Source organism: Sciurus vulgaris (genome assembly GCF_902686455.1).
Source record: "Sciurus vulgaris genome assembly, chromosome: 1".
In the NCBI taxonomy this organism is placed as follows: domain Eukaryota; kingdom Metazoa; phylum Chordata; class Mammalia; order Rodentia; family Sciuridae; genus Sciurus; species Sciurus vulgaris.
In genome coordinates this window covers 79,030,641-79,174,819 of record NC_136461.1, presented here as the reverse complement: position 1 = coordinate 79,174,819, position 144,179 = coordinate 79,030,641, and the positions used below count along the sequence as shown (strand labels likewise).

Here is a 144,179-nt window from a genome sequence, read left to right as displayed (position 1 = left end):
CCTACACTACCAGAAGCTGGATAGTCCACAATGGCCATCTGCAGCTGGAGAGCTGGAAGAACAAGCAGCTGCGCAGTCCAAGACATGGAAGCTCCATAACAAGAAAGTTCAACAGTTTTACCCTAGTCTAAGACCAAAGGCTTCTGGAAACTACCTGGAGAATCACTGGCAGAGTCCGCTTTGGAAGAGTGAAGAAGTGAGAGTACGATATACTCATACAATTGAAGCAGTGATCAAGAACCTGTTCAAGAAAACCCAAGCTTATATCTGCATCTGCTTTCTTGTTCTTCCAACTTTTATTACATCATATTGAGTGGTGCTGCCCATGCTTAGGAAGGAGCTCCTCTTCAGTTCAGTATCCTACATTCCAATCATTCCTGGACATGCCCTCATTGATCATCGGCATCAATTGATCATCAGCCTCTTAATCATCGGCATCTCTTAATCCAATCAAGTTGACAATTCAAATTAACCATTACAGATACTCTCTAAAATTTTTTGTATTTATTGTGAATGTTCATTAGATTTTAGGCTCTCATCATGTTTAGGGAAAAGGGTAAAGGACTTGGTTGTTGTCCATGTCTTAGCCAGAGCCAAATTTATAAGGGGTATGAAATCTGGGTCTGATGATGGCACTAAGGAAATTCAAGTGGTTGGAGCTACCCAGAAAGACAGACCCCTGTCCCCCTCTGCTCAAATCTTGACAAGATAAGGAAAATGTTTTCATGAGAAAGGTCATTATTTTCAAGGTTCCTCAAGTTTCCTCCTCACCTTCACCTCTTTTATTTCCTCCTCTCTTTCTTCCTCCTTTTTCTTCTTACATTAATGATTATCACTAGAGATGTGAATTATCCTGCTATGATTGTTTTTAAACAGAAGCTCAACTGCTTTTGATTGAATTGACTTGGACATGGTTGGTTTAATCAAGGCAAGTGCATTACCACTGAGCTATAGGTCCACCCAGGGGTTGGTTTAGTTCAAATATGAACAGGGTCCGTATGGAATATTCATAAAAGACTTTCCGTACAAGCTTTTGTTGGTGGTGGTAGGTGGAACTTTACCCAGACAGGGGTTCATACTGTAGCTATTCAATGAGAACAAGATACAATTTTTATAGAACTATAGCACTATCTCAAAGATAAGAGCTACATCTTCAAGTTAAAATACAGCAGGGTCAGAGGTCAGAATTCTTCAATTGTGATTGATTATTCAGAACAGAATTTTCACCTGAATATTGTCTATATGACTATCTCATCTATGTTTGATGATGTTAGGGAAAAGACATGTATAACCAGAAGGAACTTTTGAAATCTTCCATATTTAATATTACTTTTAAAATATCCATATATACATACATCAGTATACAGATTGTGAAACAGAATATGTTCAACAGAAGTGAATCTTACCTTCTAAGAACTGAATGTTAAAATTGGCATTATTAACTCAAACTAACAAGTTTCCTGCACATAATAGTAATAAATAGCAAAAGAGTTATAATCTGTCTAACTTTAGTGACCAACATTGAGTTTTTGTGGCCTGGAAATAATAGACACAACTTTTTGACACTATCCATGCATGGTGGTGTGCACCTATAATCCCAGCTCCTTGGGAAGCTGAGGCAAGAAGATTGCAAATTCAAGGCCAGCCTGGACAACTAACCAAACCATATCTCAAAATAAAATTTTAATTTTCACTTTTTTTGGGGGTACCAAAGACTGAACCTAGGGGCACTTAACCACTAAGCCATATCCCCAGCCCTTTTAAAATTTTGAGACAGGGTCTCACTAAGATGCTAAGAGCCTCACCAGTTGCTGAGGCTGATTTTGAACTTGTGATTCTCCTGCCTCGGCCTCCTGAGATGCTGGAATTACCATGTGCAGATGTGGACTCACAATAAGGTGGGGGGTATGAAGTTTCACTGGAGATTTGAATGGGAAAGACAGTAGAATGAATCAGACATAACTTTCTTATGTTCATATGTGAATACATACCAGTATTCTTGTACGACCACAAGAATGGGAAGTTATACTCTATGTATGTAAAATATGTCAAAATACATCCTGTCATGTATACTAAAAAGAACAAAGAAAAAATTAAAAATAAAAACATTTTAAAAATTAAAAAAATTCTCCATCTAGTTGACTAAATAATCTACATAACCATAGTCTAATTTTGTTGAATATAATATTCTAAAACAAAAGGAATTGAAACACATACACACACACACACACACACACATTTAGTGACATTCACATCAACTTCCAATTAACCAAAGTTCAGATCTTTAGTTCTTTGTCTTTCATGAGTTTAGGCCTGTCAGTTTAATATCCTCTATCTCTGCATAGTGTGGTGGGCGAGACCCAGGGCCCAGGGTTACGCCACATGCATCCAAAGATGGCGACTGACAGAGAGCCAAACGGCGTGCTGAATGCACCTTGAGAAAAACAGGAAGCGTTTACCATTGGCTGTATGATAATTAGTTCAGCTTTTAGCGGGTGGACAGATATATCTTACATGTGTGCTTGAGCTCATGATCGCTTGACCTTTAATAGGATTGGATGGACCTATCTGGTTACAATTGCATATGCACGAGACTGCTTATATATTGAGGGTGTTACCTGAATAAAGGGAAGCTGCTTCGTGAACTTCTGAAGAGTACATGTTGTTTGTCCAGCTGGTCATGGCAAGCAGCACATAGCAGGGTATGTCTGGGAGTTCAGGGACCTGGGAGAAGTAGGGCCAGAGAAATGGAGGCTATGGTTCTGAACCAAAAGACTAATTTGAATTTAAAAATAAAGAGGAAAACTTGACAAACAGTATGGCTTTACTTTAAATGTCTCTTAATAGAAAGCTATACATGACATGAGTTATATTTCACATTTACCAGTGATTATTTTGGTAATGACTTTCTTATACATAATTGTAAGTAATATTGTTTTTTCAGTGTCTATGGATTATAGGAAAGAAGTGATCAATTAAACATTTATTACTCTTCTCTGTGTCAGGGTCTGTACTATGAATATGACACATGCCTTCAAGGAACAGATATTTAAACAAATGGTAACAGTATAACAATGTTGGGGGCCGCTGCCCTGTAGGGCCGGCAGTGGTGGCTGGCCTCGCCCTAAGATGGCGCCGAGAAGCCCAACTGCAAAGAAAAACAACTTTAAGGAAGTGCTTTCTATTGGCTGACTGATCTCCTCCGCGTCCGTGCTTAGCTCGTGATCAGTACATGTCCTCATTACCCACCATTAAGTCTCCACGAGCCAAACGCCTGACCCGTTAAGGTGATTGGCTGTTATACCCCATAAAGCTGCGTACTTTGCGCGGTGGCAGGAGCAAGCAAGGCGGAGCAAGCAAGGCAAGGAGGGCAGGCAGCAGCTGCAGGACGAGAGAAGAGGAGAGGCGGCCGTGGCGCGACGAGAGAGGAAGAAGAGAGAAGTAGGCAGCTGCACGAGAGAAAAGAAGGAGAGAGAAAGCTGTGCGACAAGAGAAGAAGGAGAAGAAGACGGCGGCGGTGGAGGAGGAGGAAGAACCAGGCACTCGGCTCAGAAGCTCTCCCATAAAAATAAAGACCTTAAAACTTCATTTGAGAGCCGAGTCTTCATTGTACTCGCTGGACGAGACACAACAATATGCTCCAAGCTAGTACAGAATTCTGTAGGCTGCTGTGGGGACACGGGAGGGGAAACCTCTTAGTGTGGGAGTGGAGGCAGGAATACAGAAGCACTGTGGAGAAAGACTTCTAGGGAAAATTAGGAATATTGAAAAGAACAGAGTATTGAAAACAAATTATTTACCAGTCAGGGAGAAAAGGGTATTTAACCAGAGGGTTTCATAAATATTAAAGTTTGGACCTTTCTTTCATGGGGAGTATGTTAGTAACAAGTGTTTGTGTGGTTGGGTGATAGACAATCTATACTGAGAGGCTGGTGATTCATTCCACTTTGTCCCTAATCTCCCTCATCTACATTTATCAAGTCTTTTTGTTTCTATCTCAAGAATATCTCCAGAATATGGCCACTTTATTGAAGTCCAACTCCACTGCACTCACTCAATCTAAGCCACTATCATCTCTATCCTAACCATTGCAATACCCTCCTGAGTGTTTTTGCTGCCACTTTTACTGCCATTAAAAATAGCCTTTAAATCAAGTGAAATTACTCCTTACCATGGCTCTGTATAAATTTTCTTCAATCTGTCCACTGTCATGTCCGTAGCATATGTGTAAATTGTATTAACTAATTAAAGAAAGGAATTAAAGCACACATACGAGTTTAGTAACATTCGTATAAACTTAATTAGTTAACTTTTTTGTTTTCAGTTTTACTGACTACATTGAACTTCATCAAGGAAAAGCCATGCTTCTTTGTATTTCTAGTGTTGAGCACAAAGCAGAAACAAACAAGGAAAGTAGGAAATATAAAAGAAAGAAAAAGAGATAAAAAGAAAGTGATATGATGACTAAATATAATGTAGAATCCTGATTGAGATCCTGGGACAGGAAATAGGTAAAAACTATGAAAATATGAATAAAATATGGACTTATTTATAATAATATATCAATATTGGTTTCTTAACTCAATGTATCATACTAATGTAAAATGTCTATAAAGGAAAACTAGATTCAATATACATGGGAACACTGAACCAATTGCAATTTCTCTGTAAATCTAAAATTATTTAAAATTACAAGTTTATTTGAAACAAAGAAAGGAAGGAAAAGTAGCCAACAAATAGTTAGGGAAATAGGCAAGAATCAATTAACAAGTTCTTTGTATATCATTCTAATGAATTTGGCTTTTTCCCTAAATAAGTGAATGAAATGAAGATTTATATTTTAGCAAATTAATACTCTAATGATAGAATCAAAAAAACTTTGCCCTAAAAAACCAGGTAACCAATATTTCAGAATTTGTATGCTATATTAGATGCCTAAGCCTCTGATTAAAAAATGACCATATCCCTTGTGGCTTAAAACAGCTGAAATTTATTCTCTCTCAGATCTGAAGACCAGAGGTACAAAGTCAAGGTGTTGGCAAGCTTGAGTGCTCTCTAAAGGTCTAGAGAAGATGCTATTCCTTGTGTCTTCCAGGTATTCCTTGGCTTCCTTGACTTGTGGCTACATTATTCCAATCTTTGCCTTTATCTTTACATTGCCTTTGGTTCCTTATGTTCTTCTCTTGTGTGTTTCTTTATTGAATTTAGTGCCCACCTGGACTATTCAGGATAATCTCATCTTAAGATTCTTAATTTAATTATATCTGCAAACTCCCCACCCCCCACCCCCACTTTTTTTTTTTTTTTTTTTTTTTCCAACTAAGGCAATGCTCTAAGGCTCCAGGAACTTGGAGGTGAATTTATCTCTTGATGGGGGCATGATTTAACCTACTATGCAGACTGCATGGTCTCTTGCAAACTACTCAGTTCTTCAGTAACACCAAAGCAGTCACAGACAATGTGTAAATGAATGATTGTGGCTATGTTTCACTGAAAATTTAGGGACTGGTTTTTAACCATGAGACAGTTTGCTGACTCCTGATGGCAGTATGAAGGAAAAACTAGAAGACAGCAAACGAAGGTTGTTTAAGCAAGTTAGGAAGGAATTATAATGGTCACCATTAAGAGTGAAAAGTATTTGAATAATACAAGGGAAAAGGAAGAATTGAGAGTTGGTGAAAAGAATCAATAGGATTGGGTGATCAACTACAGGGGAAATATAATTAAAGTTCATTAGAGAGGTGGGAATCATTATGTCACACTATAAGGCAAAAGTTTTGAATTTTCAGAAGACCAACTCAAGACTTGTTTATATTCATTACTTGAAAAATATTGCTTTTGTGCTGGTGTTGTATTTCAGTGGTAGAGCACATGCCTAACACATGTGAATCCATGAGTTCAATTGGCACCACAAAATAAAATAGTAACTTAAAAAAATTTTAGACCCATACTAAGGAATATTTTAAAAAGAAAAAGAAAACCGTTACTTTTATCAAGGCGAGTTTGTATAACACACACAGACAAGTACTAAAAAATAAAAAGACTCAAAAAGTACTAAGATATTTTACTGTGCAGTCAGAGCTACAATGTAAGGGACAGTTTTAAGTCAGAGAAGAAGATAGTTGATTGGCTTATTTCTTAAAAAGGAACAGGACAGTGCTAAGAAGGATGTACTTTCTTATTAAAAATCACAATGAATGAATAGTCCTTCCCATCATACAAAGATTTGGATACTTGAAGTTGTTAATTATAACTAATATTCATTTATTAGTTCTAGCATGATACATCATGTTATTTGGTCCTGAAAATATCTCTGAGGTAGGAGGGCAGATATAATATACCTGAGGTGAAGAGAAGTTGAGGGACATGTTCAAGGTCACACAGCAAGCAAACAGTTATTTATAGATGCACATCTTGGTTTCCTGGTTCCAAATCATAGGCTATTTCTTTTGTTGTCTCTGAAGTTGGATCAGAGAGCTGTGACAGTGTGTGGCCCCCATAGCCAGGGTGGTCAGCACGTCCAGACAGATAAGGAGGAGATTAATAGGGCAGTCAGGGTGGCCTTCCAGCTGTCCTTGGAGGGCAGGTGGCCAAAGAGAAAGTGCAGCCTTGAGAGCAAGAGCAGAGCACATCATGGCCGTGAACACGTCATGAGAGAAACTGGACCTAGAGCAGGGTTACAGAAATTATGGAGTGCAGAGATAAAGCAGCAATGTCCCAAATGTATTCAAAGTGCGGTGCCAAACTCTAGCACAACAGTGACTTGCAGAGCTTCCTAGCAACACAGCTTCTTCATTTCCAGTTTAGGAACTTAGACACCACACTGAGTCTTTTGATTCAGCCAATCTTGGGAGCCTCCCCGGCCTAAGAAATCTGATAGAGAATACCCATCAAATAATCCAGAGGATAAAAGAGCAGAAAACTTTTAAAGAGATTTTTTTTTTTTTTTTTTAAGCAAAGTGTTGGCAATGTTACAAGGCTGGGGACTTCCAGGAAACAGAAAGCACAAAGACCGACTTCAAACCCTGATTCTTTCTCATAATCAAATTGGAAAGATTTCAGACATGTCATTCAGAGTAACAGGCATGAATTTATTTGAAGGTATATGAAAAGGGAAAAGGAAGAGAGTGGGTCCTCTCAGAGAGAGGGAAATGTGCCTCTCCTGCTCTTCAGTTTTATCGGGGTCTCATGGAAGTTTCCAGAGAGTACCTCCAGGTCCACCTCTTGACTTTTGACTGATGGCAGGATGGATCAGACTTTCAAGTCTCCACTGCCATGACAATTCTAGGACCCTTTGATTCTTGCTGACTAGTTCTAATTCAAATCTGTTCTTATAGATTTTATTATCTTTAGAAGGAATTATCCTTATGTCCCTGAATTTTAGGATTTGGTCTGTGAAAGAGTCACAAAAGTTCCCCCTTTAGGGTAACATGTGTTCCTCTTATTGGAATTATTTGGGACCTGTATTTCTCCTGCAAATAACAGGTAGTTTTCTGAGAAATGAAACATATCCTGTCCACTTAAGCCGGGCAGGCCTGCAGGTAAATTGCTTTTCAAAGGTGAAAGCATGTGGGGGTCAGCACATTGGGCTTAGTTTATAGAATTATTCCCTTGACCTCATGTTCCCACCACTCATATCTGACACCCCTATTAGCAATATAATGACTTCTATTTTAAGTAACAGCAGAGGGAGTCTAGGCCTCTCTTAGAAAATAACAATAGTATATATATATTTTTTGACACCTGCCTCATACATTGTATCAGGCCAGGTACTGGGGATATAGATGTGAACAGAAATTAATACAGACTTGGTCCTTGTGCTTCTAGATGGAAGACTGATATTAAACAATTATATAGTCATTCTATAGTAATCATTAGTATTATATAATGGTATGAATGTGTTTTAAAAGAAAATACATTCAGGGTATCAAAATAGGGGACAGGGACTGGGGATGTAACTCGGTGATAAAATACTTGCTTAGTATGTACAGGCCTGGATGCAATCCCCAGTTACGCACACATGCACACACCATCAGAAAACACACCCCCAAATAAAAAAACACTGGACAGAGAACAGGGAAGGGAAGTCTGACCCAGTGAGGGAGATCAGGTGAGAATCTCCTGAGAAAATGGCAAGTAATTTCAGATCTGAAAGATGAGTGAATTGGCCAAGAAAACTGAGAGAGAGGAGAACAGAAAAAAATGGGAGTGGGTATTCCAGTAGGATATTCATTACCTATTTCAAAAATATTTGTTGAGAAACAACAATGTGCCAAATATTCTCCAGGTTCTGGGATACAGCAGTAAAGAAAAAGCATACTCTAAATTTACAAGAAAACAATTTTAAAAAATTAATAAACAGGAAATCATCTGATAATAACAATATTGTAAGGTCTCAGTTTCTCCCCCAAATCAGTTTATTGATCAAAGTATTGCTAATCAACACCTGTTTTAGTCAGCTTTTTCACCACTGTGACCAAAAGACCTAACAAGAATGGTTTTAGGAGGTGAAAATTTATTAGGTTCATGATTTCAGAGGTCTTAGTTCATAGACAGCACACTCCATTGTTCTGCGCCCAAGATGCAGCAGAAGGGTACAGCAGAGGAAAGCAGGTCAGGACATGACCACCAGGAGGCAGAGACAGCACCACTCACCAGGGACAAAATATACATCCCAGAGTCCCACCCCTAATGATCACCCTCCTCCAGCCACACCCTACTGCCTATGGTTACTGTACAGTTAATCCCCATCAGTGGATTAATTTGCTGATTGGGTTAAAGTTCTCATAACCCAATCATTTCACCTCTTAACTTTCTTGCATTGTCTCACACATGAGCTTTTGGGATACACCACATAGCCAAACCACAACAACATCTCAACAAGATTTTTTTTTTGTCAAATTTGACAAAACTAATTCTAAAGTTTGTATGTAAATACATTTTAAAATAAAATCTTAAAGAAGAACAAAGTTGAAAAAACTTTACTATCAAATATCAAGACTTATTCTAACATTGTAATTTAGACAATGTGATATTGGCAAAAGATAGATACAAAATGGACTTCAGAAATAAATTAATCTTTGGGGCAAAATAGACTTCAGAAATAAATTTACCTTTGATATATTACAAAGGTGATATTGTAGTTTAATAGAGAAAATGGTGGTCTTTTAAATAAACAGTGCCAGATCAATTTAGTATCCATATGGAAAATTAATACACAAAATCAGGTCTTGTGCAAATGAAAGCAATGACACTTCTAGAAATTAATAGAATTTCCTTATGAACTTGAGGTAGGCCAAGGTCTTTTAAACTGAGGACTAACCAAAAGGGTTAGTCCCTCAGTTCCTATGGGGACTAGTTTCAGGACCCCCTATGGACACGAAAATCCTCAAATGCTCAAGGTTCTTATATTATATATAAGATAATATATTATCTTATATTATATAATATATATGGAGAGAGAGAGAAGAAAGAAAACCATGTAATATTTGCATGTCATCTAGGTACATCCTTCTTTATCTTCAGATTATTTATAATACCTAATACAATGTAAATGCTATGTAAATAGTAGGTATACAGATTTCTTCAGGGAAAAATGACAAGAAATACAGTCTATATGTTCAGTACAGTTACAATTTAAAAAAAAATGTTTTCTATCCCTGGTTGATTGAATTCATGTATGTGGAAACTTTGGATAGAGAGACCCAACTGTATTGATAAATTGAACATCATTAACATTTAAAACTTCTATTTATTGGGCATGGGTTTGTAGCTCAATGCTTGCCTGGCACGTGTGAAGCACTGGGTGCTCAGCACTATATTAAAATAAATAAATAAAATAAAGGTATTGGGTTCATCTACAACTAAAATTTTTTTTTAAAACTTCTATTTATTAGAGATACCATTAAGAGAATGAAAAGGCAAATTACAAAGTAGGAAAAGATATTTGAAATCCATGTAGCTGACAAAATACTTATCTCTGGAATGTATAAAGAATGCCTACAAATTAATAACACAAAGGGATTATAAACAGAGACAGACACTTTATATATACCCCAAAAGCTAAATATATGGTGAATAAAAATTTTAAATGGTGCTCAGAATCCTCAGTAAAGAGAAATACAAATTAAAACCACAATGAGATACTATTGAAAAATGTCTTGACAGTATATGCTAAAACTGAACATGTGCATATTGTATGATCCACATTCTGCTTCTACTGATGGTATACCAAAGATAGCTTCATAAGTATACTAAGAGCCATGTGAATGTTCATAGCAACACTATTTGTATTAGCCTCCAAGTATACACAATTAAAATGTCCATCAACAGAAGAATGGTTAAACAATTTTGGTCTGTTAAAATGGAATACTAGAAAATCAATGAAGCAATAATACAGATGATATTGAGCAAAGTAAATCAGTCACATAGGAGTACATATTATAAAATTCATTTTATGTGAAGTTCAAATACAGGCAATATTAATGCATGAACGTTACATTTGGAAGAAGATCATTATTTTATTTCTTGCTTAGAGGTATGGTAAGGGTGTTCACTTCAAAAAATCATGAAGCTACTTAAGATTTTTGTACTTTTCTATATATTTGGAAGTAATTGTTCAAAACATTTACTTAATTGAGACCATCCAAATCTCTTATCCTCTTTCCTTAGTGAGAAAATATTAGTGGTTGCAATGTGAATAGCAGCCTACTAAAATTAATGGCAGAAATAACTAGAGTTTAATTTATTTTATTAAAAAATATTTAAAATTTATCTTTTATGTCATTTAGTATCAAATGATTACTTTGATTCTAAATTCCCAAGTAGAAGATATTGAGGTATAATAGAGGAAAAATGACTTGGCATATTAATTAAGGTAGAAAAAGTTACAATGTAGTAACAATGTTTTCTCCTCTTCTCCACACATACCTCCAGCCCTGCTCCCAAATCTCAATGATTTAAAACAACAAAAATTTATTTCTAGAGCTTATCACAGTCTAATTAGGTATTTGACAGGTGACCTTCCACATGATCATTCAGGGATCCAGCTTCCTTCTAGCTAATACCTCAGATTTCCTCTAAGACCTCCAGTACCTCTTAGATCCTACAAAAAGAATAGAGAAAGCATACTTGGTCCCAGGATGAAATATCCCTTCTGGTCATATAAGAATTAGTAATCTGGTCCTGTAAAATACAATGGGACTGGGAAATGTAGTAAGTTCTGCTAGGAAAAGTAAACATGTTAGTGAGCTCCCAGATATGTGACACATCTGAATTCAAGTCCGACCACAAGATCACCATAGATGTGTTTAGCAAGGAAGTGGGAATTTGAACAGAAAGAGTTACCCAGTGGAATCTTAATCAGGAATCCTATTGCATTCAAAGGTGTGAAGAAGAAATGTCCTTTCATGAGTTGAGAGGAGATTTTTTTGTGAGGGAAATATCACTAAAAGAAGAAAATGATCTGAGTGCTGTGACACAGGCCCCAAATTCCAGGAACTTGGGAAGCTGAAGCAGGAGAACTGAAAGTTCAAGGCCAACCTCAGCAATTTAGTGAAACTCAGCAGTGAGACCCTATCTCAAAGTAAAAAATAAATAGGGTTAGGGATGTGGCTCAGTGGCAAAGCTCCCCAACCTGGGCAACTTAGCAAGCCCTTGTGTCAAAATAAAAAAAAGAAAAGGACTGGAGTGTGGTTCAGTGGTAGAGCATCCCTGATGAGAGAGAGAGAGAGAGAGAGAGAGAGAGAGAGAGAGAGAGAGAGAGAAGAGTGAGATGATGAAGACTCCATGTAATGGAGAAAGAGATATATCAAGATAAATATATCAAGATTAAATATTTGAAGCAGACTATGGGAAATTGGTAATTTTAGGAGATATTGTATAGGTAAGTGAGTCAAAACAGGGAGATAAAGCAGGGAGGACTAGGGAATATTTAGTATTCTTTTGTCCTCAAGAATAAAGTAAGTCAAGAACATTGCATACATTTCACCAAAAAGAATTAAATTCTCACAGGAAAGGTTGAAACTTACAGCCACCTCTCAATGTCCTTGGCAATGGGACCTGTACTTAATAGCAGTAACATAATAGAGAAAAACATGTAATTACACTCTAAAGTAAGGGCACCTCCTGCAGTTGTTACAACTCTGGACCTCTCGGCCAGGCTTTGGGAGAGACTGGGAAGAAAGGTGGGTGGGGTTTGTGCCAAAGAATGAGGTTAGGAGGTGAAGAATGTGAATTATTTTAAGATGTTTACTTTCAGTCCTCTCATTTCAGAGAGCCTCTGAGAATAAAGCATATATGTTATTTCTTATGTTGACCTTGGTCAGAGTTGCTACAGATGATAAATTATATTTATATTGTCTCACTGCCTAATCAACCAACACAGCTGCCTGGGAAAGGGATGTTCTACTTGGAGTGGCAGATGGTCACTCTTTGGGGTGCCCTGTGTGAGAGGACATAAGGCAGAGCAATTATAGAATCTGCTGCTTAGACTGTTCTCCCCACCTTTACTGTCACTTAGGAGTTCAGCTATTAGTGTTAGTAAGGACAAGGCTAGCTTGCTGAATCAAATACACCTAACATTCATTCAGTTTTTAAAAGAAGGTAAATTTTTATTCCTCTTTCATGTAGTAGCCTGTTATGAATATTACAGGTTGGCAGACAGCTTTTCTGAGTGTGTTCATTTAGGGATCATGTTCTGTTCATTGTATGGCACTGTCATCCCTGGGGCATTCTTGTCATCTGCTTAGTCAAACTGGATTGCTGTGGATTTAGTTGGTGTGAAAGAGAATACATCTTAATGTTTCAGTCAGAAGTTACACAGTCCACTTTCATCATATTTTATTGGCAGAAAGTTCAGCCATATGACTATACTTAACTGCAAGGGAAGTTATAAATACTGTCCCCTGTAAGACAAACCTAGTTATAACTTTGCTTGTATGGAAAACAGGAAGATGTATTTGGGTGAATATCTGATAGTATCCATGCAAATAACACCGGGAGTAAAACAATTATTGAAATTATTTTACATGTATTATTGAAGCAAAATGTAGGGACTGGGGGCATAGTTCAGTGGTAAAGCACTTGCCTAGCTTGGCAAGGCCCTGGGTTCCATTCTTAGAACTGAAAAATAAAATAAAATAAAATAAAATTAATATATGGGTGAACCTATTCTTACTAGAATTGTATATACCATTTGTTGTAAAATATTTTTAAATTCTGAAAATTATAATTTTTGAAACTGCTAATGTACATCACAAATTCAGAGAATGTTCACTCCCAATTCTGACTTACTATAAATAGCCAAGATTTCTAAATCCATACCTTTAAGATTTCTTTTTTTATCCATAAAATTATTTTTAATTTCAAAACTCATTTAGAAAAGAACCTTTAAGATTTCTTGTCCCTTCCTTTGTTAAGTCAAATCATTAATGATAAATGAGCAAATACTTTCAATGTTGAGAGAGGCCTGCTGCAGTTACAACAAAGGCAGGTGGCATGGGGCAACCAAAATTTCCCTAGAAAGCTGCCCAGTTTCTGGCTGGAGGACTCAGGGAAGGGATACTGGGGCAACTAGGGCTGCAGTAGAGAAAGAGGCAGTCACTATCATGAAGTTGCAGCTTCACATATAAGTTGCTACCTCTTGCATTCAGTTAACTGTTTCCAAATTAAGAAAGGTACTGCACTCTGGATTCAGAATTACCAGTTTATAGTTCTTTCCTTCAGTGGTTAAAAATTTTAGCCCACTTATATCTGGCCTCCATGTTTTTTCATGAAAAATGCTATTATTTGAATTAATTTTCATCTACAGATTATGTGTTGTTTTTCTCTGAATGCTCAAGAATTTTTTTTTTTTTTTTTTTTTTTTTTTTTTTTTTTTTTTTGCTTTGTCTTTAGGTTTCAGAAGTTTGATGATGTGAATTTCTTTGGACTTATCTCTCTGGGGATTGCTTGGCTTTTTAAATATATAACTTTATGTCTTTTGCTAAATATGAGAAATTTCCAGCCATTATCTTTGATTATTTTTTCAAATCTGTCCCTTTTTACCTCTTTCTAGTACTCTGACTACCAATCTGATTCTTTGGCTGGAGAAAGCAGGCTCTTGTTGGTATTTTGTTTTGTTTTATTTTGTATGTGCACTTGGTGTTTCTTCATTAACTCCATGTTTTGGATAAACGAAACAAAAAGAAAGCCCAAGAATTCATCACTGTGTTCCTCATGCCCCAAAGTTCCTAAGTGGTCTGCCTTCTTCTCTCTACCTTTCAGAATCTCCTTATGTTTTTTCTAAACATAATGTCCATGGTCTTAGTTATATACTTAGTGGAAAAAATAAAGAATAGTATGTCAGAAATGGACATCTCCAAAATGGAAATTTTGCAAAAGAAAACTATCAGCTCCAGAAACAGAAGATGGTAGAGTATAAGAAACTGCATTCCAAGCTGCATTTGGCATAGAGCCAAAGCAGAGGGTGTACAGATAGATACTCGGTGAGGTGGATGAAAGACGGATTTCACTAAAATTTAATATTGAACACTCAAAGTAGCTTAGAGACTCAGAAATTTGGTGACAATAAGCAAAGAAGGAAGAATACATTGAAGCTGATCCACTAACCCCACTGCAAGTGTGGATTCACCACAGGCGAGGGGGAATATAGTCTTGGCACAGAGAAACCTGAGGTAAAAAAAGCTGCCTAAAGTTAGCTGATTCAGAAGCTGTACTGCATGCCGGTGCTTGAAAAGTGTGCTCTGGACCCAGATCAGAAAAGCAAAGCAAAAAAGACACACAGCCACAGTATCCTGGCAGGTGTCTATTGACACAGAGTAGATTGTACCCAGGGGAATTCTAGTCAGAAGGGCTAAGGGGAGCCTGTCTGGCTTCTCCTTTGTGTCTGGTGGCTCATATGACCACCTGAAATGAAAGCAGGAGCCTGAGCAGTTGGGGTGAATTGTACTCAAGGACTAAGCTGGGGAAGGTTGCTGGGTGAAAGTGAGTGAAGGATCAGTCTCCCTTCCCCATGATTGGATTTCTTGGGAGCTTCCAGAAAACCAAACCTGCATCAGAGATCTGCTACTATCTAGCCATAGGGACAGGTCAACCTAGTCTCTCCAAAGAAGGGGACACCAAACAAAGCCCTTGGGGTCTGATTCAATGGGAGCTCTACCTGTGGAACTCCCCCCACAGAATGCTGCAGAAGTGGTATCCTGGGAGTGCACCAAACTGGTCTGAATGGATAAAATGCCAACTGACAGTACATTCTAACCCATCCCATCTCATACTGGTGAGAAGGGAAGCCGAGTCTTATATCAAATCACTTCAAACTTAGGCTGCTCCAACTGGCAGCTCAGAGAGCAACACAAAAACAGAAAGGGGCTAACGACCTTCACCACTTGACTCACACATAACTCAAGAAGAATTGGAAAGAATGATTGTCCCTGATTAGTTCAGAGACATATATACATAGACTATGTTTCTTTTTCTCTCATTTTTAGCATTTTTTAAATGTAATTATGTTTCTATAGCATTGACTTTTGAGGATTTGGATTTTTTGGATTGTATATTTTGGTTGGTTTGTATTATTTTCATTTGTCTATTTTTCTTGTTTCTCTTTCTCTCTTATCTTCTCCTGCTAATAGTCAAATTTTATTGTTCTCACTTCCTCTTCCCAATATGTTGCTTCTTCTATTTTCCCCCTCCTTCCATATAAACATCACTTGTTACATTTTTTCTGCATTGTCTCTGTTCACTTTTTGAAATTGTAAAATCTTTTCCAACTTACTAACACATTCCCTCTTCCTCTAAATAAATGTATTTTTAACGTATTTCAGAACTAATTTGTTTATAAAGCTTCTGACCCCATCATTGATGCCAATACAATCATTACTGTTGCAGATGATATAGTTGATGCTTGTTGTTTGCTTTAAAGCCAGATCTAGTTCATGATTATTGTTTTTACTGTTGACAGTTGCTGAACCCACCATTCCTCTTTATTGGTGACAATGTTGAAGTCATCATAGTAGGAACTAGGTATTTACTTTAACATTCTGTATTGTTCATTTTTTGCAAAGTTTGTTACTATTGTTTTGCCTCATTCTGTGAGGTGCTGGGAACCTACAGAGATACAATAGTTCACATATTAGAGACTATGATGCTGAACTAAACATTCCCTGACTTTATTCCAACTCAAAGAAGTGAAGAGACAAAAGCCCTAAACAAACAACAAGGACCCAAGGAGGAACAATCAGGAACTCTTGGCATCTATGCATACATCAGAAACAGAGAGAAGTCCCAGAAAAAGTAAGATAGTTACACACAAAAGGACACCACATAATAAAAGAGGTAGGGGAATCCACCTCAACTGATGCACAAGTCTAAGACCTCTGAAAACATGATAAGACCTCTGAAAACATGAGAAAACAGACAAACAATCTCCCTCCAAAATCCACAATTCCCCAAAAAAGAATCCCACTGATAAGCAAGGTGGATGAAAACCCAGAGAAAGATTATAAAAAACTGATTACTAAAATATCTAACAAACTTAAAAGAAGATCTAAGGAAGAAATTAAGAGAGTAATTATAGGAGATGAAAGACCATTTTAAAAAAGAAATAGAAATAGTGAAAAGAAACCAAGCAGAACTCCTATAAATGAAAGACATAATCAATTGAATTAAAAACTAACTTGAAGGCATCACTAACATGTTAGATTGCATAGAAAATAAAACCTCAGTCCTTGAAGACAGAACTTCAGGCATTGAAGATAGGATATATGATCTTAAGTACACAGAAGGCAACAATGGGAAAAGAAATTATAGAACAGGACTGGAATATACAAGAACTCTGGAACAACTTTAAAAGACCAAACCTGAGACTCATTGGAATAGAAAAGAACATGGAGACACAAACTGAAGACGTAAAGAACATTTTCAATGAGATATTTACAGAAAACTTTTCCCAACAGAAACAAGATAAACATCCACATACAGAAGGTTATAGGACCCCAAACAGACCTAGTCAAATAAGAAGCTTGCCTAGTCATTTTATAATGAAAATGCCTAACATAGAAAATAAGGAAAGAATGCTTAAAGCTGCAAGAGAGAAACATCAGGTCACATTTAGAGGCAAACTGATATGGTTCAATTCTGATTTCTCAGTTCAGATCCTAAAATAAAGAAGGACCTGGAATGTGATATTCCAGGCCATAAAAACACAACTGCCAGCCAAGATTACAATACCCAGCAAATCTCAGTTTCAAATTTGAGGGGGGGAATGAAAATTGTCCATGACAAGAATAAAGTAAAAGAATTCATGAGCACAAAGCCAGCACTACAAAAGAATACTCAAAAATAAACTGCACTCAGAAGAACTAAAAAAATAATTACCCAAACTCCCAAACAAAGGGATTTCAATAGAATAATTTATTAAATGAGAATCAAGACAGGTTAAACATAGCAAAGAAACAAATTGTCAGGAAACCACAAACGCATGTCTATACTAACACACTTAATGTTCATGTTCTTAAGTCCCCAATTAAAAGACACAGATTAGCAGAATGTATCAAAAAACAAGATCCAACAATATTCTGTTTACAAGAGACTTCTCTTATAGGCAAAGACATTCATAGGCTGAAGGCCAAAGGATGCAAAAAATATTCAATGATGCATGTGGTTCAAGAAAACAAGCTGGAGTAGCTATTCTCATATCTGACAAAGCAGACCAATTAGAGAAATGCAAATTAAAATTACACCAAAGTTTCATCTTACTTGAGTCAGAATGGCAATGATCAAGAATATGAACATCAATAAATGCTGGCAAGGTTGTGAAGGAAAATGTACACTTTGTACATGGTTGATAGAACTGCAGACTAGTATGACAACTCTGGAAATCAGTATGGAGATTACTCAAAAACTAAAGATGGAACCACCCAATCCTTGGCATTTCCCCAAAAAGACCTAAAATCAGCGCACTATAGTGATACAGCCACATCAACACTTATAGCAGCAAAATTCACAATAGCTAAATCATTGAATCAACCCAGATGTCCATTAATACACGAACGGATTAAGAATTGTGGTATATATATGCACAATGGAGTTATACTCAGTCCAGTCATAGAAAATAATGAAATTAAGGCATTTGCTGATAAATGGATGGAAATGAAGAACATCATGCTAAGTGAAATTATCCAAACTCAGAGGCTGAATGTTTTTTCTCATATGTGGAAGTTGGAATAAAATAAAGAAAAGGGGGAGAAAAGGATAGGATAACATAATTATTAATATAAATTAATAGATGAGCAAAAGAAAGTCTAGTAGAATTAAGGAAGGAGAATGGAAGAAGGAATTGAGGATGGGAGGGAAAAGGGGAAGGAAAAGGAAAGGACATGAACTGAAATCAATTTCCATGCATGTATGTGTTCATTGAAATGAACCCAACAACTATGTGTAACTATAAAGCTCTAATAAAAAAGAAAATTATAATCCCTGCAATATAATTTTTTTGAATATATCAAAGTGGAGATGACAAATGAGTGAGTCAGTAAACTAGAAGATAGCTCAATAGAAATGATTAACACTGAAAAAGGAATGGGGAAAAAAAGATTGAAATGTGGGACAAAAACAAAAGGTCTAACATGCATTGAGTAGAGCTGAGACAGAGAAAAAAGAAAACAAAAATGGGGCAGCAAAATATATTTGAAGAAATGACAGAAAAATTTGAAGAAAGACACAACTTTTTAGAATCAAGAAGTTTGATGACAAATATGGAGAAACAGAGCCTAAGCACATCATAGTCAAACTACTATAAACAAAAAATAAAACCTCATGCCAGAGGAAAATGACACAAGTAACACAGCTCAGATGATTATGGATTTCTATAGAATCAGAAACCATGGCGACCATAATACAATGGAGCAATACACTAAAAGAAAAAAAATTCAACCCAAAATTCTCTATCCAGTGAAAATATCTTTGGAGAAATGAAGGCAGATTAAAGCCATTTCACATAAAAAAAAATAAACCTAAGGGAATTTATTCCCATGAACCTATGGTACAAGAAATGCTAAAGGAAGTTCTTCAAATTGAAAGGAAATTATACCAGAGGGAAGCCTGGCTCTTAGGAAGAATGAGGAGGATAAGAAATGCTAAATATTTGAGAAAAGGTAGAAAACTATTTTTTTCTATTAATTTCTTTAAAATATATGCAATTTTGAGAAGCAAAAATGAGAACATTTTCTGAATGAGTTTAAAATGTATGTAGAATGCAGGGTGCACACATGCCTGTAATCCCAGCAACTAGAGAGACTGAGGCAGGAGAACAGCAAATTCAAAGCCTGCCTAAGCACTTTAGTGAGATTTTGTCTGACAATAAAAAATGAAAAGGGTTGGGGATGTAGCTCCGTGGTAGAGTGCCCCTTGGTTCCATCCCCAGTACTACAAAACAGAAACAAAAGTGTGTAGAAGTCATACTTAGAACAACTATAACATAAAGAATGGCAGGAATGGGAATAAATGGACCTAAATCACTGTAAGGTACTATATTAACTGTAATTAAATTGTGAAAAGTTTAAGCATGTATATATGTAATACCTAACGCAATTACTAAAATTTATGAAGCAGTATGCTTGAAAAGCTAACATAAATTAAAATGAAAATTTAAAAACTATTTAAATTATTTGAAAAAAACTAGGAAAGGAAGAACAGAGAAAAACTGGGATGATAAATGGAAAAATTAATAAAAACATCAATAATTACAATAAGTGTAAATAGACTAAAGATTCCAATAAAAATTAATGATTATCAGAATAGGCTAAATAGCAGAACTATTCATCTATTGATTATAAGATATGTTCTTTAAATATGAAAATGTACTTTAAATATAAAGCTAAGGTTACATACAAACACATACACTAATGGAATCAGTGTCAAGAAATTGAATCTCAAATATACTGTCAATTTATTTTCAATGAATTTGCAATAGCAATTCAATGGGGAAAGGAAAATGCACAAATACTGATGGACAAACTGGATATCCATATGGAAACAACAACAGCAACAGAATATCTACCCTTGCTTCACATAATACATAAAATTAAATAAAATGCATGAGGTACCTAAAAATAAACCTAAAGCTCTAAAACTACTAGAAAATAAAATAGAAAAAAAACTTTGCCAATTTGATATAGGCAGAGATTTCTCAGAACACCAAAGTATCAGAAAAAAAAAGAGAAAAAATTTATGAATTGGACTTTATCAAAATGAAAAATTTACTCTATGTAAGACACTATGAAGACAGTGAAAAGGCAAGCCACAGAGTAGGAGAAAATATTCTCTATCATATATCTGATAAAAGACTGGTATCAGCATAATGAATCAACAATGAGAAGACAACTCAATAACAGTTCACAAAACTTAAGTAAATGATAAGATACGTATTTTATCATCAGAGAAATGCAAATAAAACCATGACAAGATACCACGACAACTATTTAAAGGGTATAATGAAAAAGACTGACAATAGCAAGTGTTGGCATGGTGGAAAATTAACTGGGACTTTTGAACACTGGAGATAAGAGTGTAGAATGGTACAGTCATTTTTGAAAATACAGAATTTTCTTAAAAAATCAAACATTCCCTATCACATAGTGTATTCATTCCATAGGTGTAAACACAAGAAAAATGAAAACATGTCCACCTAAAATCTTTTACAAAAATATTTATAACAGCTTTATTCACAATAACTCCAAGTTGGGAAAAACCCTAATGCCCATCAACCAGTGAATAGATAACAAAGTTAGTATATCCGTACAAAGACTTCACTCCTCGGCAATAGTACTCTGAACTGTAGTGAACAATATTCAGCAAAAGAAATAAATTACTGATATACAAAACAATAGGAATGTATCTGAAAATAATTAGGCTGAGTGAAAAATACCAGACACAAAAGAATATGTGATGTATGATTCCATTTATATAAAATGCAAACTATACCGTAGTAATAAAAAACAGATCAGTAGTTGGTTGGAGCTACGGACAGATAAAAAAATTGGCTATAAAGGAAAGGAGGAATCTTGGGGGTCCTGGAAACATTCTGTTGTATTTTTTATTAAAGTGGTGATTTTTCATATATAAACAACTGTCGTAACTCTTTGAATTATTTATTTAAAAGGTATGTAGTTTGTTGTACATTAATTACTTATCAATACAATTTTAAAACAAATAGAAAGGTCTTTTTCACATCCATCTTCACAGCTGAAATCTATTTTTCACTGAGTAGTACCTTTAATTCAGAGGTTCTGGTTCTGCCTTCTGAAATCATTCCTATAAAAGCACAAACAAAGAATATTTATTCCATTACAGGAACCCCTAAAATGTGTGAAAAGAGCCAGTTATTTCCTGAGTCTTTTCTTGTCCAAATTATATACTGTTCCTCTCCAGTCTGCCTGTTTCTTTAGATATTCTTAAGTCCTAGGTTCCTTAATCTTCCTATTTTCTCATCTTCAAAAATACTTTAGTTTGTAATCATTCCTTGTAAAATGAATCATCCCAAACTGAATGCAACACTCTAGTGTTATTTGCTGAGTCTTATTCAACAGTAGTATGGTTTGTAGAAAGAGCAGGGGACCAGCCAGGCACAGTGACCCATGAATATAATTTCAGTTGAGAAGCTGAGGCAGGAGGATCAAAGTTCAAGGCTATTGAGGGAGAACCTGCCTCAAAAAAATGAAAGGATTGTGATGTAGCTCAGTAGTAAAATGCCCTGGGTTCAGTCCCCAGTGCCAAACAAAACAGACCAGGTATAGTGCAATTTGAGTTCTCTGGCTCTGCCATTGACTAGTTTGTTTGTTTTGCTTTTTTAACAAATCAATCATTTCAGATTTTTCAGTATAACAGACTTGGAATTATTTGTTCGGCCTAAGATTTTATTCATTTTTAGCACCCAGAAATGAAAGTACGGATAAGAAACTTCTGAGAAACTTTCTCAATTAGGAAATAAAATCAACTGAGATACGTTATTTCTAGTGACTGATGCTTAAAAATTGTTTTTGTGACTTTAAAAGAATTATTTAACTTTGTATCAGATTTGTTTGGAGTGATATACATTTTCCAATTTGCATGTGGATCAATACCACTAACTTCTGATTTTAGAGACTTTTCTGGTCATGAGAGTGCTTTAGACTGGTAAGAGCAGATAATACATACTAGGTCTTCGCCAAAAGGCTGAGAAATGGTCCAGTCGTGTACTTTAGGCTATGCACATTTGTGACTTGTTATGCAGCATCTGTGAGTTGGAAAATTCAAAACATATGGCAGCTCAGATGTTAGGTTAGGAGAAATAAAATATTTAAAAATTTCAGAACTGTTTAGAGGATGCTATGCTATATATATTTTTATGTGATTTATGTATATGAATATACTGGGAAAGATGCCACTTGGAAGTTAAGTCAAAAGGAAAAACAATTTTATGCTTTAGGTTTACTCCAGATAACAATAGATGTTTGCAAATAAATTTATCCAGAGTCAAAAATTTAAAAAAATATATTTTTTCAATTGTACCATTTAAACAACAAAAATCAATGTCCACATCTGTTCAAGGGAAATGGTATAATTTGTAGAAAGAGCTGGGGATAGGTCTAGAGAAGTTTAGACAAAGTCACTATATTAGATATCAAATAATCATGTCTAGGATATTTCCTAATTTGGAAGTTATTTCAGTTAAATATTGAAAATGGTATTTTTACCCTGGGGAAAATGTTTAAACTTCATTGTCAACTTATAGCCTATCGGATAATTCACTTAGCTAAGACTTCCCCCAAATATCTTGTGACAGAAAGCATTATGCTGGAAAAAGAGGTTTCCTATTGGTTACTTGCTCATTCCTACATGTGTTGATAGAACAAAAAGTGTCAACACAGGTTGTGGAATTTTTTGGGACTTCTTTTTAGAGATAATGCTGTAATTTTTTGTTCCAGGACAGCACGTTTTAAAAGTACCATTAAGTAAGAAACACAAAAAAAATACCTAAATAAAGTTACTACTATTCAATGACACCTTTCAATTTGATAGCATTCACTCCACAGGTATCTGAAAATTTTCTAATAATACCTATTAAATTATTTCACTATCATATTAATAACTCTCCTACCTTACTTGTTTTCTGTACTTACAGGGATTTTATTTCAGATCAAGTCTCCTTGAATTTTCTTAAATTCTAAGCCTTCACCTTTTGGTATGTGTTCTTGGCCAGAGCACTTTCACCTGGACTTACTTTAGTCCACAGTGTTCTAGGTACTAGTGGAAGGACAATATTCATTCTGCTTGAATATATAATCCATTCTCTACCTGTTGTACATTGTATTCTTCCCTCATAACACACTTATACAATATATATAATCTTTCATTCACTCACTCAGGCATGTACACACATACACCATTTATGTGAATTCTCAGACATTTTCCCACATCCAATACATGAGCAAATGCTTATGAACTGTTGAGTGATATCTCAATTTTTTGTGACAGTGGTGTTTCCTAGACTGCTAATCTGAATTAGAAAATGTATGGTAACAATATAGGGAACTCTTTCCCCACCAAAGACAATGGAACAAATTATTACTCTGAGACCATGCCCCTTAATTGTCAGAATCCTAGCTTCTCTGAATGACCCATCAAATAGACCCTCCTGTTTTCTAGCTGACAACTGGGGGAATGAACTTGATGAACTCCCGGCTTTAGCAATATGACCTCTTAACCATTGAAAATAGCACATACCTTTCATAAACTGGGGTCACCTTCCAAACATGATTTCATAGCTTATTTGTTGCCTACACTTCTAGAATTGTATGTCAGTTAGCTTTTCATGGCTCTAACCAATGTACCTGACAAGTGCAACTCAGAGGAGGGCAGATTTATTTTGACTCAAGGTTTCAGAGGATTCAGTCCATGGTTGGCCATCTCCATTGCTCTGGGCCCAAGATGACAGAATATCATGCTACAAGGGCATGGCAAAGGTTATCTGCTTATCTCATCTCATGGCAGCCAGGAAATGAGAGAGGAAACAAGGAAAGGGGAGAGGGGCTAAGGACAAGATTAACCCTTCCAGGGTACACCCCTAGTGAACTACTTCCTCCAAGTAGGTCCTACATCCTAGTATCCACTTTTCAATGGATTAATCAACAGATGAGTCATGATCCAATCATTGCCCCAAACCCCACCTCTGAATCTTGATGCATTGGGGAAGATGCTTTCACACATGAAATTCTGGAAGACATTCCAGATTCATACCATAAGAATCTATCCTTGCAACCTTGGTGACACTTTATCTACCTGTTTGAGCAATGTGCTTGCTAAGGGTAGTGGATCTCTCCTGAGCAGGACGCTTGACTTTGGAAGTCTTGAGGGTAGGCCCAGGGAATGTCTGTGAGCATGGCTTAAATGCTTCTCTTCCACTGCTTCATATGCAACTCGCTGCTTCCTGAATCTAAGTGCATCTTCCTTAGGTGGCCTACCACTTTTAGATGCCTAACCTCAGTACTGAGATGCTTTTATTCCTTGTGAAATTTCCCTCAAGAAAGATATCTCAAGTTCTTAGGATGGCAGGAGCCAAGGACAGCCAGAATTTCTAAAGTACATATTTAAATTTAACCCCTTCCCTTCTCTGGTGATTATCCATAGTTGAGACTGTTATGAGAAAACTGATGTGTCTATTTCCTTTGGCTTTAGACTCTGGGCAGATATGGATACAACCCTCTCAACTTATGCTATTATATGTACTGTGCTTTCTCAATGCCTTCACAAAATTATACAGAAGATAACCTGTAGTTAAAAGCCTTATAAGTCAACATACATCACAAATGAATAATCATCTGTTTCACCATCCCCTTTCCCCTCCTGGAAAGGATTCTAGGCAAAATGTATTATTTCTGCTTTTTTGTGACATTTCTTATTTTTAAGTTAGTTCACATCTTTTTTTTATTGTAAACAAATGGGATACATGATGTTTTTCTGTTTGTACATGGAGTAAAGGCATACCATTTATGTAATCATAAATTTACAGAGGGTAATGTTGTTTGAATCATTCTGTTATTTTTTTCCCTTCCCCCACCCCTCCCACCCCTCTTTTCCCTCTATACAGTCCTTCCTTCCTCCATTCTTGACCCCTCCCTAACCCTAACCCTAACACTAACTCCTCCCATCCCCCATTATCTGTCCAATAACATAATGGTTATTTGTAACACAACAAGATCTCTTAATCTGTAGAAACTATCTTATTTCTAAACAATTTATAGACAGATATTTTAAATTCTTTTGGCAGAAATAGTTAATATTTTTTATCTGAAAAACATTTATTTAAGGTAATCACTTCACCTTTTGGTGACACTCATAACTCACAAGTTAGGAAGTCTCAAAATTTCTTTTTTTATACTTTTATTAGTGCATTATAGTTATATGTAACAGTTGGATTCATTTTAACATAATCATACAGGTATGAAATTTAATTTGCTCCATTTTAGTCCCCTGTGCCTCTTTTTTCCATCCCTCCCCTTATCCCCCTTCCCCACTCTAGTAGTCTTCCTTGTATTTATATATTTATTTATTTTTAATTGGTGCTTTATAGATATACATAAAGGTGGAATTCACTGGGGTATATTTATACATGCATATAGTGTAATTTTGTCAAATTAATTCTACATTTCTTCCCCTTTCCCGATCTTCCTCCCTTCCTCTCAGTCTCCTGTTCCACTGGCCTTCCCTCTATCCTTATGAGATCCAATCCTTCCACCATCACATTTCCCCCCTTACTTTGCTCTAGCTTCCACATATGAGAAAAATATTTGCCCCTTGATTTTCAGAGTATGGTTTAGTTCACTTAGCAAGATTTCTCCATTTCTATCCATTTCCTAGCAAATGCCATGATTTCATTGTTCTTTGTGGCTAAAAATCCATTGTGTACATATACCACATTTTCTTAATCCATTTGCCTATTGAAGGGAATCTAGGATGGTTCTATAATTTGGCTATTTTGAATTGTGCTTCTATAAAAATTGATGTGGCTGTATCACTATAGTATGCTGATTTTAGTTCCATTGGATAGATATTGAGGAGTTGAATAGGTGGGTCATATGGTGGTTCCATTCCTAGTTTTTTTTTTTTTTTTGGAATCTCCAGAATCTCCATACTGTTTTCCACAGTGGTTATACTAATTTGCAGTTCTATCAGCAATGTATTCAAAACCATTTCCCCCACATCCTTGTATTCTTGATAATTGCCATTCTGACTGGAGTAAGATGAAATCTCAATGTAGTTTTTATTTTTATTTCTATGATTGCTAGAGATGTTAAATATTATTTCATGTTTATTGGCCATTTGTATTTCTTCTTTAGAGAAATGTCTTTTTAATTCTTTTTTATTGATTGGGTTGTTTTATTATTTTGGTTTATTTATTTATTTATTATTTATTTTTGGTGTTAAGCTTTTTGAGTTATTTATATATTCTGGATATTAATCCCGTCAGAGCAATAGCTGGCAAAAATCTCCTGTTTGATAGGCTCTCTCTTCACATTCTTCTTCATTTTGTTTGCTGTGCAAAAGCTTTTCAATTTGATGCTGTACCACTTGTTGATTCTTTTTTTTATTTCTTGAGTTTTAAGGGTCTTGTTAAGAAAGTTACATCTGTGCCACATCTGTGTCAGTGCATTACCTGTTGACCCTATGTTTTCATCTAACATAGTTGAAAGTTGAAAGTTTCTAGTCTAATTCAGAAGTCTTTGATTCACTTAGATTTGACTTTTGTGCAGGGTGAGATATAGGGAGCTAGTTTCATTCTTCTACAGGCAGGATATCCAGTTTTCTTTCCTTGATGTGTCTTTGTTAAAAAGACCGTCTTTTCTCCAACATATATTTTTGTCACTTTTGTCAAGTATCAGGTAATTGTAGCTGTATGGATTTGTTCTGTGTCTTCTGTTCCATTCCACTGGTCTTCATGTCTATGTTGATGCCAGTACCATGCTGTTTTTGTTACTATAGCTCTAGTATAATTCAAGATCAGGTTTTTGAATGCCTGATTGCTCTTCTTGTTCAAGGTTCCTTTGACTATTGAGGGTCTTTTATTCTTTCTTTCTTTCGTTTTGTTTTGTTTTGTTTTAGGTACCAGGGATTGAACTCAGGGGTACTCAACCACTAAGCCACATCCTCAGCACTTTTTTTGCATTTTATTTAGAGTCAGGGTCTCATGAGTTGCTTAGGGCATTGCTAAATTGCTGAGGCTGGATTTGAACTCACAATCCTCCTGCCTCACCATCCCAAGTTGCTGGGATTATAGGCGTGCACCACCATGCCCATGTCTTTTATTCTTCTAAACAAATTTTACAATTTTTTTTCTAATTCTGTTAAGAATATATTGGTATTTAATGGGGATTGTGCTGAATCTATAATTTTTTTAGTATACTTTTTTTAGTATGGTCATTTTCATAATATTAATTCTGCCTTCCAAGAACATGAACAGTCTTTCCATCTTCTAATATCTTCTTCAATTTCTTTCTTCAGTATTCTATAGTTTTCATTACAAAGGTATTTCATCTCCTTAGATTAATTCCCTAATATTTTAATTTTTTGATATTACTGTGAAGGGATAGTTTTCCTGATTTCTTTTTCAGCAGAATCACTATTGGAGTTTAGAAAAGTTATTGACTTATGTATGTTGGTCTTGTATCTGCTACTTTGTTGAATTTATTTATCAGCTCTAGAAAGTCCTCTTGTGAAGTCTTTTAGTCTCGTAGATATAGGATTATGTCATCAGCAAACAGAGATAACTTGACTTCTTCTTTTCCTATTCGCATCACTTTCATTTCCTTCTCTTACCTGATTGCTCTGGCTAGAATTTCAAGAAGTATATTGAATAGGAGTGGTAAGGATGGACAGCCTTGTCTTGTTTCTGATTTTAGAGGAAACACTTTCAGTTTTTCTCCATTCAGTATGATGTTGGCTTTGGGTTTGTTATATATAGCCTTTATAATATTAAGGTAAGTTCCTTCTATCCCTAGTTTCTCCATTTTAAACACAAATGGGTACTGGATTTTTGTCAAAGATCTTTTCTGCAACTCTTGAGATGATCATGTGTTTTTTTTTTTTCCTTAATTCATGTGGAATGAATTATTTTTACTGATTTGCATATGTTGAATCAACCTTGCATCCCTGAGATGAAACCCACTTGATCATGATATACTATCTTCTTGATATGTTTGTAAATGGTATGTGCTAATAGTTTATTAAGGATTTTTGCATCTATGTTCATCAGGGATATTGGTCTACAGTTTTCTTTCTTGGAAGTGTCTGCCTGTTTTTTGGTATCACGATTATACTGGCTTCATAGAATATATTTGGGAGTGTTCCCTCCCTTTAAGTTTCATAGAATAATATGGGGAAGACTGGTGTTAGTTCTTCTTTAAGGCCTGTTAGAACTCAGCTGAGAATCCATCCAGTCCTGGGCTTTGCTTTTTGGGAGGCTTTTAATTGGTGTTTCAATTTCATTGCTTAATATTTGTCTGTTTAGGTTTTCTACATCTTCCTGATTACATTTGGGCAGGTCATAGGTGTATAGAAATTCCTCAATAGCATCTAGATTACCCAGTTTATTAGTGTATAAATTTTCAAGATAGTTTCATATGATTCTCTGGATTTCAGAAGTGTCTTTTTCATCTCTAATTTTATAGATTTGGGTCTTCTTTCTCTTTTCACTTATTTGGCTAATGGTTTATCAGTCTTGTTTATCTTTTCCAAGAACCAACCCTTCGTTGCATTGATCCTGTGTATTTTTTTTTTTATCCTCAGAGACATTAATTCTGGTTCTGATCTTAATTATTTCCTGTTTTCTACTGATTTGGAGATTAGTTTGTTCTTTATTTTCAAAGACCTTGAGGTGTAGCATTAGATTATTTACTTGGGATCTCCTTACTTTTTTAATGTAGGCATTCAACACTATAAACTTTTCTCTTAGAATGCTTTCATATTATCCCAGAGATTTTGATATGTTGTATCTCTGCTCCATTTGTTTCTAAGAATTTCTTGATTTCTCATATGATGGATTCCTCACTTAAAACAGAATTGTTCATAGTCCAAGTGTTTATGTGGTTTCTCTAATTTTTCTTACTGTTGATTTCTAGTTTCATTCCATTATGATCTGACAGGATGCGTGGAATTTGTCAGTTTTTTGAGATTTGCTAAGATTTACATTGTGACCTAGAATATGATCCAGTTTGGAAAAGGTTCCTTGAACTGCTGAGAAGAAAATGAATTCAGCTGATTTTTTGGTGAAATATTCTGTAGATTTCTGTTAGGTCCATTTGATTCATAGTATTATTTAGGTCAGAAATATCTATATTGATTTTGTGTTTGAATTACTTGTCCGTTGATGAAATGAGCATATTGAAATCACCTACACTTATTGTATTGGGGTCTATTTGGGATTTAATATCAAGAACTATTTTATTCAATGTAATTAGGTGCACTGTCATATGGGGCATAAATATATACTGTCATTATATCTTCTTGTTAGATTGTTCCCTTTACCAGTATGCAGTGGTTTTCTTTCTCTTCTGCTTAATTTTTGCTTGAAATCTACATTCTCAGATATGAGAATAACTACTCCTGCTTATTTTTGGACTCCATGTGCATAGAATTTTTTCCTTCCTTTTACTTTCAGCCCATGAGTATCTTTGCCATGACAAAAGTCTCTTGCAAATAGCATATAGTTAGTTAGATCTTGTTTTTTAAAATTCATTGTGACAATCTATGACTTTTAATTGGAAAGTTTAGACCATTTACATTCAGTGTTTTTATGGATATTTGTTATTTTCTGCCATTTTACTTTATTGCTATATTTAATTTGGCTTTGATTTTAATTTAGTTCGTTACTCTTCTAGTGAGCTTTACATATTGGAGAACTTTGGTGATTTGTTTGTGAGTTCTTCTGTAAGCAGACTATATTTAAGTATTCTCTGTAGCACTGATTTAGTGGTCATGAATTCTTTTAGTTTATCGTTATCATGGAAGTTTTTATTTATTTTTTCATTGATTCTGAAAGATGGCTTTGCTGGATAGAGCAATCTTAGCTGGAAATTGTCTTCTTTTAGAGCTTGGAATATCTCATTACAGGTCCTTCTTGATTTTAGGGTCTGATTTGAGAAGTCAGAAGTAAGCCTTATTGGTTTGCCTCTAAATGCAATGACATTTTTCTCTCACAGCTTTTAATATTCTTTACTTACTTTCTATATTAGGCATTTTGATTATAACGTGTCTCGGGGAAGATCTATTTTCATCTTTTTGGAGTTCTATTTACCAAGGAGGAGTAAATATTTTCCCTGAAGAAAAAACTAAAGAGATTTCCTGAAATATGGGTTCAAGGTCTTGTCCAACACCATTAAATATTCTCTTTAATAGCTGAAACTTAAGAAATTATTTTCTAATCACTGTACATCTATTATATTCTTGGTTACATAGCTGTTTGTTGAATTTTCCCTAAAGAATAATTATCCTTCAATTTATGCTTAATTTGGTCATCCTTTTGCTATTTAAGCATCTACTGACTGTATAAATAGCACTGGACTCTTCCATACAGAATTGCATAGAACTCCCTAAACTTCTCTTTCCTCCTAAAAATTCCATCCTAAAAAAACTATCTTTATTTCCTTTATTCTTTTATTTTCTCAGATGTTAGTGGTATAGTTTTCAGATTCTTCTCAAATGCTTACCTTACCTTTTCTTATCCAAATCTGATAATATATATTGGTTCTCATCCACAAAAATAGTTCTAAATCTTCAACGTTTCTTTGTTCCTGTTTTTCTAGAGTCACCAACTTTAATGTTTCCATATCAACTCCTCCTAATCACTTGGAGTTTAAAAGAAGATTACAGAGAAAAATTTGGTGACATTGGATATGTGATCTAGAAATTGTGGCATCAGTTGCATTAACCAAAAACTGTTTTTCTCTGTGTCATTAACACCTATTATTTGTCTTTTAAACTCCAATTAGATAAATGAAAATTAAAATTACACTGAGATTTATCTCACTCTAGTCAGAATGGCAATTATCAGGAATACAGGTAACAACAAATGTTGGTGAGGATGTGGGGAAAAGGGTACATTCACACATTGCTGATGGGACTGCAGATTGGTGAAACTACCTTGGAAAGTAGTATGGAAATTCTCAGAAAACTTGGAATGGAACCACCATTTGACAGTTATCCCCACTCCTCAACATATACCCAAAGGACTTAAAATCAGCATACTACAGTGATATAGCCACATCAATGTTTGTAGCAGCTCAATTCACGATAGTTAAGCTATGAAACCAACCTAGGTGCCCTTCAACAGAAGAATGGATGAAGAAAATGTGGTACATATATACAATAAAATATTACTTAGCCATAAAGAATGAAATGATGGCATTTGCTGGTAAATGGTGGAACTGGAGACTATAATGTTAAGTGAAAGCCAGTTCCCCCAAAACAGAGGCCGAATGTTGTCTCTGATATGCAGATACTGACTCACAATAGGTGGGTGGTGGTGGTGGGAGAGGAATTCATCAGATTGGAGCAGGGAATGGGGGGAAAAGAAGGGGAGTGGGAATGGGAAAGAGAGTAGAATGAATCGGACATAATTTTCCTATGTTCATGTATGAATACATGACCAGTGTAATTCCATATCACGTACAACCACAAAAATGGGAAGTTATATTCCATGTTTGTATGATATGTCAAATATACATTCTATTGTTATGTATAACTAAAAAGAACAAATGAAAAATTTAAAAAATAAACTTTCCTAGTCTTTCTGGAAATTATATACTGCCCTCAATTTTTATTTGAAATGTGGTTCCTCCCTTAACCCTAATCCACATGAATATACCTTAATGATCCATGATGATCCTGGCCCCCACAACTGATCAAAGACCTAAACATAAGAGCTTAACCTATAAAACTCCTAAATAAAACACTGGAGAAACTCTTTTTAATTTTGGACTTGACAACAACTTCATGGATATGACACAAAATTCAGGGCAACAATAGAAAAAACAGATAAATTGGATTTCATTGGAATTAAGAACTTTAATGCACCAAAGTATACTATCATAAAAGATCATAAATCTATGGAATAGGAAGATTTCAAATCATATATGTATGTGTATATATATATGTAATATACACATATACATCATACACACATACACACACACACATATATAATGAAAGACTAGTACCCAATATGTAAAAAAAAAATTTAAAAACTCAACAGCAAATGGATAAATAACCCCTTACCCCACAAATTGGCAAAGGACTTAAATAGACATTTCCACCAAGAAGATATTTAGATGACCATGAAGAACAGAAAAAGATGCAGATGCATAATGCCACTAGTCATTAGGAAAATAAAAATCAAAACTAAAATGAGATACTATTTCCTATCTACTACAATGGCTATAATATGAAAACATGGAAAACGGTAGGTTGGCCAGGATGTGGAGAAGTTGGAATGTTTGTATTGGTTAATGGAAACAGAAAGTAGTACATCTGCTACAGAAAACAATTGGTGTTTTTTAAAAAGTCTTAAACAAAACCACCATATGAGTGGTTTTCTACTTCTAGGTACATATCTAAAAGAATTAAAAGCAGGGACTCAGAGAGATATTTATAGACAAATGTTCCTAGCAGCACTGTTCACAATCACAAAAAGATGGAGGCAACCCGAATGATCCCAACCAGGATAACAAATGGACAAACAAAATGTTCTATCTACATACAATGGAATTTTATTCAGTCTTAAAAAGGAATGTGGGAATATAGCTCAGTTCGTAGCATACCTGCCTGTCAAGCACAAGGCCCTGGGTTCAATCCTCAGCACCACAAAAAATAAAATAAAATAAAATAAAATAAAATAAAATAATAAAAAAGGAATGAAATTCTGATACATGCTACAACATGGATGAATCTTGAAAACATAAGTAAAATAAACCAAACATGAAGGACAAATATTTCGTGATTCTTTTTCTAAAATAAGCATTCATTTTTCTTTATTGCTTTTTCTTACAATATTTTCAAATAACTTAAGATCAAAGAATTTTGTGTCCATTGTTGACATGGTTTGTAAATTTGATCCAGAGTACATAAAAAAATTGCAAATTTCATGTTGAGAGTAAAAAAAAAATTTACTCCAAGAAGGTCTTCAAGGTAATCACAGATGGTTCATGGAAAAGGAAAATGTAGAAAGAAGAGGAGAAAAGTTATGTGGAAGAGAGAGAGAGAGAGAGAGAGAGAGAGAGAGAGAGAGAGAGAGAGAGAGAGAGAGACACTTTCTGATTAGATAGTAAGTACTAGGAACAGGCAAGATGAGAGAACTTCACAGAAGGCATTTCTCTAGATTCCGAGTTCGAATTGAGTTTTAATAGGTCCTGGAATAGAGATGGAATTCAACTGGAAGAAAGGTCAGAATGAGCTCACTGTGAGGAGAAGGATACATAATTCTCAAGTGTCAATTGCAGACAGGTACAAAGTGGCTGGGAAGAGAGTGTGGTCATTTCCAGGCAGGTATGACTTAGAAGGGGCACAGGAACTCACAGAGAACAAGGAGAGAGGCCTGAGTCAGGAGGGCAGATACCTCTGGTTCCAGAGCAAGGCAAAGCAAGGACCAGCAAAGGACAGGAATAGAACACCCTGGGATAGGAAAGGGGAGGGCTAGGTAAGCATCTGCCTCAGGTTGACTGAGGGCAGGCTTCACACAGCTGGGTCCCCTCAGGAACCCCCACGGCACTTACACCCAGTGGTCCCCTCCCCACCTAGTGAACCCCATGGCCTGATGATTCCTCTTATATGAGGAACTTAGAATATGCAAGTTCAAAGACATGGAGAGTAGAATAGAGGTTGTCAGGAGTTGGAGGGCAGGAAAGGAAAAAGGAGTTACTGTTTAATGAGTACTAAATCTTGGGGAGGATGATGAAAAACTTTGCATATAGGCAATGGTGAGGGTTATACATCATTGTGAATGTATTTAAAGACACTTATACACTTAGGAATGGTTGAATACTATGCATATTGTACCAAAATTTAGGAAGGAAGAAAGGAGGGAAGGAGAGAAGGAAGGAAGGAAGGAAGGAAGGAAGGAAGGAAGGAAGGAAGGAAGGAAGGAAGGAAGGAAGGAAGGAAGGAAGGAGAGAAGGAAGGAAGGAAGGAAGGAAGGAAGGAAGGAAGGAAGGAAGGAAGGAAGGAAGGAAGGAAGGAAGGAAGGAAGGAAAATAAAGCTCTCTCTTTAGGTGAAAGCTAGGACAGAGGGAACCTTGTGATCTTGACCATAAGAGTCTAGAATGGACTCTGCCTTGCTAAGCTGGGAGGAGGGAAAGAGGAAGCTGGCTTCTTTAAAATACCAGACTCTGGCCTTTCTTGCAGAACTTTCAGAGATTTTTTTCTTGAACAGATTTTTCTTTTGCCATTTGCCCCTATGCCCATTTCCAGAGGGTATGAATAGTTGTTTCTGTAATTTCCACCAGTTTCATTGGGGAATGAGTTAGCAGAGCTCTGCACTCAGAAGTTGATATGGATGACTTTTTATTTCAAATGGTAAGTTATTTAATTTGGAGGATTGTTATAGCATTGATTGTAAAATTAAATCTTCAGGATTAAAATGTTCTCTTGAGAAATGTGGCAGCACTGTTTAACAAACAAACAAAAAAACCAATACCCAAAATGGAAATTTTAGTAATCAATGTCCTAATGTTTCTTTTTAAAAACTAAACTTTTCATATTTGTATGAAGTTATTTTAGGGGAAAGGCAGGCTCTATAGAATTTCTGGTACATTCTTTGTGTGTGTGTGTGTGTGTGTGTGCTGGGGATTGAACCCAGGGCCTTGTGCATGTGAGGCAAGCACTCTACCAACTGAGCTATATCCCCAGCAAATTTCTGGTACATTCTTGAATAAATTATTTATGAACATAGTGACCATTTGCTACTGTGCGCTTTGACAATAGGTTTTTCTGTATTAGCCTATTGCTGAATCCCACAATTTATCACAAATGCTGTTTTTGTTTGGGTTGCTAGAACAAAATACCAAAGACTAGTTGGCTTAAACAATTTATTTCTCGCAGTTCTGAAGACTGGAAAATGCAAAATCACAGTGCAGGCAGATCTGGTATCTGCTGAGGGCCTCCTTTCTGACTCTCCTTGAATCCTCACAAGATGGGAAAAGAGCAAGTTAGGTCTCTCACCTCATGAACTAATTGTCTCCCAAAGGTCCAAATAGCAACACATTGGGATTAAATTTCAACAGATTGGAGGATTCATAAGCATTGGGTTCCTAATATATGTATCTTCTTTGGCTAAGACAGTTTCATTATTAAATATATAGTTCAGTACCTTTGAGAGGAATGGTAATTCAACCTTTCTAGTATGAATAGTTTATTAGGTTATTAGAGTATTAGTTATTTTGCCTGAATATTAGTTTATCATTAGTAAAATAATTGGTTTATCAAAATCCTGGAATGATTTTATGTTCCAGGGAAGATGAAAGGATATTTTTGAGTATTTATCATGTGCTAGGACTATTACCGCTATTATTTTATTTATCCCTTGCAAGAATATTTAAGAGTTAGGAATCATCAATATCATTGGGGATAATGAACTAAGTCTTAAAGTTTGTGTTTTTCCAAGGCCATATAGCTAATTTAAACAGAGTTACAGAGAGAAAGCCCATAGAATAAAGCAGACAGTAGCATATGGCCTCTAGATGTCAGATGTGGGGGGTTTTAAAAGGATACATATCCCTACAAGAAAGACATCGTTGATTAATTGCTATTTTACCATCCATAAAAGTTTTCCAGCAAAAGCAACCCCTGCCAATCTTCAGACAATTCTGTTAAAGAAATTCAAAAGGTTAACTTATAGTCTGTCCACATCTATAAGTACACAGTTTTTGTAAACTCTTGATGGTTAAACATTTTTAAATGTCGTACTTTAAAAAATATTTATTTTTGAAATTTAATTTTATCTCTGAAATAAGTTCATCAAGGTGATATTGACCTCATGGGTCTCATCGTGGTATTTTGATAAATAATATACGTAAAGCACTTTTTTAGGAATAAGAGGATGGAGGTCCCAGAACTGAGGCCTAACTTCCATGAGAAAGGCAGGTTGGAGTGTTTAGGAGTTGGGTGGCGATTAGGGCGCTGGAGAAGCAAGCTATGTTAGGGACGAGCTATCACTTGGTAGACTCTTAACACCTCAAATTAAGATGTTTATTTAATGAGAGTTGATACAGTACCCTGCGAATGATACAGAAACCAGGAGCGGTGGAAAAGGAGAAGTCGAGTCCTGGCGATCTATTGCTTGGAGCTCGGCTAAGACCCCTTGGCGCGGTGGGGGGTCTTCCGAGGGGCTGGAGAATCGGCGCTCCCGCTCGAGTTGCCGGCTGGGAGGTGAGGGCTGGGAGCGCAGGCGCCCCGCCGGAAAGGTGGGGACCGGCTTGGAAGCCTGCAGGGAGGTGGGGACCCGGCTTGCCCGTGGCGGGGTGTTGGCCAGGTCCCCAAGCTTTAGGCCCGCGCCGACACCGGCGCCACGCTCTTCAGCGCGTTCCTGTCAGGAAGCCGCCTGGCTCGCGCAGGAAAGGGACCTACCCGCCACGGGGCTGACCGTGTGGTGTTTTGGCCCGGTAGCTCTCGCCCCGCTTGGTTTTGAGCCCTGGGTGTCCCTTCTGAGCTCAAGCTGGTAGGGCCTCCGCATCCGTTTATGCGCCTCACCTTACGGCCGCGGGAAGGAGGCGGGGGTGGAGTGCGTGGCGCCAGCGCTCCGGGCGTGGGCCGCACGCGCGCCCTGAGGCTCCTGCCGGCCCGCCGGGAGTTCCGGCGCACCACCCGGCTGCCGCGTGGGAGCGGGGGTCGCGGTCCGGGGCTGCGGCTGAAGCGACTTCTCTGCCGGAGACCTGGAGACCGCGGGAATCTGTTCCCATCTTTATCTCTTACTTTGTCAGATTCCCTGCAGTTGCTGAAAGTTGGTCTCGGTTTCTTCACTCCCGATTTCTAGCAAATCAGTAAATATATTTGTATATGAGTTTCTGCACTTTTGAAGTTGTACTTTTAACATTAAAAATTGGAGAGAGTAATCTGAAAATCTTATAAATAAGGATTATAAATGATAAAAAGTGCTATATTGCTATCAAAATAATTAGAGAAGACATGACGTCTCTACAGGCAACAAATTTTGTGCTTACAAAAACAATTTTAGCATCTGAGTCTAAACCTAGAACTTAATAAATTCTTCTCCTTTTTCCCTCTCCCCTACCTCCCGCCTTCCTTTTTTTTTTTTTTTTTTTTTTTTTTTTTGATACCAGGGACTGACCCCAGCGGCACCTAACCACTGAACCACATCCCCAACCCATTTTCAGCCCTTTTTTATTACTTTTTTTTTTTTTTTTTTTTTTTTTTTTTTTTTTTTTTTACTATGAGACAGTGAAAAGCTAAGTTGTTAAGGGCCTCACTAAGTTGCTGAGGCTGGCGTGGAACTTTCGAAGCTCCTGGCTCAAGTTCCCCTGTCGCTGGGATTACAGGCGTGTGCCACCGCGCCCTGCTCATAATAGTTTTTGGTTGTCGTTTTTAACAAAAAAATATTTTCATAGTTGTACATAGACACCATGCCTTTATTTTATTTATTTTTATGTGCTGAGGATGGAATCTAGTGCCTCACAGGTGCTAGGCAAGCGTTCTACCACGGAGCCACAACACCAGCCCCCTGCTTATAATAGTTTTAATTTGTAGTTTTATTGTCTTATTTGCATTTTATTTTAGAATAAGAAACTCAAGCATATAAATGTTAGCCTTAAGATTTTCTGTTTTAATTCCGAGGTAGCAAAGCCATATAAAAATGATCTGGTGAGTTTTACTTTATAAAAAGTGTTGATTTAAAATATATAGTTCTAAAGCCAGACAAGAAACATTTGTTACTTGTTGGACAATATAAAAAATGATAAGTATTTTTATTTACATTTTTTCATATAATTGTTTTCAGGTTTTAACATTGTTTTCCTAATAAAGATGTTAACAAATTGAGATATTTATGAAACCACACTAATTTATTTCATTTTTTTACTATTTCTTTTTGTTGATGACTGAGTGATTAGTAAATTGAGAAAAATAAAGAGGCCAAGGAAACATATGGGAGGGTAGGAAACCCAGTAAAAAACAGTGAACCTCCACAACATTCTGGATCAGTAAGAACAGTCTTAAAGTGTTTGCAGGTTTAGCCCCCTTTCAGTAGCATTTCTCAAGAGATGGACATGGAAATGTTCCTTTCTTCCCCATGTCAGTCCTACTTGTGTCTTTTTTCCATATCAGGGAATTCTCAGAATTGTTACTGAGGATTTCTCCACAAGGTAGTACCCATATAGTTTCTTTGATTTTAATTTCTATCCTGAGGACAAATTTGTAATGTATTAACTTGTCACAGAGGAAGTGAAATATAATTCATGTTTATAATTTGTGCATCTTGTTTCATGTTTTGACCTACAGAATGTTCTATCATGTTTCAGAATTTAGAAAAAAATTGGAATGTAGTTTAAAAGTGCACAGGGAAGTAACTGGAATAAGAAAGAAGCAATGTATACCTGTAAAAACGGTGTTGTGGTCTCCTATCACTTTTGAGTCTTTATTCAGCCCTACATTTTTATTATATTCCTGGTGGCCAGACCCTTTACATTTAGGTGACATCTCTGAATATAAAAATTATCTTTAAAAAAAAGAATTTGTATATGTATACATACACATACATATATACACATTATTTAATATGAATGTAAAAATGTGTTAGAATTATCAATTTGTAAAAGTTCAAACACATGAAAAATAAACTATTATTATGAACCCACACATACATGTTACATAGTTTTAGCAATTACCAACTTGTCACCAGTATTGTTTTATCAGTACTCTTCTACCATTCCTCCTTTATTTTGAAGCAAATTCCTACATATGTACATAGTTGTATTAGATATACATACATTCAATAAATTGTACTATCCTAACTCAATACTATGAACAAAGTATTAAGAGCCCAAAAGGAGCAGTTAATTCTGTTATTGAAGAGGACAAATTTAGAAAAGTCTTTGAAGAAAAAAATGACATTTAATCTATACTTTGAAGAATGGACAAGAATTTGCCAGAAAGAAAATATTCTAAATATTGGTGTGGTATGAAGAAAGGGGCATAAGTGTGAAAATATGTGAATGGGTGGAGAACAGAGAATAGTGTATGTTGATACTGAGATGCTTTGAAAGTCACAGAAGATGAAATTGGAAATATAATCTATGGTTATATTTTATAGGACATTCTGAGAAACTAATGATTCTAGTTTACTTATCCAGAAATATTTTCTACATCTTTGTAAATAAGATATAAATTACCTTTTCTGTATCTTGTAGATTTATGACAAAGTCCAGTTTTCAACGATGCCAAAATCAAATGACTGCTTGTTTTCTGTGGATAGTTTGTTTTTTGAAAACCCAGATGAAGTTGAAAAGTAAGTCTGCCTCAAGGACTGATAATATAGTGTATTATTTTAGAGTTTTAAAAAAAAATGGGGAATTTTATTTTCTCTATTAAATATACAAATAAAAATGGCAGATCAACAGAACAGTGCTTCAGTTGTATATTTAGAGAACATGGAATTCAGATACACAGGTAAGTAAAGTTTAGCATCTTAAATGTTGTAATTTTAAAAATAGAATCATTTCTTGGCAGTTTTATGTTCATTTGTTTTACATTTCTGATTTATCAAGTTATTTTTGACCAAGGTAAATACTGGAGATAATGATCAAAGAGTAGCTGAGGACAAGAAGTGATGGCACCTTTTGAAAACAGAATGAGCATTGTGCCAAAAGCCAACTGTGATAAGCATAGTTAGCACAGGTAGCACGTAGGGATGGAAATAAAGATGTGAGACCATGTAGTTTGCTCTCAATTCTGAATTTTGTATGTATTTGCTGTATTAACCTGTTTTAATGAAGCATTTATTGCTTCATTCATTCATTCGTCCAAATATTTAAATATTGATTGAATGCTGAAAGGGATATAAAAAGAAAGAAAGAAATATCCTTCCAAAAGTTAAAATCTAATTGAGACTAAACGCACATGGAAAGGTCATTAATAAATAATCTGACTATGTAAATCATGATCCAGACTGGGAAACTTTTGAGGGTAAAAAAACTACATCCTGCTGGGGTGGTAGGAGTAAATTAGGACTATAATTCAATATGTCAGGGTTATGCAGATTTTTTTATTATTAATTTTTTTATTTGTTATAATTGGTATACATGACAGTAGAATGCATTTTGACACATTGTACATAAATGGAGCATAATTTCTCATTCCTCTGGCTGTACATGGTGCTGAGACACACCAGTAGTGTAATCATAGGTGTATGTAGGGTAATGTCTGTCTCATTCTATAGTCCTTCCTGTTGCCACCACCCCAACCTCCCCTCATTCTCCTCTGCACATCTAGAGTTCTTTCATTCTTCCCTACTTATCCACCCCTACTATTGTCAGCATCTTCTTATCAGAGAGAATATTTGGTCTTTGGTTTTTTGGGATTGGCTTATTTCCCTTAGCATGATATTCTTTAGTTCCATCCATTTACCTGCAAATGCCATAATTTCATTCTTCTTTAAGACTGAGTAATATTCCATTGTGTATATGGACCAAATTTCCTTTATCCATTTATCTGTTGAAGGGCATCTAGGTTGGTTCCATAGTTTAGCTATTGTGAATTGAGCTGCTACAAATATTGATGTGGCTGCATCATTGTAGTATGCTGATTTGAAGTCCTTTGGGTATAGACTGAGGAGTAGAATAGCTGGGTCAAATGGTGGTTCCATTCCAAGTTTTCTGAGGAGTCTTCATACTGCTTTTCATAGTGGTTGCACCAATTTGCAGTCCCATCAGCAATGTATGAATATACCTTTTTCCCCACATCCTTTCCAACACTTATTATTGTTTGTATTCTTGATAATTGCCATTCTGACTGGAGTGAGATGAAATCTTAGAGTAGTTTTGATTTGCATTATCTAATTGCAAGAGGCGATGAACATTTTTTCATAAATTTGTTGATCGTATTTGTTCTTCTGTAAAGTGTCTTTTCAATTCCTTAGCCCATTTGTTGACTGGGTTATTTGGTTTTTTTTGTTTGTTTGTTTGTTTTTTGGTGTTACGTATTTTGAGTTCTTTATATATCTTGGAGATGAGTGCTGTAACTGAGTTGCATGTGGTAATGAATTTCTCCCATTCTGTGGGCTCTCTTCTTCACATTATTTATTGTTTCTTTCGCTGAGAAGAAGCTTTTTAGTTTGAATCCATCCCATTTATTGATTCTTAATTTTACTTCTTGCGCTTTAGGAGTCTTGTTAAGGAAGTCAGTTTCTAAGCTGACATGTTGAAGATTTGGGCCTGTCTCTGTTCTGGTGCCTAAGTCTTTGATCCTCTTTGAGTCGATTTTTGTGCAGGTTTAGAGATAGAGGTTTAATTTCATTTTGTTACATATGGATTTCCAGTTTTCCTAGCACCATTTGTTGACTAGGCAATCTTTTCTCTAGTGTATGTTTTTGGTGCCTTTGTCTAGTATGAGATAACTGTATTTATGTGAGTTTTTTTTCTGTGTCTTCTATTTTGTTCCATTGGTCTACATGTCTATTTTGGTGCCAATACCATGCCATTTTTGTTACTATTGCCTTGTAGTGTAGTTTAAAGTCTGGTAGTGTGATGCCTCCTGCTTCACTCTTCTTGCTAAGGATTGCTTTGGCTCTTCTGGGTCTCTTATTTTTCCAAAAGAATTTCATGATTGCTTTTTCTAGTTCTATGAAGAATGACATTGGGATTTTAATAGAAATTGCATTGAATTATAACACTTTTGGTAGTATGGCCATTTTGACAATATTATTTCTACCTATCCAAGAGCATGGGAGATCTTTCCATCTTCTAAGGTTGTCTTCAATTTCTGTCTTTAGTGTTTTGTAGTTTTCACTCTAGAGGTCTTTTACCTTTTTGTTAGATTAATTCCCTCGTATTTTATTTTATTTTTTTGAGGCTATTGTGAATGGGGTAGTTTTCCTAATTTCTCTTGTGGTGAATTCATCATTTATATATAGAAATGCATTTGATTTATGGGTACTGATTTTATATCTTGCTACTTTGCTGAATTCATTTATGAGTTCTAGAAGTTTACTGGTGGAATTTTTTGGATCTTCTAAATATAGAATCATGTTGGTAAATAGTTATAGTTTAAGTTCTTCTTTTCCTGTTTGTATCCCCTTAATTTCTTTTGTCTTACTGATTGCTCTGGCTAGAGTTTTAAGGGGGTAGGGCAAGTTTTGAAAACATGATTGTTCTAACAATAAAAAATAAAAAATGTATGCATAGCAAATTATTAACACATATTCATGCAATGATATTTCAAATTTGGAAGAAAATAATCTTTAGCCAGATGTTCAGGTCAGGCTTTATGGTAGTAGGGAGAGGCTTCAGGAGTCTTTGGAAAATCTGATAATTCTTTTGACAGAGAGGAAGTAGGCATTTGAAGACCCAGTGTTACAGGAAGAAAAAAAAAAGAATGAAGATGGGACAAGTCACAGTGTTTTGAGGAGATTGTATACAGAAATTTTCTAGAGTAGATGATTCAGAAAGTAGATGATTCAGTGGCTCAGAGTTTTAAAAGTTGAGGATAGATTGTGGTGGGTGTTAAATGCCTTATAATTCTCTGTGTTAAAAGCAATGTAATTAAATCAACAAACATTTCCTGAACAGTACACCCAATTATAAAAAGCACTGTGCTAAGTACTGCTTATATAAATGGAAATAAAAACAAAGCCCTTAGATGTTTACCATCTAGAGGCAGTACCAGACTATTTAACTATTTCTATCTTTCTGTTATCTAACTGTACACACATATGCATGTGCACACACACACACACACTCACCCTCTACAAGGAAAACTATGATAAATATATATTGTAGATTCAGTCTATTAAAAAAGAGGGGGAGAAAATCTTTGAGAACCTGTGGAAATTTCTTGGAAAAGGTAGAATTTGAGTGGACTTTAAATGAATTTAAACTCTAGTGGCTAGAAAAGCACCTGTCATGTGCTATTGAGTAAATACTTGTTGAATGGATTAATGAATGAATGAAATAGAATTTCTGTAGGTGAATTTGGGTGTGAGGTTGAGCACAAGGTCAAGTAGAGTAAAGTTTATCTTTTTTTGCGGTGGGGGGATGGCAGGGGGGGGGGGGCGGCACTGGGGATTGAACTGTCGACCTATATCCCAGTCCTTTTTCATTTTATTTTTGAGACAGAGTCTCACTAAGTTGCTGAGGCTGGACCCAAACTTAGAATCTTCCTGCCTCAGCCTCCTGAGTCACTGGGATTACAGGTGTGTACTACCATGCCCAGAAGTACAGGGCTACATTTTGAATAAAGTTGAGGAGGCATAGGATATGTTATCTATTTGGTATTGTACTAGCTTTCCATCACCATGACAAAATACTTAAAGCAAAAGTTTATTTTATCCCGTAGTTTTGAGGAGTTTGGTCCATGGTCAGTTGGTTTGTTGCTTTTTAGCATGTTGTGAAACAGTACATCATGGTGGGAGCACATAGTGAAGGAAGCCCTCACCTCATGGCAGCTGGGAGTTAGAGAGAGATGAAGGAGTCATAGTCACAATCTTTCTTTCTCAAGGTCATGCCTCTGATGAGCTAACTTCCTTCCCCTGGGCTTTACCTCTTAAGTGCCCTAAGCTGGTAAGCAAGCCTTTTGGCCTTTAAAGGACACTTAACCAAACCATAACACGTATACAGCAAGTAGTTCAGTTTACCCTAAACTTAAAGGTATGTGTAGGAGTATTAAAACTATAAGGTAGTCTAAGCCCCTTGGGAAGTTTGTCATTATCTGCAAGCCACTGAAGAATTTTGAATAGAGTGGTATGATGAAAATGAGTCCAAATTAATGTAAGAATTTATATAATGTATCGGAAAACCTGGAGGCAGTGAATTCAGTTAAAACATTATTGTTCTTAATCAGATATAAGTTGATTAGAATCTTAATTATAATGGTGACAGTGGAACTACAAAAAAAAAATGATGAATTTGAGGAGCATTAAAAGGAATAAGTGTCTGTGTTGTGAGTAAAAAAGATTATGTTGTGCTTTGGAGTTCGGTGACTGGGAGAGTGATGGCACCTCTAGAAAAAAAGAGGGAAATCATAAAGAAGATTTAATTTTATGAGGAGACTGAATAGTAGAACTAGATGCATATACTTCTTGTATCTCATTATTCTCTTTCTTGGATTTTCTGAAATTGTCTGCATAAAAAAGAGTTAACATAGCAGGCCTAAATGGCTATCCTTGAAAAGTCCTGTTTGCAAGGTTGACCTCTGGTTGAAGTCTGAGAACAGATTTCAGGAAGGTTCCCACCATTAACTGATAACAGTGGCTCACTGTGCATAAACTGTTTATTCAAATAATGTGGTTTATGCTGAACACCTGCTTTTCTTCTGGGATTCTGGAATTTATATGCCTGACGAGATGCTTGGGTGATTAGTCCCCAATAAACCCTGACCATTGAGTTCCAAATGAACTTTTCTCCTTGGTAACTTTTCATGCATGTTGTCATAATTGATTACTTAATGTGACCTTTGTGACTCCGCTGGGAGAGGACTCTTGGAAACTTGAGCCTGGTTTCCCTAGAACTTTGCCTAATGCCCAATTGCTTGGAGTAGGACTCAGCTAGGAAATTGTTGAACTGGGTGTGATCTTAGGAACCCTCTGTCCTAGTCCTAAATTTCAGATGCTTTGGCATTTGCTCAGTCTCTCAAACTTTGTCAAATAATGTGTTATGGATTTTTTATTTTAAAAATAGATCCATGGTAGCTATGTGCTAGGTATTATGAGGGGCAGAAAAGTCCTACAGAAACCAGAATGATTTAGTACTTAAAAAAAAATTGGAATAGATTTAAAATTCCTGTCACTGACATTTGGATTAAAGAAAATGAAATGGAGCTATCGCCATTCCTATTTAAGTAGCATATCTTACATGCAGTATCATTAATTCATGATACACAAAGGAAGAAGGTTGAGAACATTGCCGTGTAGCAATATATCAAAGTGGTAACAGAAATTGAGTAGTGTTTAATAAATACATGTTTCTCATCGACACAGAAATTCTCAACAAAATTTTAGCAAATCGCATACAAAAACATATTAAAAAGATAGTGCACCATGATCAAGTGGGTTTCATCCCAGGGATGCAAGGTTGGTTCAACATCAGGAAATCAATAAATGTAATTCACCGTATCAATAGACTTAAAGTCAAGAATCACATGATTATTTCAATAGATGCAGAAAAGGCATTTGATAAAATACAGCACCCCTTCATGCACAAAACACTAGAAAAAATAGGGAGAGTGGGAACATTCCTTAACATTGTAAAGGCCATCTATGCTAAGCCCATGGCTAATATCATTCTAAATGGTGAAAAACTGAAAGCATTCCCCCTAAAAACTGGAACAAGGCAGGGATGCCCTCTTTCACCACTTCTATTCAATATCGTCCTTGAAACTCTAGCCAGAGCAATTAGACAGACCAAAGAAATTAAAGGGATATGAATAGGAAAAGAAGAACTCAAACTATCCCTATTTGCTGATGATATGATTATATACTTAGAGGAACCTGGAAATTCCACCAGAAAACTTTTAGAACTCATAAGTGAATTCAGTAAAGTAGCGGGATATAAGATCAATGCACATAAATCTAATGCATTTTTATACATGTGATGAATCTTTGGAAAGAATAATTAGGAAAATACCCCATTCACAATAGCCTCGAAAAAAATAAAATACTTGGGAATCAATCTCACAAAAGAGGTGAAAGACCTCTACAATGAGAACTACAGAACACTAAAGAAAGAAATTAAAGAAAACCTTAGAAGATGGAAAGATCTCCCATGTTCTTGGATAGGAAGAATTAATATTGTCAAAATGGCCATACTACCAAAAGTGCTATACAGATTCAATGCAATTCCAATTAAAATCCCAATGACGTACCTTACAGAAATAGAGCAAGCAATTATGAAATTCATCTGGAAGAATAAGAAACCCAGAATAGCTAAAGCAATCCTTAGCAGAAAGAGTGAAACAGGGGGTATCGCAATACCAGATCTTCAACTCTACTACAAAACAATAGTAACAAAAACGGCATGGTATTGGTACCAAAATAGACAGGTAGATCAATGGTACAGAATAGAGGACACAGACACAAACCCAAAGAAATACAATTTTCTCATACTAGACAAAGGGGCCAAAAATATGAAATGGAGAAAAGATAGCCTCTTCAACAAATGGTGCTGGGAGAATTGGAAATCCATATGCAACAGAATGAAACTAAACCCATATCTCTCACCATGCACGAAACTCAACTCAAAATGGATTAAGGACCTCGGAATCAGACCAGAGACCCTGCAAATTATAGAAGAAAAAGTAGGTCCAGATCTTCAACATGTCGGCTTAGGACCAGACTTCCTCAACAGGACTCCCATAGCACAAGAAATAAAAGCAAGAATCAATAACTGGGATAGATTCAAACTAAAAAGCTTTCTCTCAGCAAAGGAAACTATCAGCAATGGGACAAAAGAGCCTATAGAGTGGGAGAAAATCTTTGCCAATCATACTTCAGATAGAGCACTAATCTCCAGAATCTATAAAGAACTCAAAAAACTCTACTCCAAGAATGCAAATAATCCAATCGACAAATGGGCTAAGGAAATGAATAGACACTCCACAGAAGAAGATCTACAAGCAATTAACAAACATATGGAAAAATGTTCAACATCTCTAGTAATAAGAGAAGTGCAAATCAAAACCACCCTAAGATTCCATCTCACCCCAATTAGAATGGCGATTATCAAGAATACAAGCAACAACAGGTGTTGGCGAGGATGTGGGGAGAAAGGTACACTCATACATTGCTGGTGGGGCTGCAAAGTAGTGCAGCCACTCTGGAAAGCAGTGTGGAGATTCCTTAGAAAACTTGGAATGGAACCACCATTTGACCCAGGTATCCCACTCCTTGGCCTATACCCAAAGAACTTAAAATCAGCATACTACAGAGATACAGCCACATCAATATTCATAGCTACTCAATTCACATTAGCTAGATTGTGGAACCAACCTAGATGTCCTTCAACTGATGAATGGATAACGAAACTGTGGTATATATATACAATGGAATATTACTCAGCCATAAAGAATGATAAAATTATGGCATTTGCAGGCAAATGGATGAAATTGGAGAATATCATGGTAAGTGAGATAAGCCAATCTCAAAAAGCCAAAGGACGAATGATATCATTAATAAGTGGATGATGACACATAATGGGGGGTGGGAGGGGTTAGTGTTAGGGTTAGAGTTAGGGTTAGGGAGGGGGGCAAGAATGGAAGAAAGAAGAACTGTATAGAGGGAAAAGAGGGGTGGGAGGGGTGGGAGGAAGGGAAAAATAACAGAATGAATCAAACAACATTACCCTATGTAAATTTATGATTACACAAATGGTATGCCTTTACGCCATGTACAAACAGAGAAACAACATGTATCCCATTTGTTTACAATTAAAAAAAATAAATAAATAAATACATGTTTCTGATTGTAGATCTTTTTAAACATATTCACATTTTTATATTTTACATAGCTATCCAGAAAATGAAAAATCATTGGACTGGTTTCTTCCTCCTCCTCCATTGATTTCAGAAATTCCAAATACTCAGGAGTTAGAGGAGGAAATAGAAAGTCATAAACTTCTAGGTAAGTTATCATATATTTGTTGTGGAACCAAATGCATGCAGTTAATGTCAATATAAAAAATCTTAAAGTATTAATTCCTTTATTTTAATTGAATAAAATGAAAGTCAGTGACTTATCTTATTCAAAATAATGCTCACCAAACCTTATGATCTAACACATTTACCTTCTCCATACATACACATATGTATGCATGGTACATAATACACTATCACATACTTGTTCTGACTGTTGTTCAGTGAATATTTGTTTCTCTTTAACCATTAAAACTCTGTCACTGCTGTTCAGTTTTGCTTTGCTCTTTACTAAATTGGTAAGATCTTCTGGGAGGCAGATCCCTAAGTGAAAGAATAAGATACAGAAGATTATACATATTGAGACCATTTTTATAAATCTTGAAGAATGCTTAAACAATAAATGTTATCTAAGATGATGTTATTGATAAAATTTTAATTTTAAATTGGTGATTTCATGCATAAACATTTTAATAGTAAGCTTATGATTTACATGTTTTATATACAAATACATATGTGTATACTTTTGAATATATCAAATATATAGTATACATGTAGTGTAATATATAAATAGATGGTAAAGCAAATTTAAGCTCTAATAAGACTTCTGAACTCCCTCTAAACATCCCACAGATTCTGGAAAAACAGTCTCTCTAAAGAAATGTTTAAAATTCTCTTACTCTGATAAAGATATTCCTTTATCTTGATTAAGGATTGCAAAGTTTAAAACACTGTATTATATATTTTAATACTGAGTCATACTCATTAACATTTTATATGATTGACCGTTATATTTCTGTATGTAAACTATTTATATAAAATTTTACATCTTCATAATTACTTGTATAAGTATGCCATTTGAAGTAGCCAAAATAGTTAAATTTTAAAATTATGGTCATCAGGATTATGTGTCATCAGGATTTAAACCTATTTTATGATGTAGATTCTATATAAATTTTGAATTAATCTTAGTAATTCTGAAGTAATTTCTAAGTTGCCTTCAGAAACAACCTGGTATTCCAAAGTCAAATATGGTATTATAGATTATCTTGTTATTATGCTAATACTTTTCTTGACTTTCATATTTAACTAGTAAACTATTAACAATTAATTAAAATTTTCACTATTATTTTGAAAATGTGTTTTAATGAATAACATATAATAACCAATGTATTCCTTTTTTGTAGGTCAGGAAAAGACTCCAAAAATGTTAACATCCAATTTAAAGAATACTAATGAAGACATACATTATATTTCACCAACACAGGAATTCCAATTTCCCTCTTATAAATATGAATATGATTATCTAAATTTAGGAGTAACAGGTATCAATGACTTATCACATGTTGCTGGCAAACTGACATATGGTTCTTCTCAGAAATATAAAAACCACATGAGCACCAAGATAGCACCTGAGGAAAATGTTCCTGATGATGCAAAATTAGGTAACCTTGTAGAGAAAAAGGAAGAGAGTATACCAGCATTTCGAAAAAGGTAATTAATTAAATAAGATAAATAATATTCAGTGAATAAAGTGGACTATTAATGTGTTCATCCAAAAATATTAAATATGGTAGATTCTGAATGAGAAAAACACTAATAACGAAGGGTCTGTTATACATTAAGCATTATGTTACATTTGGGGTTCTAGATTCTTGCCTTTAAGGACCTTACAATTTAGTGGGAAGCATAGATAAATAACTAAAAATAATTGACTAAATACTTTATAGTATGACAATTATTTTGATGAAGTATATCATTAAAGCAGAGAGTCTCAAACTTTTTGTCATCAGTATCCCTTTGCATTTAAAAATTATTGAAGATTCTTAAGGATTTTTTTTAAAGGTGGGTTGTATATATCATTATTTAATCATATTAGAAATTAAAATTGAAAAATTAAAAAGTACTTATTTACTAATTTATCTTAAGCTCATACTAAACCCACTACCAATTAATTAATGGATTTTCAATTAAAAAGACTTTCCATACATGAGTGGATGAATGTATTAAAAATAATGTAGTGTATGCTGATGGTCCCTGACACAGTGATGGTTTGACTTTGGACTTTTTTTACTTTATGGTCGTGTGAAAGCAATAAGCATTCAGTAGAAACTGTGCTTCAAATTTTGGATTCTGATCTTTTTCTATATCATACTCTCTCCCTAAAACTATGTGGGCAATAGTAGAGACCTATAGCTCCCTGTCAGTAACTCAGTCACCAGGTTAAATAACAGATACTCTACAGGATACTGTTTCTAAACTGTGATGTTCAGTAAGTTAGATGTATTAAGTGCATTTTTGATTTATGATTTTCAGTTTATGATAGATTTATTGGGATATAACCCCACCTTAAGTCCAGGAGCATCTGTGTAAACAACAGAATACTATTCATCCATAAAAAAAAAAAAAAGAAAAAAAAACTAGAAAATTTTGTCATTTGTGGCAACATGGATGAATCTAGAAGATATTATGTTAAGAAAACTAAGTCAAGCACAGGGAATCAAATAACATGATCTCACTTGTATGTGGAATCTAAAGATCTAAAGAAGTCAGACATAGGACTGGGGATATAGGTGAGTGGTAGAGCACTTGCCTAGCATATGTGAAGCTCTGGGTTTGATCGCCAGCACTGCAAAAAAGAAAAAAGAGGTTGATTGAACTCAGAAATGGAGAGTAGAATTGCAGTTATCAGAGTCTGGGAGAGGTGTGAAGGTGGAATGCAGAGGTATTGATTAACAAAGTTGTGGTTATATACAAGTAAGTTCTGGTGTTCTATTGAGAAACTGTAGTAGCTGTAGTTAATAGTAATGTATTGTATATTCTAAAATAGCTACAAGAGAATGGTCTCATCCCAAAGAAATTATTTGGTCACTACAAGCCACATATTTGTATCAAAATATCACTTTGTACTCCATAATTATGTATAATTATCAATTATCTATTAAAATAAAAATTTTAAAATCCTATTTTCTAAAACAAAAAATAATTTAGTGAGAAAAGTGGCATTGTTTTATATTTTTGCAATATTGTTGGATTCTCATGTCTTCGTATTCAGTTTGTTGTGATATCTTGTGATTTGGAAATTTTGGAAAACTCCATATACACTAGTGAAACAAAGAGAGAAAAGGCAAATAATGTCTTAGTAGTGAAAATAATTTTGATTTTATGGACTCCTTGAAAGAGTCTCAGACATTCCTTTGAAAATAGGTGTCCTGGAGCATTTAACATGGAGATATGATCTACCCCAGTCAGGGAAAGCCTTCTTGAGGAAGTGTTATTTACACTTAACCTTAAAGAAAAATAGAATTAAGCTAGGTGAATATAAAGAGGAAGAGTGTTATAGGTAGAAAGAATAGAATGTACAAAAGTCCTGAGGTAGCAAAGAGGTTAGCAATTCTTTGCAATGTTCCTTTAATTTGAAGTAAGAGAATGCTGAGGTAAGGTATGAAGGATCTAAGTCATTCAGAATCTTATAGACCATGATCAACATTTTGTACTTTAAGGTCATATTTCTTAAATTATAGCCCCTAGACCCACTGTATTGAGGCACCTAGAATGGTTGTTAAAATTTTAGATTTCTAAGTCCTACCTTTGACTTAATCAGAGATTAAGTAAAGATGAGAATGGGATCTGAAAACTATAATTTAAAACAAATTTTCCAGATGATCATTATGCACACTGAAGTTTGAGTATCATTTTCCTAGAGTCTTGCATTTTAAGCAAAGGAGTGAAATTAGATTTTCTTTTCTTTAAAAAAAGATTTTGGCCCTATTTTGGTGGATGAACTGGGGAGTTAGAATATATTGTGAAGAGTCAATTAAAAGGGTTATTATATTGGTCTAGGTGGGAGAGAATTCTTGACCTAGGACTTTGATAGCAGAAATGAAGAGAGTCCAAAGTTATTTAGGAGGTAGAATCCAATGAGATTTAAATGATTATTGTATATGAGATCTGACACCTAGGTTTCTAGTTTGAGCCAGAATAATGAAGAACAGTGAGCCCTTAAGTAATATGAAGAACTGTAAAGGAAGAATAGGTTTAGGGGAATGTGATGAATGAATTTGGACACGTTGGTTTTAGGTACTTAAAAATTATCCAGACAGATACAATTGGATTATATAGGTTCAAGATTCAGAAGAGCTCTTGTTCTTTGACATAGGTGAGGTTATCTGTCATTTTGAGAGAATAAGTAGGGATATTGTGAAAGATGGGGAACAATAGGAAAATTATGGAGATTGGAAAGCAACCTAATTAGAATAATGCTAGATACTATAAATAATACTGGATATTATAAAAAGCACAGTTGAGGTAACTATGATTTCTTAGATCAGATTTAATAAGATATAACTCAGATAACATGAAATTCACCCTTTTGAAGTATACAATTCATTGGTGTTTAGAATACTTACATAGTTGTGCAGCCATCACTATTATTTAATTTTAAAACGTGTTCATCACCCCCCAAAGAAACTTAATATTAATGAAGTCCTACAAAATTATTCCCTAAAGATGCCAACCAAAAGGCAGGGTGCCCAGGCTCCTTACATCTCTGTGTGCCTGAAATATTCATGTGTTTCTGCAGACCCACCACTATAGGTTCATTTGCCAGAATGAGTCAGACCTCAGGAAAACACTTTTCTTGCATTTACTGGTTTATTATAAAGGATACAACTCCAAATAAAGAAATTCACAGGGCTGACTATTGGGGGTGGGGTGGAGTAAGCAGAGCTTTCATGTCCTCTCTGAGTGTGCCACCTTCTCAGCACCTTGATGTGTTCACCAACTCAGAAGCTCTCTCACGGTTTTTTGTTTGTTGGTTGGTTTGTTTTAATGGAGGTTCCATGATGTGAGCATGATTGATGAAATCATTGGCTATTGGCTAATGAACTAAATCTCCAGCCCCTCCTGAAGGTCATAGGGGGAAGAGTAAAGACTGAAAGTTTCAACACTCTAAACGCGTGGATGAATGGGAGAAAGGGAGGAGAAAAAGGGGAAGAGAGAAGGTAGGTCAGGGACCTTCTGGGGCACACCTTCAAAGACTAGAACACCTCCCATTAAGCTCCATCCTTTGAAGTTTCCACTATGTCCCAGTAGCAGGGGATTTATCCTTTAACACTTGAGCCTTTGGGGACATTCTAGACCCAAACTATAGCATTTCTGAACTCTTAATTTTACTCCATTGACTAATATGCCTGTCTTTATGCTAATCCCACAATGTAGTTTTGTAGTTGAAATTGAGTCTTCCAACTTTGATCTTTTTTTTCAAGATTCTTTTGACTATTCTGTATTCTTCGCATTTTCATATGAATTTTAGTTTAAGAAACCAGCAGGTATTTTGATAGAGATTGTATTGAATCTGTAGATCAACATGAGGAGTCTTGCCATCCGAATAATTTTAAATCTTCCAATTTGTGAACATAAGATGTCCTTCCATTTTTTAAAGTTTTCTTTAATTATTTCAATCATATTTTAGGTTTTCAGTGGATAGGTCTTATACTTATTTTTGTTAAATTTATTCTTAAGTAGTTTTTTTATGTTATTTTACATGGACTCTTTTTTTCTTAATTTCTTCTTCAGATTTTCCATTGCTAATTTATAAAAATACAATTGTTTTTTGTATATTAGCCTTATATCCTACAAGCTTATTGATGTTGACTCTGAATTTTAATACTAATCATCTGCTCCATAGTTGTACTTTTACCCATTCGTGTTCTACTGCCTTCTGTAATTATTTTAAAAAAAAGATTCATTCAGGAGTGAGATTTTATGATATAAGTATGATAAAAATAATAAGCAATGGGGGATAAAGTTGTCAGAATCGAAATGCAGTCACTTTTGTCAAACCCTAACAAAGAGGGGGTTGGAAGGTCATAAAGGAGGGCATCTCTCACACAGAGGCCTATGGTAATAACTGTTATGAGGACTCTGAAAACCATAACATGGTATAAAAGCATTAAGGCTACCACATCCTTACACAAAGAATACTTCTGCAAGGATATTTGCCCAACAATTACCTACTCAGCCTTGGACTAACTCTACTCATTAATCCTTGCTGAGGATAGTTGTTTCAGTGCAACTTATTAACCTTCCTCATTTTACCTTTAAAGATTCTTGCCCTTCTTGCCTCTCTGGGTATGTATATGGCCCTAATTGGTTCACCATTACTCCAAGTGAATTCATTTCTTTGTAGAGCTTCTTGCTCTGACTTTTTTTATTATTTTTGTTTTGTTTTATTTGTGCATTTTTTTGGTTTTGTATTAGGGATTGAACTCAGGGGTGCTTAACCACTGAGCAACCCATCCCTTTTAATTTTTTATTTAGAGACAGTTGCTTTGGGCCTTGCCAAGTTGCTGAGGCTGGCTTTGAATTTGTGATCCTCCTTTTTCAGCCTCCCGAGCCACTGGGATTACAGACATGTGCCACTGTGCCCAGCTTGTGTTATTTTATATTAACAAGAAGAAACAGAGTTTAGAATATTGGTAAGAAAGTAGCCATGGAATTTAAGTCCACAAAAGGTGGACAAGAAAAGAAAAAGGGAAGAGAGCTTGGGAAAAAATAGGTTAATTACAGTTAACTTGTTCTTTGACTTCACTGGTTCCTTGGGCAAATAAACTAAAAGAATAGGAGGTTGAAGTTAGAAAATAACATATCAGAATCATTAATCAGATTATTGAGAGAAAGGGCAGTTTTGGATAATGACAGACTCTGTGGTGAGACAGTAGATGACTGAGGTCATGTGAAGGAGAATGCCTTTGGAAACGAATTTTCTAAGGAATCGAGGGATCAAGATTTTGAATGGGTTGTCTCCATGAATGTTGAAATAGCACAGAATACTGGCAAAATTTGGAAGCAAGAGGAAAATATTCTAAAGTGACCACAAGGTTGGTATGTGATACATGCTATCAGAAAGTAGCATACATTCTATTATGAAAGTGGAATAATGATCTAGATTTGGAATAGAGAGGAAAACACTCTCAACCTTCAAGTACATTGGGTGTGAGAGAATGAGGAGTTTCCACTTAAGGGTTTTCTTAAGAAGCAATAGTTTTATAGGGCAAAGTCACATTGTTTTTTTTAAAGGCTAGGAAGTAAATAAAATAATCAGTGAGGAAGTCAAAGACCTAAGGGAGTTTATGAAGTGGGAATTCCAGAGGATTTAGGAAGATTCTGAGGTCCAGAGAATTTAGATAACTAGAATGTAGATAATATCTTTATAGTTTGTAAAACTTATTTCAAACTTTTACTAACTTGAAAGTCACACAGCTACAAAGCAGAGGAGCTTTAAACTTAAAAGGCAGGTTTGTCTGATTCTAACCAATATCACAGCATATTGCAGGGGTCATCCTACAGCATGAATATCTTTCTTGTTCCCAGTACCATATATATTACCTAAGATTATCTACTTTTGAATATTCACATTCAAAGATAAAACTGCTAGCATTAGAGGATACTAAAATACATCTTTCAAATTTTTTTTGAAGATTTGTTCTTATATAAAAACACATCATTGTGACTAAAAGTAATTTAGAAATCATTTCATGTTTACACAGTGTTTAGGTATAATTTCTTACAGAAAGACTGATATCTGCTATCATCCCCATTACTTATTCTATAAGATGTAAGTGTTCTATTGGAAACCTTAATTATTACTTCATTTCTTGAGGCTATTTTGAACAAATTACTTTGATAAATTTTTTATCAAATATAATATAGTCATAAAGATGGTGTCTCCTTGTTTTCCAGAACTTTTCTTCCTTTTTTTAATTTTTTGGTTATCAAGAGACATTTATTTGCCTCTTTTAAGAAACAAACATTATTACCTCATGCACATATATGACCTCATGACTGATGTGATCCTACAATATGTACAATCAGAAAAATGAGAAATTACACTTATGTATAATTTATCAAAATGCATAAATACATTCTACTGTCATATACAAATAATCTTACACTAGTATTATTATTAGATAGTTTTGGGAATGATTTGATCTACTAGTATACTTAGTTTATTTCTTTTCCTATTTGGGGGGACGAGGTGGGCTACAGCATACAACCTTGGATTGATTGGCAAGGAAAAGTGAATTAACTAATATTTTCTGTGAAACTAAATGTTATTGATGACAACTTTTAATTCATGACAAGTATGTTTATTTATTCCTATAAATTTAATACAAGTGTGTTAATGTATTTTTATAACTTAAATCACTTTAGTTAAATGTAACTACTATTAGGTGAATTTCTTTTTCTGTGACTATCCTGTGTGGTAGCTTTTTTCTCATAACTTTTCTAACTTATTCAAAAGTCATTAATTATCTTGTTGTGTACAGATTATCTCCAAACTTAGTGACTTAAAACAATAGTAAATATTTTTATTTCTCGTGGTTTCTGTGAGTTAGGAACTTAGGAACAATTTAATTGGTTATTTTGGCCTGGGGTCTCTCATGAGAATGCATAAGATATCAGGAACCTCTCAAAGGGCTATAATCAAAATGTTACACAATCTGGTCATCTGACTCTTGACAAGGTCTATAGGATCTGCTTTCATGGTGGTTCATTTACCTTGACTGACAAGTTGGTACTGGTTGTTGAGAGGAAGCTTCAGTACCTCGCCACATGGGCCTCTTCATACAGTTGTTTGAGAGTCTTAGGATATAGTCATTAGTTCCTTCACAGAGTGAACCATCTAAGAGACTATGTGAAAGGGACAATGTCTGATGTATTTTATGACCTAGCTTTGGGAGTCACACACTTGGACTTGTGCAGTACTCTGTTAGTTACATGGGTCAGTTCTGATAAAATGATTCAATTCGTTGCAGTCTGCTAAAGTGTGAAAAACAGGAGGCAAGGATCATTAAGGCCATCTTTTTTTTTTTTTTTTTTTTTTGACCTTTTTTTTATTGTAAACAAATGGGATACATGTTGTTTCTCTGTTTGTACATGGAGTCAAGGCATACCATTTGTGTAATCATAAATTACATAGGGTAATGTTGTTTGATTCATCCTGTTATTTTTTTCCTTCCCCCCCCACCCCTCCCACCCCTCTTTGCCCTCTATACAGTCCTTCCTTCCTCCATTCTTGCCCCCCTCCTTAACCCTAATCCTAAACCTAACCCTAACCCTAACGCTAACCCCTGCCACCCCCCATTATATGTCATCATCTGCTTATCAGCGAGATCATTTGTCCTTTAGGTTTTTGAGATTGGCTTATCTCACTTAGCACGATATTCTCCAATTTCATCCATTTGCCTGCAAATGCCATAATTTTATCATTCTTTATGGTGGAGTAATATTCCATTATATATATGTGCCACGGTTTCTTTATCCATTCATCAATTGAAGGACATCTAGGTTGGTTCCACAATCTGGCTATTGTGAATTGAGCAGCAATGAACATTGATGTGGCTGTATCTCTGTAGTATGCTGATTTTAAGTCATTAAGGCCATCTTGGAGACTCACTACCACAAATGGATTTATCTGAGTTTTAGGAAAAGAAAAAGATGTATACCAGTGGTAAATTTAGGAGATTAATTAGGTTTTTTATTTGAATAGGCCATAATTTATGGGCATGTTTAAAGAGACAATTTATGCCATTTTTCATATTCTAAGCAACTGTTACAGATGAAAAACATGTGATTCTTTTTCAGATTATTTAAAATATGTGACAATATGCATGGAGGTGCTTATTCTAATAACAGTGAAAACTTGAATTCTTTAGTTGACTCAGTGAAAATTGTCCAAACAGAAATGAACAAAGGGAGATCATGGAACTGTAGCAATAATAAGCAAAAACCTCAATCAAACATGTTTATAGCAAATGATGCTTTTTCATCATCTGAAATTGGAGATGACATATGCAAAGTACCATCATTTTCACTTACATCCCAACCTAATGATATTCAAGGTAATTCCTTGCTTTTTCAGTTGGTTTTATAAAAACACAAATTAATCTGCACTGATTTGTAGCATAGAGAAGAATCCAAAAATATAGTATATTTGAGTAGGTTATCTCTTCATGTATAATTTCTGCATTCCTTTATTATATTGCATTATTTTTTTAGCTGTGTTCTAATATTTTTACCTATGTTCTCAAAAAAAGTTTATGCAAGCTTTATTGAAGCAGTTTTTTGTAGAAAAAGTTAAAAAATAACCATATATGATTTTTTTTTTAGGGGTAACCAAAAGTGGTTTAGGTTCCTTGAAGCCTGTCACAGAAATCCGTATCCTTCAACTTATTTAACCACAGCTACTTTATGTTTGTGAAATCATATTTTAAAAATATTTTGTTTCATTGTGTTCCTGTACATTTGTTTGGGTTACAAAGAAAAAGTGGAAAGTGAATCTTTTGAGTCACACGAGAGATACGTGTGTATGGTAGTACTATTCCAAGTGTTGTCTACAGGCTGGTGCTAGTTTGAGTTTTATATACCAGTAGAAGACAAGATAAATGCACAAATCAGATTTGTATTATTGGCAGAACTCTGATCATCTTTACTTACAGATAAATATAGATAATTTCTTATGTTTCGGATAAGATCAACTATAGTGGATTAAACTGAATAGGGGAAATGGAAAGAAATGGACTTTTTGTTAATTGGGTACATATTTACAAATTAGTATTTTTGAAAGAACCTAATTTGGAGTTTATACATATAATCTAACTTAACATGTTTGGTCATTTCTATATTCTAATATTTTGGGTATATTCTGGTGGTAATATCTTCTTTGCATCTTAATACCCTTATTACAACTCATCAGCTATTTATGTGACTATTTCCTCAAGACCTAAGAATTCCTTGAAAGCAAGGGTTGTGCTTTATCTACTTTTCCATCTCCAGATACATTGAAAGGCAGATAAAGTAAGGCACATTAAGTAAGAAACCTTGTAAGCAGAAAAGTAGCCATGAGCAAGGGGGAGGGTAAAAAAAAGGTATGGAATTTGTTTGGAAAAAACAAGCATTCCAGTTTGACTGACATTAAAGATATAAAAGGCGGAGTAGGAAATAATCTTGGATAGGTATCTTAGAATCAGATCATTTAATGCCATGAATACCAACATGAAGAATATTTTGTTTTTATTTTTTAAATTCCCCCCTACTTTATTGACATATAATTGACAGACAAAAATTGTATACATTTGAAATATGCAATGATGTTTTATTGTACAATGTGAAAAGATTACCATAATCAATATATCTATCACCTTATATATTTGCATTTTGGTGTATGTGGTGAGAATACTTAGGATCTGCTCTCAGGAGTTTTTTAATTAAAAAAATTTTTTTTGAGATAAGGTCTTACTATGTTGCCCATGCTGGTCTTGAACCCCTAGGCTCAAGCAGTCCTGACTCAGCCTTTCAAGTATCTGGGACTACAGGTACATGCCACCATGCCTTTGTTTTTATTTTTAATAAATTTATTAAGCAACACAGAGAAACCATGGAAGATTTTTGAGCAGCCAAGTTACTTCATCCAAACTGTTTTATGGAATCAGTGACTCACAGCTGAGGAATGTTGTAGAATTCACAAAAGTTATGGTCCAGTTAGCAAAACAACATGTGAATTCCAAATACTGGGAAATATGGGCAATAGTGACTCTAGTCCTAAATATTCTGAGGATCATTTGAGGCAATTCTGAGGTATGTTAGAAAATATTTTCCTGAGCAGTATGAAAAGTTGTATCCAATACAGATTGGGTTAAAATGGGGGAAGGTGGACATAATGATATTATAACTTCAGGTGTAGCCAGTCTTTAGCACTGCTCTTCAACATGATGTCTCAATCCTGCTGTACTTCTCTCTTGTGATCTAAGTAGAATGGGAACATAGGAAACAGATTAGCAAAAAGCATGTTTAGAGATTGTTTAACTATTTGTTTTATTGGAGATTCTTATCTTTTACTAAAAGCCTTTCTATAATATGACACTACATTTTTATGAGTTTGAGAGATTTTCATGCTATATTATTAGCTCAGCTTAAGTGGGTCTGTAGTTTATGTGTCTTTGTTAGTTAAAGACTACTGTGTACACTTTTGCTCATTGATTTATTGTCCAAAAATTTCATTTGCTATAAAACTCATGTAAATGCTTTGATTTATTATTTCTATGTGTACAATAGAAGACTGAAGGCTATTCCTGGTAATTTGAGTTTGTGGATTAGTTGGACACAATGTATTTGTTGATTCTTTCCCATTATTTAACTGTATTTGAATACTGAGGACAGTAAGTTTTCTCAGATTGATCCTGTCACAGTATTCTTATCATAGTCAGTTCTAGAGACAGTTTTCCCCTTTATAACATATAATTACAGTGACACTACTGAGTTCATTAAAAAAATGTTTTGTTGTTTCAAGTGTTGATAGTGATGATAAATGATGTTAGTGATCGAGTTTTATGAGCTGGGAAACTGTGCATCTACTCTGAATCAAAGATTCATTTTTGTGAATATAAATTGATGCAGAACTATCAAATGAGAGAAAAACAGCATGATAGCCTACTTCTGGGCTAGTTACAAATAAATATTTTATAAGAAAAGACCTATCTTGAAGGAAAAATGAGATTCCTTCAAAAACTAATGGATTGACAAACTCAAAATTTCATTTTTGTTTTGGCATAAATATTTGACATGCACAACAGAAAGTAAAATGAAAATTTCTAAATTAACTGCTTGACTTAATACATGCAAACATATATTAACTGAGTTACCATGTGTCAGGCATTGTTCTAGGTATTTGGGATATAACAATTAAGAAAACAGACAGTGAATCCTTGCCTTTGGAGAGTTAATCTTGGGATAAGGGTGGGGAAGAAGATAGATTTAAACAATTATAATAGTATATAAATAAGTCATATAGTATATTAAAAGGCAGTGAGTACTATGGGAAAAGAAAAATATAGAGCAGAGTAAAGGAGGGTTTAATTGGGACTGCTGGATTTGAGGGTTCAGGATGTAGAATTAGATAGAATAGTTAGGATAGGCCTTCATGAGAAGGTAAGATTTAAGCAATTGAAGGAGGTGATATAGCCAAAGAAATTTGGAGGGAAGAATAATCTAGGCAGAGGGAAGGATTTATGGCAGGTATATGTCTTATGTTTTTGAAGAATGGCAGTATACTGGAGGAGATGAATGGGGGGTCGGGGGGACAGTTGTAGTACATGGAGTCCGAGAAATAAAAGCTAGGTCAGGTGCAGGAGGGAGCAGTAGTGGGGTGACAAGAACATGTAGCTGTGTACTTTGAGAGAAAAAGGGGTTTTTGAGCAGAGTCATTTAATCTGAGCTTTAAAAGGGTCACTAGAACAATCCATGAATTCTTATATATCTTCATAAAAATATAGTGCTTTAATAGTATTGTTTGAGTTTTCAGATATATTTATCTTTCATATCTTCTAATAGAGTATGAAGTCTCAATGGTAGGAACTCATTTTCTTCTTTATATGCAGTTTTCTAAATTGAATAATGCATTTTGCTTAAGTATTTAATAAATGTAGTTGACTGTGATTCAGAATAAGAAGAGTGCTGTAAAATCTCTCAAGCCGTCAATAGATTCTCACCTCGGAGAGGTTCTTATTCTTTATATCTATTAATTAAAAAAAACTTTTTTAGGGAAGCTAGTATGCTGATAATTACAATTAAAGCCAACAGTTAACTAAATTATCAAAAACAAATGGTTTTGTGTTAGGGTTAGGCGACCAGAAATACACATTATCTGATGAAACACAATCAACAATCAATAATCAATAAGTGAAATTTGAAATATTAAAGAAGAAGTAAAAAACAAGTGGCCTAGTCAAAGTGAATAAGAAAAAGCAATACTATGGAAAATATAAACTAGAAGCAAAGTTCTAATAGACTTAGTCTCTGTATATTTGTATCTCATCATATTTAACATTCAAGTTATAAACCTTATGTAATCTTTTATTTCCTCATGGGGACTTCATAAGTTCTTTGCAAAAACAGAATGGGAATGGAGACTGTAATAAAACTGTTAATTCCTTTCTTAAGAAAACAGTAATGTTACAGCCTCATCATTAAATGCTGTCAGAATCAATATCAGTCTAACTGAATTTTAAACTCAGATGTAACCTGTTTTTAAATTTCTGAAATATGTTACTCCTTAATGTTATTCTAAGCGGCAAAATTTAGAAGTATTTTCAAAGAATTCCCATATTTCAACTATATACAGTCCAAAGCCTTTGATGATGTAAGTATCTTATAATTATTTACTTATCTTCCTCTTCTCACTAGGTTGTATGCTGTCTAAGGAGAGAGACTAGATCATATCTTGGTCCCCAGTACATTGTAGAAACTCAGAAATTGTTTGTTAAATACATACATACAATTCTCCTAGGTAGATTAATTTGTATTCATTAGATTTATGAAAATTTCTCTAGAAGATAAGGGAATGATTTTTTTCTAGGTCTAGCATATCACTTTGAAATAAAATAGATGATAAAATATTAATAGTATTATTTTTTGATTGTGGAGGTTCTGGAGCAAGGTTACAGTTTTAATAATTGTAAAGGTACAAGTGTTTGTACTGTTATTCCTTAGAGTTTTCCTAAGGTATATTTTCTAACAAGTTGAGAATGTGTGTGAAAAATTCTGTATGTTACATAATTGTTCAAATTTTATTTTTTAGCTTCTTTACACAGATAGAAATTTTGTAATTTGTGCTCCAACTGGTTCTGGGAAAACTGTAATGTTTGAACTAGCTATAACAAGATTGTTAATGGAAGTACCATTGCCATGGTTGAACATTAAAATTGTTTATAGTAAGTATATATTATAAAAATAATGGTTAATTATAATAAAAATCCACTAAAGCAAAAATGAAGGAGTAAATGCAGTTTAGTCATAGGCTTTATTATTTGGTTTCCCATACATTTTTAAAGAAATTAGTTTTATTTATTTATTTGTGGTCCTGGGGGTCAAACCCAGGGCTGTGTGTATGCCAGGCAAGCATTCTACCACTGGGCTATGCCCCCAGCCCTAATAAATTCTCCTTTTGTTTTTCTTTTTGGTGGTGCTGGGTATTGTGCATGCTAAACAAACATAACCACTGACCTATACCTCCAGCCCTTCATACATTTTTAATAAAGACATATTACAATTGGTTTTGTCTGTTCCATTAAATTCAAAACACATTTTCTCAGAGTTATAAATAAAAAGTAATATTTGAATTGAGGATTTTAACTTCACATGCTTATTTAAAAAGATCAGTCAAAATGAACAAATAAAATCATGCATTTTATAATTCTAGAAATTTACATAGAAGCCTCTGCTTACCTGTTTCAGGCATTTTTAAAAAATTTCCTCAAAGTAGTATATATACATGGTTTAAAAACCCAAATATCACAAAAAGACTTATAATGAAAAGCAGAAATGTTCTGCTCTCTTACTCTCTCTCTACTTAGTTATAATTCCCTAAGTAGTCACTTCTATTTATCTTTAGTTCTTGTTGGTTATTATCTTTTTATCTGTAAATAATATACCTATATCATTTTTAACTTGTCATTATTAGTACCTAGACATGCATTTTTATCCTAATTTTCTTAACTAAAATTTGTGAAAATAATTTTAAAATTGCATTCATATTCAAAATAAATGTATCATTATAGTGGCACCAATAAAAGCCCTGTGTAGTCAGCGTTTTGAAGACTGGAAAGAAAAATTTGGACCAATTGGTTTGAATTGTAAAGAACTCACTGGAGATACAGTTATGGATGACCTATTTGAGATTCAGCATACCCATATTATTATGACAACTCCAGTAGGTATTATTTATCCTTTATTATTTCCTTGGTTTATTAGAAAACATCTGTTTCTTTTCATCAAGAAAAGAAGTTCAAAGAAAATACAAAGTAGAAGCGTATGTTTGTAATGTAAAAAAGTGATCATATTCAGAATACAAAAAAAAAAATTACCTACAAAAATGTAAGTAAAAGACAAATGGCCAAATAAGAAAAATGGACAAAGAATATCCAGTTTGTTATTGTGGATAATTTTTAATCATATTTATTGCTTGTATTCCTTTGCCCAAGTATTACATATTGTAAAGGGAATACCTTGGTAGAGTTTAGAAGCGTGTAATTAGACAGTGACTTTAATTGTTCTGTGGTTAAACTTAAAAGAATTGAAGGCCCAGTTTAAAAACACTGACCAAACTATCAAAATTTAAATTTTTCGTCTTTAAGTCTTTTTCAGAGTATTTTTAAGGTATCAACCAAACCTTTGTCTGTCGTTTGATTTATGTCATGCTAAAATTTTTGTTGATGTCCTAAACAATACTTACTATAATTCTTTATTACATTAAATTACTTGCATTTTTTTCTGTAGGAGAAATGGGATAGCTTGACTAGGAAATGGAGAGACAACTCTTTGGTCCAACTGGTGCGACTATTTCTCATTGATGAGGTAGTGAACACATTATTCACTTTCAGAGATAGCATAAAAAGATGATTAGAATAGAAAGAAAGAAGACAATCAATACTTATAAGGGAAATATAGGGGAATTTGCTGTTAAAATACGTATAGGGGAATTTGTTGGAAAGTGCCCATTTTCTCAAGGAAAAATGTTAATTTCACTATACAGTTTAGTTTATTAAATAGTAGTCTTATAGCTAATTATTCTTTCTTGATTTCTTGTATAGGTACATGTTGTAAAAGATGAAAATCGTGGTCCAACTCTTGAAGTTGTAGTCAGCAGAATGAAAACTGTACAGTCTTTATCTCAGTCTTTAGAAAATACCAGCACTCTTATGCCAATGAGATTTGTAGCTGTATCTGCAACAATTCCAAATGCTGAGGATGTAAGTTAGAATTTCAGTATATCAGGGTTTTTTTTAATGACTGGTGAAATGTTTAGTTATTTTGATCTTAGAGAACAGTGAGAGTTTTCTTATCAATCACGTAATAAAGTATGTTGTAGAAATTTATAGCTAGATCTCTCAGGTAGGAAAATTCAGTTGATCAGTTTTAGTAAAATATTTTCAGTAGAGGGCTATTGTTTGCTAGTATCTAAAAGTCTTAATTTCATGGGTTTTAGCCATCTTGTCACAACTTGACTAATAATATGGTCATTATAACCAACTGGCTCTAATTGTATAGCAAAGTATGGTGGAAATAAAAATAATTGCTGAGATGATTGCCACTCTCCCCCATTTCTATGTGCCTGGCATTGCAACAAGCAAAAATGATCAATACAAAAGTGAGAACATATGTAACTTGTCCTTGAGGAGGATCTCATAGTTAATCAAGGACATGTAAAGAGATAGTTACATGGACTAGTATACTTTCTGTAATGAATATACAACTTACTTTGTGTGTGTGTGGGGGGGGGTGCTGGGGAGTCACCTCAGAGGACTCTACCACTGAACTACATCCTGACATGCTGAAATTAGTACATCCTTTTAAAATTTATTATTTTGAGACAGGATCTTGATAAGTTGGTGAGGCTATCCTTGAATTTGTAGTTCTAGTGCTACAACCTCCTGAGTAGCTGAGATTATAAATGTGCACTACTGTGCCCAGACTTTTTTTTTAATTTTTAGGTAAACTTCATGAGAAATAGTACGGTGCCATTCTACTTTCTCCTGTTTACTTGTCAGCCTAAAATAATATGGCTTTTTTCCCCCACTACTTCTTAGAAAGTATTTTTATAAATACCTGCTATTTTTGCTCTTCCTATGGAAAATTTTGTCTTTACCCTTAAATTGGCACAGTTAACAATTTTCTTATTCTTAAAATGATACCTTGTTTTGTTCATATTCAAGAATAATATATAAAGCCAGGCACAGTGGCACACACCTGTAATCCCAGTAACTCAGGAGGCTGAGGTAGGAGGAACGCTAGTGCAAAATCAGCCTCAGTAATAGTGAGGCACTAAGCAACTCAGTAAGACCCTGTCTCTAAATAAAATACAAAAAAGGACTGGAGATGTTGCTCAGTGGTTAAGCACCCCTGAGTTCAATCCCCAGTACCCCCCCAAAAAAGATTAATATATTAAAATTTAAAGTATATAAAAAAAACAAAACTAAAACCCAGACTTTGTCCTTTCAAATGTATACAATATATACTTTTGATCTACATTATCATTTTACCTACAAATATTTCCATGTCATTGGTTTTCTTTTCTACTATTTTTTGTGGGGGAGGGTTGTAATTTATTTATCTAATCTCATAATCATGGAAAATTAAATTATTTCCATTTTTCTATTATAAACAATGCTGCAGTTTGAAAACATCCATGATTATTTTTTTTCTTTTTTTTCTATTGTAAACAAATGGAATACATGTTGTTTCTCTGTTTGTACATGGCGTAAAGGCATACCATTTCTGTAATCATAAGTTTACAGAGTAATGTTGTTTGATTCATTGTTATTTTTTCCCTTCCCCCCACCCCTCCCACCCCTCTTTACCCTCTATACAGTACTTCCTTCCTCCATACTTGCCCCCCTCCCTAACTCTAACTCTAACCCTAACACTAACCCTTCCCTCCCCCCCATTATGTGTCATCCTCCACTTATTAGCGATATCATTCGTCCTTTGCCTTTTTGAGATTGGCTTATCTCACTTACCATGATATTCTCCAATTTCATCCATTTGCCTGCAAATGCCATAATTTTATCATTCTTTATGGCTGAGTAATATTCCATTGTATATATATACCACAGTTTCTTTATCCACTCATCAATTGAAGGGCATCTAGGTTGGTTCCACAATCTGGCTATTGTGAATTGAGCAGCTATGAATATTGATGTGGCTGTATCTCTGTAGTATGCTGATTTTAAGTCCTTTGGGTATAGGCCAAGGAGTGGGATAGCTGGGTCAAATGGAGGGTCCATTCCAAGTTTTCTAAGGAATCTCCACACTGCTTTCCAGAGTGGCTGCACTAATTTGCAGCCCCACCAGCAATGTATGAGTGTACCTTTCTCCCCACATCCTCGCCAACATCTGTTGTTGCTCATTTTCTTGATAATTGCCATTCTAATTGGGGTGAGATGGAATCCTAGGGTGGTTTTGATTTGCATTTCTCTTATTACTAGAGATGTTGAACATTTTTCCATATGTTTGTTGATTGCTTGTAGATCTTCTTCTTTGAAGTGTCTATTCATTTCCTTAGCCCATTTGTCGACTGGATTATTTGAATTCTTGGAGTAGAGTTTTTTGAGTTCTTTATAGATTCTGGAGATTAGTGCTCTATCTGAAGTATGATTGGCAAAGATATTCTCCCATTCTGTAGGCTCTTTCTTCGCATTGCTGAGAGAAAGCATTTTAGTTGGAATCTATCCCAGTGGTTGATTCTAGCTTTTATTTCTTGTGCTATGGGAGTCCTGTTAAGGAAGTCTGATCCTAGACCAACAAGGTGAAGATTTGGACCTACTTTTTCTTCTATAATCTGAAGGGTCTCTGGTCTGATTCCGAGGTCCTTAATCCATTTTGAGTTGAGTTTCGTGCATGGTGAGAGATATGGGTTTAGTTTCATTCTGTTGCATATGGATTTCCAATTCTCCCAGCACCATTTGTTGAAGAGGCTATCTTTTCTCCATTGCATATTTTTGGCACCTTTGTCTAGTATGAGAAAATTGTATTTATTTGGGTTTGTGTCTGTGTCCTCTATTCTGTACCATTGATCTGCCTGTCTATTTTGGTACCAATACCATGCCGTTTTTGTTACTATTGTTTTGTAGTAGAGTTGAAGATCTGGTATTGCAATACCCCCGGTTTCACTCTTCCTGCTAAGGATTGCTTTAGCTACTCTGGGTTTCTTATTCTTCCAGATGAATTTCATAATTGCTTGCTCTATTTCTGTAAGGTACGTCATTGGGATTTTAATTGGAATTGCATTGAATCTGTATAGCACTTTAGGTAGTATGGCCATTTTGACAATATTAATTCTTCCTATCCAAGAACATGGAAGATCTTTTCATCTTCTAAGGTGTTCTTTAATTTCTTTCTTTAGTGTTGTATAGTTCTCATTGTAGAGGTCTTTCACCTCTTTTGTGAGATTGATTCCCAAGTATTTTATTTTTTTCAAGGCTATTGTGAATGGGGTAGTTTTCCTAATTTCTCTTTCTGAAGATTCATCACTTATGTATAAAAATGCGTTGGATTTATGGGCATTGATCTTGTAACCTGCTACTTTACTGAATTCACTTATGAGCTCTAAGAGTTTTCTGGTGGAATTTCCAGGTTCCTCTAAATATATAATCATGTCATCAGCGAACAGGGATAGTTTGAGTTCTTCTTTTCCAATTCGTATCCCTTTAATTTCTTTGGTTTGTCTAATTGCTCTGGCCAGAGTCTCAAGAACGATGTTGAATAGAAGTGGTGAAAGAGGGCATCCCTGCCTTGTTCCAGTTTTTAGGGGGAATGCTTTCAGTTTTTCACCATTTAGAATGATATTAGCCATGGGCTTAGCATAGATGGCCTTTACAATGTTAAGGAATGTTCCCACTCTCCCTATTTTTTCTAGTGTTTTGAGCATGAAGAGGTGCTGTATTTTATCAAATGCTTTTTCTGCATCTATTGAAATAATCATGTGCTTCTTGACTTTAAGTCTATTAATATGGTGAATTACGTTTATTGATTTCCTGAGGTTGAACCAACCTTGCATCCCTGGGATGAAACCCACTTGATCATGGTGCACTATCTTTTTTTTTTTTTTTTTTTTATTGTAAACAAATGGGATACATGTTGTTTCTCTGTTTGTACATGGCGTAAAGGCATACCATTTGTGTAATCATAAATTTACATAGAGCAATGTTGTTTGATTCATTCTGTTATTTTTTCCCTTCCCCCCACCCCTCCCACCCCTCTTTACCCTCTATACAGTAGTTCCTTCCTCCATACTTGCCCCCCTCCCTAACCCTAACTCTAACCCTTCCCTCCCCCCCATTATGTGTCATCCTCCACTTATCAACGATATCATTCGTCCTTTGGCTTTTTGAGATCAGCCTATCTCACTTAGCATGATATTCTCCAATTTCATCCATTTGCCTGCAAATGTCATAATTTTATCATTCTTTATGGCTGAGTAATATTCCATTGTATATATATACCACAGTTTCTTTATCCACTCATCAATTGAAGGGCATCTAGGTTGGTTCCACAGTCTGGCTATTGTGAATTGAGCAGCTATGAACATTGATGTGGCTGTATTTCTGTAGTATGCAGATTTTAAGTCCTTTGGGTATAGGCCAAGGAGTGGGATAGCTGGGTCAAATGGTGGTTCCATTCCAAGTTTTCTAAGGAATCTCCACACTGCTTTCCATAGTGGCTGCACTAATTTGCAGCCCCACCAGCAGTGTATGAGTGTACCTTTCTCCCCACATCCTCGCCAACACCTGTTGTTGCTCGTATTCTTGATAATCGCCATTCTAATTGGGGTGAGATGGAATCTTAGGGTGGTTTTGATTTGCATTTCTCTTATTACTAGAGATGTTGAACATTTTTCCATATGTTTGTTGATTGCTTGTAGATCTTCTTCTGTGAAGTGTCTATTCATTTCCTTAGCCCATTTGTTGACTGGACTATTTGAATCCTTGGAGTAGAGTTTTTTGAGTTCTATATAGATTCTGGAGATTAGTGCTCTATCTGAAGTATGATTGGCAAAGATATTCTCCCACTCTGTAGGCTCTTTCTTCGCATTGCTGATAGTTTCCTTTGCTGAGAGAAAGCTTTTTAGTTTGAATCTATCCCAGTGGTTGATTCTAGCTTTTATTTCTTGTGCTATGGGAGTCCTGTTAAGGAAGTCTGGTCCTAGACCAACAAGGTGAAGATTTGGACCTACTTTTTCTTCTATAATCTGCAGGGTCTCTGGTCTGATTCCGAGGTCCTTAATCCATTTTGAGTTGAGTTTCGTGCATGGTGAGAGATATGGGTTTAGTTTCATTCTGTTGCATATGGATTTCCAATTCTCCCAGCACCATTTGTTGAAGAGGCTATCTTTTCTCCATTTCATATTTTTGGCCCCTTTGTCTAGTATGAGAAAATTGTATTTATTTGGGTTTGTGTCCGTGTCCTCTATTCTGTACCATTGATCTACCTTTCTATTTTGGTACCAATACCATGCCGTTTTTGTTACTATTGTTTTGTAGTAGAGTTGAAGATCTGGTATTGCAATACCCCCTGTTTCACTCTTCCTGCTAAGGATTGCTTTAGCTATTCTGGGTTTCTTATTCTTCCAGATGAATTTCATAATTGCTTGCTCTATTTCTGTAAGGTACACAATTGGGATTTTAATTGGAATTGCATTGAATTTGTATAGCACTTTAGGTAGTATGGCCATTTTGACAATATTAATTCTTCCTATCCAAGAACATGGGAGATCTTTCCATCTTCTAAGGTGTTCTTTAATTTCTTTCTTTAGTGTTCTATAGTTCTCATTGTAGAGGTCTTTCACCTCTTTTGTGAGATTGATTCCCAAGTATTTTATTTTTTTCGAGGCTATTGTGAATGGGGTAGTTTTCCTAATTTCTCTTTCTGAAGATTCATCACTTATGTATAAAAATGCGTTGGATTTATGGGCATTGATCTTGTAACCTGCTACTTTACTGAAATCACTTATGAGTTCTAAGAGTTTTCTGGTGGAATTTCCAGGTTCCTCTAAATATATAATCATGTCATCAGCGAACAGGGATAGTTTGAGTTCTTCTTTTCCAATTCGTATCCCTTTAATTTCTTTGGTTTGTCTAATTGCTCTGGCCAGAGTCTCAAGAACGATGTTGAATAGAAGTGGTGAAAGAGGGCATCCCTGCCTTGTTCCAGTTTTTAGGGGGAATGCTTTCAGTTTTTCACCATTTAGAATGATATTAGCCATGGGCTTAGCAAAAATGGCCTTTACAATGTTAAGGAATGTTCCCACTCTCCCTATTTTTTCTAGTGTTTTGAGCATGAAGGGGTGCTGTATATTATCAAATGCTTTTTCTGCATCTATTGAAATAATCATGTGATTCTTGACTTTAAGTCTATTAATATGGTGAATTACGTTTATTGATTTCCTGATGTTGAACCAACCTTGCATCCCTGGGATGAAACCCACTTGATCATGGTGCACTATCTTTTTAATATGTTTTTGTATGCGATTTGCTAAAATTTTGTTGAGAATTTTTGCGTCGATGTTCATTAAGGATATTGGTCTGAAATTTTCTTTCCTTGATGAGTCTCTGTCTGGTTTAGGTATCAGTGTGATATTGGCTTCATAGAATGAGTTTGGGAGGGTTCCCTCCTCTTCTATTTTATGGAATACTTTGAGAAGTATTGGAATGAGCTCTTCCTTAAAGGTTTTGTAGAACTCGGCTGAGAACCCATCTGGTCCCGGACTTTTCTTTGTTGGTAGGCTTTTGATGACTTCTTCTATTCCAGTACTTGAAATTGGTCTATTTAAATTGTTTATGTCCTCCTCATTCAGTTTAGGCAATTCATATGTCTCTAGAAACCTGTTGATGTCTTTGAAATTTTCTATTTTGTTGGAGTATAGATTTTCAAAATAGCTTCTAATTATGTTTTGTATTTCCATCCTGTCTGTTGTGATATTTCCTTGTTCATTCTGAATTTTAGTGATTTGGGTTTTCTCTCGTCTTCTCTTTGTTAGTGTGGCTAAAGGTTTATGAATTTTGTTTATTTTTTCGAAGAACCAACTATTTATTTTGTCAATTTTTTGTATTGTTTCTTTTGTTTCAATTTCATTGATTTCAGCTCTGAGTTTAACTATTTCCTGTCTTCTACTACTTTTGGTGCTGGTCTGTTCTTCTTTTTCTAGGGCTTTGAGCTGTAGTGTTAGGTTGTTTATTTGTTGAGTTTTACTTCTTTTATTAAATGCGCTCCATGAAATAAATTTCCCTCTAAGTACTGCTTTCATAGTGTCCCAGAGATTTTGATATGATGTTTCTTTGTTCTCATTTACCTCTAAGAATTTTTTAATTTCCTTCCTAATATCTTCTGTTATCCATTCATCATATAATAGCATATTGTTTAATCTCCAGATGTTGGAATAGTTTCTGTGTTTTACTCTTTCATTTATTTCTAACTTCAATCCATTATGATCTGATAGAATACATGCTAGTGTCTCTATCTTCTTGTATTTGCTAACATTAGCTTTGTGGCATAATATATGGTCTATTTTAGAGAAGGATCCATGTGCTGCTGAGAAGAAAGTGTATTCACTCTTGGTTGGATGGTATATTCTATAAATGTCCGTTAAGTCTAAATTATTGATTGTGTTGTTGAGATCTATGGTTTCTTTGTTCAATTTTTGTCTGGAAGATCTGTCCAGTGGTGAGAGCGGTGTGTTAAAATCACCTAGTATTATTGTGTTGTGGTCTATTTGGTTTCTGAAATTGAGAAGGATTTGTTTGACATACATAGATGAGCCACTGTTTGGGGCATAGATGTTTATGATTGTTATATCTTGCTGATTTATGCTTCCCTTAAGCAGTATGAAATGACCTTCTTTATCCCTTCTGACTAACTTTGGCTTGAAGTCCACATTATCGGAAATGAGGATGGATACTCCAGCTTTTTTGCTGAGTCCATGTGCATGGTATGTTTTTCCCCATCCTTTCACCTTTAATCTATGGGTATCTTTTTCTATGAGGTGAGTCTCTTGCAGGCAACATATTGTTGGATCTTTCTTTTAATCCAGTCTGCCAGTCTATGTCTTTTGATTGATGAATTCAGGCCATTAACATTCAGGGTTATTATAGAGATATGATTTGGTTTTCCCGGTCATTTGGTTCATTTTTAAAATTTTGTTTATTTATTTGTTTGACACAACTTGTTTCCTCCTTTATTTGACAATTCCTTTAGGATAATTCCTCCCTTTGCTGATTTGCTTCTTTGTTTTTCATCTCTTCCTCATGGAATATTTTGTTGAGAATGTTCTGTAATGCTGGCTTTCTTTTTATAAATTCTTTTAGCTTTTGTTTATCATGGAAGGATTTTATTTCATCGTCAAATTTGAAGGTAAGTTTTGCTGGGTATAAGATTCTTGGTTGGCATCCATTTTCTTTCAGGGCTTGAAAAATGTTGTTCCAGGCCCTTCTAGCTTTTAGGGTCTGGATTGAAAAATCTGCTGATATCCGTATTGGTTTCCCCCTGAATGTAATTTGGTTCTTTTCTCTCACAGCCTTTAAAATTCTGTCTTTATTTTGTATGTTAGGTATTTTCATTATAATGTGCCTTGGTGTGGGTCTGTTGTAATTTTGTGTATTTGGAGTCCTGTAAGCCTCTTGAACTTGATTTTCCATTTCATTCTTCAGATTTGGGAAATTTTCTGATATTATTTCATTGAATAGGTTGTTCATTCCTTTGGCTTGTTTCTCTAGACCTTCCTCAATCCCAATAATTCTTAAATTTGGCCTTTTCATGATATCCCATAGTTCTTGTAGATTCTGTTCATGATTTCTTACCATCTTCTCTGTTTGTTCAACTTTGTTTTCAAGGTTAAATATTTTGTCTTCAATGTCTGAGGTTCTGTCTTCCAGGTGTTCTATCCTATTGGATATGCTTTCTATGGAGTTCTTAATTTGGTTTATTGTTTCCTTCATGTCAAGGATTTCTGTTTGGTTTTTTTTCAATATCTCTAACTCTTTATTGAAATGATCTTTTGCTTCCTGTATTTGCTCTTTTAACTGTCGATTGGTGCGATCATTCAATGCTTGCATTTGCTCTTTCATCTCATCATTTGCTTCTCTGATCATTTTAATTATGTACATTCTGAACTCCTTTTCTGTCATTTCTTCTGCCATGTTGTCATTGGGTTTATTGATGTAACATCTAGATTTGTTTGCAGCATTTTCTTTCCTTGTTTTCTCATATTGTTCAGATATCAGTGGACCGCTGAGATATTGCAGATTTCCTCTGTTGAGTTACAATGTCCCTGAAGATTTCTATATATATCCCCTCTTAGCCTTCAGTAGGCTGAAGTCTTGGAGGAAGTTGATAATGCGGTGCTCCACAAGGAAGCTGCCTCTCTAGGAGTGGTGGCCTTCAGGTGGGGTATATTCCCTGCTAGTGGGCAGAGGTGCCTCCACTTGTTGACCAATGGTCATCCAAAGGGGACCTAGGCTGCGGGCTGAGGCAAGGTCTGTTTGGGCCTGTGTCTCTGGTTTTACCGTCCTTGTGGGGAAACCTCACCAGGCAGGGAAGACTCACCCAGTGGGGAGGTCTCGCTGGTCAGTTTCCTCCTAGAGGTTCCCCTCAATTTACAGCTACTGCCTGGGCTGGGCTGCCTTCCTCTGCAAAGTTTCCAGGGGCCCGGCCCTACCTCCTGGGCCTGGGAGCCTCACCCTTCGCAGATGAATCTCCTTAGGCTGCCCCTCCTCAGAGAATTTGCCTATAGGCCTGGAACCTTCGCTCCGCCCTAAGCCTGTCTCTGTGCGGCTCTTCCACTCAGAAGCCTCCTAGATCCTGGGACCCTGTTCTGCACCTAATCGCCTGGCTGCGTGGCCCCTCCTCTGAGCAGCCACCTGTGGCCCCGAACAATCGCTCTGAGTCCCAGAGACCCGCCACAGGCCTCTTCCTCCAGACAGCCGCCCAGTATGCCGGTGCAGTCACTAGGAGTCCAAGAAACTCACTTCGTGCCTCCTCCTCCCACCAACCACCCGTAGCCCGGGGCAATCAATCACTCCGAGTCGAAGTGACCCTCCCCGTTCCTCCTCCTTCTCCAGATAACCCCCCGGGTGTTCAGGAGCAGTCCTTCTGAGTGGCTCTGAATCCACGTGACCCGCTGCACGGGTCCTCTGGGCACCGCCCGGAGCTCTGGTGCGGCCACTCAAGACCAAGCGTCCCACCACGCTTCTCCTCCAGGCAGCCCCCCTGTGTTCAGGAGCTGTCACTTTAAGACCAAACAACTCACCACTCGCCTTCTCCTCTGAGCAGGCGCCTGGAGCGCTAATGCAGTCACTGCGAGTCCAAAGGACCCGCCGCGCTCCTTCTCCTCCTTCTCCTACTCCTCCGGGCAGGCCCCGGGGTTCAGAAGTGGTCAAAGTCCAAACAGCTCGCCAGGCAGCCCCTTCTCTGGCAACCGCCTGTAGCTCCCGTGTAGTCACCCGAATCCAAGCGGCCACTCCTCTTCGTCCTCGTCCTCAGGGCAGGCCCCGGTGTTCAGAAGCGTCGTTCTGATTCCAAACAGCTCGCCGCGCAGCTTCTCCTCTGGCAACCGCCTGCAGCTCTGGTGCAGTCTCTCCGAATCCAAGTGGCCACGCTCCTCTCCTCCTCCTCAGGGCAGGCCCCTTTGTCCTGAGTCCACACAGTTCTCCCCGCCACTCCTCCCCCGGGCAGCCGCCGGAGCCCCAGTGGCTGCTCCGAGTCCCAGCGCTGTGCCGAGCGGCCTCCTCTACGGCGCTCCCAGCTGTCCGAGTTCACTGCTCCAGCGGGGGGAGGGGCGTCTCGCCGGCAGTTCTACTTCACAAAGTTTCCTGCATTCTGGGACCCCCGTCCCATCCGGGATGCCCCCCCAGGGGTTGAGAGTCACCCGGCTGCTTTGAGTTGGTCCCAAGCGTCCCAATATCTCCTCTCTTGAATCCTGAGTCCTGGAGCAACACGAAATGCAGCCACCCTCTAGGCCACCATCTTGAAAACCCGCACTATCTTTTTAATGTGTTTTTGTATGCGATTTGCTAAAATTTTGTTGAGAATTTTTGCGTCGATGTTCATTAAGGATATTGATCTGAAATTTTCTTTCCTTGATGAGTCTCTGTCTGGTTTAGGTATCAGTGTGATATTGGCTTCATAGAATGAGTTTGGGAGGGTTCCCTCCTCTTCTATTTATGGAATACTTTGAGAAGTATTGGAATGAGCTCTTCTTTAAAGGTTTTGTAGAACTTGCTGAGAACCCATCTGGTCCTGGACTTTTCTTTGTTGGTAGGCTTTTGATGACTTCTTCTATTTCAGTACTTGAAATTGGTCTATTTAAATTGTGTATGTCCTCCTCGTTCAGTTTAGGCAATTCATATGTCTCTAGAAACCTGTTGATGTCTTTGAAATTTTCTATTTTTTTGGAGTACAGATTTTCAAAATAGCTTCTCATTATTTTTTGTATTTCACTCGTGTCTGTTGTGATATTTCCTTGTTCATTCCGAATTTTAATGATGTGGGTTTTCTCTCGTCTTCTCTTTGTTAATGTGGCTAAAGGTTTATCAATTTTGTTTATTTTTTCGAAGAACCAACTATTTATTTTGTCAATTTTTTGTATTGTTTCTTTTGTTTCAATTTCATTGATTTCAGCTCTGAATTTAACTATTTCCTGTCTTCTACTACTTTTGGTGCTGGTCTGTTCTTCTTTATCTAGGGCTTTGAGCTGTAGTGTTAGGTCGTTTATTTGAGTTTTACTTCTTTTATTAAATGCGCTCCATGAAATAAATTTCCCTCTAAGTACTGCTTTCATAGTGTCCCAGAGATTTTGATATGCTGTTTCTTTGTTCTCATTTACCTCTAAGAATTTTTTAATTTCCTTCCTAATATCTTCTGTTATCCATTCATCCTATAATAGCATATTGTTTAATCTCCAGATGTTGGAATAGTTTCTGTGTTTTACTCTTTCATTTATTTCTAACTTCAATCCATTATGCTCTGATAGAATACATGGTAGTGTCTCTATCTTCTTGTATTTGCTAACATTAGCTTTGTGGCATAATATATGGTCTATTTTAGAGAAGGATCCATGTGCTGCTGAGAAGAAAGTGTATTCGCTCTTGGTTGGATGGTATATTCTATAAATGTCCGTTAAGTCTAAATTATTGATTGTGTTATTGAGATCTATGGTTTCTTTGTTCAATTTTTGTCTGGAAGATCTGTCCAGTAGTGAGAGAGGCGTGTTAAAATCACCTAGTATTATTGTGTTGTGGTCTATTTGGTTTCTGAAATTGAGAAGGATTTGTTTGACATACATGGATGAGCCACTGTTTGGGGCATAGATGTTTATGATTGTTATATCTTGCTGATTTATGCTTCCCTTAAGCAGTATGAAATGACCTTCTTTATCCCTTCTGACTAACTTTGGCTTGAAGTCCACATTATCGGAAATGAGGATGGATGCTCCAGCTTTTTTGCTGAGTCCATGTGCATGGTATGTTTTTCCCCATCCTTTCACCTTTAATCTATGGGTATCTTTTTCTATGAGGTGAGTCTCTTGCAGGCAACATATTGTTGGATCTTTCTTTTTAATCCAATCTGCCAGTCTATGTCTTTTGATTGATGAATTCAGGCCATTAACATTCAGGGTTATTATAGAGATATGATTTGGTTTCCTGGTCATTTGGTTCATTTTTAAAATTTTGTTTATTTATTTGTTTGACACAACTTGTTTCCTCCTTTATTTGACAATTCCTTTAGGATAATTCCTCCCTTTGCTGATTTGCTTCTTTGTTTTTCATCTCTTCCTCATGGAATATTTTGCTGAGAATGTTCTGTAGTGCTGGCTTTCTTTTTGTAAATTCTTTTAGCTTTTGTTTATCATGGAAGGATTTTATTTCATCGTCAAATTTGAAGGTAAGTTTTGCTCGGTATAAGATTCTTGGTTGGCATCCATTTTCTTTCAGGGCTTGAAAAATGTTATTCCAGGCCCTTCTAGCTTTTAGGGTCTGGATTGAAAAATCTGCTGATATCCGTATTGGTTTACCCCTGAATGTAATTTGGTTCTTTTCTCTCACAGCCTTTAAAATTCTGTCTTTATTTTGTATGTTAGGTATTTTCATTATAATGTGCCTTGGTGTGGGTCTGTTGTAATTTTGTGTATTTGGAGTCCTATAAGCCTCTTGAACTTGATTTTCCATTTCATTCTTCAGATTTGGGAAATTTTCTGATATTATTTCATTGAATAAATTGTTCATTCCTTTGGCTTGTTTCTCTAGGCCTTCCTCAATCCCAATAATTCTTAAATTGGCCTTTTCATGATATCCCATAGTTCTTGTAGATTCTGTTCATGATTTCTTACCATCTTCTCTGTTTGTTCAACTTTGTTTTCAAGGTTAAATATTTTGTCTTCAATGTCTGAGGTTCTGTCTTCCAGGTGTTCTATCCTACTGGATATGCTTTCTATGGAGTTCTTAATTTGGTTTATTGTTTCCTTCATGTCAAGGATTTCTGTTTGGTTTTTTTTCAATATCTCTAACTCTTTATTGAAATGATCTTTTGCTTCCTGTATTTGCTCTTTTAATTGTCGATTGGTGTGATCATTCAATGTCTGCATTTGCTCTTTCATCTCATCATTCAGTGCGTGCATTTGCTCTTTCATCTCATCGTTTGCTTCTCTGATCATTTTAATTATGTACATTCTGAACTCCTTTTCTGTCATTTCTTCTGCCATGCTGTCATTGGGTTTTATTGATGTAACATCTAGATTTGTTTGCAGCATTTTCTTTCCTTGTTTTCTCATATTGTTCAGATATCAGTGGACCGCTGAGATATTGCAGATTTCCTCTATTGACTTACAATGTCCCTGAAGATTTCTATATATATCCCCCCTTAGCCTTCAGTAGGCTGAAGTCTTGGAGGAAGTTAATAATGCGGTGCTCCACAAGGAAGCTGCCTCTCTAGGAGTGGTGGCTTTCAGGTGGGGTATAATCCCTGCTAGTGGGCAGAGGTGCCTCCACTTATTGACCAGTGGTCATCCAAAGGGGACCTAGGCTGCTGGCTGAGGCAAGGCCTGTTTGGGCCTGAGTGTCTGGTTTAACGTCCTTGTGGGGAAACCTCACCCGGCAGGGAAGACTCACCCGGTGGGGAGGTCTCGCTGGTCAGTTCCCTCCTAGAGGTTCCCCTCAATTTACAGCTACCGCCTGGGCTGGGCTGCCTTCCTCTGCAAAGTTCCCAGGGGCCCGGCCCTACCTCCTGGGCCTGGGAGTCTCACCCTTCAGATGAATCTCCTTAGGCTGCCCATCCTCAGAGAATCTGCCCGTAGTCCTGGAACCTTCGCTCCGCCCTAAGCGTGTCTCTGTGAGGCTCTTCCACCAAGAAGCCTCCTAGATCCTAGGACCCTGCTCTGCACCTAATCGCCTGGCTATGCGGCCCCTCCTCTGAGAAGCCACCTGGGGCCCTGTTCAATGTCTCTGAGTCCCAGAGTCCCGCCACATGCCTCTTCCTCCAGACAGCCGCCCAGTATTCCGGTGCGGTCACTAGGAGTCCAAGAAACTCACTGCGTGCCTCCTCCTCCCACCAACCACCCGTAGCCCTGGGCAATCAATCACTCCGAGTTGAAGTGACCCTCCCCGTTCCTCCTCCTTCTCCAGATACCCCACCGAGTGTTCAGGAGCAGTCGCTCTGAGTGGCTCTGAATCCACGTGACCCGCTGCACGCGTCCTCTGGGCAACCGCCCGGAGCTCTGGCGCGGCCACTCGAGACCAAGCGACCCACCACGCTTCCCCTCCAGGCAGCCCCCCTGTGTTCAGGAATTGTCACTTTAAGTCCAAACAACTCACCACTCGCCTTCTCATCTGAGCAGCCGCCTGGAGCGCTAATGCAGTCACACTGAGTCCGAACGACCCGCCGCGCTCCTCCTCCTCCTCCTCCTACTCCTCCGGGCAGGCCCCGGTGTTCAGAAGTGGTCTGAGTCCAAACAGCTCGCCATGCAGCCCCTCCTCTGGCAACCGCCTGTAGTTCTGGTGTAGTCACTCCAAATCCAAGCGGCCGCGCTCCTCTTCCTCCTCCTCATCCTCAGGGCAGGCCCCGGTGTTCAGAAGCGGTCGCTTAGAGTCCAAACAGCTCGCCGCGCAGCTTCTCCTCTGGCAACCGCCTGTAGCTCTGGTGCAGTCACTCCGAATCCAAGCGGCCACGCTCCTCCTCCTCCTCCTCAGGGCAGGCCCTGGTGTTCTAAGTCCACACAGCTCTCCTCGCCACTCCTCCCCTGGGCAGCCGCCGGAGCCCCAGTGGTTGCTCCGAGTCCCAGCGCTGTGCTGAGCAGCCTCCTTTACGGCGCTCCCAGTTGTCCGAGCTCACTGCTCCAGCGGGGGGAGGGACGTCTCGCGGTAGCTCTACTTCACAAAGTTCCCTGCGTTCCGGGACTACTGTCCCATTCGGGACGCCTCCCCAACGGGAGAGAGTTACCCGGCTGCTTTGAGTTGGTCCCAAGTGCCTCAATATCTCCTCTTTTGAATCCTGAGTCCTGGAGCAACATGAAATGCAGCCACCCTCTAGGCCTCCATCTTGAAACCTCCCATGATTATTTTTTAGGATGAACTTTTAGAGTTAATAATTGAGTCAAAGGATATAAAACTTTTAAGGGCACATTGCCTTCAATAAGTGTTATATTCATTTATTTAAGCTGCCATTTCTCTGAATTCTGACGGCAACCATTTTCCTATATCCTAACAATACATAATATAATAATGAAGTCATTGTTATTTAATTTTGAATATTAAATATTTCTCAAATTTATTATTTAATATTCTTTTTTTACTTTTTGATTTTTACTATAATAAATTTTTTAAATATATTTATCAACAACTTTTAAATTTTTGTTTTTTGTAACTTGTGAGGTCATGCCCTTTATCATATTTTCACATTGGGATACTAACTTTTCCTTGTTGATTTGTAAGAAATAATCATATTAATATAAATACCCTCCAATTTTTGAAACTTTCTCCTACTTTGTGGTAGTTACCAATTCTGTGATTGCTATTTCTCTGTCTTTTTGTTCAGGTCCTCTTCCTCAGTTTTCCCTTATGTTAAGGCCTTTATCCTTGATCCTCTGCTCCTCTCAGAATATAAATTCTTGTGTGATCTTATTCCTACTTGTGATAACCTTGAGAGTATTTTAATATTCCTTCCTGTGCAACGAGAAACTTTCTCCTATAAGAGCAGTGGTCAGTTTCATAGGAAGGCATGGAGCCTGATTACTAACCAGACTAAGCAAAGATAAGAATAGCTTAACCCAGCTCTATAAACAAACTCGTGATTCTAGTATTGAGTCTGAAATATATTTTTGGCACTGCTTTCTCTCAAGTGTTTCTTTTTTGATTAAAAATTGTCAACTCTTAAAAAATTAATTTTAATTTTACTTTGAACTCTTATGAAGGAAAATAAAATAAAATAATAACTAATTAGAAATTTACCATAGTAAAAAGAAGGTATAGTCTTGAAATACTTCTATTGATAGCATTTACCAGTATATCAACAGGGTAATATCAATGGAATAAGTAATATCAAAAAAGACTACCTGATTCAGTACTTTTATACCTTGACTTTAAAGTCATCTACAATTGGGGTTTTTAGGCCATAGAACTTTACTAGAAAAAAATATTTAATGTACATTTTCTGTTTTTTTTCAAGATTGCAGAATGGATTTCAGATGGTGAAAGACCTGCTGTATGTCTGAAAATGGATGAGAGCCACAGACCTGTGAAACTTCGGAAAGTGGTCCTGGGATTTCCCTGCAGTAGTAACCAACTGAATTTAAGTTTGATTTAACTCTCAACTACAAAATGCCAGTGTTATACAAACATACTCTGATCAGAAGCCCACACTTGTGGTATGGATTGTTGGACTATTATCTTTTAGTGTGATGTTCAGTTTTAAACATGATTCATATAGAAATTATTAATTTTTTTTCAGTTTTGTGCAACTAGGAAAGGTGTGCAACAGGCTGCTTCTATTCTTGTGAAAGATGCTAATTTATTATGACTGTGGACAGAAACAAAGGTAAATTTTTTTGTTTTTTCTTAGAAGTAGAAGGATTAAAGTGGGTTCATTCCTTAACCTTGGGCAAAGCCTCCATTCCTCACCTGTAACACAAGAATAATAGTAATTTTGAGGATTAAGATAGTGACTCTTAGTGTAACTGTGATTCTATCTTTATTTTGTAACTGAATTTCTTTTTTTAAAATTTTTTGTTTTAGTTGTTAATGGACCTTTATTTTATTCATTTATATGTGGTGCTAAGAATTGAACCCAGTGCCTCACACATTCCCCCCATCACAACTGAATTTCTTCAAAGATAAAATTATCTGTATTGCTGTCTTCATTTTTTCATTCACTTTGATTCAGCATCTTTTCTAATCTTTCACTAAAACTGACCTTGCTAAGTAATTTCTCATGAGCCTCTAACATATTTGATTACATCTACCTTGTTTTAACACACTGAACTCTGTTCTTTCATGATCATATTCTACCAATTTTCTTCCTGCTTTGCAGGCCACTGATTCTCAGTCTCCTTTTCACTTTTTCTACCTTTTTTAGTTAGGTTTTTTTTCATTGCTGTGATCCAAACACCTGACAAGAGGAGAAAAAGTTTATTTGGGGCTCACAGTTTCAGAGGTCTCAGTCTGTAGACAGTTGACTCGTTGTTGTGGACCTAAGGTGAGGCAGCACTTCATGGGAGAAGGGCCGAGTAGCGAAAAGCTGCTCTGCTTATAGTAGGGTCAGGAAGAAGAGAAAGATGGTGGAGGGGGCCACAGAGAAGATGCACCCTTCCAGGACATGCCCCCATCTCCTCCTGCCACACCCCAGTTACCACCTAGTCAGTCCTTTCAGACTAGGATGGACTGATTAGTTTACAGCTCTCACAATTCACATTACCTCTAAACAGTCCTGAATTAACACAGGAGCTTTGGGGGGACGTCTCCCATCCAAACCATAATACTACCCAATTCGTAAATTCTGACATTCTAGATGGTTCTGTCTGAGGCCCATTCTTTTTCCCCCCAATCTTTATCATTTATTATTTTTATTTGGACAACATTTATACATAAGTACATACTGACAGAATCCTCTTTTATAATTTCATTTGATTTACAAAAATGGGTAGCAAAATAACTTAGGTCACTAATACTGTACAAAAATAAAACTGATTAAACAGTTGTAGAAATAAGTACTTTGCAGTATTATAGATGTTCATCTTTATCTACCCAAAGTGATAAGTACTGGGCCAAATCTGTCTGCAGACTGACAAAGCTAATTTGTTTCTGTAATTATAACTACCAGATATAATTCTCAAAAGAAGCATGATGATATGGAGTTTAAAACTGAATATGTCAGTTTCCTACCAGATATCTGATAATAGCTCTGTCTTATTCTTAATATAAAATCTTATATTTTGTAGTACTCTGTATAATGTGATACCTAACTAATTTTCAGACTCATATCTTGACCATGCTTTTTTAATGCTCATTACAATCAAGCCATATTAGCTTCTCTGTTCTGTGAATATATCAAACTGCTATAGCCAGGGCTGACCTGCATCATGTTTTCTTGTTATTGTTTTACCTAACTACTATTTATTCTTCAGGTCATATCATTCATATCAGTTTTCTGTAATCTTCAAATTTCCTTTATTCACTTTCATAGGTACCCTGTACTTAGTTCATAGCATTTATTATAATTGTAATAAATATGCTTTTCTTCAATTGTTCTTGTAACATTTGTTTTGTTACTTAGATTATAACCTTCTTGAGGAAAGGGGAACTTTATGTTCATCGTATTTACCACTGGATCTTGGCAGGTCTTAGAAGAGTACTAGCACCTGACTACTACTTAATGAGTATTAGCTTATTATTATTTTATTTGATAATCTTTTTAATGTGGTGCTAAGGATCAAACCCAGTGCCTCACACATGCTAGGCAAGTGCTCTGCCCCAGCCCTAGCTTAATTTTTATTAATAACAGCTTTTAAAAGGGTCAGGTCACCTTCCAAATTACCAGTCTGTCCCTTTACACTGCTTCTTGTCACCTGTCAACCAATGCCATGTACCAAGCCTACAGGACACCACTTTGGTTTTCTGGACATTCTCTGACTTTCTAGCTACTGAAAAGATGGATCTTTGACCATTTCAGTCCATTAAGGATTTACGAATATAGCTAGTTTCAAAGATTTCACCTGATCTATATAGTTTGGTGCTCTTATTACATATATCAACAAAGCAAGATTATGGCATAATATAATAAAAATGGAAAGAGTAAGAAAAAAACAATAAAGAGCTTATAGCTTAAACATACATGAAGTCTGAGAGATAGAAAGGGAGAATGTGAAATTAATGCTAACAAGATAACAAATAATATAGACTTCTTTCTGCCTGCCTGGTGTGGTTTGGAAATGGTTTTTCCCTTAAAGCTTCATATGCAAGAAGCTTGGTTTCTAGTCTTAAGGTATGGAGAGGTGGATGGGATTTTTTAAAGGTGGAACCTACTGGAATGTGAGTAGATTATGGAAGCATCACCCTCAAGAATAGATTAATTACTTTTATCAACAAACTGAGTTAGTTCTTTTGAGACTGAATTAGGTATCAAGGAATTGAGTTAGTTCTCGCAGGACTGGATTAGTTATTATGAAAGTGAGTTGTTATAAAGTGGGCCAGTCTCCCCTCTGTCTCTCTCTCGCTCTCTCATGTGGTCTTAACACACACCTGTTTCCCTTCTGTTTTTTCACCATGCATGGAGAAGCCTGTGCATTTTACCAGAAGTCAAACAGATGTTGACATGTGCTCTTGGTCTTCCAGAACTGTGAACCAAAGTAATCTCTTTTCTTTATAAATTCCCCTTCCTTGTGTATTTTATTATAGCCCTGGAAAATGAACTAAGATACTGCTAACAAGGTAACAAATAATATAGGCTTCACAAATAATATACATTCCAGATAATATTTATCATATATCACAGTCAGTCTTTTATTTGGAATGATTGCCAGTTGAATAGAATCTCATTTGCCTATCTTGTATGTTCTTCTTTTGCTTCATTTTCTGAGAAAAGCATAAGAGAAAAGAAATGGAATGCCATTTTGAGTTAGATTGTTGCTCACATTAATTTCCCTTTAACCAGTCACTTTTTGACTCTTTCTCTGTATGGTCCTACATATGTTTCTAAGGCTTCTAAATGTACTTGACATGACCAACTTTTCTGCACTCTGGTCTTTTAAACTTTTATTAAAGAATTTTTTCTCCTGTATTATACATTTGAAAAACAAAATATGTCTATATATTGTTATAAAACCAAGCCGTACTTGGTTTTATAATGTTCTTGATTATTAATTTTCTAAATATTTTTAAAGAAAGATGGGTTTCAGAAAAATTGACTGTTTTTCATTAAGCTAATAATAAGGGTAAAACTGGAATTTTTTTTAAAAAGAGTATAGATAGAAGGCAAAGAGTGTAAATAAGTAGCTCTAGAGCTTTCTCTTTATTAAGAATAAACTGGGTGATCAAGTTGGACCATGTCACTTGGAGTCAAAAATAAGATGTAACTATCAAATAATAAGGCTTATTATCTTACAAACTAACTCTGAAAGTACTTTGAGAGGAATATGGAATTCTTTGCACAATGACAGAATCATTCCTATAGATTAGTTATCTGACCTACTAAGGTGAATACCAAATAATTAACATTTTTGAGCTGAATTTGTATGAGTAAAAGACTAAAATATGTAAGCTGTAGGTTCCCTTAAAACTAATTTGTATTCTATCCTTTCTGTTTTTCCCTGATCACGCACAGATTAGTCAATTTTGTTTCAGATAATCATTTTCTTGAACAGAGACATATGTAGTATTTAAATTCCTTTATCGTTTCCCACTTTTGCCTAGCTACTCAAGGAAAATTTCTCTCTCTTTCTGCTCTTTTTTCTTTCTTCATTCTTTGTCCCTCTTTCTTTATCCCTTTTAAAAATTCTTGGGTTTTTGTCAATAAAGTGCTAGTATTAGAAACAGCATGAAGGTAGAGACCCAAATTTGAATTATAGTACTACCACTTTTTCTAGTTAGAAATTAGGCATATTACTTCTCTGCGATTCAATTTATTACTTCCTTCCTTCTTTTTCTTTCTCTCCTCCTCCTCTTACTTTTTCTTCTTCTTTTTTTAAATGGTGCTATGAATCAAACCCAGGGCCTCACTTATTCTAGGCAAGTGCTCTATCACCAAGCTAAATCCTCAGCCCATCAGCTTCAATTTCTTAATCAAGTTTCAATATATGGGATCACCTTTCTTATATTACTGTGATAATTAAATTAGGCAACATTTCTGTTATACCTGTGCATTATAGATAATCTTGCCCTTTCACTTGACTTCTCTTCATTCCATTGTGAATTCTTTAAAAAAATCATGAGTATATAAAATAATGTTTCCTGCTGTCATATCTGCAACAAGAAAATGAAAAATTATCAGTTTTGGGGGGATCTTAGACATGCTCAAGAACCAAGCCTACCAACTTTCAAAATCTTTGAAAGTATAAGAATTCCTTTTTAAATTATCAAGAAACTTTATTGTCTTGTAATGTTTCCCTGGTTTTCTTTACATGCCATATCTCAGAGCACAATAAAAAATATTTTTTTTATTTCAGTCTTTTTTGGTTTACTTATTGGTAATATAGCAGAATTTTAAAACTTGTTATTTCTTATAAAAATATTTTAGGCATATGTGAATATAGGCTTTCATATTTTGATCCATGAACACAATAAATGTAATGTTTTTTTTTCCCCTGTAGAAAAGCAAGTTTTCTAAATTCTGGGTTTGAAAGTGAAATGTAGTATTTTAGCTAAGAAATTAGGGACTTCTAAACATGAATGTTATGTGTTCTATTTTTTAAAAATTTAATTATTCATTTATTTTTTATTTTTTTACAGACTGCATTTTGATTCATTGTACACAAATGGGGCATATCATTTCATTTCTATGGTCATACACGATGTAGATTCATACCATTTGTGAAATCATACATTCTTTTTAAAGATACTCTTCAGATATTATGAAAACCCTCTTTATATTTGAAAGTTTCAAAATAATTAAGAAACTTTTTCAGAATTTTCTGATGTTACTAGGCATAACTCAATAATTTTGTGGTATCTTTAAATAGGTTACAGAAGTGTGCGTATTCCATAAGAGATTCAAAACTGAGAGGTAGGTTTAGACATAATTTTGAATAACATTTTCAAATATAGATAAAATGAGTGAGTCAATTGATGAAATATTAACAGTGACTGACAGGTGTCATATTTTTATTGTAGATATCCTAATTCATGGAGTTGCTTATCATCATGCTGGTATGGAGCTGTCAGATAGAAAAGTAGTTGAAGGAGCTTTCACTACTGGAGATCTACCAGTTCTTTGTAAGTATGTATTTCTTATGCATATTCTAAGTTATTATGGAAAATTATTTTTAAGAGAAAAAAGTAAAAACTTAAATACTATGTTTTGTTTCTGATTTTCTTCTAAGAAGCTCAAATTATGTAACTACCTATGTATGTACATGTGATAAACTCTTGACAGTGTTTTTATTTTTTTATCATGTTATTGAATGTAGTACAACTTGAAAAGTAAAAGCTTAATTTTTTTTTTTTATTTTGGGATGTGTTATTAGTTTAGATTAAAATTTTATGTTTTTCTTCCTCTGAATTTTTTTTTACGAATGAGTCTTATTGCAATTTATAACAATGGTTTTTTTTATAAGAAAATGTCTTTCTGGCATGAAAAAAGTTATAAGGCTTGAGATTAATATTCCTTAATTTGATGCAGTTACTACTAGTACTTTAGCTATGGGAGTAAACTTGCCTGCTCACCTAGTAGTCATAAAATCTACAATGCATTATGCTGGAGGGATGTTTGAAGAATACAGTGAAACAGATATTCTACAAATGATTGGTAGAGCTGGACGTCCTCAAGTAAGTAACAGTAATTTTACTTGTCAAAACTTGTATTAAAGACATGGCAAAAATAAAAACTTGTGTACTTTTTTTAGTTAGCTCTTCATAATTAAATAAAGTTTAAAGTAATGTAACTCAGAAAAATCTACTGTAATGAAAGAATAGAAATAAAGCAACCCTCACTAACTGGGATATGTCAGACCCCTCCCCAAACTCCCAGTCTCTAAATTCCCACTGATTAATGAAGGGATGGATTTTTGAATGAATATACTATTAAAGGATTTTTGGTTTTGAGTTTTTTGAGTTTTGTTTTGTTTTTTATTCTGAATCTAGAGATGCTCTTAATAATCGGAACCAATTTTTCATTGTGTAGGGTTGTCACCTGCTTTATAGAACATTCCTGGGTTCTAACACTAAATACCAATAGTGTCCCCAGGCATTGTAACAATTAAAAGTCAGCTTATATACATTTCAGAACTTACCCTATTGTGACAAATACCTGAATGAAGAATGACTTGGTACTAAGGCAACATTCAGGAAGAATCTCTTTACAAAGAATGTCAAAATATTATGTTATACATATTTTTAATTGTACAGGATAAATCAGATTATGTGTAAACTACATCAAATCTTAAAACTTTTACCTAGTTACCAGTTTGCTTTGATTTTAACATTGCCAAAATTTTGTTACATTGAAAAAAAAGTGATATTTACATTCATACTCTTGGAAGGTTTTAAAATTAAATTTAACTTTCAAATTCAGAAGCATTTTTTAGGCCTTTTGACTTGTTATTTAAGACAAGGGGGTAAGGAGATGTTTAATATAAAATTTAAAGTCTTGAATTATTGAAAAGGACTGGTGCCATGATATGTTCTTTTTTTTACCGAATTTACCTATATGGTGTTTGTTTATTTTTAGTTTGACTCAACAGCTACAGCAGTTATTATGACTCGGTTAAATACAAGAGAGAAGTACATTCAGATGTTAGCTTGCAGTGACACTGTAGAAAGCAGGTAATACAAAAAAATTCCAAAAAGATAATAATGCTACTACAATTTTTTTTCTTTTAATATATTAAAAGGAAAATTTTAGAGACGTTTTAAGGCCATTTTTCAGAGAATTTTCAATAATTTAACTGGAATGTTTGTGTAACTTTAAGGAATTTAACAGTTTTTGTAAAAAGGAAACAATAATTTTATTCAGTGATGTTTATTAGCATGTGGTAGCATGTATCCTTGTTATAAAACACCTAATTTGCAGTAAGGCCTTACTAATTATCATTATAATTTATATATTAAATTATATACATTTATAATTACTAATTTTTTGTAAGAGGGAAAATATTTTTATATCTTTAAAATTTTAATTTATAATAATAAGAGAGACAATCTGAGACTTTTTTAAAATTTATTGTTATTGTAAACAAATGGGATACATCTTGTTTCTCTGTTTGTACATGAAATAGAGGCATATCATTTGTGTAATCACAATTTACCTAGGGTAATAGTTTTTGATTCACTCTGTTATTTTTTTTCCTCCCCCTGACCCCTCCCACTCCTCTTTTCCCTCTATACAGTCCCTCCTTCCTCCATTCTTGCCCCTTTCCCACCCCCCATTATGTGTCATCATCCCCTTATCAGCAAGATCATTCGTTCTTTGGTTTTTTGAGATTGGCTTATCTCACTTAGCATGATATTCTCCAGTTTCATCCATTTGCCTGCAAATGCCATAATTTTATTATTTCTTATGGCTGAGTAATATTACATTATATATATATATATATATATATATATATATATATATATACACACCACAGTTTCTTTATCCATTCATCAATTGAAGGGCATCTAGGTTGGTTCCACAATCTGGCTATTGTGAATTGAGCAACTATGAACATTGATGTGGCTGTATCTCTGTAGTATGCTGACTTTAAGTCCTTTGGGTTATAGGCCAAGGAGTGGGATAGCTGGGTCAAATGGTGTTTCCATTCCAAGTTTTCTAAGGAATCTCCACACAGCTTTAATCTGAGACCTTTAGGTAGAGTATTTGATATATTTTCTCTTGGGGAAAATAGAATAGAATTCACTCCCCCCCCATAGACACATATACACTTAAGCAATAATTTGCTTTCTAGAGCTATGAAGTAAAGAGAAATGTCAAAATTTTTAGAAGTTGAATCGACTTAAGATTTTCTTACATTTTTCGAAATTAAATTGTCTTTAATGAATTATTAAAGTAGCAATGAGTGTATTATATATTATTAAAGTTTTAAAAGTAAGAGTTATGGCATTGAAATGAATATTAGTAATGCAGGGGTGTTTTTTCTCTCCATTAGTTTGCACAGACATCTTATTGAACATTTAAATGCAGAGATAGTGTTGCATACCATCACAGATGTGAATATTGCTTTGGAATGGATACGATCAACCTTGCTTTATATCAGAGCCTTGAAAAACCCATCTCATTATGGTTTGTTACTTTGACCTAGAAAAGTAGCACTTTTTAAAATCCTGCTGTGTCTCTGTTTAGACTAATAAGTTACAGAATAGATTCCAGAAACTAAAAGGTCATAAAAGGTAACAACATCATAAATATGTTTAGAAGCAAAAATAGAAAAAAGTGAGAAAACTTTATCTGTTTTACTTCTAGTCTTTTAATAAACTTTGAAATCAATGCCATTAAAAACAGATGTAGTAGGAAAAGTTCAATTCCAGTAGAAATAGCAAAAATGCCTAAAGTAACTTAAAATGTTGAAGGTATTTTTTCCTGTACTTAGTGTTCAGCTATTTTCTTATTCTGAATTTGTGACTGTTTTTCAATTTTCATAGCTACAGCAGTGTTTGAGAGTGCCATATTCCTTCTGTTTCTTCAGCCTTATCTTGAGGGTATATAGTAGTGTATTTTTAACAATATTATGTGTGAATAATGATATGGTTTAATTTGCATTTCTTCCTTCTCATTATCATTTTATTTTTGCAGTTATTTTTTTAAAAATTTATAAATATATATTGCAGTTCCTTTTTTATATTGAGTTATTACTTATATACAGTAAATTGTATGACTCTTTAGTATAAATGTCAGTGAAATTTTATGTGTACACCTACAAACATACACACACACAGCCCAGATCAGATACAGAAAATTTCTCAGAAGTTCGCTCGTGCCCATTTACTGTCAGTTTCTATCCACCCAGAAGTAAATGATGTTCTGTCACCACATGTGAGTTTTACCTGTTCTTGAACTTCATATAAATGTAGGCATATGTATGTATATACATATATATGGCATTTACTCTTTTTATCTCTAGTTTCTTTTGCTCAACATATTATGAAATTTATACATATTATTGGATTTTTAGTAGTCATTTGCACTTTGTTGTTGTTATGCAGTATCCAGTTGTATGAATATACCACAATTTAAGCATCTATTTTCTTTTTGAAGGGCATATGGGTCATTTTCAATTTTTTACTATAATGAATAAAACTACTGTGAATATTGTTATATGTATCTTTTAATGGATAAGACATTCATTTTTCTCAAGTATATACTTGTGAATAAAATCAGGTGGGCTTATTAACCCATGTTAATTTATACTTTCACCAACCACATGCAAGAAAAGTCTAGCTAGGTGAAGCGAGTCTGTAATCCCAGCTACAATGAGAGCTAATGCATGAATATCACTTGAGCCTAGTAGTTCAGGGACAGCTGGGGCGACATAGTAAGACCCCACCCACCTCAAAAGAAAAAAAGGACCTGGAGGGGTGGGTAGCTCAATGGTAGAGCAGTTATCTAACAAGCAGAAGAACCTGGAGGCCTTGGGTTGAATCCCTAGCACTACCAAAAAAAAAAAAAAAATCTAGTTGCTTTACATCCTTCTTTACATCCTTGTCAATGGTTGGTTTTATTTCAGCCATTCTTGTGTGTATGTGTGTGTGTGTGTGTAGTGGTTTCTTTGTGATTTTATTTTGTATTTTCATGATGAATATTAGCATGAGGATTTTTTCATATGCTTCTTGGTCATTTGGATATGCTATTTTATGAAATGCCCATTCAACTCTTTCATCCATTTTTATGATTAATATATATGATAGGCTCTGGATGAATTATTTGTCAAATAAATGTATTAAATATCTTCTCACAGTCATGCTTGACTTTTCACTTTCTTATTTTGAGGTGGGTACTGGGGATTGAACTCAGGGGCACTCCACCACTGAGCCATATCCCCAGCCCTATTTTGTGTTTTATTTAAAGACAGGGTCTTACTGAGTTGCTTAGGGCCTTACTGTTGCTGAGGCTGTCTTTGAACTTGCCATCCTCCTACCTCAGCCTCCTGAGCCACTGGCATCACAGGTGTGCACCACCATGCCCAGCAACTTTTCACTTTCTTAAGGAATCTTTTGATAAAAGAAAATTCTTACTTAAATAATGTTGCTGTGAACTTCGTCATATGTCCTTTGATACCCTTGTATACATATATGCCTAAGAGAAATTACTATTATAGAGTATGTGTAGTTTCAACTTCAGTATATAGCAGTTTTCTAAAATTGTAGTATTACCAAACATTTTTTCATAAGCACATGCATTTTATAATGAAAGTTGACTAGAAAATATTCATCACTTGACAAATTTATTATTCATGAAGCATTAGAAATCTGTTCCCATCATTCTTTTTAAAATATAATATTCCTGGTCACTCTTATATAACATAATAAGCTAAAGAGAGCCAATTGATATGAAAGGATTTCAAAATAGTGGTTGTATTCTATAGATATTTAAGCCTTGTTTGAACTTATTAAGCTGTTTACTTTTTTCCTATATAAGATTTAATTAGATACTCTTTTCTAGTTAAGTGGAGTATAAATTGAGCCTATAAAGATGCATTAAACCCATTTTATTTTTTTTTATAAATTTTCATGACTTATACAGGTTTTACATCTGGATTGAACAAAGATGGAATTGAAGCAAAATTACAAGGTTAGATGTACTTCCTTCTACAAAATATATATTCTATACATTTTAACAAAAAACATCAGTTATTATTACAAGGAATTTTTTTTTTTTTTTGTACCAGGGATTAAACTCAGGGACACTTCACCACTGAGCCACATCCCCAGCCCTATTTTGTGTTTTATTTGGAGACAAGGTCTCACCGAATTGCTAGTGCCTCACTTTTGCTGAGACTGGCTTTGAACTTGCACCTCCTGCCTCCACCTCCCAAGCCTCTGGGATTACAGGTGTGCATCACTGTATCTGACAAGGAAGGATATTTTTTATAAATTATTTTTGAAAGTAAACTTATCTAGAAAATAATGTATGGATTACTTTTTTTCACACAAATAAAGCTTGACAAAGGTACTTTTTTCTTTTTATTTATTATAAAAATTAACTCATTAATTGTACAAATTAATGAATTTTACTGTGATGTTTCCATATATGCATATATCATGTTTTAATCATATCCATCTTCCCTACTACCTTATTTTACCCTCCCCCTCTTCTTCCCCTGATAGTTCCTCTTCTACTCTCAGGACTTTCTTTTTTAAAGGTTTTCATGTGTAAGAGAAAACATGTGATGCCTATATTTCTGTGTCTGGTTTGTTTCACTTAACATAGTGACCTCTTTTTTCCTGCAAATTACAGTTTCATTTTTATGGCCAAATATTATTCTGCCAATACTATTCTGATTTTTCTCCAGAACCTTGCCAGCATTTATTATTTTTTATTTGTTTTTGTTTTGGTGAGAGGCATTCTGGCTGGAGTGAGATGTAATTGCAAGGGAATTTTGATTTGCATTTCCCTGATGGCTAAGTTGTTGAACATTTTTCATGTATTTATTGTATTTTTGTACTACTTTTGAGAAATGTCTGTTCAGATCATTTGTCCATTTTAATTGGATTGCTTGTTCTTTGTTGTTTTTTGAGTTCTTTATATATTCTGGATAACAGTCCTCTGCCATGAGTAGCTGGCAAAGATTTTTCTCCCATTAAATAGATTATCTCTTTAACTATATTGTTTCTTTTGCTGTGCAGAGCCTTTTAATTTGATGTAACCTTGTTTGTCAATTCTTGCTTTTATTTCCTGAGCTATGTGAGTCCTATTCAGGAAGTCATTGCCTATGTCAATATCTTGAAGTGTTTTCCCTTAATAGATTCAGAGTTCCAGGTCTTTCATTAAGGTCTTTGATCCATTTTGAGTTGCTTTATATATATGGTCAGAGATAGGAATCGAGTTTTAGTCTTCTACAGATAGATATCCAGTTTTCCTAACATGATTTGTTTTAGAGACTATTTTTTCCCCAACATATTTTTGGCACCTTTGCCAAGAATCAGAAAGCTGTATATACATGAATTTATTTCTGGGTCCTCTATTCTATTCCACTGGTCTGTGTCTATTTTTATATCAGTATTATGCAGTTTTTGTTACTGTGTGTCTGTAGTATGTTTTGAAATCAGGTTTTGTGATACCCCCTTTTTGTCTCTAATTTTATTTATTTGAGTCTTTTTTTCTTTGTTTTAGTTGGTTTGGCTAAGAGTTGTCAATCTTGTTTATCTTTTCAAAGAACCAGTGCCTCCAGCATTGCTCTTTTTGCTCAGTTCTGCTTTGGTTATTTGGGGTGTTTTGTGTTCCCATATGACTTTTTAGGTTTTTTGTTGTTGTTGTTGTTGTTGTTTGTTCTCTGAAAAATGCCATTGGTACTTTGATGGGGATATCAATAAATCAGTAGGTTGCTTTTAGTGGTACAGCCATTTTAACAATGGGAATTTCCCAATCCAGAAACATAGGGGTTCCCCCCTGCCTGCCACCTTTTAGTGTCTTCTTGGATTTCTTTCATTAGTTTCACATAATGTTTACTGGTGAGGTCTTTCACCTCCTTGGTTAGGTTTATTCCTAGTTTTTATTGTTCATTTGTTTATTGTTTTCCTGATTTCTTTCTCAGTGAGTTTGTTATTAGTATATAGAAAAACTAAAGGTATTTGAATGTTGATTTTATATCCTGCTACTTTGCTGAATTCATTTCTCAGTTCTAACAGTCTTTTGGTGGGTTCTTTAGGGTCTTCTAAGGATAAAATCATATCATCTGCAAAGGACTTCTTCCTTTCCTCCCTGTATGATTCTTATTTCTTTCTCTTGCCTTTTTTCTCTGGTTAGAATTTCAATAGGAATGATGAGAGTCTTGTTCCTATTTTAGAGGAAATGCTTTCAGTTTTTCCTCATTCAGTATGATATTGGCTGCAGGTTCATTGTATATATTGTCTTCAAAATGTTGAGGTGTGATCCTTCTATACCTAGTTTCTTTATGTCTTTTTATCATTAAGTGATGTTGAATTTTATCAAAGCCTTTTCAGCATCTGTTAAGATATCATGTGATTTTTGTCCATGATTTTGTCTTGTGTTACATTCATTGATTTGTGTATGTTAAGCTTTCATTGTATCCCTGGAATCAAATCAACTTTATTATGGTGTATGATTTTTTAAAGATGTTTCTGACTTTGATTTGCAAATATTTTATTGAGGATTTTTGCATTTATGATCATCAGGGATATTGGTTCTATAGTTTTATATTTTGTTGTGCTATTTTCAGTTATTGGTAGGAGGGTAATATTACTTTATAGTAGGAATTTGGAAGAGTTCCTTCCCTTTCTATGTCATGGAATAGTTTGAGGAACACGGGTGTCAGTTCTTCATTAAAAGTTTGGTATATTTTAGCAATGAATCTGTCCATTCCTTGACTTTTCTTTGCTGGGAAATTAAATCTTATTGTTTGTAATGATCTGTTTAGGTTTTTAATATCCTCTTGGTTCAGTTTTGCTAGACTGTTGTCCATTTCTTCTATATTTTTCATTTTATCAGAGTATGATTTTTAAAAATAGTCCTTAACAATCAGACAGATTTCAGTAGTATCCGATGTAATATCCCCTGTTTGTCTCTAATTTTATTTATTTGGGCCTCTTTCTTTCTTGAGTTGTCATTTGTGTTTATCAAAGAACCAATTTTTTCTTTCAGTGATCTGTTGTATTCTTTCAGTTTCTATTTCATTAATTTCTGCTCTGGTTGTTTTTTCTTTCTACTGATTTCAGGTTTTCCTTGTTGTTTTTCTGGGACCTTAAGATGCATCATTAGGTTATTTATCAGTGATCTCTCAATTTTTTTCTTTTTTGTTTTTTCTTTTTTTAAATGTATACACTCATAGCTATAAACTTTTCTCAGTCTTGCCTACAATGTGTTGTGTGCCAGGGTATAAGTGCCTGTGCTGTGATCCCTCATAGTTGCAGTGTCCACAATGGTTGTGTTATTTCTCTCTGCCCTTGCTATGGGGTCAAGGAATCTAGTATCCAAGAACAGAACTTTGGGCCCACATAGCACTGTATGTCTACTTGTGACTGGGTTATTAGGGGGGACATTAATCTCCTTTGTTCTGAAAATTGAAGTATCTGCCTAAGTTCAGGTGGGACTAGTTGTGACTGGAACAAAGTGCATTTCTTCTCAACTGTGCTAAAGTTGTACAGGGCACCCACCCAACCTGTTTGAAGTGCTAGACTTGTTATCTTGCTCCACTCAGAAGAAAGAAAAACTAGTAACTGTAACACACATAAAAACAAACCAGATGTATAAAAACAGTAAGCATCAATTAGAAATAACAATAACTATAACACCAATAAGTACAGAAAAGAATGGGGCTAAAATTATAGGGTAAACTAAAAAGGGAAAAATGAGAACAGTAGAAGAGTAAAGAGGAAAATCCTATCACATAATTAAAATTTAAAATAATAAAAATAAAATAAAAGTAAAGAAGTTAAAAGTAACAAAATAAGGGCTGGGGAGATAGCTCAGTTGGTAGAGTGCTCGTCTCGCAAGCACGAGGCCCTGAGTTAAATCCCCAGCACCGCAAAAAAAAAAAAAAGTATCAAAATTAAAAAAAAAAAAAAAAATAGAAGGTAGAATAGAGGAAAAAAGGAAAAAAAAAAATGCCAGTTAAAACTTTCTCTAGAGCAGCATGTTAAAGCCAAATTTAGAAAGTCAAAGGGTCATCTGTTTTTATTCATGTACACAAGCTAGAGAGCAAAAAAGGAGAGAAGAAAAGAGAGCTCATGAAAATAAAAGGGGGACTGGTGTTGTAAAGGAAGGGGTTCAAGGGGAGGGAGGAGGGAAGCACATAGGATGGTACTGGGGAACGAAACTGACCAAATTATGTTAAGTACATGTATGGATATGTCACAATGAATCCCACTATTATGTGTACTTATTATGAACCTTTTTTTTTTTTTTTTAAGACAAATTAAATTTCATCCTAGCTGAGATTTTTGGATTGAAGACACTTATTTCTGAGCATGTACACACTAACAGAGACCCTTAGTCTGCATGCTTGGTGGCATGGTCAGTGTGGCCTGGCAAATGTCCAGACCGAACCATACACTCAGGACTCACGTGAGTCAAACCAGCAAATTCCTCACCAAGAGGGGGAGGCATGAGAGTGCCCCCTCTGTCCCAGCACTCTCAGACTTGGATCCTTTCCACACTGTCTACATCTGGTCTTGTTCCTTACAGAGGGAGAGACCACTGACTACTGTGTCTTCTGCCCTCTGTCCCAACCCATGCTCTCTGCTGCTTAAACTACTCCTCAGACTCATTCTGTATTTCCCCCCAGCTATAACTGTCTTGAGTGGCCATCTCCCACCTCGCCAATGTGGTACATTGTCCATAGAGACCCATAATTTGATTACTCTGAGTTTTCTGCTCCCCAGAGCAGTTTGGTCCCTATCAATAAGACCTTTCTCAAGATAACTGAATGTAGCTCTCTGAGGGTTTGCTGAATAATGTATTGACTGTCTTGCAATTGAACAGGTTGTCATGTTCAGTCTGCTCTGAACTACCTCACTTCTGAGCTGTAGCATGGGGCAGAGTGAGAAGTATAAGCAGCAGACTGCAATTAGTAGTGGTCTAGTAATCCCTATCAATTAGCATAAACTAGTATTGCTTCCTATTCAGAGATTCCTTCCAGGTAGCAACAGTGGAATATACAGAAAAATCGAAGTAAATACTAAAAGCATCAGGCAAAACAGATTTAAGTGGTTGCCTCAAGAAAGTGGCAAATGGGGAGGTGGGGAAAGAAACAAACTGTGTAGAACTATTTGACTTTTTGTAATTTATGCATATATATCTTTAATGGAAGTTTAAAGAAGAAACAAAAGGAAAAGAAAACCACTGCCATAATCGAAGACAGCTAACAAAGCAGTTACTTACACCTGGAGCTAGTTACTTAGATTCTATTCTTATGTCTCCTAACCTGTATATGGAAATAATATTGATGCATACCTTATTGAGTTATTTTGGGAATTAAATAAGGTAGCACATGTATATAATTTTAAATGCTCCAAATGGTAAATGTTATCACTTATTGAATGTTATTTTTAATATTTGTATTATTGTTGCTATTAGAAAATCTTTTAGCATGTTATTTGGTTTCTTAATTTAAATTGTTTTTTTCTTACTGCTTAAATAAGGAATACAGTTGTTCCCAGAACAATTACACTATAACACAACTTTAGTATATTTAATAACTTCTATTTTGTCTTACTTTCTTATTTTACTAAAATTAAAAATATATTTTCCATAATTTAACAGAATTATGTTTGAAGAATCTGAATGATTTATCATCTCTTGACTTGATAAAAATGAATGAAGATGTAAATTTCAAACCAACAGGTAATTTTCCTTTGAAAATTGTTACTACTTTTAATAATTGCTTACTTAAGCCTGAATTTAAATTTTTTTGTTCTAAAATTTAGACGATGGTAAAACTGAATTGTGATAACCATTCCCACTAGAGTATCATTATTAATAGCTGTAGGGTATAATAAATTTACATGAGTATCTTTATGAAAGTCTAGAGCATCTTTTTAATAGAGAGACTATATCTTCACTGATTCTGGTGACTTTTCACAGAAGATTTGAAATGCTTGAATCTTTGGGTTGCTTCATACCTTGTATAACTATTGTAGATATTTTTGCCAGTTTTTAATTATGCAAGCATTGATTATCTGATTGGTTAGGCTCTTGAAGAGCAGGAAAAGTATCTTTTCTTTCTACCCATTAGCCAGGGCCCTTGTAATGAAAGAGATAAACAAAAGAGAAACATACAAATTTATTTAATGGAAGCCATCATAAGGAAATGAAGACCCAAAGAAGAGGTTAAACCTGAATGTTTTTATGCTGAGTTTGATGAAGAATAGAAAGTCATAGAAAAATATAATAGGACAAAGGGAATATGAACTAAGCATGATAAACTGGGGGAAACTTAGGAAGGCCTCCACATTCAGATTCCTTTCTCTGACCTTTCTCTTCAGAGATAGAGTGCTGTTTTCCTCCAAGTATAGGGAGGCCAACTGTTGCATGAGAGGTCTATGACCTGCTTTGTGGGAAGATTAGGAAGTCCTTCTTGGACATACTGCTTCTCAAATTCCTTTAGCTTGAAATATGATGTCATAGTTTGGGGAACAGTGTCCTAAGCCCTGCCAATTCTCCCCCCCCCTTTTTTTTGTTTAGTTTTATTTATAGTAGAATAGAAGAAAGAAAAAAGTATTTCATAATTTTTAGCCCTCCTGATTAGAAGCATTTGGGAGAAAAGATCAAGTTTGTTTTTCTAATTAATCCTTTTAAGAAAAGGTTTTAACTATATAAAAGTTCGTAAGTATAGAAAAGCTTTTGTTTTAAAATCTTTTTAACATTTGGCATATATCCTTCCATTTTTAATGCATTTTTTACATTTTTATAACCACATTGTAGAAATTAACAATTTTATGTCATGTATTTTTAATGCATATTTTACATTTTTATAACCACATTGTAGAAATTAACAATTTTATGTCGTAACAATTTTATGTTTTGTATTTAACATAAAGTTGAATTTTAAAAATAACTTACTGCCCTAACTGAGGCCTAAATTAATAGCATTTTCCCCCTTGTTTTCTGGTCCTTATTTTGACAAGTCTAATTTTGTTTGTGAGAATTAGTTTCTGTGTATTCTAGGGTATCTCATTAGAGGGAGCATGAGAATTACTAATGTAACTTCTTCATCTATTCTTAGATATTTTCACTCTCATGAAGAATCTTATTCCACTATCAATTTTTTCCCTGTGGTACTTCTTGAATCTTATACAATACCTTCTGTCTTTTAATATATCTAATATATGACCTATATAGCATATCTTCTTTTTCAGTCATCAGTGAATACTACTTGATTAATTTTTTCTTCTTAAAATTGTATTTTGGTTCTCCTTTTGCTTTTTTAATCAGTCTCTCTTTGGTTACCTTTCTGCTTACTATGATCTTAAAGTTTTAGGCCTTAGATCTTAATTCCCAGTTTATGTTCCTTTCTTTGAAAATATAATTTACCTTCACAGCTGTAGCTATAACCATTATGTAAATTAATTTAAAATTATAGTTTTGATCCTAGTTTCTCACCTTTGATGCAAAAATTGATCCTCAATTTCAAGTAAAATGAAGTAAATCTTCACTTACATATATGACTTAAAACTTGATTTTGGCATTTAATGATGCTGGCCTAATTATACTATTACATCATGTGTATGTACAAATCTGTAACAATGAATCACACTATTATGTACAATTACAAAGCCCAGTGAAAATGAGGAAGAAAAGAATTCATGTGATTTAGAATATTGTGAAGTGGGATAAACATAGATTTTTGGTTTCAAATACCTAGATGTCAGTGCCAGTACTATTTCTTACTAGCTGTGACCTTATGCTAACTGAGCCTTGGTTTATTTATCTGAAAAACAGGAATCTACTACATGTCCTTTCTACTTTATTGGGTTGTCATGATGATCAAATGCAATAATGAATTTAAAAACATTTTACTGTAACAGGAGTTGTTGGACTCTTTTGTTCATGGCTGGAAAAATATTGTTTGCCTATTATTCTCATTAGCATTTTTGCTAAGCCTAAGATAAAATATTGGATACCTTTGGTTTCTCTTTCATTCCTCAGTTATTCCATATTGAATTAATCATTAAACACCAAAAGCACAATCTAACCTTAGAACTGAAAATATTCCTGTCACACACTAGGATGTTTCTTTAAGTGTGATTAGATTTACTACTTGCAGTCAAAATCAACTGAGTGTGCTACTGTGTTAAAAATGCAATTAACTCACTCTACCTAAGACATATAAATTTTAATTTTTAGAACTAAAACCTACGAATTTTTATTTTACCTGTTTAGTTTAAGCTCCCTCCTAGATATATATTTTGTTAGTTCCTTCATGTTTATAGAAGATACTTATATTTCATTTAACTTTTTTAATTACCTTTATCAGAAGGGTTGTTTTATAATTAGCCTGCCATGAATATAGGTGGAAATTTCTTATGTAGTACTTCTTTCCTTCCTTCCTTCCTTTCCTCCCTTTCTCTCTCCCTCCCTCCCTCCCTCCCTTCCTTCCTTCCTTCCTTTCTTCCTTCAGATTGAACCCAGAGGTGCTTACCCACTGAGCCACATCCCCACATCCCTAGCCCAATACTATTTCTAATTAGTTCTTTTTTTAACGAGTTCTTGTTCCTTCATATTACTAATATTTTTGTCCTTTTGAGCTTCTTTTTTGTATATCAGTTCTTAGTTTATATGTTCCAATAATTCTGCTTCTTAGAGTTTTTGCTTTTGAGTTTGTGATTATAATATTCAAGTATCTAGGTATTTTTATTGTTAACTTGTGTTCATATCCAGGGTTTTGCCTATTTTTAGAAGGATTAATCCTTTAGTATGGATAGTAATTAAGAGGCTTCAGAGTTATATTAAATTGGGGTACAGATCTTGCTTCTGTGAAGGAAAGGAGGGAGGAAGGGAGAGTCTTAGCCCCCATTGCAATACTGAATACATCTGGCAAAGCTGATGAAGAATCTTCAAGTTAAAGGTCCATCAGGGAAGTTTCTTATTTCCTAGGTCTTCCTTAGTCTTCCTACCATGCTCAGTCATTGAGAGGATTTTATGAAAACATGAGCTTGGTGTGGATTCCATGGTGATGAATTCAGAGCACAGCAACCATCAGTCAATGACACTTCTTGCAATAAGAGGTCTGAGAGGTACAATCTCATGGCCTCCATGACCTCCCTGAAAACTCTGTGGTCTTTAAATTGAATTAATCTGAATTTGTTACTGTGAGAGTATTCATCATTCAGTAGCTCTACTGATAGCAAATTGCCTCTGTATTTCCTGTTTAATTGCAGATCTTTCTCATTTCTTTCCATTCCTTCAACTTTGACTCCTCTTCTTCATGGTTTCCTTTCTAGATTATTTTTTCTATCTTACCTAAAAGAGCTTCATCCTTACTAATAAGCAAGCAAGTATCAAGATTTTTCTTAAAACTTTTCATTTTCTCTAGCAGGGAGATACTTACATTAATTTATAAACATCAAGAATGAGAGAACAATGTTTAAATATTAAACATTAATATACTAGTTCCCTTGGTAACCATATTCATGATACCTAACATACTCGTCTTAGAAACTCCATTTCTTGACCCACTGCATCCATCACATTTTGGCTTAACATATTCACCAAGCTCCTAATTGAGAAAATGGCTCTTAAACTGGCTTGGCTACTTCTCTACTTCTGATTGTTAATTCTCTCTGCTGTACCATGTCTTCCATGCCTATAACTCTTTTGGGATGCCAAAAATATTCCCTTCTTCTGCAAAACCAGTAGTGTCTACATAAATGTTGACCCTTTCCTTGAGAAACAGCATACTCCTTCCTCTTCCCAGCTGTTTTCTGTGTAAGTTCACAATGCTTGAAATTCTTTGAAATGCTTTTAGATAATTTATACTTGAATCTAGTAACTTCTTAAGTGAATTTCATTCCCTCAGTTACCTACCCCCCACTGCATTCATCCACTGCCCCCAATCAACCTGCTTTTCTATTTTCTGAAGAGTTTATTTTGAAATTCCTAATTTAATTAAACTATTTATCAATAATTTTAAGTGGCCCTCTGTTATTTTAGAAATCAAATCCAAAATGTATACTCCTTTAAATAGTATTTCAAGGCTCTCTGTGAGTCTCTCTAGTCTATCATTCATCATTTCTTAATAATGAAAGTAGGTAACATTTATTAATGTTAAGCACCATACTGACTACTATATATGTATTTTTTAAATTGCACTTAAGTTTCTTCACAAATTTCCGAAGAGGGTACTTTTATTATCCCACAATACATTAAGAAACTGGCAAGTAACTTGCATATGATTATCCACCTACCTAATAAGTGAAGAGCGAGAATTCTAAGTCAGTTGACCTGAACTTATCACTATTAAGCCATATCTATCATTACAGTATTCTAAAGCTAGTCTTTTTAATTTTACTTTTTCAATAAACAATTTTTGCTTTTTCCCAAACTCATTGGCTCTATTTCCTTGCTGCCAAAGCACATTAGTCACTTTTAAATCCTGCTTAAGACCCATTTTCTATACTAGCCCATTCTATATTGAACATTCTCCTAGGTTTAATTTGCTCTTATGTTTGTATTTAAGTATTATCATTCTCTGGATTTTGTCCTCTAGCTATTTAACATGTAATCACCTCCCTAGCCAACCAATAAGTCCCAGAGATGTGTGTTATACAGTTTTTGGTGCATCTTTTGTGCCAGGTGTCACTGTAGAAACAGAGTAGATATTAAGGAAATATTTGTTAAACTGGTGAAAAGATAAGGCATTTTGACTGATGGGGGTAAGTTTATTTTTCCATCTTTTCTCACAGAGGCAGGAAGATTGATGGCTTGGTATTATATTACATTTGAAACAGTGAAGAAATTTTGTACGATCGGTGGAAAAGAATCTTTATCGGATCTGGTAAATTAATTCTCACTAGAAAATAAATAGATAATGATAGAGAACAGAGTAATATTGAAGAAACTACTGATTTATATATCTCATATAATTTAAGAATGAATGAACAGACAAAAGCATTTCTAATAATGCTATGCCTCAGAATATCTCTGATCATGAGATATGAAATATTCTTCCTTAGAATATATTGTATTTTCCTTTATATTTCTTATTGGGAGCTAGGAAAGTTTATATACATGCCAAAAATAGGTGTGGCAGCTACCTCCCAACTTGCCTGTTGATGCTGATTATCTTGATAGTACCTACCAAATGTAATATGCAAGAAAAATTCCAAGATAATATAGCATCACATATTAGGTGAGTCTGCCATGAATGATGATGAGTTGCAACATGATGCCTTGGTGCCTTGTACTTGCAGTCCCTCCCTAAGTCTTTTGTATGAGAATAGTAATATTGGTGGAAACAGAATAATATTGGTACACCCCAGAAAAAAATAAGTGATTATTGAGAAAATGGGAATAACAGTAGGTGATGCTAAAATATCAACAGTGGGGGCCAATGTGCAGTTGCAGGAGTTAACAGACCACAGGCATACTCTTGGTATATGGGAACTGCCTTGGTCCTTTCTTTCTTTACTGGAGACATGACCAGGAAATGAGAGATTTGTAAAGGAAAATACTTATTCCCAAATTTAAACCATTCACTTCTATTTTAAATATCTTTTAAATATCCTGCCAATTAGATCATACTAAAGATTGAACAATAAAATTCTATTATTAAGGAGTCACATGAGCAAAAAATTGTTGAAAGGTGAAAGGTTAATATTTTCATGTAAATATTATTTTTACTAAGAAGAAATCAGGAATAGAAACTGCCCACTGTTAACATTAACTCATTTGATCTTGAGTTCAACAAGTACATAGGAAAATTAGAGTAAGTTTCATTTTATAGATGTGGGAAAACAGCACAGAGCATTCTTGCTCAGTTATCTGGCAGAACTGGGCTATAGAATCCAAATTTCTTAATATATAAAACATTCTTTCCAATACCAAATAATTGGAATAATGAGTTGCAAACTACAGAAGAGCAGATAATAGTAGTAATGATAGTAACAAAAACAACATTTTTTGAGTGTCTGTTACTATGGGCACTGAATTGTTGTAAATTTTATCTTGTTAATCTTTACAGTCTTATTGATATAGTTCTAATGTCTAGCAACATTATATGCCACATCATCATGACATATAACAGATGTATGTAAGTACATAAGACGTAGTAAATGAATAAATCCTTAAAAAAGCAAAATGTATAAGGCAGATTTTTAACTCTGTTAACTAATAAAACTATGATGACCCAAGATAGCATAAAAAAATATTCAGAGAAAGAAGATGAGAGAAAAGAAGTAAAAAAAGTACTTCATTAAATGGACAAATACTTAAATTTTATAGGTTGCAATGATATCTAGCTGCAATGAATTTCTAGATGTGCAGTTAAGGATAAATGAAAAGAAAATACTGAATACTTTGAACAAAGATCCAAATCGGGTAACCATCAGGTACAGAAATTACATATGTTTTAAATAATTTTAAGAGGTTTTATTTAGTGGAAACAAATAATAAAAGTTTTGCCTTGTGTTTTTATTTATAGATTTCCAATGGAAGGAAGAATTAAAACAAGGGAAATGAAAGTAAATTGGTAATAATTATTTTTTAAATGTCTTAACATATAATTCATATTTGTTAAGATCTTTTTTTATTTTTAAAACATTTTAGATTTGCTTTTCTTAATAAAAACATTTAGATAAAAATAAGGAGCCAGAATGTAGATATGGTATTAATTTTCAAGAACTCTGAGATTTTAATTAAAATGAATTGTGGATATTTTTAATCAACAAACATTTGTTGAGAATGTTTTATTGAGGCAAGGTAGACAACAGAAAACATATTTATGCTTCTCATCATCAAGAGCTTTCAATTTTGCTTGAATGAGAACCATGCATATAAAAATAATGGGTAGGGCTGGGGTTGTGGCTCAGTGGTAGAACGCTTGCCTAGCATGTGTAAGGCACTGTGTTTGATCATCAGCACCATATAAATATAAATAAGTAAAATAAAAGTAGTGTGAACTAACTAACCTAAAAATTTTAACTAAAAAAATTTTTAACTGAAAATTTTTTTTAAAAAATTTATTAAAATACATGTAATCAATGTCTTTTGAATGGTAGTGGCATTTTGGGAGACAAAAAGTAAAAGCAAAAACCTGAGAAAAGGCATGCGTATATGCCTGTGGATAACTTGCTAGAAATGGGGATTTTGTATACAGGAATAGTAATTGGAAGAGTAAACTAAGATTATACTGCCATATACTTATGCCCTGGTTAGTGGCAGAGGTACCACCACAACAGAAGGTGTGAGAACAAGCATATAAAGTTAAGATCAGGGAACGTCACTGCTAGCTTTATCTGGTGAAGAGCAATCTTGTCATGGTTCTGTACCTCCTAGAACAAATCTCTATTCTCTCTCCCATCCCCATCCCTGTCTTATTACTGCTTGTATTAAGACTTTCAACAGGGAGGTTTGATGTTGAAAAGTGTTCTATTTATTAATAGAAATATTGATACTAAATAAAATAGTTTTACTCAAGCAGTAGTGAATATATCCCATATTTGTGTATCCCTAGACATCTTCTCAAGGAGTTTTACTTATCTTTATTTAAAAGCATCTCATCCACATTTTTTCCATCAGTTCCTTCTTTGTTAAATAAGAGAAGTTTTTGAGAGAATGGGAGATTGAGTATAGAAGAGTTAAAAAAATAACAATGACTGAACTTTTAAGGGTTGGTAAAAGGAAGTCAATAATGACCTGCAATGATAATGCAAGATATAGCATCATGAAGTACATGGAAATCAAGGTATAGAAAATTCTAAGAAGGACTACTTCAGTCACTAATGTCAAACACCACTGGGCAGGGGGGTGCACACCTGTAATCCCAGTGGCTTAGGAGACTGAGGCAGGAGGTTTGTGAGTTCAAAGCCAGCTTCAACAACAGCAAGGCACTAAGCAACTCAGTAAGGCCCTGTCTCTAAATAAAATACAAAATAGGACTGGAGGGATGTGGCTCAGTGGTTGAGTACCCCTGAGTTCAATTCCTGGCACCCAAAAAAATAAAATAAAAATAATTTCAAATACTGTGGGATACTAGCTTTTAAAAGAAAATAATGAAATTTCTTCTTTCCTTCAGTCTTATACAGGCTCAATTAGGATGTATTCCCATACAAGATTTTGCTTTGACACAAGACACCTCAAAGATTTTCAGAAATGGCTCACGAATTACAAGATGTAGGTTACAGGATTAGTGGGTTTTCAATATTTTTCCAGTAAATTAGTGCTAGATTTAATATTGAAAAAAATTTTTTTTCAGGGTTGTCAGATTTTGTGGCTGCTCAGGAAAAGAAGTTTGCCGTACTGTTGAATAGTTTGATTTTAGCTAAATGTTTTAGATGCAAACTTTGGGAAAATTCTCTGCATGTATCCAAACAGCTAGAAAAAATTGGTAGGTACTGCATACAGGAAGCCAGTTTGGTAATGTCAGCAATTTATTTTGTATTTCACCATTAAGCAAATTATTCTGTGATTATAGACCATTAAGGAAAATATGTGTTTATAGACCTAAATAAGGTGCTGTACTTACTTTGAAAATCTGATTTTCATTTGCTCTTGCTTAAATGATTCCTTTTGAAATCAAATGAATCGTGCATAAGAGATCTAATAAAAATACTCTAATTTAAAATTTTGTTTTCATACCAAGAGTAAACTTTTCTTTTAGTAATTAGGTAACTAACTGTGATGCTGTTTCTTTCATTTCTGTGACTCTTATTTTGCTGTGATCTCAATTACAAGGTACAAAGGTAATAATTCTGGCCATTCCCAATCAATTACCAGAAAATTATATCAGTTATTTGTATTTGAACTTTTCTTCTGTTTTCAATAATAGTAAATAAAGAATAAAAATAAAATAAATAAATAAGTGCTGCCACACTTAGGACCAAGCCTGGAGCGCACAAACCTTAGGGGAACCCTCAAACCATATCCAAACAATAGCAGTTAGATGTTTGAATCTTTTTTTAAAAAAAGTTCTATCTTTAAAAACATTCTTACTAATATTAGTTATTAAATAATTAAGATATAGATTTCATTTTAAGTAGATTATTTAAAAATTGTCCTTTGATTACTTTTTCATAGGTATAACATTGTCAAATACCATGGTAAATGCAGGTTTGACCTCCTTTAAAAAAATAGAAGAAACAGATGCAAGGGAACTTGAACTGGTATTTAGTATTCACTTATTCCTAATCTTACCTGAATTCTATTTAAATTCTAGAACCTAATTTTGATATCTTTATTTCTGTCAAATTATTTTCTTTTTTATATTCATATTTTAACTTACCAAGATTTTGGGTAGTAACTGTTATTAAAACCTTATTCTAAAAATATTTTACTGAAAGAGTTTTAAGTATTATGGTAAGAATATAATCATGTAAATATGCTTATATGCTTAGATTTTAAATAGACACCCCCCTTTTGGAACCCAAATAAAAGAAGCTGTGATATATCTGCCAAAATATGAACTTGAAGTGGAACAGGTAAATATTTTGTTTATTAAATATTTTGATTCTTTTCAGCAATAAAGCTACCTAATAACTAGACTTAGAGCTGAGTGTGAGTAGTAAGGTTATATTTTAACATTTCTTATGCCTATCCTCTTTTGAAGATTACAAGATACAGTGATACTGTCGCTGAAATATTAGTGACCATTATATTAAGGAACTTTGAACAGCTACAAAATAAAAGAACAGCACCAGATTCTCACTATGTTACCTTAATCATAGGTGATGCAGACAATCAAGTGGTTTTTAAGCACAGAATTATGTAAGTAATTATGACCTTTATTTGATTTTATTTCTAAGCATATACTGTAGATAAAAATTTTTACTGAAAAATAGAAGAAAAAAATATAATTGTAGAATCAATTAAATTACATTTTCCTAAAACAATAATGGGGTAGTTTTTAAATTTATCTATTAAGGAAAGTATTAACATTGGGTCTGTTTAGATCTTTATATTTAGTATTCAAATGAGCAAAGTATAAAATCTATCACCATTGTCTGAAACAAGTAAATAGATGACCTTTAGGAGGTTGTTCTTATTTTTCTGCTTTTCTCCAGTCATTTATGGCCTTTCTACTTTTTGGATAGTTTTCCTCCTGCTCATCTCAAAATGTATCTTCTATTTCCAAATTAAAATCTAACAAACTACTGTAGCTTAGTTGTGAAATCCAGGCAACCAGATGACATAGATCTAGGAGGTACCCACCCTATACCTAGTTCTCTAGCATGCTATTGTGTAAGTTTTCCAGAAACTATTATTTTCTTCCAGGATGTCATAGAAAACTCTAAGGACTTCATTTCCAGCTATATAGCTACTACTTTGTTAGTACTGAGAAGATTTCAAATATTGAATTGTTTAATATTTATATGAAACAGGTGCTATCATCATCTACATATTTATAGAGGAGTAAATTGAGAAAAAAGAGTAGTAATTTCTGCCAAGGCATATCTAGTTCATAGTGAAGTCTGAATTTGAACCTAAGCATTCCTAATCCAGAACCTATGCTCCTAATTATATTACCATACATGTAAGCTCAGGAATGACAGTGACTCTAAGATGGGAATCTCCTAATGGTTGACAGTATAATAAAGGATACCTTCCCAAAAGGTCACCAAAAAAGGTATGAAAGGGACTATAGTAAATAGTAAGATTTTTTTCACTGGAAGCTGCCCTCTGCAACTAGTCGTGGTACACTTAGAATATGCCATTGTACAAATCTTTGTTCTCTGTGATTCTTCAATCTAATGATAGCTTGGACTGTCTGAGACTAAACTAAATTTAATCATAAAATTGGTGGCTGGTTTTTTTGTGATATTATTAGATACAAACTATTTCAGAACAATTTTAATGATATTATTGAAGTTGTTCTTACAAATAAATGTAACTGTATATAGCCACTTTAAAATGGTAGTGACTTAGGGGCAAACACATGTGTTATTGGTAGCAACTATATATTCCAAGTGGGCCTCAAATGAGTCAGTGCAACTTGGAAACAGGTATAATTAAGAAAATTATGGTTACCATAACTCCACTGATACTTTATTCTCCTTCCTCAGAATTTTAGAAAAGTAATTTTTAGTAATCAATTTCACTCTACTACTAGAGAGTACCTATCTTAGAGATAGTCAACACTTAGGAATTAATGTTATTTTGTTTAGTATTTGGATCATTATTTAAATTATGCATTACTATTTTTCAGGGATTCTGCTTTGCTCATAACTGGAAATTGGACTAAAAAGATTGATGTGAAGAGAGCTCTTATGTCTGAAGATCTTAGCATAAATCTAATTAGTTCTGATTTTGGTAAGCTAATTAATGAAAATATAAATATAAAAAATACAATAGCATTTAAAAATATTTCCTTTTTGTTGATACAGAAAAAATAAAGATATTATGTAAAAGTAATATATTTAAATAATATGAATAAACTTTAAGGAGAGTGTCACCATATTAGATATGGAATATGTAACATGAACCAGGATAACAATTCATATTGTTCATTTATAAACATTTTATTTCCAAGATAGTTAAATTTCAATTATTATGGGAACATTGACTTTTATTTTTAGTAAGATAAATGTATGAATTTCTGTTGGTCATATTTTTTAGCATTTTAAAAATTTTTTCATTTCCTGGACTTCTTAACTACGGAGTTACCGTAATATAAGAGGCATAAAAAGAAATAAATGATCTCAATTATAGACTTATATGACTTAAATGAGCATTCTTTTACCTTTTTCTCATTTTAGTTGGACTTGATATTCAGCAGAAATTTACAGTCTTTTACTTAGGACCTAAGAGGTTTGGAAATCAAATAATTATACAAAGAAAATCAGAAACAGAGATTTCTCATTCTAAATATCCAGCTAGATCTACTGTAGCAGGACCCAGTAAAGGTAAATAGCTCTAGTTATATTGTGGATACTCTCGGACTAGATATTTAGATTATTTACATTAGTAATATGTAATAGAAATTCTTCCTCATAGTTAATATTTGTCAAGTTAGATTGATGTTTGGAGCCTATGCTGTTTTATTAGTCTTTTTATATACATTTCCCCTTTCCCATACTTACTTCATTCTTATGGCCTTTATCAGAGGGAGAGCAAGTGATGTACAAGAATCTACAAATGTGATGAGGCAAACTAGAATGAAAATAAATTAATTTTTGTGTGTGTGATGGGATTTTCAACATACACAAAAGTAGACAGAAATGTGTAATGAACTCTTAGGTATTCATTAGCTACCTTAAATGGTGATCAACTCATGGCTAATATTATTTTAGCTATACCTCATTTCAGTTTTTCCTTTCATATGTTGAAGCAAACCTCAGGTATCATATTATTCACTCTGTAAATGTTTCATTATATATTTGTAAAAGGTAAGGATTTTTTTGCAAAAAAACATAACTGCTTTACTTTATTACCTAAAACTTAATGCCACCCAATATTGAATCAATGTTCATATTGCTAATTGTCTAATAAATGTGGTATATATATACTATCTAATTACCATCTAGATATACCAGATTGACCTCTGAGTCCCTGGTACTTTTGACAGCTTCCTTCCTGTCCAGGATGATATGCTATTCCAGGTGCAGCTTGGATATTTCTAGTTTCATACCTGTAAATAACCCCTTTTGCCAAGGAGCCTAGGTTTCTTTTAATGATAATAGTTTTCTTACATCAAAATCTGTGTCCTAGAGGAATTCATTGCCATTGAGTGATCACTTGAATTTTTCCATGCAGAGTTAGGAAATATGTGATTTTGTTTTGTTTTGAAAGATAGAATACATCATATTCAAATGTATAACTCATACTTACAAGTCCAAATCAAATTCAGGGATAAAATCCTTAAACGCAATTATCTATATTTCTTTTATATCAGGCTGAGAAATTTGGTTTTCAGTGACTCAAAAAAATTATAAAATGCTGCTAATTTTCCATCATTTGCACCATTATACTCACAATAAATGATCTAAGAATAGCAATACCAAACTACCCTGCTTAACATGATTATTAAAATTTGAGAATATTTTGCAGATATTTTTGTTCTCAGAATATGTCTCACAGTTTATATATATATAGTCAAATTCATGTGTTTTAAAATCATTTGGAATACTTCTACATGGGTAGACTATTTATGCCTCCAAGTGCTAACAGTAACTGGTGTTTGTTTTATAGATTGGACTGTGGAATCATGTAGCTATTTCTCATTCACTTGCTTCTATTTTCACTATTTTGGCCCTATAAAAGGAGCAGATAACAGATACTGGAGAATGTGAGAGCAATAGGTCTACCCAAGTACCTGAATAGTCGTTTACTCTGAATGGTATTGGTACTTAAAATAGGTAGAAACTGCGTTGAGTAATGGCAGAAAGAATACATTTAAAAATAATCTGTGACCTACTGAGCACTCAACTCATTCCTCTTCAGAGAACACAAAAAAAGCTTTATTTCCAAACAGAATATAGTAGTTTGTAGCAGGCTGGTGCTTCCATGGCAGCACCTCTAAAAACTACATAAGTGCTAAAGTTTGGGCCTTGAATGTCTCCTAAAGGGCCATGTTTTGAAGGCCTGGTTTCCAGGGTGGTGGTATGGGGAGGTGGTAGAACCATTTAAAATAGCATCAAAAATATATACTTAATAATGCTATAATAAAAGATGTTCAAGACCAGTTCGTGAAAACTAAAAATCATTATTAAGAGGAAATAAGGGAAAACACAAATTAAGTGATATGCTAGTTCAAGGACTGAAAGATTACATATTGTAAAAGATATCATTTCTCCCCCAGTTAATCTTTAGAATATAATCCCAATCCCAAACCCCAGTGGGTTTTTGTTTGCTTTTTTCTGAAACAACAAACTGATTATAAAATTCATGTGAAAGTTAAAAAAAACAAGAATAGTCAGGACAGACTTGAAGAAAGACATATCTGGGAAACTTTACTAGATATCAGGACCTCTTACCAATCAGTAGACATTAAGAGATTTTGATGTATGCATAAGGATAGACACATTAACTAATGGAATAGATTAAGATTCAGAAGCAGACCTATAGTTGTACAAGCAATGATTTATGACAAAGTGACTGTACCATGCAGTAGAGAAAGAATGGTCTTTCAAAAAATGAGGCTAGCTTAATTGAATGTTCATATTGAAAAAAAATTGTGCCGGATATGGTTTGAATGTCTTCCCCAGAGGTTCACATCCTGAAAGCTTGATCTCCAGTCTTGTTATTGAGATAAAACTTTTGAAAGATGAGGCCTAATGGAAGGTGATTGGGTCATTCCTACCCTTGGAAGAGATTCATGCTTGTCTCCTAGAGTGAGTGAGTACTCCCAGGAGTAGCAGATTTTTACAAAGTGAGTCCATTCCATGTGCTTAACCCCTAATTTATGCAGTTAGTTTCCACTTCTCCTCCACATTGTGATATAGCTAAAGGGTCCCTAACCAGAGGCTAAATCATTGGAGCCCTCTGAGCTTGAACTTACAGCCTCCAAAACTGAACTAAACAAATTTCTTTATAAAGTACCCAACCTCCAATATTTTGTTAAGGCAACAGAAAATAGACTAATACAGATCGTATCCTGGTCACAAACTCATACTCTGAACAAAACTTATTTCTAAATAGATTGCTGATTTAAATGTGAAAGAGAAACAATAAAACTTTTAGAGGAAAAACAGATCTTCCAGGCCTTGGAATACATAGTTTAATAGCACACAAAAAGTTCTAACTGCTTGTGTTAAAATTAAGAACTGTTCATCAATGTACACCAATAAGAGAGTTAAAAGTAATTCATGGAGTATGAAAAAAAATTTAATACATATTCCTGAGTGTTGTAGGCTGAATTCATACATTGAAGTTCTCATAATGTAACTGTATTTGTATAATGTAAAGAGATAATTAAGTTAAAATCATTAGGAACTCTAATCCAATATAACTGGTCTTCTTATAGAAATAGAAAATTAGGACACTGACACACATGGAGGGAAGACTACAAGAAGACACAGGGAAAGCCATTCACAAGCTGTTAACTGTGTTCACATTTTTTTCCTACTCACCACCAGTTATTTGTTTCAAATAGCTTGAATTGTTTCTTTGATTGTTTCTCTTATTTGCAACTGTAGTGAAAGCTGGAATGTCTGCTATACTTCCTACTAGCATGAGCCTTTTGTAAGGGTAAAAGTTCCCCACATACTCAGTACAACCCTGTGGAAAGCAGACAGAAAATGCACCCTATCAGACAAGTAGTTTTATTACACACACACACACACACACACCTTTTACATATATATCTATATAGCCATCCCAAATATTGTGAATTTATGTACATTCTGATTGTACAATTTAGTTCTTACGTGAAAATTCACATATTCCCAAATAAAGATATATTTTTATACCTTTAAACATAACATATATTCACTATCTACATTTTCTTTCTCAGTAACAAACACAAGATGAGGCCATAGATTTATCCTACTAAAGTTATAACACAAAATTTAACCTTTCTCAAGATAATCCAAATTTCAGCTATTCTGATCTCTTGTCAGACCATCATGTTATTAAATTATTCAAACGAATGTCAGTGTTTCTTGACTTACAATGATGAGGTTATATCTTGATAAGCCTCTGTAAGTGGAAGATATCATGAATCAAAAATGCATTTACTACACCTAAAGTATTGAACATCAGAGCTTAGCAGTAGATAATCTGTTGTTTTACCCTCATGATTGTGTGGCTGATGAAGCTGTGACTCACTGCCCCTGCCCAGCATCACAAGAGAGAATATTGTATACATATTGTGTACATAGTGCTAGCCCAGGAAAAATTCAAGTTCAAAGTATGATTTCCAACTGAAGCATATTTTCCAACCACCATAAAGCCGAAAAACCATTAAGTTGAACCACCATATATTGGAGAGTGTCTTATATTTAGTTCAGACCATATAATTCAATACATTTCTATTTAGCATCATTAATATATTTGCTTAGAACTGGGGGCTATAAAAACACATTAATTAAAATTTCATGTGTCATAACTATGAAACTATATGCATCTCAGATTGTGATAGTATGGGATCTGCTAACTTGAAAGTATACTGAACAGTACAGTTTAGATCAATGTTCTCTGAGAATCATATTTTTTAAAATTATCAATCTTTGAAAACATATTTGTTAATAAGACATTCAGATAATTCTCAGACTATAGAGTGGGGTGGGTGGAAAAGCAGTTATATGGTACTGGGATGCTCTACCACTGACCTTCTTCCTTAGTTGCCCAGGCTGACCTTGAACATGTGATCCTCCTGCCTCAGCCCCATGAGTAGTGGGAATTATCAGCATGCCCTATTGCCTAGCTCTAAGTACCATTTCTAACAAAAATATAGGGAAAAAATTTTGTCACTTAGATAAAATCCATATGCTAGTATTCTAAACAAACTTGTATACAGTTCTTATTCCTGATAAGATATGCCAACTCTGCTTTGAAATTTTTGGGAGCCCCTGGAAACTGTTAGATATCCACATCCTGGGTCAGTTTTTGCTACTGGCAGCAAATGTTGTGCATAGTCATTGTACACCATCTTGTGGTGATAGTTTAAAATGCATTGTTTTTGGTGAAGTCCTTTGATTAAGAGACAAAGGCAACTTCTATCTCATATGGAAAAAAAAAAAAAAAAAAACTTGCAAGGCATTTCATCTTATCCCCCAAATAATAGATTCCTTTTCCCATCCCCCAAATAATAGAGTCCTTCTCTAAATAAATTAAATTAATCCTCTGAGGAGATCTAAAGCAATTAGTACGAATAGAGAGGCAGAATGGTTGAGAGATTAGGCTCTGGATTTAGACTACGGGAATTAGAATACCAAATTTGCTCATTATTAAGAATGTGGTCTTGACCATGTTATTTAATCTCTGCATGAATTACTTTTCTCTTATGTGAAGTGGAGATATAATAGAAATACCTTACAGACAGACCAGATATTTGAAGAACATTCTGGAACATGTGAAAGTCCAAAATAATTAAGCAGAAAGTGGATGAAACAACAGGATAATTCAGAAGTGTAATAAAACTTAATATAAAACTTCAAATAGTAACCTCAGAGAAATTAAAGATAAAATTGCAACCATAAAACTAAATAGGATGCCTAAGGGGAAAAAAGGACAAGAGCAAGTACAGGGAAGTAAAATCTATGATTATAAAAACACAAAAACACTAGAGAACTAGAATATAAAGTTGGTATAATGAATCAAAAAGAAAAGGAGATAGAAAATTTAAGAGACAAAAGAGGCAATCTAGGAGCCTATTTTCTGACTAACAAGTGTTCCAGAAAAATATCAATTAGAAGAAAAATATTGAGAAAATTTTCTAGACCTAAAATGAACTATAAATCTTCTTTTCAAAAAGGCTCAATGCTAGTTAAGGTGAATGAAAGATTTACAAATAAGGCATAATTGCAACATTTCAGAACATCTTGACAAAGAGAAAATCATAAATATTTCCAAGAAACAAAACCAAGGTTTTTTGTTTGTTTGTTTGTTTGTTTGTTTGTTTTGTGGTGCTGGAGATTGAAACCAGGGTCTTACCCATGTGAGTCAATCCCTCTATGAACTAAACTGTATCTTCAGCCCAAAACCAAATGTTTTTATGAGCAAATTGGATATTAGAAGAGAATGGACTTAAATTCCAGAGGATAAATGATTTTCAGCCTAGTGTTCTATATGCCCAGTCACACTCTTAATTAAGTGCAAAAGTACATTTGAAGGTTCTTAAGTTTCATTCTCACACATCCATTCTTAGGTAGTTGCTTCAGGATGAGCACAGTAAAACAAGGAAGTTAACCAGGAAAGAAAAAAGTCAAAGAACTCAAGTATAGTGAATTCAGCTCAAGAGCTTAATGAAAGGAAGTTTCAGGGTGACAGCTGTAAGACTGGCTTCTACTGCCTTAGGAAGAGGATATAGGGCTCAAGGAAGGAGATATCTATGAAGGGGAAATAAACAGGCAAGGTGTTTCCTTATATTTTTCTTTGTCCCTGAAATATTGAATGAACTTTAAGAAATTTAAAGTAGATATTGCTGAAGTAAAAAAAGCAATAAAACTTCAGGGGAAGCAATATACTGCTTAAGAAAGAAAAACACTTCACTTGGTTTTGCTTTAAAACTATTTTTACTTTCTATATGTCTCTCAAATCAGCCTATTTTTTCTGACTGATTTTACTACTGCCCTCACTGTAGTCTGAGTTAATATCTCTCTTTTTTTTTTTTTACTAGACTCTTATAGTAGCTTTTTAACTAGTCTTGTTGCATCCATTCTATCCTATCTCAAATCTCTTCTTCATATTACTTTTCATAGAGTAATGTTTTTCACAATACAAATCTGAGATGTTCCTTATTGATTTAAAACACTTCAGTGACTTCCTATACCTCTTAAAATCTAAATCATTAGCATGCCCTACAAGGTTCCACACTGTCATAGGGTCAACCAGTCCCTAAACAACAATGTGATGTCTACTCATACATGGTCTTGCCTTACTTCAGAAAATTTGGCTGGGAAAGACACAAGAGTCTCAGATGTATTTAGATAGTTTAATACTTACACAGACAGCAACGCACAATCAGCATGGTATCAGTTACTCCCATCCTTCATCCCAGAGGATGATACTGGACCAAAGGGGCCAAACATGAATGGTGGGTCACTTTGTTTTTGAGGTATGAACTCTATCCTGCAGCTATGTCTGAAATGGGAAAAATGGAAAGTCCCATGCCTTACTGGAATCAGGGAAACAGATAAGAAACTGCTTCATGGTAGCCTCATGCAAGATATGGAGCCTCCTGTAAGCTAAGGAGTCAAATGAGCAACAGCTCCTTATAAGACTGCCTGGATGATAGGCCATTCTGCCAGTAGTTGAGCCTTATCAACGTGGTCTGTGTGAAGACATGCAATTGCCTGGGTGCTAAGGTGGAGCTGTTCGTCCCCGCCCCACACACACATAAGCTGCCTTTTCTACTAGTAGTCTCATGTACTTTCTCTTTCTTGCTTTAGCATCACCCACACTAACTTTTTGATTTCTCCAGTAGGCTATGTTTTTCCTGTCATAGAGCATTAGTAAATGCTGTACTCTGCCTAAAACTCTTTTTCCTACTACTTTGTCTTTTTAACTCCCACTCTTTCTTCAATTCTCTGCCCAACATTCCTGACCAGGACAATACCTCATTATCACATAGCATGGTGATATGTACAGTGTGTTCCTCTTCTTTATAGTACTCAGAGGTTTTTTTTTTTTTATAATTATTTGTATAATCTTGAATTAATGTAAGAATAGTAGAGATGGTACTAATATATTAATTTATAACTTAATTTAAAAATACTTTTATATACTTGTTTATTTTCTCTTTAAAAACTTTTATTGGTGCATTGTAACTATATCTAATAGTAGAATTTGTTGCTACATGTTCATACATGCATACAATATGAAGATAATTTGGTCAATTTTGTTCCTCAGTACCTCCCTGTTGCCTCCCAACCTGCCTCCCATGGTCCCCTTCCTCTATTCTATTGGTCTCCCTTCTATTTTAATGAGACAACCCCCTTTTTTCCCCTTTTTTTCTGTCTACCTTACACATATGAAAAAAAACTTGACCCTTGACTTTTTAAGTTTGGCTTATTTCACCTAACATAATACTCTTGAGCTGTATCCATTTTTCTTCAAATGACATAATTTCATTCTTCTTTATAGCTGAATAAAACTCTATCATGTATATACACCATTTTCTTTATTCATTCATCCATTGATTGTCACCTCTGCTGCTTCCATAATTTGGCTACTATGCAGCTATAAACGTGGATACACATGTAGTGCTATAGTATACTGACTTTAAATACCAAGGAGGGGTATAACTGGGTCATATGGTGGTTGCATTCCTAGTCTTTTGAGGAATTTTCATACTGATTTTCATAGTGGTTAATTTACATTCCCACCAACAGTGTAAAAGCATTACTTTCCCCCAGCATTCTCACCATCTTGATTATTTGTATTCTTGATGGCTACCATTCTCACTGTAGTGAGATGAACTGTCAGTGCAGTTTCGATTTGTATGTCCCTAATTGCTAAAGAGATTGAATTTTTTTCATATGTTTGTTTGTTGGCCATTTGTATTTTTTTTTTTTTTTTTACTGGGAATCGAACTCAGGGCCTCGTGCTTGCGAGGCAAGCACTCTACCAGCTGAACTATCCCCCCAGCTGTATTTCTTCTTTTGAGAAATGTCTGTTTAGTTCATTTGCCCATTTATCGATTGGGTTATTTATTTATTTTTGGTGTTACATTTTTTGTGTTATTTATATATTTTATATATTAATTTTTATTTATTTATTTTTATGTGGTGCTGAGGATTGAACCCAGTGCCTCACATATGCTAGGCAAGCACTCAACCACTGAGCCACAAACCCAGCTCCCTGTATTTTAATTGTCATAAAAGTAGCTAGCAAAGATTTTCCCCCATTCTGTAGGTTCTCTCCTCACACTTGTTTCCTTTGCTATTCAGAGGCTTTTTAATTTGATACCATCTCATTAGTTAATTCTTGGTGTTATTTCTTGAGCATTAGGAGTCCTAGTGAGGAAATTGTTCCCTGCACTTATATGGTGAGTGTTGACTCTTGGTTTTCTTCTAGTATTTGCAAAGCTTCTGGTCTAATTACTAGGTCTTTGCTCCATTTTGAGTTGATTTTTGTACAGGGTGAGTGATAGAATCAACTTTCATTCTTTTCCATATGGATATCATTTACCCAGTTCCATTTGTTACCAACTTACGTTTTTGGCACCTTTGTCAAGAATAAGGTGGCATTATCTGTGTGGGTTTGTCTGTGTCTTCTCTTCTGTAAAGTTGGTTTTTGTGTGTTTTTATTCCAGTAACAGATACTATTTTTTATCCTTGCTTTATATTGTTTTTCAGATAAGAGTTCATATTGGAACTCATGTTCTTTTACTCCAATGTGTCCTGTACTTCACCTGTAAATATATTAAATACAAGGCAGCATATAGTAAGTGAAATGCACAAAGAATAAGCCACAGGGACCCTGTTATGGTTTGGATGTGAGATATCCTCCAAAAGCTCACATGTGAGACAATGCAGGAAGGTTCAGAGGAAAAATGATTGGGTTGTAAGAGTCTTAACCCAATCTTTTTTTTTTTTTTTTATTGTAAACAAATGGGATACATGTTGTTTCTCTGTTTGTACATGGCGTAAAGGCATACCATTTGTGTAATCATAAATTTACATAGAGTAATGTTGTTTGATTCATTCTGTTATTTTTTCCCTTCCCTTAACCCAATCTTAATTAATCCCTGATGAGATTAACTGAAGTAGTGGGTGTGGCTAGAGGAGGTGGAAATTGGAGTGTGACTATGGAATCTCTCTCTGGTTCCTGATGATGCGAGCTGCTCCCTCTGCCACACTCTTTTGCCAAGAAGTTCAGCCTCACCTCAAGCCCAGAGGAATGGAGCTGGCCTTCTATGGACTAAGACCTCTGAAACCGTGAGCCTTCATATAAACCTTTCCTCCTCTTTAATTGTGCTGGTCAGATAATTTAGTCCCAGCAGCAAATTAGCTAACTAAAACAGACCCAAAGGAGAAAGAAATCACTTCTGATGAAGTGATCACAATAGGTCTGTGATAGATGTGCCATTTGAGTTGCCTTAAAAGTTGATAGCTTCTTCTGATAGACAAGGAAGTGAGGGTTTTCTAAGATGAGGTAATATCAAAGATACAGTCAGAGAAAGGCATGGGATAATTCGAAGAATGGCAGTTGAATGTGTTTTGATGCTATAAAGAGAGACTGAAATTAGATTCTACAGGACCTTGGATATGGAATAATTTTGTCAGGAGGAAGTAACTAATGTTGATGAGTGGGCATCTAACCAGAGTTGAACTTTACTAGGATTAATTAAGAAAAATATATGGAATAAATTGAAGCATGAAGGACTGACTTCAAACAAATCAGATACCATCTAAGTTAGTGGTAATAAGATCATGATGCTGGCACAACTTTCGAACCAGTAAGTCATGGCACTCCTTACAAAATATAATGTCAAAAAGCCTTTCAACCAAAGACCCCTAGGAACACATCTGCCTTTAAAGAAAGTTAGCTTTATTTAACATTCTGCAGCAAGTAAGAATACAGTACTGGCCCAACTGTGGATCATCTCAGGAAGTTGAGAGAAACTGACAGGATTTCATCTTATGTTGGGTGATTCTTAGAAGGGTTTAGGGAAAGGAGAGATTAGTTCTGAATTGGATACCTTCAGAAAGTAAAGGATTGGTTATATTTTGGTCTTTTGATCTTGGAGTTGGATTTTAAAAATAGTAGTCATCTGTGTTAGCCAGAAGAGGGGGATATTTCATTATTTTTGTGGTTCTTGAGTGTTCTTGCCTATAGTTTCAGAAGTAATTGCATAGTAATCTTATGTCTGACTTCCACTAAGATAACATTGTACATTGTTTATATTCTCCAAGTAGTTCATGTTTAGTTGGGAACAGTGTAGTTTAGCTGTCAGTTTTCAGCTACCAGGAATTTTTTAAAATTACTTTATCAGTACCTAATGCTTTGATTAAGTATTGATTAGGTCCTCGAAAGAAACCAGCCTCTAGCTGGAGTTGTAGCTCAGTGGTACAGTGCTTGCCTTGCACTTGTGAGACACTGGGTTCGAAATTCAGCACCACATAAATAAATAAAAAAATAAAGTATTGTGTCCATGTACAACTAAAAACATTTTTTTTAAAAAAAGAAAGAAAGAAAGAAATCAGCCTCATTTGGTGAGCAGGCTCATCCATTTATCCCATGCTGCTAGACATACATTATCATTGTCTATCATGACTTGACTGAAAGTTAATTGAAGAGTGACTCTAAAAATGAAGAGTAAAAATCTAAGAAAGGTTGTAGAGGTCTTCAAAACTCTCTACTATCTCCAACATTTCTACTTTACTTAAAATTTATGCTCTAGCAAAAATAAACTGATGTTGGTTCCTATAATCTGTGGTTTGCTGCCTTTGAATATTATGTCTTCTATCTAGAATATCTTCTCTTTCTCCCCTTTTCATATCCTAATCCTGTCTGTCCTACAAGGACCAATTTAAATCTCTTTCTCCTTATCCATGTTACTAGTCAGAACTAAGATCAAGAAAAAGCCTACTTAAAGTACAATAAATGAAGAATTAATTATATGTGGGTATATTAATTCTAACAGAAGATAAGCTGAAAGCAATATTTCCTTTCTTTGAATTGAAATATCAAATTTTTTATATTCCTAATGCATTTATTTTTAACATTTATGAAGAATGGTGTCCTATCTATTAATGAAAACTGCCATGAGGTTTGCTTCTTTCCAGATTTGCAAGCTTAAGGATAAAGCAAAGCAAAGTTTACATCTCTATCCTCATTCTCCCTTCGTTAAGGACAAAGTATGTTACTTATGTTTTGCTGTATTTGATTCTGTTTATACCAGAGAGGTTGTGTTAAGCTTATAGGAGGCTAGGTATTCCTTGTGAAAAAGGGTTAGGGCTAATAATGGGACAGGAATTGTTATTAGAAATATTTTTTTCTAATAACAGTTTCACTTGAGGAAATGTGAAGTCAAAATCCTTTTGTGCTGTCTGAGAGAAGAGACTGGATAAAAATTAATGATATTAAGTTCATAATAATAAATATCATAACAAATAGGTCTTTTCTTATATTGATTTAGGAATAACTGCCTGCAAAAAACCTGGGAACCGAGAATGCAATCATCATTGTAAAAATAAATATACGTGTGGCCATGACTGCTGTGAGTTTAATAAAACAAGTTTATTTTAGGCATTAAAAATTGAAAGTTCTTTGATAAGTAGTAATGACATCCTAATTATCTATCTATGATTTTTATGTCATGCGGCTTAAAACTCTCAAATAATGTTCAGTCTTTTGTGGACAACGTGAAAAAAAGTAAATATTAGGTTTGAAATTTTGAAGAAATTTGGCTTTACATGAACAATGCCTGAAGTTTAACCTAAAGTATCTGAAATTTATTTTCATAGGTAAAACTGGAGTTGCACAGAAGTCAGAAATTAAAGAACCAACAATTTCTTCGTATTTATCTGATTTAAGAAACAGGAATGCTATTTCATCTCTTCCTCCAGTTAAACGTCTCAAGGTTAGTATTAATAACATTTATCCTTTGTTCTGCAATTAAATGAATATAAATATCACTTATTCTGTATACCAATTAGGTAGGTCTTCACAGTGTGCTTTAGAATTACTTGTGGACTTAACTAGAAATATGCCCATTATTTATAGTCAATCTGTAAACCTACTTTTAGAATGTATTTATACAGCTTCTTTCTCATTAGCTTTTTTTCATTTTTTCTTTTCCTTTTTTTTTTTTTTTTTAAACAAGAAAGAAAATGAGCTTGTCTTAGTTCAGCAACAGTTGAACTAGACATTCTTGCCTTTTCTTGCTCCTCCTCCTCTGTACTGGGGAGTTGAAATCAGGGGCACTCTACCATTGAGCAACACCCCCAGTCTTTTTTATTTTTATTTTGAGACAGGGTCTCACTAATTTGCCAAGCCTGGCCTCACACTTGCAATCTTCCTGTCTCAGCCTTTCAAGTCACTGTGATTACAGGCCTGCACCACTGCACCCATCCCCAAGAAAACAGCTGGATGTGTTCCCCAGGAGCACATCTGCAGTATGTCCCTGGGTGAGCAGGAATCCTTGCTCCTTCTGTGCTGTATTGGGTTGGAAATTCTGAAGTCGATTTGGATTCTTTTTTTTTTTAGTTGTAGGTTGACACAAGGCCTTTATTTTATTTTTATGTGGTGCTGAGGATCAAACCCAGGACCTCATGCATGCTAGGCAAGCACTCTACTACTAAGCCACAACCCCAGCTAATTTGGATTCTTGAACCTAGAAAAGTACTAAGCAAGAGCCTTCCTTCCAAGTGATAAATAAATGAGAGTCTAGTGGTTAATAGGCTAGTCATTAAGTGACTATTCTTAAGCCTAAGTTATATCCTAGAAAAGCCCTTTTCTAGGGCTCTTAGAAAGAATAAGTATTTTAAGGCATGAGTCTAAACAAGAAGAATGTCAGGAAACAGAGAGGAATGAAGTAGGAAATAGTCACCATCTTCTTTGAGAAAATAATTTTTTATTTCATGTTTTCCTTCCCCTCCCTTCTCCCCCTCTTCCTCTCCCTTTCCCTTCCTCTCTTCCTCTTTTCCTTCCATATTCATTGAATATCAAGAATATTCCCAGGGCTAAAGTACATGATAAATAAGACAGTTTTATTTCCAGTCCTCATAGAATTTATAGTTAAATAAAAGATACAAATAAGTAAACAGGCCTTTTCAATATAGTGCGATGAGTGCTTCTATGACAGAAGTATAAAAATGCTTCAGTTTAAAAGGGGAATGAAGGGAAGGGAAGGGTGATGGAAATAGGAAAGACAGAAGAATGAATCGGACATAACTTTGCCTATGTTCATATATGTATACACTACCAGGAAACTTCACATTGTGTACAACTGCAAAAATGGGATCCAAGTTAGAATAAGTTATAATCCATGTATGTATAATATGTCAAAATATACTCTACTGTCATGTATATCTAAAAAGAACAAGTAAAAATTTTTATTTAAAAAAATGCTTCAGTTTAGATTTTTTAAAAAGTATTCTGAATCCTCATTTGATGGACCAGGAAAGGACTCTTAGTAGATGTGATTCAGACCCCCAAAATAAGCCAAGTATGGAGGTATAGGAGACCAGAATGGTCAATGGGAGGGACAGAAAAATTCTCAAGGTGAGGGTGGGGAAGAGAGAGATCTTTAAAGGAACTGAAATAATACAATATGTCTAGAATTCAGTTACAAGTAGAGTAGAGAGAGATGAGGCTGAAGAGGTAAGTAAAAACCAAATCATTCAGGCCTTTTCACTACTTTAGGGATTTATATTTCATTCTGAAAGTATTGGTAAGACCCTGAAGGGTTTTAATCAGTGAAATGACCTGAATTACATTTCATAAAGATCATGCTGGCTGCAAGGTAGAGAAGGAATTAGAGGATAAAAAAGTAGGGACTCATTAGTTTGTTTTTGCCATATTTCAAGCAAAATAATGACCTAAACTGTGGTAGTGCCAGTAGCAATGGAGAGAATTGATGGGGTTTAAAATATTTTTTCAGAGATGGGATGGACTACCTTGGTACTTCATTGGTCCTGAGGAGTAAGGTTGAAGGAAGTAGTTAAAAATGATGCCCAGATTTCTGACTTGAGCAACTGGGAGAAAAGTTAGGACTCACTAGGATAGGAACAGTAAAGGAAAAGCAAGTTTGGGGGAATAGAGAAGGATAAATTCAATTTTGGAAATAACCAAATTTAGAGGTCTACAAAAATGTGTAGTATAAATGTCCTGCACACAGTTTTATATAACTGAAAAATCAGGAGAGTTAAGCTAGAAACAGATTTGAGAGTCAATCACAAGAAAATGATAGTTGACATCATTAGTTGACTAAATCGAGTTTTGAGAACATGAAGAGTAAAAAGAGAAGGCCTATTAAAGAACTATGAAGATAGCAACATTTAAGATCACTCACCTGAGTTATTCTTAGTTCATTGATTTCTGAACTTTATGTACCAGATATGACTGTGATGTGCTATTTGACTCATTTGTTGAAAGGTTTTCATGTAAAACTGATAGTTGAACTCATAATTATTTTTCATTATAGGTACAGATGAATAAATCTCAAAGTGTGGACTTTAAAGAGTTTGGTTTTACTCCCAAACCTTCCCTTCCTAGTTTATCAAGGTACAAATATAATGTTAATATCTAAGATAAAATATTCATCTTAAACTCTCTTCTCCTCCAGATAACTGCTTATTCAGGAGAAGGTGGTCACTGGTTACAGTTCATAGTAAATTACAGTAATCATTTAGTTCCATAATGAAGCGATAATATCGTAAGGGTTCCATTATCTTTCATACTCTATTTAGAACTCTACAGTTACAGAATACTTTAATGTTCATTGAATTGTCTCTTTCTAAGGAAACTACCAGTTCTATATATCATCCCCTCAGGTTCTTTGCCTTCTAAACTTAAGTGACAGAAATATACTGTGCTTTAAAAAGAGAAACCATATTGGTATATAAAGTCTAATCTTTCTACTCAGGTGCTCATCCCATATTAATAATACCTCAGATTTATAAAATACCTTAAAATTTTAAAATTTCACTTTTGTTCATTATTTCTCTTGCCTTAACAACAACCTGGCTTATAAAATAAGGTATTTTTAATCTCTTTTTATTGATGAAAAAAATTCAAACTTCATATTCCCAGTTAGTAAGCCAAAGACCTCAGGTGATAATTCAGTGTTCTTATATCATGATGCCTAGAAACCAATAGCACAAGTAATTTTCCATTCAGATAAGGACATTCTAGATCCAGGGATAACACTAAATTTATTCAACAACCAATACAGAACAGGAACTAACCCAATCAGAATACTAAATCCCAGAACTACTTCTAGAGATGTCAATTTTTGTTATCTAACTGTAAGTAGCATTAGCAATAAATTTTTAAAGATTGTACAATGATAACAATATCTATTGGGGGTGTGTAAAGATGGGTAAATGTTGGTCTCTTCCATTAAACTTCTGTTTTTACCCTTTGCTACCTAGTTTGGGTATATTTTATCATTGAAGTATTGAGTTGATAAGCCATGGGGTTTTTTTGGTTTTTTTTTTGTTTTGTTTTTTTCATTGTTTTGAAAAACTAGTTATTAAGGCTAGGTTCTTTTTAATATTTACTTTCACATTTTTATTGTTTTTTCTACCTTTATGAAGATCAGAATATTTGAACATACCTGAAGTGCCTGTAATGGAGCAATGTGACCAACATGAAATTCATGGGAAATTTCAACAAGAGCCATCTGAATATCAAGACAAAAGTAAATTACTGTTGATACTGACTTGAGAGGGAATATGATTTGTCATTACTTCAGATTGGCAAGTAATGTTATTGAAAAGCCAACACTTAAATTACTGAATTTTAACTGTGCATCCTTTTTCTCTTGGGTCTTTGAACCAACTTTAAGCTCTTGAGTTTGTTAATTCAGATAGTCATGGATTTAATTTTGTATATGTAACACATGTATATATTTTATATATATATGCATATATATATATTCCATATATGGTGTTGATTAATTTAATTTTACGATAATCTGAGAAAAATCTGAGAAAATAAGGGATTTTGGGGTAAATATAGGATTAAAGTGCTGAATTATTACTTTCATCTATCTTTAGAATTATTTAAAGTAACTTTATAAAATAGTCCATTTTTATAAAATAGGTGTGACCTTGGGGAAATTACTTAACCTCTTTGGACCTTTCTGGTATTTTTTAAATAACCAGACTGAAATGGGTGAACCATTAATACCTCTTCAGTTCTTAACCTATGATTCTTATAGTTTCTATGATAATATAAGATAATGCATATAAATTCTTCAACACTATGCCTGGTTTCATAGCATCCTGCTATGAGGCACATTATTTCCTTTGATTGTGCTATTAATATTCAAACTATTAAAATGCATGAGAAATAATCCTAGCCAATGAGTTGCTTGTTCAAGTGACTGTATGTTAATGTAAATGAAATGGTAAGATTGGTGTTTTCTGAAAATAATTTCATGTTTAACATTGACTTCTGTTCTCACTCTTTTTTTTTGTTTCTGTCACTTTATACTTTCTTTAGTCATAATATCTTAGTGGGCCTAAAGATGTAGCTCAGTGATAGAGTGCTTGTGTAGCATGGAAAACACCTTAGGGAGGCAAAGACTGGAACTACCCATCTCTTATGTCATGGTGGCAATTAGGCCAATATGAGATCAAGGAAGTTCCCTAATCAAACATTCCCTAATCACAACATTTATTCAACTTATTCAGAGCCAGAGTATTATTAGAAAATGGATAGGAGATTTAAAATTTTCAGCCCTCTTATTATCTTCCTTCAGCCTATGGCTCTGATTTACTTCTTCCTGTATTTACCACTCTATTCTCTGCAGTTTATTTCATCTTCCCCTCTACTTTCTTTCTTTTTTTTTTTTTTCTTTTTTGGTACTTGGGATTGAACCCAGGGGTACTTTACCACTGAGCCATATCCTCAGCCATTTTTTTTTATAATTTATTTATTTTGATTTCATTATAAACAAATGGGGTACAACTTGTTTCTCTGGTTATACATGAAGTAGAGTCATATCATTTGTGTAATCATACATGTACATAGGGTAATGATGTTTGTCTCATTCTGTTCTCAGCCATTTTTTTATTATTATTTTTTTAACTTTGAGACAGAGTCTCACCAAGTTGCTTAGGGCCTTGCTAGGTTGCCTCCATCTCCTGAGCCACGGGGATTACAGGTGTATGCTACCACGTCCAGCCCCTCTACTTACTTTCATGTTATATTTATATAGGTTTATTATTTCTTTCCCACCACCATCCCAAATCAAATTTGTATCATGATATGAAAGTTCCATCTAGATACTTTAACCCCCAGTCATAACCATTTTCCTGTTTTACTGAGTGGGCCACTTTTCATTTTTTCTTTTCCTTTTTTTTTTTTTTTTTTTTCTTTTTTTTTAAAGAAGGAGTCATATAGTATAGCAGTTAAGCTCACAGAATCTGGAAACAGTCTATCTAGGTCCAAGTTCTAGTTCTGCCATTTACTGTGGCCCCATATAGCATATTTAACTACTGTGTCTCAATTCCCTCATCTGAGTACATTTTAGAGATTTTAGAATTAAAGCTCTTAGCATAGTATTTGGTATTATTAAGAGTAGTAATTGAGCATGTTTATTATACTTTTCCTACGTTGTTCTTTATTGGCAAAACATTTCAAAATATTAAAATACTACTTTTGAGAGTATTTTAAGAAAAACATGGCAATTTTTACTATCTGTATTCCAATTTCAGAAGAAGAGAAGAAAAAAGTGTTAAAAATTATATGAGAATCAGTGTTGAATCATAAAATTTAAATTAGAAGGGACCTTTGTGCAATTTCTCATTTTATAGCGAAAGAAGCCAAGATTCTGAGAGATTAAATGATTTGCCCAAAATCACATAGCTAATTAATGGCAAGACCAGAAATATATTCCATATTTTTTGATTCCCAGTCCAGTGCCATTTCTAGAAAATTAAATTGACTTCTAGTTATCAGTGGAGAATGGAAAATTGAACCTATAGTGTATGAACTGTTTCAGCTTTCCACCATCCCATTCAACCCTCACTCTATTTATTTCCTGTCTCTAAACCTATCCTTAATCCTCTGTTTGTCTTGAAAGATGATTTATTTTTTTCTTCTATTTAAGGTTTATTTCCCCTCCTATAATCTTTTATTATAATTCTCAACAAATTAATTGTACAAATTAATGGGTTTCACTGAGGCATTTCCATCCATGCATTTATCACAGTTTGATCATGTCTACTCTCCCTTCTCCTATGTAATCCCACCCTACTACCCACCTCTTTTACTTTCAGGTCATCTCTTTTTTTAGTTTCCTCATATGAGAGAAAACATATTATTACTTTTCTTTATGTGGGCTGGCTTACTTTGCTTAACATTACATCTTACAGTTCCATCCATCTTTCTGCAAATGGCAACATTCATTCTTTTTTATAGCTGAATAATAGTCCATGATCTGTCTATCAATATGTGTATATGTGTGTACGTGTGTGTGTGTGTGTATGTCATATTTTATTTATCCATTCATCTGTTGATAGGTGGTACCCAGGCTGATTTTATACCTGTACTATTCTAAAAAGTGGCAAAATAAACATAGGTGTGCAGTAATCTCTTTTGTATGCTGACTTCATTTCCTTCAGATGTATATACCCAGTAACGGTGTAGCTGGATCATATGGTGGCTCCATTTTTAGTTTTTTTGCAGAACTGTCACACTATTTTCCATAAAGACTGAACTAATTTATGTTTCCTACCAATAGTAGATAAGGATTCCTTTGTCTCCACAACCTCACAAACATTTGTTATTTCTTGTTTATTATTATTTTTGTTTGTTTTTGTTTTTGATAATAGCTATTCTGGGTTATGGTGGAATCTCAATGTCGTTGTGATTTATATTTACCTAGTGGCCACAGATATTAAATATTTTTTCATATATATATGAAATATTTTAATTTTATTTCATATACTGGCTATTGTATTTCTTCTTTTGTGAAGTGTCTAGTCAGCTTAATTGCCCATTTATTAATTAGATTATTTGACTTTTGTTAATTTTTTTAGTTCTTTTTATATTCTGAATATTAATCCTCTGTCAGATGAATGACTGGCAAAGATTCTCTCCCATTAGGTAGGTTTTCCCTTCACCATTTAGTTTTCTTTGCTGGGCAGAAACTTTTTAATTTGATGTACTCCCATTTGGCAATTCTTCCTTTTGTTTCCTGGGCTATGGGAGGAAATCATTGCTTATGCCAATACTTTGAAGTGTTTCTCCTGTGTTTTCTTCTAGTAGTTTCAAAGATTTGGGTCTTTCATTAAGGTCTTTGATCCATTTTGAGTTGTTGTTTGTTCAGGGTGAGAAATAGGCATCAAATTTCAATCTTCTACATGTGAATATCCAGTTTTCCCAGCTTGTTGAAGAGACTGTCCTTCTTCCAATGCTTGTTTTTGACACCTTTGTAAGGAGTCAGTTGATGAAGATGCATGAATTTATTTCTGGGCCTTCTATCTATTCCATTATCTATAGGTTTGGTTTATGCCAATACCATGCTATTTTTGTTACTATTGCTCTATAGTATGTTTTGAAATTGGATATTGTGATGCCTTCAGTATTGCTTTCTTTCAGGATTGATTTGGCTATTCAGGGTCTTTTGTGTTTCCATATGAATTTCAGGATTTTTTTCTAGTTCTGTGAAAAATGTCATTGGTATTGCAATTGGGATTACATTGAATCTACAGGTCATTTTGGGTAGTATGGCCATTTTAACATTAATTTCCCCAACCCATGAACATGGGAGGTCTTTCTACCTTCTAGTGCTGTCTTCAGTTTCTTTCTTCAGTGTTTTGCAGTTTTCATCCTTACTTAGGTTTATTTCATACCCTTAGTTGGGTTTACTCCTGATACTTTATTTTTTAGTGGCTATTGTGAATGTGATTGCTGTCCTCATTTCTTTCTCAGAGAGTTCATTACTGGTGTATAATAAAGTTACTGATTTTGTATGTTGCTTTTATATCCTGCTACCTTACTGAATTTATTAGTTCTAAAAGTCTTTTGATGGAGTCCTAAGTAATTTCTGTATATAGAATCCTATTATTTACAAAGAGGGATAATTTGAATTCATCCTTTCCTATTTGCATGCCTTCTATTTTTCTCTTGCCTCATTGCCCTGGGTAGAATTTCTAGTACTATAGAGTGGTGAGAGTGGATGCCCTTCACACGTTCCTGATCTTAGAGGAAATGCTTTCAGTTTTTTTCCTATTAAGTAGGATGTGGATGTGGGTATGGGTTTGTCATAGTAGCCTTTATTATGTTAAGGTATGATTCTTCTATACCTAAGTTATTCAGGGATTTTATCATAAAGGAATATTGAATTTTATCAAGACTTTTTCTACATCTGTTGATATGATCGTGTGATTTTTAATCTTTGACTTTGTTGTGTTACATTTTTTAATTTATATATCTTGAGCCATCCTTGCATCCCAGCTTGATCATGGTTTATGATCTTTTTAATGTGTTATTGAATTTGATTTGGAAGTATTTTGTTGAAGATTTGTGCATCTCTGCTTATTCAGGGATTTGGGTCTACAATTTTATTTTGCTGTTGTTGTATACTCAGCAGGTTTTGGTAGCAGGGTAATACTGACTTCAAAGAAAGCATTTAGAAAGGTTCCTTCCCTTTCTGCTTTGTGGACTAGTTTGAGAAACATTGATGTTAGTTCTTCTTTAAAAGTCTGGTAAAATTTAGCAGTGAACCCATCCATGTGCAGACTTTTCTTTTGTGGGAGACTTTTTATTATTTTTTCAATTTTGTTACTTGTTATTAATCTGTTTAGGTTTTTATAATTATATCCTCTTGGTTCTGTTTTGGTAGGTTGTATGTGTCCAGAAATTTGTCCATTTCTTCCATATTTTCTTAATTTTATCCAATGCTGCCCTCTCTGGGACTTCAGGAGACCAGTTAATCCTCTCCTCTAATTTCTGTATTTTCATTCTCCCTCCTCTATTGTCTTTTTTTCCCTTTAACATATACATAAGCTTAAATTTCTTTCTTCTTCAGCTCTGTGTCTCCATCTAGCTTGTCATGACCTTTTTGAGAGTGACAAAAATTCTATTTAAAGTGAGTTAAACACACAAAAAGGTAACTGATTATCTCATGTAGACTGAGAAGTCCAAGCATGTATTTGGCTTTAATCTTGGCTGGATGGAAGCACTTCAATGTTCTCATCATGCCTCTGGCTTTCTCTCAGTCTTTTAGTTATGCTTGATTACTGATTGACTTTATTTGTTAAATGAACTTTCTCACATGGCAGGTAATCCCTATCTTACATCTTCCCAGGTTAACAGCTTCAGTAGAAAAAAATTAGTCTTCCCTGTTAGTTTTGAACTCAGACCAGCGTTCATCTTGACTATCTTCCTTTGAGTCCAGTGTTCATCTTTAATTAATCCCCATGGCCTGGTGGAGGGTGGTATCATTCTATCTCTGTGGCCTCAGGGAAAGCAGGCTACCTTGAATGAGATAACCTTCCCAGGATCACATGGAATGGTGGAGGCTTGTTATCCAAAGGAAGAGAGGTACTTTTATGAAACAAAAGGAAAGCATGCCAGACAAAAGCAGAATTCTAGAGTCTCTATAACCTCTATCTCTTGCTTTTTCATCCAAACAAAATTTCCTGAAAGAGCATTTTACTCTTAGCATGCTTATTTTCTTACAGCCTTACCATGCTTCATTCATTAAAATTTGGGTTCTATCATTACTTTGAAATGGCTTTGGTCATTTAATGACCTCCTAAGTGCTGAATTTAGTGAACTTTTTTCAACTTCTGCTCTTTTGGACCTCAGTCATTTTTTTTGTTTTGTTTTGAAACAAATTTTTCTGTGTTCCAGGCTTGTCTCAAACTCCTGAGCTTAAATGATCCTTCTACTTCAACCTCCGTAGTGCTGGCATTACAGATGTGGGCCACTATGCCTGGCCTTCTGTAGTATCTGACACTTTTGATTTTCTGGTCTTTCCTTCCTTTCACAAGTTTCTCCTTTGGTTTCAATTAAATCATTCTATTTATTTTTCTCCTATTTCTTGGATTAAGTTTTTCTTCCCGTTGATGTAAAAAGAGTTTTTTGTTGTTTTTTTATTTCTCTCATGTCTCACTTCAAAACTTCTAGACCACCATCACCTAAGCCTGTGTCTTCAATCACTTAACTATATTCTGATGATTTTTTAATCTATATCTCCCATCTAGATCTTTCTAACTCCATCTGTATAATCACCTTCCTGGAGATGTCTGCCTAAAAGTTAACACATCAGCACCCCCAATCCTTCTTCTTTCTGTCTTCTCTTTGCTTCACTCTGTTCTCTTTTTTCCTTAGTCTAGTAAATTAACCCTCTTCTTATTTAAGCTGCTAAAGGCATAAAAAAATTGTCCAAAATATCTCATCCCATGTACAACTGATCACCAAATCCTAATTATTTTGCCTCCTACACTTTTCTCATATCTATTCTTTCCTCTCTATCCTTTTTATTAATAATCTAGCTGAGGCATTCATGTTTCTCATTTATTTCAATAACTTTCTTACTTTCCTCTCTACTTCTTGTCTTATTATCCTCTAATGTATAACCATTCTGAGTGATCAAACAGGTAGCTTAAGTAAACCTGTTGCTAAAACATCTTCATGTCTCCTTAATGTGACAAATAAGCTTCGACACAACCTGGCATTTACCTCCCTGTGCAGTCTCAATTGGATCTGCCTTCTGCTGTGTACTACAGAAATCCTGAAAACTCATAGTTCCCATCTTCTTTGGTCTCTCATCCTGCTATGTCTTTTACATGCTGTTGTCCCTTCACAGAATATCTTGCCTTTCTTCACAATCACAGCCCTATCAAGCTTAGAGTCCTAGTGCTGTTGTTTCATTTGTTTTCACCTTGAGGAGTCTTTTTGACTCCCATTGCTCTTTCCTCTACCTTCTCATTGTACTTTGTATCTACTTCCATTTTTAGTACATTGTGTATATGTATTAACACACAAAAGTAGAGTAATGTGAACTGTAATTGTAGGTACAGTTGAAGAATAAAGTAGGATTTGAATAGATGAAGAAGAGGGCAGAGATTATTTATTTATTATTTATTATTTATTTACTTATGGCACTAGGGATTGAACCTAGTGGTGCACCACTATCATTGAGCTACATTCCCATCTTTTCTTTTCTGTTTTGAAACAGAGTCTTATTAAATTGCCCAGGCTGGCCTCAAATTTGTGATCCTTCTGTCTCAGCCTCTCAAGTCTCTGGTATTATAGGCATGCAAACTGTTCCTGACTGAGGATGGGGGATAATTAATGTAAAATGACTCAGTGGTATACTGGCACAAGCTTGTATTTGTTTATGAAAAGTGATTGGAATCTTTCGGTCATTATTGCGATTTTAATTATATAAAATTTCAATTAAATAAATTGTTAAAAACAAAGTAAAAAATTCTCAAAATTTATCACTTCCTAATTATTCTATTACATTTTACTATTATCTGTATTCTTGAGGCTGTTTATATATATGATGTCAATACTGTATAGTGGAGTGCTACTGTACGTTTCTTCCCAACTTCTCATCAGTAGTGTCACAGTAGCTTAAAATCATTTATGGTGAGAAAAGTTTTACTGTGGGACTCAACAAACACTGCCTATCAGGATTTGGTTTATTGTTTTGTTTATTGTTTAGGTTTAAGAGACAATAGTGAAGATTAAACTTGACAGTGTATTATAGAGTCATTACATTGAATATAACACAAAAAATTAAGGAAATATTTTTTTAGTATTTGAAAACTACTGTTTAATTCAGCAAAGACGTTACTTAAGTCAATGATGATTGAGTAAAGTCCCAACATATGTCTTTGTTTTACTTTTATCTTGCTAAAGTCAACAAAAATATCAAGCTACATTCATATGAGAACTGTCCTTACTTGTCAATTGCAACCATTGGTTGGCTACAGATAGAAGAAACATTTAACAAGAATCAAATAATTATATAGAATTTACAGTTAGGCATACTGTATATAATATTATTTTAAATTGTATAATATACATCCTAAAATTTTTTGTTAAACGTATGTATATATGCACGTGAATACACTTCAGAGAGGCAGTTATTAAACATATATTAGTACACTTCTATGTAAAACTGTTCAAGTAAAGGGATTTAGTTTCCATAATAACTTTTTGAAATAGCACCTATTTTGCACCTTCCTTTTGCAGAGGAGAAAACTAGGCTCAGGGAATTTGAATTACTTCTGTAAAGTCATACAAATAAAAAAGTAGAATTTTTACACAGGTAGTCAGTTTCTAAACCCAGGTTATAAACAGTGAAAACACTGAGGATTTTTTAGCAACAGAAAAATAAATATTTTGGATAATTATAGTCAATAACAATATTCAAAATTAACTTGTAAGGATAAGAGGTGGAGGCCAATCAGAGTAGAATTATTTTTATCTAGGACTTAAAACAAAAAATTAATTCTGTCTTTTAAAATCCAATGAAAAATACAGTGCAACACTCAGTACATGTAATACAATCAATAGAACTGACTGAACATAACATTCAACAGTGCTTGACACAATGCTTTTGAAAACTGCTGCTCAAGAACTCTGCTTAATAATTGAAAGATGTGTTTGATGTATCAATATAAAATCATGTTTATGGTTTTAAAAGTAACTATACTCTTTTATATATACACATAACAGATTTTTTTAGATGGAACTATTCTACAACTTCAAATGAGAAAGTCCCTCAAACAGTGGTGTTCAACAGAAATCTTAATATATCTGGAAACCAAAATCTGATAGATACAAATAAAAGTAATTCTCCATTTTCAGAAGTTTTGAATGTGAACTTTGAATTGAGAAATGAAGTTTGGGATGATTTTGATGATGAAAACTTAATAGAAGTTACTAGCTTTTCAGTTGATACTGAGAATACTGAGAACGCAAAGATATCAGGTAAACATGTATTTTAGCATGAAGTAATTTCATTAGCAATTCTTTGAATATTTTTCATTTTAACTCCAGGGAGTAATTTTCCTCACCTTTTTATGTGTGCTTATTTAATTAGATTTGATTCAGTAATATCATAATTTTTAGCAAAACTAAAAATGTGACCCTTCCATAAAAAGCATTTTGCCACCAACCCACTAAGAACAGAGGTCAAGGTTATTTCACAATGGTGATAGAACAAATGAACTTTTTCCTATTTTGTTGCCCCTCATTAAAGACCCTATTCGAATTCAGATTGTTGATTGAATTTTTCCTTATAACACAGACTATCCTGTTGTCCACTCTAAGATCACACATGGTTTGCTAATTTTTGTGAAGGACAAAAATGTTCCATTTTTGAAAGTATTTGCTTGCCAAAAAAAAGCTTTATTTCTAGTCAAAATATTGACTTCAGATATAAATAAATACATAAGAAAGGATTCATTTCTCTGTATTGGCAATTATATTTAAATCATATACAAACCCAAAATAATGAGACATAGTCCTTTGACTTATAGGCAAAGTTACTCTATTTCATTGAAATAGAAATTGAAAATCGTGTCAAGTGTCTGACAAGATAACAAATGGAGATAATCTTGCCCATAAGGGCTGACAGAAGGAAATCAGTCCCTCAGCCTTCTCAGTGCAGACTCTTACTCCTAAAATTATAGTTTTTTGCTTTTTAAAATACCACTGTATGCTCTTTAAAAAACAATATTTCTAAGAGAAGCAGTTAGCAGTGGAAATGTCTTTTTAAAGATCCTAAGAATTTCCTTAAAAAGTAAACGCTTTTCTCAGAAAGATCAGGATTTGACCAACTTCACAAAATAGGCCTGGAAAATTTTTGTGATATTGGATCATTATATATCATTTCCTCTATCACTTGACAGTTAAGAGTCTCTTTATCAAAATTAAATGTCACTGTGTTCTGCAAGTTAATAGGCAATGTGTACGATCTTTTGATGTAGCCTAATCCTATGAGGGCATAGACTTATCACTGGGAAAATCAGTAAATGTCATTTTTGTCCATATGCAAAGCACTTTTATGATCACATAGAGACCACTGAAAATACTGAATGAATCTCAACTTGATCATTTACCTGAATCTAAAAAATGGATAAATAAATAGTGGTGGTTTGAGGACCTTTTTATAGTAACTTTTTCCTCCCTGTGGTGCTGGGAATTGAACCCAGGGCCTTGTGCATCGTAGGCATAGCACTCTACCAACTGAGCTATATCCCCAGCCCCTTTTTATAGTAACTAATAAGTTAACTTTTATGTTTTATAATTTTACTTCTTCATCTTTATGCCCTTACTTTATGAAAATTAAATTTGATTATTGAAAAGAATTAGGCATCTCTTTACTAATCAGGTCATATCTGTTGGAGAACTCTCTTGTAGAACTTGTAAAAAACTTCTTTCAGCCCTTTACTGGCATTTTATTTGAAACTGTTATCTCTTTATATAGAATCTGGAAACACTTTGATTTCAAGTACCAGAGGAAGTAAGCTACCTCTCCAACAGTCAAAGAGCAAATTCCAAAGAGAAATGTCAAACAGGCAAGTTTTAGAACTTTTGGTTTGTTATTCTTACAACTTTGTATCTTCTTGAGACATAGTTGGAGATGAGGATCAAGTCATTAGATGTCAGAGAAGATACAAGGTATTAGTCAACCTTAACCTAATGTTAGAGGTATGTTTCTCAAAATGCTGTTGTCAAAACACCTGATCATGTTGGGAAAACTGGAAATCCACATGCAACAGAATGAAATTAAACCCCTATCTCTCACCCTGCACAAAACTCAACTCAAAATGGATTAAGGACCTCGGAATCAGACCAGAGAACCCTTCATCTTATAGAAGAAAAAGTAGGTCCAAATCTTCAACATGTCGGCTTAGGATCAGACTTCCTTAACAGGATTCCCATAGCACAAGAAATAAAAGCAAGAATCAACAACTGGGATAGATTCAAACTAAAAAGCTTTCTCTTAGCAAAGGAAACTATCAGTAATGTGAAGAAAGAGCCTACAGAGTGGGAGAAAATCTTTGCCACTCATAGTTCAGATAGAGCACTAATTTCCAGAATATATGAAGAACGCAAAAAACTCTACACCAAGAATACAAATAATCCAATCAACAAATGGGCTAAGGAAATGAACAGACACTTCACAGAAGAAAATCTACAAGCAATCAACAGATATATGAAAAAATGTTCACCATCTTTAGTAATAAGAGAAATGCAAATCAAAACCACCCTAAGATTCCATCTCACCCCAATTAGAATGGCAATTATCAAGAATACAAGCAACAACAGGTGTTGGCGAGGATGTGGGGAAAAAGGTCCACTCATACATTGCTGGTAGGGTTGCAAATTAGTGAAGCCACTATGGAAAGCAGTATGGAGATTCCTCAGAAAGCTTGGAATGGAACCACCATTTGACCCAGCTATCCCACGCCTTGGCCTATAGCCAAAGGACTTAAAATCAGCATACTACAGAGATACAGCCACATCAATGTTCATAGCTGCTCAATTCACAATAGCCAGATTGTGGAACCAACCTAGATGTCCTTCAATTGATGAATGGATAAAGAAACTGTGGTATATATATGCAATGGAATATTACTCAGCCATAAAGAATGATAAAATTATGGCATTTGCAGGCAAATGGATGAAATTGGAGAATATCATGCTAAGTGAGATAAGCCAATCTCAAAAAACCAAAGGACGAATGATCTCACTGATAAGGGGATGATGACACATAATGGGGGGTGGGCAGGAGTGTTAGGGTTAGGGTTAGGGTTTGGGAGGGGGGCAAGAATGGAGGAAGGAAGGACTGTATAGAGGGAAAAGAGGGGTGGGAGGGGTGGGGGGAAGGGAAAAATAACAGAATGAATCAAACAACATTACCCTATATAAATTTGTGATTACACAAATGGTATGCCTTTACTCCATGTACAAACAGAAAAACAACATGTATCCCATTTGTTTACAATAAAAAAAAAAAAAAACACCTGATCAAAAATCACCTAGAGGTGCATATGAAAGAAGCACTTTCTCGGGCCTCACATTAGACCTACTGAGTCATGGTCTCTAGGAAAAGAGCTCAGGAATTTTCATGTTTTCTAAGACAAGTAGAAGAGAGGTGGATAGGCATTTCAGGTATTTAAAAAAAGCATCTAAAAGGGGATAAGGCTTGAAAAGACATTCTGTGCTCAAGGATTAGTTAAGTGTGGCATGTGTGGACATAGTATTTGGCTGAGATTGCCAAGGGCTGATTGTAAGAGTTTTAAAAGTCATGATTAGACACTTGTGCTGTATCCAGGAGATCAAGAGTTAAAGGCATACTATAGTGAGGCCTGAACTAGAGCAGGAAACAAAGATTAAAATTGGATTTTTAAAACATTTCAGAGATAAAGTATATTCAGTTTGGTAATTAATAAGACATGATAATTGAGGTAGATTGAAGAATAAACAGCAACTGGGTAGATTGGTGATATTGTCTGAGGACTTAGGAGACTGATTTCAAAGTGAAAATAATTTTAGAAATGTAAAATTTCTAAATTTCAATTTGATGTATCTTTGCAGGAATGCAAAATACATTTTGAAATGCCAGAGCTGATTAGAAATCAAAGGACAGAAATTATGACTAGAACCCAAACTTTCCCAAACAGAAGAAATACTGATAACTTTTTATTTGAGGTCCAATTTTTCACTTAAGGATTCTTTTTTTCTTTTTCTTTTAAATGCTAAATCTGTGATATCTTTTGGAATTGTTGCTATTATTTAGTCTTTCTACTGATTATTACTATCACCATCACAGAGTCATAGATTTCAGAGAATTCTAGAGCAAAGGAGACTGAATTTAAGTGTCATTTATAAAGTCTCCGTACCACTTGATCCTTGAATCACCATTCAGCATCACTAGCAAGTAATTATTATCTCTGCCAAGACATTTCCAAGTGACCACAAGCTCACTCATTTCAAAATATCACTTGTTTGATGTTTGGATCCCTCAGATCTTTCAATAACTTTTAAAAATATTGACCTAAAATTTGTCTTTTTATCATTTCCATTCATTGGTTCTGACTCTGAGTCATATAAAATAAACAGATATAAGTATCAAAGTAGAACAAATCTGGGTTTAGAGAAGCAAAACATAGATGTATCACAAGTAAGAAGATAACAATCCACATGTTATCTTAAGGTGCACCACACCTTTAAAATACTGCAAATAATTTTGGAAGAGATTAGAAGTGACCAGTAGAATATAAATGGGTTTAAAAATGGGTCCTGACAGGAAGCCACTGGTATCCAAAGTTGCTCAGGGAAGAAGGCCTTTTTATATAAATTTCTTGCCATGTATATATAATATTTATTAATCAAAAATAAAAAGATTCAGTCCCAACAATGTACATGGCTCCCCCAATCCCCTACCTACTGCTCATTGCTCCTCGCACAGTTGTCACATTTTAGCCTTTGTGTCATCTTAGATTGTCACTCCCTAAGAAATGCATTGATAAATATCTTTTTAAAAAGGTTTTATGTGGGCTGGAGATATAGCTCAATTCATAGAATGCTTGCCTCACTTGCACTAAGCCCTGAGTTCAATCCCCAGCACCATAAAAAAAAAAAGGTTTATGTCTCCACACTGTTATTTCCTGTGATATTGCCTAATTCATTCCTTTAGAATCTATAATTATGTTTATAATCCATAACTTTTTATTCATTGTCTGTTCCTCTACTAGATAACTCCCTATGGGTTTGTTTACCATTTAATACCCAACTCCTAGCATAACATATGGCATATGGTAGTGACTAAGAAATGTGTTTTAATCAATGAATTTAATACAGAAGGTTATAGATGAATTCTAGTGTACAGTTACACTTAAGAAGATGCCTAGACATGTCTGTCTACAATGAGACCAGAATAGGGAAAGGATATTAAAAATTAAGTAAGTGGAATTTAGAAAAGATTTACAGACTTTTAGATGATGGACAGCTAAGCATAAGACTAAATTTTAAAGAAAATTGTTGAACAATATTTATATAGTCCCTTAAAAATTGTACTCTTATCTAATTTGGAATATATAAATTGTGTTTTGGTCTAAAAGAAAGGAAATACACTAAGTTCTCTGTGAGTATAAGAAACACGATAATTTTTTGTGATAAATATAATAAACTTTACTAGTACTCCCAAAGGAAATCACTATTAATGCAAATTAAAATGGTTGTTTTTTCCCTTTGGTGTATTTTACAAATAATTAATTTTAATTTTTAGTTTTGTTTCATCATATGAGAAGCCAGCCATTTATTTGTCAAATTCTGCTACGTCCAAGTTTGATATATCTTCCATGACACAATTATCTCAACAAGCTGGAAATGCAAATATTGTAAGCAAAAGCACTTCTTTATTTTTCCTATAAATTTTACCTAAATACTTAAACTTTCATTGATTGCTATTTTTTTTTTTTTTTTACTTCAAAATATAGGACCATTTACAGGAAAGAAAACAGCAATGTTTGTCACCAGAGATTAAGAAACTGTGCTTTACTCATTCCAAAAATATATCAGATTCTTCAAATTTCAAGAAAGTAGATTTTTTTTTTAGAAATAGTGAACCTGTAAAGGAAATTGATTCCAGGTAAGAATTCTTTAAATATGTTAAAGATTTTATCAATAAAAACATCTCACAAAGAAATTCAGCTTTCCTTTTTCCTTGATTCATTTTAAAGATCAGAACCTAACCATATTTATTAAAGACATTGAAATTTTAGACCTGTAGTGAGCTAAGCTCTTTAAGATATTTCATGGGCTAAGTGCAGTGGCACATGCGTGTAATCCCAGTGGCTTGGGAAGCTGAGACAGGAGGATCTCGAGTTCAAAGCCAGACTCAGCAAAAGCCAGGCACTAAACAACTTAGTGAGACCCTGTCTCTAAATAAATACAAAATAGGGCTGGGGATGTGGCTCAGTGGTTGAGAGCCCCCGAGTTCAATCCCTGGTACCAAAAAGAAAAAGAAAAAAAGATTCTTCACAGAATCAAATATCCTAAAAAGTCTATATTGAGTCCATAAACTGATTTGAATACAGTATTTTTTTGTATAAAGTATAACATCATTTGAGGAATACAAATGAGATCAGCTAATTTTTTAAAAAATTCAGTTGTAGTTTATCCTTCCAGTTATTTCACAATTTAACAGGTTCAATGAAAAAAGTCACAGCCAGGCATGGTGGTACATGCCTATATGATCCCAGTAACTCAGGAGTCTACAGAGGATCCCATGTTTGAGGCCAACCTCAGCAACTTAGTGAGACACCAAGCAACTTAGTGAGACCCTAATAAAAATTAAAAATAAGCACCCCTGTTAAAGAGTGAGGGAGGAAGGTAGGGGAAGGGGGAGGAGGGAGGGAGGAAAGAAGGAAAAATGTCAGGTTAAATTAAATCAGTGTCTCCACTTCAGGTCATTTTTGAAAGAGAAACTTCAGGAGTCAAAGATTATGTGTATGTTTATACTTTCATTAAATTATGTTACTTTCCAGTATATTTAAAGAAATGTCATTGATATTTGGTCCTTTTATAGCTTACAAAGTCTAATTTTTTACCCAAAGACTTCCTGTAAGGTTATACACACTGAAGTTTATTTGATATATTAACCTCACAGCAATCAAGTTTATATGTTCTGTTAGTATTATTTATTGTGTTTTGTAAAATAAATTGTTTTATATTAATAGTTATTTTCACATTTGCTTTTTCCCTTCAGTAGGTATCATCCTGATGATGAAGCTGATGAAATGAAGTCTTTTCTGGGAATATTTGATGGCATTTTCTAAAACAAAAAATGCTCCTTATTAATGCAAAAAAAGTATGAAGATACCTAGTCACAAGCATGGCTCTTATTTTTATTTTTTGTGCTTCATATTTTTAAAAAGTAGTTCATAATTGTTCAGATTTTTTCTTTTAAATATGATCAATTTTGTTGACTTTTTTTGCAACAAAATATATAGTTTTGCCCACTATATTGTAACATCATGAAAAATGCTTTTACAGTAGTTTTGTTTCAATAAGCTGATTGAAATTGTTTCCATAATTTATACTTAGAAATAATTGTATAGTTATCAGTTGGATTTTGATTGAATTTTGACGGGACTAATAGAGGTTTTCATTTTTATATTTCTCTTAAGAAGGTTATTCTGTCAAAATAATGTCAAATCAATGAATCTATTGTATGGATTATTCACTCATGTGGTTTTCATGTGTTTTATTTTATTATTTACTATTTTAGATTTTTAGAAATCCCTTGGCTGTTTGAACCTGTTGTTATCTAATTTTGAACAATGTTAAATGAAATAATAATTGGTATAGATTGTTGGTTTGTTTAGTTTGTTTTTCAGTGTCATGAATTCTAAAACCCAGTTATACTGACCTTCAGCAAATATTAATTTCCAATAAATTATATCTCAACTTCAACTTTAATTAGCTTTATTAATCTAGCATATAGGGCACCATAAGCAATGCTTATTTCTAATTTATTTACTACATAAATACCATGTGAAGTTGACACCCACTTAAATAATTTTAGGAAATACTTAATTTCTTTAAGCATAAAAACCTTAGAGGTAAGAGAATAAGAGAAACTTCCAGATTAGCAAATATTTATGAGAAATTATATATATTAAGCTTAGATAAAAAGATTAGGGGAAAAGAGGTTTTATCTTGTATTGAAAAATAAGGGCAACTAGTTTATTTTAGTCCTGTTTACAATGGGTATGTCTCTGTATCTGGATCAATCATACTACAACTTTTAAAGATTCTTAAACACCATTAAAATGAAAAAGTGATGCCCTGAAATCTGTTTATCTTATATACATAGACTTTGACACTAAAAAATTAGCAATTTAATTCAACATGACTTATTGTGATCTGCTAAGTGAAAAGCACTGTAGTTGACACTGTGTTAAATGGAAACACTGTTTCTGCTCATGGAGCATACTTTACATTCTGGTAGAGAAGTTAAGAGATATAGTATAGGCATACCTCAGAAATATTGCAGATTTGGTTTTGGTCCACAACAATAAAGAAAATATTGCAATAAAGTAAGTCACACAAACTTTTTTTGGTTTCCCTGTGAATATTAAAGTTATGTTTACACTATATTGTAGCCTATTATATATACAATAGCATTATATCTTTAAAAATGTATAAGCCCTAATTTTAAAATACTTTTATTGCTAAAAATGTTAACAATAATCTGATCTGTTAGAAAAATGGACCAATAGACCTGCTGCATGCAGAGTTGCCCAAAACCTTTAAATAATAAATAATGCAATGTCTTTAAGGTGCAATAAAGTGAAGCACAATAAAATGAAGTATATCTGTAATAATAAAATCTAGAATACATTCAAGCAGTGGTTTGTAAGGTTAAGGGTGCATGGAATCACCTAGAGAGTTGTTTGAAACAGATTGCTGGGCAC

The 144,179-nt window shown here is 34.6% G+C and overlaps 1 protein-coding gene across 1 annotated transcript; it reads left to right on the top strand.

Annotated features, from left to right (window-relative positions):
• Window positions 1-37,805: 37,805 nt before the first annotated feature.
• Window positions 37,806-143,175, top strand: HFM1 (helicase for meiosis 1). Its single transcript, XM_079152637.1, is given in 43 exon segments — window positions 37,806-37,899; window positions 39,444-39,541; window positions 47,748-47,860; window positions 49,059-49,365; window positions 57,520-57,776; window positions 58,045-58,092; window positions 62,001-62,071; window positions 62,510-62,642; window positions 63,489-63,640; window positions 64,207-64,284; window positions 64,521-64,679; window positions 81,136-81,247; window positions 81,250-81,285; window positions 81,288-81,334; window positions 81,418-81,472; window positions 81,475-81,489; window positions 81,492-81,504; window positions 86,639-86,682; window positions 86,790-86,891; window positions 87,298-87,443; window positions 88,345-88,439; window positions 89,762-89,895; window positions 92,353-92,400; window positions 98,050-98,130; window positions 103,191-103,282; window positions 104,728-104,834; window positions 104,927-104,974; window positions 106,520-106,617; window positions 106,700-106,831; window positions 107,521-107,606; window positions 107,838-107,921; window positions 108,050-108,207; window positions 109,646-109,749; window positions 110,196-110,342; window positions 122,183-122,263; window positions 122,511-122,626; window positions 125,192-125,271; window positions 126,306-126,409; window positions 135,553-135,675; window positions 137,177-137,267; window positions 140,987-141,098; window positions 141,198-141,349; window positions 142,469-143,175. Coding segments are annotated over 42 exon segments (4,302 nt in total). The 5' UTR covers window positions 37,806-37,899; window positions 39,444-39,470; the 3' UTR covers window positions 142,539-143,175.
• Window positions 143,176-144,179: the final 1,004 nt, after the last annotated feature.